The sequence below is a fragment of the Callorhinus ursinus genome, unplaced genomic scaffold (assembly GCF_003265705.2).
Source record: "Callorhinus ursinus isolate GAN/ISIS: 27379988/994484 unplaced genomic scaffold, GSC_fseal_2.0 scaffold54, whole genome shotgun sequence".
NCBI classification, from domain to species: domain Eukaryota; kingdom Metazoa; phylum Chordata; class Mammalia; order Carnivora; family Otariidae; genus Callorhinus; species Callorhinus ursinus.
The window spans coordinates 7416245-7560423 of NW_027397116.1; positions in this window are offsets into that span (position 1 = coordinate 7416245).

Consider the following 144179-nt stretch of genomic DNA (forward strand, 5'->3'; position numbering starts at 1 on the left):
TATTTTTTTTCCTAATAATCTGTTGATGCATAAGTAGATAAAATAGATAATAGGGCTTTTGGAAGTGGGAGTGTTCATCTCTTTAGTAGATAATCAGTGACAGCAAGACAGAATGCCCATGGTGTGAGAGCAATGAAGAAACACAGTGAAAGGAAGACACTAAAATGTAAAAAGTGAAAAAAATCTAGGACTATCAGAACATGAGAAATAGTCTGATTTCTGATGACATCATGCTGTTATAATGTCGTTGCAATGGCTCTGAATCAAAAAAGGGTTCATTTATGTTCAAAATACTCTCTTCCTGAAGATGGGGAAATATGTTGTTCACTTAAAAAGGGCTTCCAACCAAATAGTTACTGTTTTTACATTTTGAAGTATGAAATAGATGGCTAATCAGCTGAAACACCTCATTTTCTAAGGTATATTTTGAAGAGCTATAAAACTCTAATCTCATGATCTCCTCTTTTTAAAAATAATGATATAATTCAGAATTTCACAAGCAATATTAAAGAAGGACTCCAGAGTTAAAATGAAGTCATATAGAATAAACAGTAGCTATCAGTTATTCCTGGTTTCCTTCCCAAAAAGATGCAGGGAAAAGGAAAGAGATTTAAATGACAGCAAGAGTGATTTTGATAAGGAACATAAAAATAAAGATTTCTGGATTGGCAATTTCCTAGAACAAGCAATGAAGATGGTAGTCTTTTCTCTTTTTTTCAGGGAAGTAATTATGAAAGAAAATTACTGTATTTGTAGACTATTCATTTAAATGTGTCTCAATTTCTTACTATACTGGTTTCTACTCTTGATAACTCATTTAATGAATGGCAATTTTTTATTTTAAAATGAAAAATAAATCAAGACTATTATGTGTGTCAACTAGGAGTTAAAATACCCACTCCCTCAGTGGCAGCGAGGTAATACAGGGTAGTGATTAAGACTCTGGGCATAAGTAAGCCTTAACAGAGATGTTCAGATCCAAGCTTTGGTGCTTTGAACTTCAGCTGATTACTTAAAACTTCCTCTGGCTCATTTTCTCCTCTCTTCCGTATAAGATTAATGTTGCCTATTTCCTAGAGTTGTTTCAAGGCTTATATTGATTATATGGACGTATGCACTTTGACAAAGTGCCTGGCACAATGTGGTAACTCAGTAAATGATTGTTATATAAATTATAAATTGTTATGTGCATACACACATGCACACACATATATTTGTATATGTATATTAAACCTCATACTCTTTATGAGAAGCTAACAATGTATGAATCTATTATGTTTTACTTCTTCTCCTCCTCCTCCTCCTTCTTCCTCTTCTTCTTCTATTATATAATTACATAAAATCTCTAAGGATAAATGAACACAGGAATAACTAATACATAGTCCCAGGGTAGAGTATAATTTGCATATGAGCACTAATAATGATGAATTACACTGTGTGTATTTCAATATTACAATACTTTAACATAGGCAATTATGTATCATGAAAAAATACTTTTGAGATTTATATCATCATTTTGATGTGAAAGTAAATTGAATCTCAAGTCATAGAAGATTGTGAATGAAAACACTTTCTAAGTTTTATGTTTTAAGAAGCTATATTCTGATTCATATTTCTAATTTTCTGCAATATTTTAAGTATCATATTTGGTTATATATGCTTTAGAGTAGAAAGTTTGCTTCATGCTACATGCATGAGACTTATTTAGTATATTTTGATCTATGTTTGACACTTCAACTGGCCTACCCATTGTAAAGGTCTAAAATATGAAACAAGTAGTCAGCTTTCCTTTTGGATTTCTTATTTCATTACAGATTACTAGATTATTTCTGGGACATTGTCATACCTTCAAACTCTAACTGTGGCTTTACTTAATTCCCAAGGATAACTTGGCCTAATTTTTTATTTCTTGAAGCATAATACCTTTGTAATGCTTATCTTAGTATTTACAAATAGAGAAAAAAATGCATTTGGCTCTTTCAAATTTCTAGTACTCTTGGTAAAAGACTGTCATGAACTAAACTCTTGCTATCTCTTGAAGCACAATTTTAAAGTTTTCCTAAATAACAAATCTAGTGCATCTTATCTGGAATTATGATTATGTAACTTGCACTGCCATCACTGCAATAGAATACCTTTTATAATTAACAGGCATGTAGTCATGCTGGGCAAAATGGAATAAGAAATTAAATTGTCCCCTAGTCGAGGTATAGTAGGCCTTGCTTGGTTGCTCTGGGGGAGGGAAAAATGTTTTCACTGTGTGCATGGGGAAAGAGGAAAGACTCAGTAAATAATTTGTTTTTCATCACTCATCTTAATGCCAGCTCTGAATCTCAAATAGTAAGTCAAGTGCAATTTCATGAAGGTACATCAAATGACATTTTATCTTTTTTAGATCTAGAGAAATGAATTTAAGGATGAGGAATGGCTGACTTTAGCAAACAGATTAAAAATAGCACATTACCTAAACGTTGAGTAACTCAAATTTAAAAAGCACACAGGCCTTCACATGTAAAACCAAAGTGTTTTTGGCATTGAGAAGACAGGTTGTGACCTGGCTTCTAGCCTGTCTCCATTCTTAACCTCCTTTCTTTTAGTTCAAAGAGATTAAATCCATTTTCCTGGGCCAGCCATGGATGAGAACACCATGGACACTTTGGCTTTGAGATAGAAAAGGAAGAAATGGAGAAAAGGGACGATGAGCTCATAGGTCTTTTCCATCCCTGTAGTCTGGGCTTCTGCCATTCCATCCCACACAACCCAGACTCCAGTCACCCGGCTCTCTTGCTGTTCCCCAAACAGACCAAACATTTAGCTAGGTGCACCTTTGCATACACTGTTCTCTCTAATACTACCACCCTCATTTCTGTTTTGCAAACTCCTACTCATCTGTCAGGAAGTTTCACCCATTCCATGAAACTTTCCCCAGTTCAAAAGCAGAGACAAACAGTCTTTCCTATCAGGCTCCACACCACTTTGTTTATTCCCATTCTTACTTCATTTAATTGAAACGTGTCTTAACATCTCTGCCTCTTACACTCAGTTTCTTCTGAAGGAAAGGAACTGAGCCCTGCTCATCCTTTCGTCCCAGTCCCTTACAGAGAGCTAGTAAACCATAGAGACTTCTACATCCATACTGCGGTTGATGTACATATAGACACAGATGGAAACAGAGAACGGGACAAAGACAGAGCTAGTGATAGGGATAAAGATGTAGATATGGTGGCTTAAGTACCTAAGGGAAGAAGCTCAGATGGCCCTGGATCTTATATTTTCTCTGAGATCCGAAATTGGAATAAGTAGGAAAAAAAACATGATAACTGTACTTGGAGTTAGGCTGCATGAACACTGTGTACATTGTAAGGGTTGGGGGTAGGAAGCAGCAATATTCCCATGGACTTATGGTGGATTTATTTGATTAAACTTGTCTTTAACTAAGTTCTGAGTCCTGAGTAAAGAGTATAGAGTGTATTTGAACAAGTGTAAATAAAAGTGAATTGTCTTCAACTCTCCTGGTTCGTCTCCCCTCTGAAAAACAAACTGAGGGTTCTAGAGGGGAGGAGGGTAGGGTGATGGGTTAGCCTGGTGATGGGTGTTAAAGAGGGCACATTCTGCATGGAGCACTGGGTGTTATGAACAAACAATGAATCATGGAACACTACACCAAAACAAATTATGTAATATATGGTGATTAACATAACAATAAAAAATTAAAAAAAAGTGAATTGTCTTAAACAGAGGAAAAGCCGTTTGTTTTCAAATGAAGTAGCAGATGCTTTTGTTACATTAAACTGGATGAAAATAGATCCTGAATTACAATAATGTCAAATATACATTCCGGGAAGAGGATGGGCTTCAGAAATAATTGAGAAATAAAGGAAAGTAATCTAAAACCCCCTCTCCCTTTCCACATAAATCCACCTGCTATAGATACCAACAAATGAATAAATAAAAAATCTGGGAGCTCTTTCTGCCAAGAAAGTCAAACACATGATGTAAAAGAAGATCAAACTCATTAAGTACCTGTTATGGTTGAGAATGCCTTTAAGAATGAAAATTAAGATGTATTCAACACTCAACACCAACACACCAAAGAACATAACCCAGATGAGCTAATCTGCAAAACTGGAATAAAAATGAGCTAATGCTGTTAGGGGATTGTATGCAAACTATGGCAAGAGATCAATAACAATTGAAAAGAGGAGGAGGAGAAAAGCTGCTCAGCTGCTAACAATAAGGAAGCAGCAAAAATGCATTAACTGTTTCAGTTAACTGTTAAGATAACGTAGGACTACTGACTAGATTGACCATATAGCTATATTTATGGGGGTTTTTCCCCCTCCTTCCCTCCCTCCCTTCCTTCCTTCCTTCCTTCCTTCCTTCCTTCCTTCCTTCCTTCCCTTGGAGTAGGGGGGTCAGTGGGTGCGGAACAGGAAGTGGAGGATGGAGGATTTGTTCATCTTTTTCTCATTCTCCCCGCAGCTGACCTATAAAAGCTATCTTCATCATGATAAAGAGGCATGCGTAACATTATTCAGGCTGGCAGTTGAACTGACAACACATTTTATATATTACCCAAAATGTTGAAGAAGAAAATTTGCAATAACCTAATATTCATTTGTAAAAGCATGAAGTTGGCTTCATCAGCTACAAAATTGAATTTGCGAGCTGTTAAATGTCAGAGCTGACCCCTGGGAGTTTTTGAGGTGGGATGATGTGGTGAAGGGCAGGCTTCAGGTCATGTTTTATACAAGAAGTTTAATTGTTCTGGCTAGGAAGTAGAAGTGACTCATTGAGTTGAAGTGGTCTCTATCTCCCAACACAGATTTCAAATGAGGGAGGATAGTGCAGCAATAATATCTTAAAAAGAATTGGACTAGTTCACTTCAGTCTTTTAACTACTTCCATCCAGATTCATTTGTTTTGGACACAAAAGTTGATCACAGGCCAATGATAGCAAAAAATAGTGTCTTTGTCACCCCTTTTGAACCCATACAAACCTTTTCACTGTGTTTAAACCAGGCTTTTTTTGCCAAAGAAAATTGCATGCTATTCGGCCTTTTCTGAGCTTTTATTGAAGAACGTTAAATGGTTTATAGCTATAAAGAATTGTAAAGTCATCATGACACCAAGTTCGTGGTATGGTATTTTCCAGTCGTGTTTTGATTATTCTCTCAGAAACTTCTATCCCATTCAGGTATGAGTGTTTTTGATTTGATGTCAGAAGACCATTCATGGTAATTTCTTGGCCATAAGGTTTAGATGCTGAGTTCTTACATCACTTTAAAGCAGCAATGACCAGCTGAGGATTTCTAATCACAGCATTTGCTAGTTACCTGCCATTCTCTTTAACCACTCTTCTTTTGCCACTGATTCTGCTAAATCTGAAGCTTAAATTTAAGATATCTCTTTCTTGTTCAATGAACCTTCGTTCTCTGAAGCAATATTTATTGCCAGAAGAATGTTGCCATTAGCTTACAGTAACCACTGTCTCTTCAGTCCTCACCCCCCAGCAGACAAACTAAAGTATTCAAAAAAGCAAACTGAAACAAATACTCTCAAGGAAGGGAAATACTCGTCTCTAGGAAAGCCTATATCAAGAAATAAAAACAAAAACTGACCTAGACAATTGAGGTACACTCTGAAGAAAACAAACAAAACAAGGGTTGATTAGGGAAATAGGTAAGTGTTGCACCCAGGACAGTTGATACAGAGGTTCTGTGGTGGGAAGTAGCTTGTTAGTTAAGAGAGATATTATAGGGCGCCTGGGTGGCTCAGTTGGTTAAGCGACTGCCTTCGGCTCAGGTCATGATCCTGGAGTCCCGGGATCGAGTCCCACATCGGGCTCCCTGCTGAGCAGAGAGTCTGCTTCTCCCCCTGACCCTCTTCCCTCTCGTGCTCTCTATCTCTCATTCTCTCTCTCTCTCTCAAATAAATAAATAAAATCTTAAAAAAAAAAAAAAACTCTTTGGTAAGTTTAAAAAAAAAAAGAGAGAGATATTATAAAATATAAGATCAGAAAAGTATACTAGAGTGAAGTCATAAAGGATCTCAAATTGCCAGGCTGAGAAATTTGGATTTGATTCCACTCGTGATGGTAAAGTCAAAGTAGTCAAAACATGGTGGATGTTTTCAGAATAGTCTGGAAGACTAGGAGGCCATTTTGATTTCCCAGATCTAAGGCACAGCAATAGGAATGGAAAAAAAGAAGTCAGATTTGCCAGAAGTCACAAAGGCAGAAACCACAGGATTTGGTAATGGATTAAAATGGGGGAGTAATGAGGAAACTGAGAGGGTGAAAGGTATTTCTCAGTGGGAAAGTAAGGTATGTCCTCTTTTGGTGAAGATGAACTTGAGGCATCTGTGGTTCATTCAGCATGGAACCTTGATGAAGGAAGCTGAAGCATCAACTCAGAAACTCTGGAAAGATCAAGGCTGTGGGACTAGAATCAGGGGTCATCATGAATGTAGTCAGAGAAGTTTGGGAAAAGTGTGAGCTCAAAAGGAGAAAGGGTGGAATGAGATAAGGAATTGCTTCCAGTCAAGCAGAGCAAATTGAAAAGATGCAATGTTATTTCTGATCTCTCCTGAAACACCACCAGAGTAACAATAAAAGGATAAAAAAGAAACCTCAACCCCCCCCAAAGCAAAGAGTTACAGTTAAAAAGAGAAGCACAAAGGAGATGTATTGACATTTTGTGAAAGCTGGAAAGCAGAGAAACAAGTTGTACCTGATTTAACATTGTGAAAAAAGCTAAGTACATGGTTGGCAAGGTCAAAAAATAGAGCCAGATTTCACGACACTACTTTAAAAAGGCTCAAGAATTAGAGGTGGCTGGTATCTTTGATGGTAAAGATGCCAGTGGGTCTGAATGCAGGAGGACTGGTTTTAATTCTGAAAAAAAAAAAAAAAATATCTAAAACAATCGTATCCCTTTCTCAGTTCTATGCAGCTAAGAGGCTTGTGGTTGTCCAGAGTGGTGGAACAAATGAGAGAAACTCTGAACTCAGGGTATCCAGGAAGTGCTCACACCGGGGAGCCACTCCAAAAACAAGAGGTTATGTAAAAATCTACTAATAAATGACAAAAGTCCAGCTTGTCTCCCCACTCAGCTTCCAGAGTATCGCTGGTAATTCTGCCAGAAATCCCTAGATCCCCACGTAGAAAATTAGACAATTTCTCTGGGGTCAAGTGCTACCTGAGAGATTAGACCAACACTAGTGATACTTGGAATTCCCTCAATTAATAATAACACCTTGCTGTTTAGTTATCATATAGTTAGGTCCATCCCTTGACAAAAACCTTTGATTTTACACATGAATTATCTAAAAGGCTCTTTTTTTTTGAAGTATTGAAATATAATACAGAATGTCTGGAAATGAAGACTCAGGTACATAAATAATTATTATTAATTTTTATAAGAAAGGTAGGGGCTTGAGCAGAGACATGTGACAGAATATCTAAGTGGCAGAATATAAGATGAAAAAAGGATTTTTTAAAATGATATGGAAGATTACAATGAATTGTGCAGGGGAAAAAACAGAAAGGTTAAAAATCCACAAAAGGGGAATTATTTATCTGTCACGGTAACAAACTATTGATTTTACAGCATTAGGATAAAACCTATCATTCAGAAATATAGTACCATTGCTGTGTCCAAAGCTGGATGCTTGTGTGACCATGAAAAACAGATAAGAATGAAATGGCATCTTAAGTTGCTCACATATTGAATAAATACTTATAGCCTGATTGGGGGAGAAAGGAGAGTCTGATGCTCTGTTTTGCATTTAGGAGGCAGCTAATGATTTTTGTCTTTGATAAAAGGGGCCATAGGGTCATGGAGGATTGGGAATGCTCCATTGGATCAGGCCATGCCTGCCTATTTAATGCTGGAAGTGAATTATTGGGGAATGCAAAAGTTGTCTCTATGCAGTCATCATCTGAAGTTAAAAATGTGCATAGAACAGCCTAAGCCTCGCTTCCTATGCCTCACGGTGCTACATCTTAAGTAACACCAATGACAAGTAAGTTAGGTAGACATAATGCAATGAAACGTCATTGTGCTATGAAAGAAAACCTTTACAAGAGCAGAAAAATAATGAATTCTTTCAACAGTGTTCCAGACCTGTCATAGTTACAACCAAATGAGAGTTACGTTTTAAGAAAACAGTTGCCAACAGGGCAAAGGTCAGAGGCATCAGAAGAGGATGTAGGGTTAGGATTTGCTAAGGTAGCAATGAGCATAATGAGACTAAGAACTGGAATAAGCAAAGGTGAGATGGCAAGGAAACCCAAGGCAAGGCCGAGGGAAAAAGAATGAGTAAGAAAACCTGTTTGTAAGGTCCATACCAGGCTAGGGGAAAGTGAGGGATACAGTGGGAAAGGTTGGTTGAGCACTGGAGTTGGAATTGTGTCTTTTAAGTGTTGACAATTTTAATCTTGAGAAAGAAATGGAAAAAAAAAAGGAAGGAATATAAATTTTTCTGTTACATATGAGTGAACTGGAGGAAAATGCAGCCAGGCAGATTAATGGGAAATCTTCTTCATTATTATACATGAGAAGAGAACAATCAAAATTCCATAATAGCAATAGACATGGAAAGGAAGGAAGGGAAAAACAATCTTGGTAATAAATTACTATTTTCCTGCCTCTAAGATAAATTTTAAGAATCTAGTTAAAGGATTTTATAGAGATATATATTTGTATTTTTGAAAGAGTTTTCAAACTTTTTTCGCTTGCATGGCTCACTTTATTTCACATTCTTCAAATGGATCCTCCATTTGATATTTCTCTGATAAAAATATAATAAAAATCACATACTAATCTTCTGTAAATAAGAATGAGTTTACTGTTAAAGGAGAGGGATCAGTTGCATTTATTGTCTTCATTATACTTTTCTCAAAGGTACAGCATGTTCCCTTGCCTTTTTGTTTCCAAAAATGTGTGTGTGCAAGTGTGTTTGTGTGTGTGTGTGTGAGAGAGAGAGAGGGAGAGAGAGAGAGAGGCAGAAAAACAGAGAGAGAGAGAGAAACAAAGACATACAGATAATGGAGATGGTGAGACAGTGACAGAATGGGAGAAGGGAGGGAGAGACTGAGCATAAATATTATGTGTATTGTAGGGGAAAAGGGAAGGCAAGATAATATATCATAAAGGGAGAATTACATTTCAAATCTCGCTGTTGAAATCATATATAGTAATTTAAATAAATATATATGGTATTATATAATATTTAAATCAATAATTAACTTAAGAGGCAGATTCTTTAAAGATCTGCGTTATAAAATTTTCAGATTTTCCTCAGCCACATGTCCCCTGGTCCCTTGTTCCTCTTTCATCACATTCTGGAAACATTCCCCCAGAATTTCACTAACTGCTGTGTGCTCTATTCAAGTGAGATCTGCAAGGAATCCCTCACTCCTTCTCCTGAGCTTCTCTTTTACTCTCACACTACGGTCACACTCATACTTCTGACACCAGATGTGGAGTTTTCTCCCTACACTGAGCAATTCTGTGACACCAGTTGGTTGTCCTACAGTTTAACTCAATTCTGACACTATCTACCTGGGTTAAAGCCTCAGTCCCATAAGACCATCCCCCCTCATATGCCAAGCTCAGTTTCAGGTTGCCACTTAGAGCCCATGGGCTATAAATCAGAGGTTCGTACTCCTTTGATATGATTAATTTGCAAGAGCAACTCACAGAACTGAGGAAAACCATTGGCTTACTGTTTATATTATATATAATAGATGAAATATACATAAATAGATGGAAGAGATGAGTAGAGCAGGTATGTAGCAAGGGGGTCAGAGCTTCCATGCTGTCTCTGAGGGCACCACTCTCCCAGCACCTCCACATATTTGCCAACCTGGAAGCTGTCTGAACCCCATATTTCTGATATTTTTATGGAGGAGTCATCATGGAGGCATGATGGATCATTAACTTCTTTTCCATCCCCTCTCCCCTCTCTGAAGAATGGAGTGCACGGCTGAATATTCCAATTTTTTAACTGTTGCTTGGTCTTTCTGGTGACCAACCCCATCCAGGAGCCCACCAATGATCACCTCATTAGAACAGAAGACACTATTAACAGCTAGAAAATTCCAAGGGATTTGGGAGTTCTGTGTCAGGAACAAAAGATGCTCCTAGTGTTCTTATCACTTAAGAGATTACAATGGACATAATAAAAATATATATATACTACCACAAGAAATTAGAAAATGTAATTCAAAAAAATGTAATTTGTAATAGCAACAAATAATATAAAATAAGAATAAGTCTAATAAAATATATGTAAAGACTTAAAAAAAATGGCGTTAGGAGCTCTGTGCTAGGAATCAAGGGCAAAGACCAACATATATCCTCTCTATTATTTCACAGGACCCTTTATACTTTAGTTACTGTGTATTTTTCCCTAATCATCATCTGCATATTTTTTAAATAAACTTTTAATTTTATTTTTTATTTTTTTAAAGATTTTATTTATTTATTTGACAGAGTGAGAGACAGTGAGAGAGGAAACACAAGCAAGGGGAGTGTGAGAGGGAGAAGCAAGCTTCCTGGTGAGCAGGGAGCCCAATGCGGGGCTCGATCCCAGGTCATGACCTGAGCCAAAGGCAGACGCTTAACGACTGAGCCACCCAGGCGCCCCTAAACTTTTTATTTTAAAACAGTTTTAGACCTACAGAAAAAATATGAAACTACCAAGAGAGTTTTTATAGAACACCCACACCCAGTTCCACCTATTATTATCATCTAACATTAATATGGCCCATTTGCCACAACAAATGAATCAATAATGATACATTATTGTTAACTAAAGTCTATGCCTGATTCTGATTTTTTTTTTTTTTTTTTTTTTTAGTATTTTCCTCATGTCCTATTTCTGTTTGAGGACTCCATCCAGGATGCAACATTGCTTTGTCTCCGTAGGTTCCTCCTGGCTGTGATAGTTTCTCAAACTTTCCTTGTTTTTGATGACCCTGACAGTTTTGAGAAGTACTGGTCAGGTATTTTGTAGAATGTCCTCAATTGGGATTTCTCTGTGGTTTTTCTCATGATGAGACTGGGGTTAAAATCACAGAGGAACAGTTTCATTTTCACCAAGGGCACATACTATCTACAAGAGTCATCAGTGTTGATATCACCTTGACCCCTTGGCTGAAGTGGTATTTGCCAGATTTCTCCAAATAAAGCTACTCTTGCTCCTCTTGTGTTACTGTCATCTTCGGATGGAAGTCACTAGTACAGCCCACACTTAAGGGGTAAGGAGTTAAGCTCCCCCTCCTTGAGGGCAGAGTATCTACATAAAATTATTTGGAATCCTTTTGTATGGGAGATTTGTCCATTCTCCCTATTTATTTACTTATTTATTTATTTAATCATTTATTTGAATCAGTATAGATTCATGCACATTTATACTTTAGGTTATTACTGTGCATTTTAGATTAAGCTAGCTGCTCTGCTTTTAAGTCCTACATCATTCAGGTTGAAAACACCTTTTCCTTTCTAGAAAGTAATAGCTTACATATGACTCAAGGAGAAAAACTTGAGCAACCCAGAAAGCAGCATTTTTTCCTAAGAGAAAACCCATTTGGGGAAGGCTGATGAAGTTGAAGGACTTGATATCTATGTGGATACCTTGCAACAAATTATTATTTGTCTCCTTGGACTTTATTGCTTCAAATATGAAAACAAACCTAATTACTTTGTATTCTGATTTTACTATTTCTTATGAGTGATTCATTTTTTTAAATTTGGCTATGCTTTTTAATGATTTCATGTTCCCCATTTGCACCCACTATTCTGGCTTTTTATATAGGTACAAGAAATATGCTATGTAGGGACATCTTTAGGTTTCTAATGGCATATGATTAGAGTTCTATTACCCTTGAAGTAAAGGATACTCTTGGTATTGGTCTTAAGTGTATCATATTGTGTTGATGTGTATGGTTATCTGCCAGGCTACTAGAAAAAAAAAAAAACTGCCAAGAGTTAAATTAATCCCGTTACTGTCAAATTTATAACTGAATTTATTTGCTTAATACTTGTAGAATATCTGAGCTAGTTAGAGCATATTACCTTAATTCTAACAGAAGAGGAACCTGGGGCTATACCAGGGATGTGGACATATTATTGGAAGGCAGTAGAGTGCCTGAGGCAGCCATGCCTCCTGTTCCGGGTGGCCTTCCTGGATGGCCACATATAACATCATCCCTTTGCTCTCCACTCAGTATATGTCCTCATCTCTATAATTAAGCTTCTGGCTAATATTTTGGCAACTACTCTACTCCTCCACTATGGTAGCATCTTTAGGGACTACTGTAAGGATAAGGTTTCCAGATTGGCCTGGCCATCAAAATTGGCCAGGGAGCATCTCCCTTCATTCCCCCCATATCCCATCCCGTCCAAGCCTTGTGGGCATAATCAACTCTCAAGTTCCCTCTTCATTTAATCTAATTATCACTCTTCATACTAATGAGCCAGACTTTGCCCCATCATATCTTTTCTTCATCACATGGTACCTGCATAAAAAAGATTTCCAGGAACAACCCTTGTAATGAAATGGTCTTCGGAACTGATTGCATTTCTTTTTTAGCTGATACAACTCCAGATTTTTCTCCCTCTTCCTTTTTGTTTATTCTGTGGATTTGCCTCTGGCCACTCACCTATACACACCACTCCCGTCCTCGATTCACTAAGATGTGATCTGTAATAACAGTACAGGTAGAAGTGAAGAAAAACAAATGGGAAGAAAGAGAATGAACTGGCACATATGGTCATTCTTCATCTCATTCCCCAGCCTGGGAACTAACTGGTCTCTCAAGTAATGTCTCTGGTCTTAGGCTCCTTTCTCCCAACCCAAGTGCTTTGGAACTTAAAGTCAATCTGCCTTTATTCTTCTTGCACTAAAGTCTCACTGTAAAACAAATGTAGACCTTTATCTTTCCCTATCAGATTTCAGAAAGTGAGGGGAGAAGAACAGAAGAGAAAGTCTCCCAACACACTCTCTCAAAGACCTACCAAGAAAACAACAAAACCCTTCTGACAGGGAAATATAAGAAACCTTTATAAAACACCTATATGTGACTGGCAATATTTGCCATGGAGTTTACGAAGGTGAATAAGACATAGAACCCACTTTCAAGACACTCATGGTCTACTGGGAGAGATGGACCCATAATGCCAGAACACGATGAATCCTAATAAGTGCTGTCACTTGAATATATGTGATCCTATAGAAATGCAAGGATCCGAAGCAAAAAAAAAAAAAAAGAGTTCTTTGTCCAGGTCTTAGGGCTCTGTATGTGTATGTTTTCAGAAAGAGACCACAAAGTAAAATGGGAAAAAAAATGGGGCTTAGGGTTGAATCATAGCTCAGCCATAATCTGAATAACTATGGAAAAGTTATTTAAACTCTCCAACCTTCCATTTTTTATATGTGAAATAAGGATAATTATCCCCCACTTACATCTTATATGGTTATTATAAAGATTAAATTAGAGAATGTAAACAAATCATCTAAAACCATTTCTGAGACTAAGTTGGAACTTCATAAATACTTGTTGAATTTAAAGGGATCATTTAATTTGGTGATTAAAATGAATTTTCTCATAAAAATATGATATAGTTTGTGGTTGTTTAAAAAGGACAATTACTACAACAAATTTATTCCCATTAACTATACCTTAAATAAACTTGCTGAGTGGATTATGTACACATTACAGCTATTTTTAACATTTTGTATGGTTACTGTGTGTCCAGTTTCTAAGCAAACCACTTAGGAACAAGTTTTTGAAAAATTAGATGTCTCAGACTTGTAGTTATTTGAAAGGCTGCCCTCATGTGTGATATTATCTGATTTTACCACAGACTGCCTTCAGACTGGAACTGCAACATGGGCTCTTTCTGGATCTTCAGTCTGCCAGCCCACTCTGCAAATTTGATTTGCCAGTTTTCATACTCAGGTAAGCCAATTCCTTATAATAAATCTCTTTACATATAAACATTTTACTGGTTCTGTTTCTCTGAGAGACTCATTTTGGTTATAGGTCAGAAGACTTAAGTTAAGATGTCAGCTGTCCCCAAGGTGATCTGTAGATTTAATGAAATCCCAATCAAAATGCCAACAGGGATTTTTGGGGGTTAGAAATTAATCAGCTCATTATACAATTCCGATAAAAACACAAAAACCTAGGGGCACCTAGGGGCTTGATTTTGGCTCAGGGTCATGATCTCAGGGTTGTGAGATCAAACCCCCCGTAAGGCTCAGCGCTGGGCATGGACCCTGCCTAAGATTCTCGATCTCCCTCTGCCCCTCCCCCTCTGGTGTGTGGGCACATACCTTCTCTAAAAAAAAAAAAAAAAAAAAAAGGCACAAAAGCCTAGAATAGCCAAAACAGGGTTAAAAAGATCAGTTAGAGGACTAACACTACCAGATCACAAGACTTATTATAAGGCTACAATAATTAAGATAGTGTGGCATAGGTGTAAAGATAGAGAGATGGGGAATTAAATCAATGACATGGAATATAATTTAGAAATAGACCCAAACACATATAGAAAAGAGATTTTTTACAAAGGTGCAAAAGCAATTCAGTGAAGAACACATGATCTTTTCAAAAAGTGAGGCTAGAACAATTGGATTTACATAAGCAAAAAATTAGCTCCGATCTACACCACATACTATACACAAAAATTTACTCAAAATGGATAATAGATGTAAATGTGAAGTTTAAATCTATACAATTTCTTGATGAAAACAGAAAAAAAACCTCTTTGTGACCCTGGGTTAGGCATATTTCTTAGATATGACAGCTAAAGTAAAATCCACAAAATTTTTAAAAAATGATAAATTTCAGTTGATCAAAGTTTAAAACTTCTGCTCTTTGAAAGATACTACTAAGAGAATGAAGAAACAAGCCACAGATAGAGAAAATATTTGCAGAGCATACATCTGTTGAAGGACTTGTATCTAGAATATGTAAAGAACTTTCAAAACTCAATAACAAGAAAATTAAAAACTCAATTTAAAAAAAAGGGGGCAATTTGAATAGACACTTCCTCAAAGAGGATATACAGATGGCAAATAAGCACATGAAAATGCTCAGCATCATTGATGGGTAGGGAAATGCACACTGAAACCATAATGAATAATCATTACTCTTCTATCTAGAAAGATTAAAAAGACTGCCCACACCACACGTTGGTGAGAATGTAAAGAAACTGAATCTCTCACACTTTCCTGGTGGGGATACAACAGTACAACCACTTTGGAAAACAGTAATTTTTTTTTTTTTTTAAACTTGAAGCATACACTTACACTGTGCTCCTATCATTCCACTCCTAGGATTTACTCAAGAGAAATGGAAGCATATATCTATACAAACACTTACCCAGAAATGTTTATTCGTGATAGTTAAAAACTGAAAGCAACCCAGTCATCCATGAAAAGGTGGATTTATAGGGCGCCTGGGTGGCTCAGTTGGTTAAGCGACTGCCTTCGGCTCAGGTCATGATCCTGGAGTCCCTGGATCGAGTCCCGCATCGGGCTCCCTGCTCGGCAGGGAGTCTGCTTCTCCCTCTGACCCCCCCCCATGTGCTCTCTCTCATTCTCTCTCTCTCTCTCAAAATAAATAAATAAAATCTTAAAAAAAAAGAAAAGATGGATTTATAAATGAATTGCAGTGTATCCATATAGTGGAATACTACCCAACAAAAAATTGAGCTAACTACTGATGAACACAGCTACACAATGACTCTCAAAATAGTTATTCTGAATGAGAGAGTCAAGAGGGAAAAGTACACAATATACATTTCTATGTATATACATTTGTGGAATATGAATGCTTTAAATATCTGTGGTTTACCATGTCTATAATACATCACTAAGCTGTTTTGTTTTGTTTTGTTTTAATTGCTAAAGGTATGAAGGGTATCTCTTTATGCTATTATAGAGTGATTTCCGGGGAATATTGTTAAGTTAAAAAAAAATCAAGTTTGGAGCACATATATATAATATACATAAAGATCATAGGGGATATATATATATATATATATATATGCAAATATATCCATACATAAAGTATATATGTATAAAGTGTGTGTGTGGGTATTTATGCACATACACTTTAGGAAAAATAAATGGAAAGATAACCTATTAAAAAATGTGATGTTACCTATAGGAGGAGTGTGAGCTAGGAAAAATGAGTTTTACTCAACCCTGATATATAGCTGGTGTAGTTACCAAGTTTTAAGAGTAAACAGAAGTGTGTAGGTAACAAGTTAGAGAAAACTGTTTACATAAAAGTGAGAAAAAAGTCTTCACCAGACTTTAAAATGCCAAAAGATACTTGAACAATATTTACAAATTTATAAAGAAACGACAGTGTGACCCAGAAAGTTTACATCAAGTCAAATTTTCTTCAAAAGACATAGATCCTCAGACATGCAGGAACTCAGTGAATGCTGAGCATGTCTTGATAAACATACTTGAAGATAAATCCCTGTTCTCAAAGATTAATCAAAATAATTCAGGATTGGAGAAGCCCTAACAAAAATATTATTAGTGAGCAGTGAATGAATTTTTTTTATATTGAACCTAAATGAATATGGGAAATACAGTTTCAGAATTGGATGTAAATTTTATAAATTTTGACAATGGAAGAATAGTGATATAACCAAATGAACACACGGAGCATTGGATGTCTAAGAGCACAGAACTTTCTCCTTTTCATTCATAAGAGATTGATAAATATTACATACAGTTACAATATGTAATTAAACAATGATCATAGCTCTAATGTTTTTCAAACTTTTTAAAAAATCTGAGTGATCTTTTAGAAACTTTTAACTCATGCTATGGAGAAACAACATTCAAAAGTTCAGCAGTTCCTTTATTTTCATGTTTCTTTTTTAAGTAAGTTTAGTAATGATAGCTTTAGAATTTTCAATAAAATTAGTATCTATGTACTTTTTTTATAGAATTGCCTATCTATCATATCTACCTATCTATCTATCATCTATCTATCCACCTATCCATCCAACCATCCATCGAACTAATTATCTACCTACCTACCTGTCCTCTCTATTTGCACATATACATCTACGATGATGTGTACCAGATGTTGACTGATTATTTTGTCATGGAGAAATTAGGGTAATTTTATTTCCCCTCTATCCTTTGCATTTTTTGAAAGATTTATTTATTTGAGAGAGAGAGAGAGAAAGAACGTGCTGCAAGTTGTGGCGGAGGGGCAGAGGAAGAAGGAGAGAGAGAATCTCAAGCAGACTCCCCCCTGAGCACGGAGCCTGAGGCAGAGCTCAATCTCAGGATCCTGAGATCATGACCTGAGCTGAAATCAAGAGTTGACCTCGCAACCAACTGAGCCACCCAGGCACCCCTATCCTTTGCATTTTTTAATGTTGTATATTTGTATGAGGAATGTAAACCATTTTTTAATTAAGATTATTTTATAAGGTACAGCTAAATTGATCAATAAACAAACCAGGTATGTCAACCAGTAGAGGAATTGGTGAGTATTATGGGCTGAAAAGTGTCCCCCAGAATTCGTAGGTTGAAGCCCTAACTCCCAATGTGACTATAGTTGGAGATAGGGACTTTAAGGAGGTAATTAAGATTAAGTGAGGTCAGGGACGCCTGGGTGGCTCAGTCGGTTAAGCGGCTGCCTTTAGCACCGGTCATGATCCCGGGGTCCTGGGATCAAGTCCCACATAAGCAAGAGCCTGCTTCTCCCTCTCTCTCCCTCTGCTTGTGCTGTCAAATAAATAAAATCTTTAAAAAAAAAAAGATTAAATGAGGTCATAAGGGTGGCACCTTAATCCACTAGGATTACCACCCTTTTAAAGAGGAAAAGGCACTAATAATGTGAATGTACAGAGGAAAAGCCATGTGAGGACACTGATGAAAGACCCCCCTGGAAAACAATCCTGCTAGTACCCTGATCCAGACTCCATGATTGTGAGAAAATAATGTTCTACTGTTTAAGCCACCCAGTTTGTGGTACTTTGTTACGGCAGTCTTAACAGGCTAATACAGTGAGTAAATTCATCTTTATGCTGCCATTACACAAAGAGTAATTCTAGAGAATTACTAGAGAAAAACCTAGAGAATATCTTTGATACATCAATAAATGACAAAAGCACATTTTAGGATAATACACATGTAGTATGACTCAATTTCTGTTTCAAAGAAAAAGACAGCAAAACATGATAAATTCTGTGTGCATATCTTTTTGTGTTTTGTAAAAAGAGATACATACCAGACTTGTTTCCTCTCTGATGGGACTATTAGGGAAAAGAGTCACAATTTTTTTAGACATTTCTGTATTGCATAAAATGTTACAATAAACATGCATACTTTTGCAATTAAGAAAAAAATAAGGGACGCCTGGGTGGCTCAGTTGGGTAAGCGTCTGCCTTCGGCTCAGTCAGGTCATGATCCTGGAGTCCCAGGATCGAGCCCCGCATCGGGCTCCCTGCTCAGCAGGAAGTCTGCTTCTCCCTCTGCCCCTCCCCCTGCTCATCCTCTCTTTCTTGCTCTCAGACAAAATATGTTTAATTAGTGTTTGTGTGGTATATGCATATTGATTTCCATCTATATGCCGTGTGTCCAGCAACACTTCGTCAGGGATCCTAAAATCTCTCTAGTGGAACTTTTCTCATTAGTGCAAATAACATAACAATTTCTCTTCTTGTGTTGCTGGCAATAATTCTCAATGTATATAATTACCTCTTTGTTTTCAAACATGATCTTTCTCCCAGGATGTGTGTATTGCAGACACATGCGTGTATACACACACACACGGTTAAGTGGGCAAATAGGTGGTCTACAAGACTTATTTTTTGTTGTATTTTAATTCAGAGTTGGCTATGAAACAAGAACAACAAAAAAATCAAAACAATCCCTTTTTTTAGAGAATTGCCAGGGCCTCAGTTAACGTGTTATAGTTTACGTACTGTCTAATTGTGGGTAGTAATTAACATTAGACAGCTATAAAAATAATTGAAACTCAGAAATCCAAGTGATCACGTATTACTGGCAAAACTTTTCTTCTTCTCAATCCAACAATTACCAGTCTGGAGAACTGGTTACTTACCTAAAACCATTTTGATGAAACGGGTAGGAGAAGCTCAGGATTGAGTGGTTGCCTGTAGAAGATGAGATGGAATTTTTCAAGTAAAACAGGGGCAGGGGTCACAGGGTCAAGAAGGAAAAACAAATGCAAGTCTATGAGCTGTTATTTTAAAACCGAAGAAAAGTAGGTTACACAAGCCACTTCCATGTTTAAATGCTACCTCTCTGGTGGTGTGGGGGAAACCTTTGCTCACTTGTCCTTTTTTGCTAAAGATGCTGTTTTTCCACGGAGGCAAAGAGTAATATTTGAGCAAGAGGTTTTACAGATGCAATTATAGCAAGACACGAAAGCTCAGGTTTGCACGTGGGTAAACACGTGCTTTCTCACCCAGAGAAAAGTTTAGCTTGGCAACCTTTGCTGCAAAGCATGACTCCGATCCTAGAGAAAGCCAAAACTACAGAAAACCAAGTCATCTCCAAAAATAACACCAAAATTAGGGCCTAGAAACTCCTCATGCTGGTCATGCTGTGAATGATGATACTCTGATGCTCAGGACCCATAAAGCTACTGAACCCTCAACATTCTCTTTGTGCATTAAGGCTTCACTTGGCATCTCAGTCTTTAGAAGAGGCTGTATTCTGGAGACTTGCATTTTGGAGGTGAGTTGTTCAGTTTAATTACTTCTGGAAGATTCTAGGAAAACAAACAAACAAAAAATAGAGTATCATTGAAACCTTAACTAGGCAAAGATTTCTATAGGACAAATAATAAATTGAACTCCATCAAAATCTATGAAATTATCTGCTTATCAAAAAAAAGTATTTAAAATAAATGCAAGGGACACCTGGGTGGCTCAGTCGGTTGAGCGTCTGCCTTCAGCTCAGGTCATGACCCCAGGATCCTGGGATTGAGTCCCGCATTTGCTCCTTGCTCAGCAGGGAGCCTGCTTCTCGCTCTGCCTCTCCCCCTGCTAGTACTCTCTCTCTCTTTCTCTCTCTCTGACAAATAAATAAAATCTTTAAAAAAATTTAAAAAAAAAGAAATGCAAGTCCCACAATGAGAGAAAATGTTTACAATACATATATCTGAACTATTAACTTATATGCACAGTATGTATAGAGCTCCTACACTTTCAGTTATTAAAAAGACAACCCAATTTTTCAAATATCAAAGGAAAGATTGAGCAGAGTCGTCGTAAAGGAAGATATACAAATGCTCAATAAGCACATGAAAAAATAGTATCATTTATCATCAAGGAGATGCAAATTAAAATGATAATGAGATAACACTTACCCCCACTAAGATGGCAGATAAGCCTGAAAACACCAAATATTGTAGAGCATGTGAAGCAATAAGAACTCTAGTAATTGCTGGTAAGATTATAAAAATGGTATAGTGACTCTGGGGAATTTTTTGGCATTTTCATATAAAGTTGAATAATATGCTTATTTCTATTCCATAAATTTTACTCATGGGAAAATTAAAATATATGTCTACATGAAGACTTGTTTAGCAACTATTCGTAACAGCTTTGTTCGTAATAGCACAAATCTGAAAACAACATAAACATTGACCAAAAGGAAAAGGGGCAAACAAATCATGGTATATTCATTCATACGATGGAGTACTACTTAACAATAAACTGATATGCACATGAAAGATTCTCAAAAAATTTTGCTGAGTGAAAGTAACAGACACAAAAGATCCCATAATAGACGAGTCCATTTATTGAAGCTTAAGAACAGACAAAATTGTGCTGATTGATAGCAGAGCAGTGATTATCTATGAGATTGGAATTGGCAGGCAGAGACATGAGGATCTTCCTGAAATGATGAAAATGTTCTGTATCTTGACTAGGGTATTGGTTATATATTGATATATGTGTGTCATAATCCTCAAATTTTGTATTTACAATCTATGCCTTTCTATTTAAATTTTATCTCAACTTTAAAAACTAGATGCATTGCTCTATTATCCATTTAACCACTTAGAATGAAATGTGGGAGGAGGAAGGGTAAAAGCTATCATGGGTACGATTTTGCTTGTAGTACATGATTCTATTTTTCATGGAATTTGGAGTTTTTCTAATATTTTTTCCATTATATTTTTTCTATAATATTTTTCAAAATGGAGGCAAAAACATTCTACTTACCAGTGAGAACAAGTTTTTTTGGTTATATATATATATATGAGAGTGGCACAGGGACTCAGTGGGCCCCGGCTAATTGTTAGTCCTTGCTTAGTCCAACAAGAGGGGGCATTTAATATTAAAGAGTTTATAACAGGCTACATTAAGGGCCTAGTAATGTGCTGAGACTGCACAAGGCCCTAGGGACACAGGCAGCCCTCTTGGACAAGTTTTCTTAGGATCTTGTTCTGCAGTGAGCATTGGAGTGACAGAGTCAGAGAAAGGTACTAGGCTCCAAAGACCCTGGGCAGCCACTGAGGGGCTCCTGCTACCCACTCACCCAGGCAATGCAAGGGCCAAGAAAGCCTCTTCTTAGGTGCCGTGTGAGCCAGCTTGGCTGTTATTGCCTTATAAGTACTCAGGGGTTGGCATGACAATGCCACCCTCAGGGTGAATCTCCTTCTTTTTCCCGTGATGCATTTTATTGCAAGTTACATGAACCGCTCATTAAAAGTTGACAAGGAATTTACTTCATTATGGCTGGAATAATTCTTTACTCCAACAAGCAATGCATTGGACTCCACAGGAGGTGCTTCCTTCTGTCTGTAAATGAGCTCTAAGGCCTAGTAGCAAGCAGGAGGGCAGGTGAGCTGTTTTAACGGGTGTGTTCCATGGCTGGTGCTTGCTCAGGTCTGTGGTGGGGTAGGACCTGGGGTGGAGTGGCACCATGTTCCACCCAGAGCCACCACTGGTATTTGGCCCTGGGTATTTGAACCTGGGTGAAATGCTGTACCCCTAGCCCACCCCCACCCCCCACCAATCATGCTATCGATTTCTACAAATCAAACACTGTTCACTTAAAGAGAATTTGTAGCATGGGCATCAGTGGACTTCTGGAGAAAAGTTTACAACGAACCCTTCAGTTTTCAGAAGCCTCTTTGCTTCCCTGAATAGAAATCCCTGGCAGGCTCTAGGGAGCTAGTATTCAGATCTGCAAACACATTTATGTTGGAATTGAAAACAAAATTGGGAATGATGTGGCTTGTGTGCAGCAAGCAGACTTCTGACACCACCGCAGTTTTTGGTAGTTTGGACAGTGTTGCCTGGGGAACCTTCAGCAGTATGCCCCAAATGACCTGGAGAGAACAGCGGCAGCAGATCAGACTGACACGTTCAGGGAAGCTCCGAATTTATGTCCTGTGATAAGTGAGGTGCTCTTTATTCTGGTCAGATAGAAAGCTTCCCTGCAAAACCAGACCTCAGAAACATCTATTCCACATGTGATTTCGCTGGTGCAATCTTTTTTATATGGGAATCGGCCTGTGCAGTCTCTTCCGGAGCGAGGGTTCCATTTCCACCGTAAATGACCATAGCTTCGGCACCCTGTTTCCACCTTTGTGAATACTTGAGGCCCTAGGACACAAGGGTGAAAATCACTGGTTTACCCACAAAATGGTCAGCCCTATCGTGAAGGGCAGGACAGGCAGCTCACGGACTCCCTGGGGATGTGAGCTGCTTTGCGGGTCAGAGGAGTCTGCGCACCGCGCGCAGTTCCTGTTGTGAAGCGGACCTTAATCCGCTTGTGTTGAACTTGCCTGAGCTGAGCCAGAGCGGGAGCAAAGGTCTTTCAACTAGAAATTCTTCCCTCTTTGCATTAAACCACGCAAGTTTATTATAAAGATTTCATAGGAAAGCACTTTGTAAACTAGGGAGCGCTTCTATATAAATGTCAGGGAGGATGACGATGATGAAGGGGCTGGTGATGAGTGAGATGACAAGGAGCACAACATTGGTGGTAGTGTTTTAAAGATTGTCACGACTGGCTGTGAGTCCCGGATATGGTAGCTACTCACCGGTATGAGTAAGGGAAAGGATAGGGGCATGTGGGTGTGGGGGTCAAGCGGAAGGAGGGAGTTGGGTCTACCTAGACCTGCACTGACATTACCATCACTTCCACAACTGGGTCTCTGCGAGAGTAATCATGAGCAAGATGCTATCGCAGGATACCAGGCCTGGAATGGACACCAGTGGAAGGTACTTGCCTGCGGATACTGGTTTTCCTTTGTGAATGAGGAGAAAACTATAGTTTCCGAGATTGCCAATCAAGACATTTGGATTTATCTCCCAATTTGTTTTTCCTCCTGAATTTGAAACTTTCCATATTTGCATATTATATTTGGAAGAGACAGTTGCCACCCCTGGGGAAAAAATATCTACTGTTGGATGAGTTGCTTAATCCGGTTGGTGCCAATGGGAAATGTCAAATAATTATATTTATTGTCTTGGCACCAATTTGGCATGAGTAGGGTTACATGCTAAGCTCTGAGCTCCAGCAATTCACTAAACTAGGGAAAATTAGGTGTTTTTTTCTCTTTTTCCTTTTATGCAAATGCCTCTACTTCCCAATTCATAGGAATTACATAAACAACTATAAGAGAGAGAGTGGAGAAGGAGATGGAAAGGGAGAGAGAGAATCTCAAGTAGGCCCCACACCCGGCACAGAGCCGGATGTGGGGCTCGGTCTCATGACCCTGAGATCATGACCTGAGCCAAAATTAAGAGTAGGACACTTACTGACTAAGCTACCCAGGTGCCCCTAAAATATAACCTCTTATATTAAATCATCATTTACAAATTTTCAAATCACAACAACTCTGAGTAGATAAGACATACATATTATTTGCATTTTTCAGGGAGAAAAATTGAGGTCTTAGTATTTAAGTCGCAACTTAAAATCAAAATGGTGTTAATTGGAAAAACCAAGACTAAAGCCCATTCTGGCTAAAAGCACCATCCGCTTTTTTCTGAACCATGTGGCTCCTTGCACAACAGGAATCAAAATTAAGTAAAGACTCTGCAGGAAGGGATACGTTAATACTTATTATGGGGTATCAATAAAAAACAGTGTTACTTTAGAGGAACTGTAATTTAAAAAAAAATAAACCTTCAGGTTAGAATATATAGCCCTTTCTGCTGAATGCAAAATAAAGGACCAACGAGGGCTAGATGCTTCTACAGATACCCCGTGAAATCAATGTCAGGGTCGTTGCTTTATGCCCAGAGTGTAGATCTCAACTGTGGGCAGCGTATCATCAGAAGCAGGAGAGTCTCCGGTAGTAAGTTCTCAGGCCCTCGGGTCACACAGCGGGGTCTGAATCCCCGCTCTTCCACTCAGGTTCTGAGCAACCTTAGGCAAGTCATGTATCTTTCTATGTCTCGGATTCCTTTTCTGTCAAATGAGAGTGGCTGCCTTTTGGGATGGCTGAGGAGGGAATAGGGAATAATGTGTCCAAGAGTGCAGCCCATAGAAAGCACACAACAAATGTCAATTCTCATTGTTAATGAGAAAAGAACATTTGACGAGAAGTCTGGGACACCTGTTCCCACTTCACAAATTAGCTGTGTCATTTAAAGCAAGTAAATTCAACTGTGGGCCTCAGTTTCCTTAGTTGCACGTCGAAAGGCTTGGGTGAGTGGTTTCTGTGTCATTCAGGACTTTTTCAGTTGCAAGTGACAGAAAATTCAACCAAACCCTGCCTAAAAGGTTGAGTGTTTTATTGCCTCATGTAACGGAAATTCCTAAGTGCTGGCTCAAAGCACGACAAATGTCAGGGCTCAAACGATAGCATTAGGACTGGGTTTCTATTTCTCGGTTCTTCCTTTCATTGCATAGGTTCAGAAAGCCAATAGAGACAAGAGTCACAGGCCAGGTAGTATAGCAGCAACATGAACATACTTGATAGGTTATCATGAAGATTAAATAAGTTAAGGCCCAGAAAACCTTAGGATTTTGTGCTCCGTACAGAATAGCTAGTGGGATTATTTCCACCTGAGGCAAGTTGATGGCAGTAGCTCTAGAATTTAGACGCTTTCAGAGTCATGCTTAAAGAGAAAGAATGGCCACATGAGTTCCAGAAGTCTCAGCAACATCGCATGGCCTTCTCTGGTGCTAAGAGACCTGATACACATCCCTGAATATTAGATTTTGATTGGCCGGACCCGAGTCATATGCAAACTGTAGCAGACACTGTTGGTCACTCACACAACACACATCTGTCACCTTCCTCCTTGTTAAAAGAGAGCTGAGTCTGATGACTATCCACCCCACCTGTGATTGTGCCTGATGGTAATGTCATTTTCCTTGCCAGGTATTGGTTAAGATATGAGCATATGGTAGAAGTTGGGCCAATGATATATGAAGTTAAGTCTGCTGAAGGAGTTCTAAAAAGCTTTCAGAATAATATAATTCCACATTGCTGTGTCATCTCAGATTTGCTGTGTTGAGTGATAGGAAAAGGACTAGAAAATGTGAACTGACTTGAACTCAGAGAAAAAGGAACTGAGTGAAATATAATCTTCCTCCTGGGCTCTTTATGTTGTTCTAGGCTTAGAGATACAAAGGTAAGCCATAGGCTTTAAGATAAGAGAACTAATTTACAGAAAATGAGGGCTGACCAGGAATATCATAAAACATCAGCCAAAAGATTTATCAGAGTGTTTCATATAATGTTGCAATGAAAATAATTTTAGTTTAGTATTAAGAATCAGACTTTATGGGAAACACATTTTACCATCTACTTAAGATGGATATGCAGCATTATAAATGGTAGAAGTCTATAAATTAAAAGAAATGAATGTGTTAACTAAAATATCGCCAAGTTATATTTTGAAAGCAACATGACTAAGATCATTATAAGTTCCTGGTCACATAGAGCTGATGTTTTATTCTTAGGCTGTTTATGAAATATCTGTGAAGAAGACCTAGCAGTGTGCCTACCTTTGTGGGGAATATTTAAAAGGCACTTAGTAAATAATTTACTCATTCTAGACTTTTCTTTTCTCCTCAAAGCGAATGGCATCTTTTCAAGGGCATTTGTAATCGCTCCTGCTAAACAAGCTTTGCCTATGAGGAATCTCTAAAACTGTAGAATACAGAGGGACACATGGTCCAAGGGCTTGGTCCGTGAGAACACTACAGGTGGGCATCAGATCCTCAAAGACAAAAATAATCAGCATTGTGGATTGAAACCTCAGCTCAACCACCGGTTCCCTGGCAACAAAGGTATTAGTCATCTGGTGCTCGTGAAAAGGGGATGCAGCTAGCAAGAAATGGCACAAGGTATAGGAAGCTAAATTTTCACATCACACACACACACATACAGACACACACTCACACTCAAATATCGATATAAAGGACTTCATTAAAAAAATAAAAGTCCCGCATAAGATTGAAGTATTATTCATAGAAACATCTCTGCTGGGATAGAATTTCTCTGATCCTCTACAGTCAGGCATGAATTTGGTTGTTTTTATTCCTTAATTTTCAGATTTCAGCTTCAAATCACTACCCACGCCGCCATTCTCTGCATAAAAAAACTCTGATAAATAAAGCCAGGGTTGTTTGGAAAATGCCTACCATAAAACGTGTCAAGCCACTGTCTTTTATGCATTTAGCTTTTTAATTGACTTTGCATGCATCAACTCTGCCTTCCAGTAAGTAGTCAAAAGTTCCCAGGGATTGTCAAAAGACGCCTGGCTCGAGAGCAAATCTAATCCAGTTGGTGCCATTGAAAAAACCTTAAATGGCAGCTTTCATCTTATTTGCAAAAACTCCCTTGGTTCAGGTTACATGTTAATCCCAGTTGCTATATCAGTTTTATGGCAGCAGGGGTGGGGGTGGACTTGGGGCTGTTTTTGGCTAAGCTTTAGTTTTCCTTTTCTTTTATGTAAATGATTAGCTCCAGCAGAATCCTATAATGGGAGTGGTATCTAAGTCTGGAGGGCAGGCCAGCTCTGGGCCCAAACTCCCCACCAGTTGTTCCTGAGAAATAGCTGTCAAACACATATATATTTAACACTTACCATTCTTGCTTTGGGGAATACGGAAGGCTGCAGCCTGTGATAGAGAGACAAGTTTGCTTGTGTGTCTTTTTTCAACATTGCTAGGGAAAACTCGATCCCTCGGACACATGTACAGATCTCCATGACCCAAAGCAAAATTATGACCATAGTGGTGACCCTTTAGCCCTAAGTGACTTTCCAAAATAAACAATGTAGCTTTGTCAGTTGCTTTTTTTTTTTTTTTTTTTGATCCAAACCACCACAGGACTTGTCCTTGGATGCAATCTCAGATTCTCAGCTTCCTATCCTGTCGCACACTCCATATGTGTATTTGTTTGTATGCGTGTGTAAGAAAATGATACCGAGCATCTTAAGTTTGCTTCCCATTCATTTCCCATAGGATTTGGTCAGTCCACCTCTACTTCTGCATGTGAATGGAGGGGTAGGTGAGGGGAACCACCTGCCTCCTATAGAGCGTGGACCATGCTCTATAAATAGTACCTCATTTGATACCCACAGTAGCTCAGGGAGGTGGTGGCTATTATTAGTCTCATTTTACAGATGAGTAAACCTGAGGCCCAGATGGTTTAAGTGATTATGTCAAGGTCAGACATCTAAAGAATGACCTGGCTGGGATTAGGTGCCAGGTTGCCTCCTCCCTCAGACCATGTTTCTTCAGATCCAGGGATTTCATAGAGGCATACAAAGAAAAGAGCATGGCTTTTCCTTGTCTGCTTCCCTCGCTTCTCTGAACCCTGTGTGTCTGTGTTCAGTCTGTGCCTTGTACACACAGGACACTCAGCAGGGAGTTTAAAGATCACTTAACAAAAATCTATTACTCTCATGTCTCAATCAGATTTCATTCTTAAAGTCATCATATGGTAACATATAGTGTGATCTGAAGGTGTCCTGGATGCACCTTTCATTGCCCATCGACACCCACTGGGTGTCATTAGACTTATACTCCTTGTGCATTAATCATTACCCCCTCTCAAACATCTCTTTTGCAATACTCTGGATGACCAGGATCAGACTGTCAGACCATGTGCTGTCCTAACAATTGATACAATTTCATCCATCAAAGCTTCATCCTGGTAACAAGCTGTCAATTGGACAACTTGAGAAGTAGGGCAAGTCAGGAGTCATAGAGATGGCAAGATAAAAAGTTAAATGAGACTGCTGTCTAGAGACAAGAGAAACAACATCCAAGTCTCTACCATGTCCTTGGATGAATGGCATTTCTTCAACAATAAAATGAAGATAATAGCATCTTTCATTTTTGAGTGTGGCATGGGAATAAATGAAGCTGCAAAGATCTAGCTCTGAGAGGGGCTCGTAGTGGCACGTGCTCTGATCAATTTTAGTTCTCCATCCAGTGATCTCTGGGGAGATGATGGTGAGTTGCATCTAGGCTGGACAGAATCTGTGGTGCCTTTAATCCATTTAAGCTGCTATAACAGAAATACCATAGATCGGGTAATTCATAAACAGCAGAAATTTATTTCTCACAGTTCTGGAGATCAGGGTACCAACACAGTTGAGTCTGGTGAAGGCCACCTTCTGGGTTGCAGACTGCTGACTTCTTCCACATGGTGGAAGAGGCAAGGGAGCTCTCTAGAACCCCTTTATAAAGGCAGAGGCCTCAAAGCACCTAAGAATCTCCCAGGTTTTCACCTCTCATACCATCCTGTGGGAGGTTAAGATTTCAAGATATGAATTTGGGCGAGGACACAAATATTCAGACCATAGCACATGGGTCACTCTATCAGTCACCCACACTGATGGCCAAGGGCTCTTGTCCTTCTCTAGAAGCCTCATGCTCCCAGCCTTAAGTAGTTTCCAACATAAAGGGCAAGAAAGCTCAAACACATGAAAGACTGAAGAAGGATTGAAGAGATACGTAATCAAGTAGAGCCACTAGCTCATTGTAAAGCTAAACGCATAAGTGCCAAGAAGAAGGTGGGAGTGAGGGAGTGATATGATCCCAGTAGGACTGGTCTAAGATGGGCAAGAGTTTAAGAGGCAGGAGGGTTAGACAGGCCAGTTACCTTGCCTTTGGGTACTGTCACTTGTCCTGTGCAATGCTGAAGTACCGGAGTGTTGCATGGCCCAATCCTAGGATGATACTTAGATTTTGAACAGAAGGAAAACCGGCATTGTCAGAACAACCCTAATAGTGGTATATTATTCTCATTATCCATATTCTGAGACTGAGACTCAGAGAAATTACATAATTTGATGGAGATCACAGAGCCAGTGATGGAGAGAACCAAAATTTCTCCTGAAGTCTGCCCGATTCCAAAGCATATACTCTTTAGACTCAAGAGAATAACTCTATGCAGTCATTTGGACATTTGAACCAGTCACATGACTTCAGATGCCTATATGTGAATTGTTGGCATAATATTGGGCCACCTCATTGAATTTCATAATGGAATTTTCCTTGAAACCTGCTTTATCCACCTACTAGGCCTTCTCAACTGCTAATAAAATAAAAGGACTCAGAATTCTGCAACCACCTCAGAGTGATGAGAAGTGGCAGAGGTTTAAAGCACTTCATGGATATGCCCTGTTCCCCTTGAATTCTTTCTAACACAGTGAGTACACATTCATGAATTACTATGGGAGTGGCTCACTGGACCATTGGAAAGGCATTCTGTGGTCTTCTGCAGGGCCCAGACCCAGGCTTGTTCCTTTGTTTGAATGAAATAGGTTGAAACTCTTCTTCCCAAATCCCTGCCCACAACCACGGAAAATCTTGAAAGGCTTTCCCCTTCTCCAGTGACAATATTTAAAATAGTTAACACCAGTACTGGCTAATGGCTGCACCATAGAGGATCCAGGGTGCCCAGGGAAGGTACTTGGAAGGCCCATACTAGAAACTACTTACCTGCTGTTACAAGAGCATTTTGGTGTTTTTAACAAGCCTGTGGCTCTCCTAGTATGTAGCAGCTAAATATCATTTCTACCCTCCTCCCTGCTTTACCCATTCTCCTAGAAATGCCTGTACTGATGGGCCCTCTGGAAGTTTGGGAATACCAAGCACTGTTAGGATTGCTTTGACCACAGTCATGCCTGGACTTCCCTGTGTGTGAAGAACGTCATAGTTTTCCTCAAACTGCTAGTAATGGATGGAGCTTGGGTAATGATCCAAAATGGGGGCTTTGGTCTCCCACTATCTTCAAATTCTCATTCACAGATCTTGAGTAGCCTTGTACCTTCAGACATCATTAGCCATAAGTTATTGTAACAAAAGAAATAGCAACAAAAGCCAATAATCTTTTTTTGTAATATACACAATCAGAATAGCTTTCTGAGAAAATTCTTGTCATGAAGGCTTCTAAAACGTGCTCAGCATCCACATCTGCAGAATGAACTGGAGTTTGTCAGCCTCACTTCTTATCATGGCCCCATGTAAACAGAAAGACCGATGTAAGATGGTGTCCTAACAACGTAGCCAAGGATTGTGCAGTAAATCAGGGCAGACTGTACCTACATAGCCTTTCTGTGAGAGGTGGAGTATTTTCTAATAGACGGACAATAATAAGCCAAGTCACGCAGTCACCAAAACAAACAAAAAAAACCCCACCAAGTTTAAGAGTAAAGGCAAGTCTTATGATAGTTTGATATGCCTGGGACCCCTCCCCCCAATTAGTGCAACTCTTTCTAATCTTAGGTGAAGAGGAGTTGCTGGAGTGAAGCTATTTGTATAACCCACAAGAAGACCTCCCACCCCCACATCTTTAACTGCATTAGGTCTGGGAAAGTTAAAATGATTTTTAAGTGTTCCATCAAAACCAGGATGCTTATCACTCTGGTTTGGCTACTTGCCTGCATTTAGCTCCCAGTTAATCTCAATGCTGCTGAGCCTGTCTCCTGTGGGGAGGGGGTATAGGTTCTCTGCTGTGCAGAAAGGTGTATGGGCAAACTGAGGAGTAGATTAACCCCTGGTGTTCCAAAGTTGCCCAGGAAAATAACTTAACTAGAGTAGTGGAGAAACCAGTTATTGCAAATAGCTAGAATCAGTATCTTAAATTCATGAGGAAAAAATAAGTTCAAAATCTTAGAAATGACTCAAAAGCCCGAGTCTAAGGAACCAGTTAAGTAGGAAGAGATCTGCTGTAATCTGCCCATTTGACAAAAATATCAGTTATGCATGAGATGAGGAATGTCTTTAATGGCTTCTTTACCTAAAGCTTATAGTTTATTCTAATATTGATGATGTCAAAGTTGCCAGGCAATCTCTTAACATTTACATTTCTGGGTTCAAATCATACCAATTCTATTTGACATTTCTGTGACCTTGAACAGAATGCCGATCCTCTGAATCTCAATTTCATTGTGAGGAAATTAAAAATACCTTAATCCATAGCCTTGTAAGATGGTTTTAAAGACTAAATGAAATTCTATAATGTATGTTACCAGTGCATGACATCTAGTAGGTTCTACATAATTGCTAGTTCCATTTCCTAACAGTACTTACAGTAAGCCATGCCATGGGAAGCCCAAAATGAACATAAATAGAAAAGTCTTAAGCCCTGCAGATAAAGGGGAGTTACATAAGTATGAACAATACAGATGTCAAGATCAGGAACCTGAACCTGAGTCCTTGCTGTGCGGGCATACTCAATAGGGAGGAGGACGAGGGGAAGCTAAACGCCAGGGAGCTCCTAGTTCCAGACTCCTTCTCTAAACTGGCAAATTCCTGCCCCTCAGAGCTGCTGATCACTCTCTCGACCCTGGGCACATCCACATGAGGGACATGAGGCAGGGGTTTACTCAGTTGCATCTCATAATGTGTTGAGCAGGATAACACCCCCATCCAAAATGTCCCCTTGCTAATCCCTGGAACCTGTGAATATGTTGTTTAATGGCCAAAGGAAATTTGCCAGTGTCATTAGGACGATGGACCTTAAAATAGGGAGATTATCCTGGACTCTCCAGATGGACCTAAGCAATCACATGAGCTCTTCAAAGCAAAGAACTTTCCTCTGCTAGAATCAGAGAGATGCAGGAAAGATGGGGCAGAAGGGAGGTCACAGAGAATCACAGCATGAGGATGTCTTCATCCACTGCTGCTGACAAGAATTGGGCCATAAACCAAGGAGTATGGTTGTTCTCTAGAATGATCACTGCCTGACAGTCAACAAGGAGTTAGGGACCTCAGTCATACAACCATATAGCACTGAAATCTGCCAGTAACCTGAATGATCTTGCAAGTGGATTCTTCCCAGAACTTCCTCATAAGAGTCCACCTAGCTGACATCTTGATTCTGGGCTTCTGAGACCTTGAGCAGAGAACCCAGTCAAGGCCACTCAGACTTCTGACACACAGAACTATGAAACATTAAATTTGTATTGTTTTAAGCTGCTAAATTTGTGATAATTTGTGACAGCAGCAATAGATTAATATTTCCATTAAGCCCTTTCTTCTTTCTGGAAAGTGGTACAAATAAAGTGATCAAACCCCCATGCCTTTGGAAAATTCAGTTCTTTTGGGAACTGAAAGTTGGCAAATCTTCTTTTAGAAGTGAAAAGTAGAGAGGAGACGGAGAAAAGACATGCTACTTGTGCCCACCTCTCACTCAAAGCTCTCTCAAGCAAAGATTACTCATTAAGTAGATCAAGTGTCAATACATAAGAAGAAAAGAGAATTCCTAAAAATCTGCTTTGGGAATTATTACATAATCCTAGGACAGATTAAATAAATAACATTATCCCTTTGGTTCTACATTAGGAAGGATGGTTATTGTTAAAGATTGAAGTAATGACTTGAGACCTAAAGCATGGAAACTGTCTTTCAGTTGACTTGTAAGCCTGAATTTATCTGATGTCAAGGAAGATTCTACTAGAATACATTTCCAATACTTTCTCCGAATATGTCATCCAAGACTTTGGGGAGATAAGAATTTCCTCTGAAAAAATAATAGAGAGAGACTTTAATCATCTAGGGACTGAAAGGGAATATGTTTTCTGGAAAGGTAAAATATAATTGTGGTTAAAGGAAGTTGAATATAGGCATACAGTGTAAAGGAACAGTTAACCCTACATAAGCAAACAGTAGGTGACTTATGTGAGAAGTACATCCAATGGGATGTATAAAGCTGAGAAAGTTAACTAGCCCAAAAAACTCACATTGCAATAACATGGTTTTGATTAAGACTTTTTGATGATGTCGCCAGTGGAGAATATGAGTCATCTCTTATGAGGTGCAGAAATGGGTGAACCAAAAAGTCACTTGTTAGGGAAAAGGAGGTATGAGTTACAGTAAACAAGTTACTATATATTCTCTGCAAAGTAACAAAACAACCACTTGAAACTCAGTGAAACTCTTGGTTGAAGCTGAAGGGAGCCATGTTGGGTAAACAGCCTTGACTGAGTGCAAGCTGTGAGTTCCTCCTTCCTAAGTTTTTTGTAAAAACTAGAGAAGACAATAGAACAGAAATTCAACTGAGTGGAAATGATGACACTATCTGGTGTGAACATAGTCTTTTCCAAACCCTTTACATTCAAACATGTGGGCATAAGCCCTTTGAGGTAGATATGTCTGAGGTTTACCTGAGTTTATTGTGGCCATATTTCTTCATGCAACTTACACACATGCTATGCATTTTTAGACCTTGTATATCCACAAGAAACAGATGCTTCTTGAAATTATGGACATGGAGATTTATTTTGTTCAAGTCAACAAGGTGAAATAAAAGAATAGAGCATTTTGGGTCAAGTCTTAAAAATTTTCCATCACACCATCTGCATTCCCATTCAGTCCCCAGATTACTTGGGAAAGCAGTAAGACTTCACTTTCAGGCCAAAGTTACTCAAAATCAATTACTTAAACACTTCCCCAGTGGGATTATCTGAATTTGCAAGACCATGTGTGTCTTTTATACTTACAGTTCCTTTTCTTCTTTTTATTTAAAAACATCTGAAATAGTTCAAACTTTTAGAAAAGTGCAGAGAATAATTTATTGAACAGCATTGTAATTACTACGCAGCTTTATTAAAAATTACTTTTTTTGGTCAAATTCATAATCAAATCATCTAACATAAGAATTGCTGAAGGTATCTGATTGGTGCCAGACCCTGAAGAGATGCCTGTGTGTGTGTGTGTCTGTGTGTGTGTGTATACACACACACACACACATATATATCAGTAATACCTCTGCCCTCTCTGTGATTCCCTCTTTCCAAAGCAATCACTGTGAGTTCATTCTGTTTTCTAAATAGAAAGGAAGGAAAGTTTTACTGGGGATTTCTGTATTATGGTTTCTTTTAATTAGATACTTAGTATTACATCTTTGTCTCCTTGACCCTCCCTACATCAAACACTATCTTCTTTTACTTAAAATGAGTCACTCATCTTCTCCCACATCCTCCTCCCACCGTAATGAGATAGTCACTGCTAAGACTACTAAGAGCTATAATACATCCCCACCCGCCCCGCCGCCTTCCGAAGTCTGGCCTCTCTAGCTTTCCCTTGCTGTGTCCCTGCCGCAGGCCCTCAGTCATCCTCTCCTCCTTCAGACTGTAACTCACAGGCAGATTCTTGTTGTCAGTGAACCCCCCTATTCCTGAAGAGTGTCTCCCTTCCACTCCCTGCCCCATTTTTCTTCTCATCTCTGATATCTCTGAGCACACTTGAATTCTTTGTTGCCAAAGAACATTCAAGATAGATCTTTAAAAACAACTAAGGGAAGGAAGGCCTTTTAAAATTAAGCTCAAGCATCCTCTTAAAAATTCACACTACTGTTTGGGAATGGTTGCCTGATTCTGTCAACGGTAGAGCTAGCATGCACTGTAAGTGAGTATCTATTATGTGTAGACATTTTACAAAGAGATAAAGGAGATAACATCTTTATGAATAAGAAAAGGGGTGTGTCAAAAATTAAGTAGCTTGTCCAGATTCCCATAAACATAGCCAGGAACTGACTCCCATTTTAGCTGCCTCTGAGTGTGCTTTCTGCTGTGTGACATTCACTCCCAAGAAGCTGGGGGTTCTGTGGTCTTTGTTTCAATGAAAGGGTTGAATGCATAGCTTCTCTCCTAGTAAGAGTCAGTAGCCTTTTCCCTCTTCCACAGCCACAAGATAATACCACAGGCCAGTTGTCTTATATTTCACTGGCCACACTGCACAGATGATAAAAATAATCACTCACTCTTTGAAAAACTTGAGGGACATAATCTATGTAATGTTTAATTTCTTTCTTGTGACAGTGGCACTTCCTATATGATCATACATGATCAATTCTAATTCGTATATGGTCAATTTCAAAGACTTGATGAATTATTTTATTTTTTAAAGATTTTATTTATTTATTTGAGAGAAAGAGAGAGCATGAGTGAGGGGGGGACAGAGGGAGAGAGCGAAGCAGACTCCCTGAGAAGCAGGGAGCCCGACACGGGGCTCGATCCCAGGACCCTGGAGTCATGACCTGAGCCGAAGGCAGACACTCAACAGACTGAGCCACCCAGGTGCCCCTTATTTTACTGATGAAAAGAAATTTTAGGATGAATTGATATTAAGATAGTTTTATTCAGAACCTATCTTGGATCCTTTGAGACGAGGGCTTATAAAAACCTCACTGGAGATTTGTCTTTAACTGCATTAATGCTGATTAAACATTCCAGAGGTCATGGCTTCAGCGATGACATAGAAGGAAAACATCCTCTCTGACTCCTTGCTGGTCTTCAGGGCTGCTGACTGGCCCTGGAAGGGGAAAAGGGATCTGACTGTTCCTTCGACTTCGAGTCAGGCCTCCTACTTCAAGCCACTATTGGAAGAGGATAATACATAAAATAAAATCAGGATTTCCTTTTAAGAAAATTTCTATTACAGAGTATGGTGAACTTCGTGAAAAGTTCAATTTGGAGTCATTTTTGTTTAGGTGAAGGGTTGGGTCATGTCTCATTTCCCCCAAACTAGTTCATCCATCTCAGCTTCTGAAGCTGAAGGAATTGAATCCTGAAACACGTTTTATTGCTGTTTCTTTAGGATAGGGAAGGAGTCTTGGAATTTAACATCTCCCCGAAGCTGAAGAAGTTAAAGGCCCACTGTGTACTCCAAAATCAAAATCATCTGTCCCGGCGGGGGGAGGACTGAGACTTCCTGTGGAAAGTACAAACTTTCAAGGTTTCCACTTTCCCTGTTCATCTGAAATACTGTAGGATTTATGATTTCATACTATATGCAAGTAGGAAAGCCCCCTATTAGATGGGTAGGTTATTCCCATGGTTTGTGTGAGTGTCGCTCTACGGGTGGAAGGGCAGGTAGGCGAGGTCCAGATGTGTGCCGGAACAGATGTGCCTGCCCCTCCCATAGAACCAGAGATTTGCTGCTGTGGGTATAGGATTTGCGTTTGCATAGAAGTCCCCTTGAATTATTTTAAAAGCTATTATTAAAAAAAAAAGCTATTATTAACCGGCTGTTATCCTTTTGAGAGTTTTTGCCCATTCAGTTTCTGGATGTTGCTTTTCTGCTGTTTTGGATTATGCCTCACCATGATACAAATAAGTGGCAACTTTACTTCGGAGATCATGTAACATTGATTTCCATACTATCGTTTGTTGGTATATTTCCATTTAAGCCGTGTGTGTGTGTGTGTGTGTGTGTGTGTGTGTGTGTGTGTGTGTGTGTATGGAGTGGAGTGGGGAACTAAAGCCATAATTATCTTTACCCCAAAGAATGTCAAATATATTACATAGAACTTGCCAATAAGCATACAATGGCACTCTAACAGCTAAGTTGTTTCTCTCTGCTCCTTTACAACCAACAATACATCTGCAGAGCAAAATGAAGAAGCTGATAAAAGCAGTATTTCTGTCCATTTCAGACAAAGACCTATGGGTCATCGACCTCACCCTGGCTTCTTGGGTATTATATCTCAATTTCTTGTATCTTTTAGCCTATGTAAACAAAGCAGTTTTCAGAGACATTAGAAAAATGAAATATAATTTTAGGATCTAACCTTTGCCCTCTCGGTTACTTTTTCTAATTTCCAAGGGAGAATGGGTATCTAGAAGAGTGGATGGTGGACAGATAATGATTAAGAAGAGATAGATCTAGGCTGCTACCATAGGATTCTCAAGAACTCTTACAGAAGCACAAGAACATGTTAACGGCCATTTACATTTATCCTATTTTTATATAATTACTTTTTTAAAAGCACATAAAATTACACAAAAGGTAACCTAGACTAAAAGAACTAAAAACACCAAATCCATTATCCTTATATCAAACACTTTATTTTTTTCTCCTTCCTAGACTAACATCGTTTAGGTCTACAATTTTAAAACATCGCTAATCATTATGTACATAATATCATTGTTGAATTTTTCACTAAACTTCTAAGAATTCTTTAATCTTTCTTTAGTCTTTAAAATGATCTTGAAAATAGTTCCACTGAGTCAATGGAGCAAAATTCACTATTGTTGAACTTTTCCCAGCTGCATGACCTTGAGTATGTGACATTAACTTTACATGCCCAGTTACCTCATCTGTGAAATGGTAGTAATAATACTTACGTCATGGGGTTATTGTGAAGTACTAAATGAGCTAATGTGTATATAGCATTTAAAAAAGTGTCTGGTGCTCAAGAAAAACTCATTATGTATTAATTTTTTAAAAATTGTTTTTATTGGACATTTATAACTTCTTTAGTGAACATCTTCTTTCAGGAAAACTCTCTCTCCCTCTTGCTCTTGCTGTGTGTGTGTGTGTGTGTGTGTGTGTGTGTGTGTGTGTGTGTCCCAGTGTGAGATTCCTAGGTCAAATAAAAAATGTTCCCCATGGAACTGAAAGTTCTTTATGCAGATTGCATCATGCATTATAAAAATTGTCAAAAAGCATCTATGAAGTATCTATGTCTGCACTGTGTTGTATAGAATACCACTCCAGGCAAATTAAATTGACTTGGTCTTTGACTATTACATTCTACAACAACGCAGTAGAAGAGACATGTATACATCCTGCTGGTTCAAGTATGGATAAAATAGGCTAAGTACAATATCAAGCCATATATGACACAACTCTGGAGCACTGCTAGCTTCAGGTTTTTAAAATTGTGAGTAAAAGACCATGTCATAAATAAAAGAAGTTACATGAGCAACCCACTCTGAACACTGAGCATCAGAATAAACTATAATAGCTAATAAGGGATAAGGAGGAGATGAAATCAGCTCTTGTCTGAATAGTCAGGAGAGAAAGATCAGGACTTGCCCTGTATAACTCCAACAGTTTCCTATCAACAGAGCAGTCCCCCTCATATATCCGGGACTTCTTACCCTCTGTACTTTAGTTAATACTGTTCCCCTTATTTGAGATTCCCTTTCCCCTGTATGCATCTTCCCAACTAAAATCCATCCTATCTCTAAAACTCTTGCCTCTTCGATGAAGCCTCCCCTGACTGTCCCAGGACTAAGGACATCAATTTGACAATTACTTGAGCAGTTGTGAAGGTGAAAGAATAGTAAAGAAATAGAGAGGGCTGAGAAGAAAGCCTTGGGAAATGCCACTGGGGATGGGCAAAAGGGAAAGTCAAACAGCAAAGAACGGATGGTCAGGATGGGTACATGTCTGGATCTAATGGGGATGAGCATTTCCAAGGAAGATTTTATAGATGGAACTGGGATTAGAGTCAAACTCGGTCTAGATCCTTTACTCATTGTTCTTCTCTCAGGCGAGGATTTCTTTAGATCCTATGGATGACCACGTTTCCTCATGAAGTCAAAGACCAACCACATCACCACCACAGCCAAACAACCACAACTTTTCATATATGACAAACATGAATGTCTCTTCTCTTCCATGTTTCTTTATTTTTTTTAATTATTGAAGATCTCTTTCATGTTCTTAATTAGGTTTTTTTTCTCTCTTTAAGTATCAAGATAAAAAAGCACTGATTGTATTCTTTTAAGGGAGAAAATTAAAAACTTTTTCCAGAGTATTGTAAAGGGTTAGTGACAAGAATACTTTTTGTGCCCTGAAAAAAATTCCATTGTGGGCATTCTGTAAGAAATGGGCTTTTGTGCCTTTCATAGATTACAGTTCTTTATACAATGGACTTGTCTAAGTTTCTTCCTGTTTTCCAATTGGTTAAATTTAGAACGATTGTTTCCATCTCTTATAAGATATGATGTCTAGGAAAGTGAATGCCTCAATGTGATACCAGGGCCCAACAAGTCTGTGAAACTCAGTTGTAACTAGGGATATCACCCAACTCCAGGGCCTTTCTCTAGGCTTTCCCATGGGCACCCAAAGGGCATTTTTCCTCATGGTTGCTAGTTTGCAATTCTGTAATATGAGTTTTCTGCCACCTGAAGACAAAGAACTCCATTTTTCATATAAAACCACTTCTTTTTAGAGACTCTTTTATTTTTAGCTTATATAACTTTTTGAATTGAACAGTTTGTGATCATTCTAGTAAAAATGGGAAATAACATTTAAACTGAAAGGGGAAAAAAACACCCATTTTCCTGTCATCCACATATCACCACTGTCCTCCTAGATTTTACATAGTATTTATAAATTGGTTCTACCTCCATATTTTCATTTAAATATATGTATTTTACATAATTTTATGTGTCCTTTTTATAAATATTGATGCATATTGCCATATGGCTTTGAAACTTGTTTTTGTCTTTACATATCAAGAACAACCACCCTTCCACCACATTACTTTATGGCTACATGGTTTTTAATTGCATAGGTGATTCATAATTTATGTACACTGTTAGATTAATTAAACAAGGAGGCCATTAGACTGAGGTGGCTCTAATGTCGTGGTGGTACACCTAAGCAAACCAAAATCTAAGCCTCTAAAAGCCTCAAGCTTATAAAATCAAAACACTAAGGCAACCAGTCACAAACAGCCAACTAGATTTTAAGCTAAGGCCAACTGATGATATCCTTTAAAAAATAATATCCTTTCTTTGTTTCCACACCTTGTCTAAATCTTTCCCTTGGCTCCTGTCAAGGAATGTTCCTAATGACTTCTGGTTTGGTGCTGCCTGATCGGGATTGATTTTTACCCAAGTTAACTCATAAAATCTTTAATATGCATTGGTTTATCTTCTTACAACCTCTCCTTTATTGTTGGAGATATGGATTATAATAATCTTATAAATAATGCCACTTTGAGTTATAAGCATATTTATGAGCCCCGGGTCTAGAGCCCATCTCTGATCTCACCTATAGAATGAGGATAATAGGAGTACTTTCCTCACTGGGTTTTTTCTGAGGAGTAAGTGCATGCAAAGTGCTTACAAGTTTGCCTTGCACAGAGCAAAAGCTCATAACTTAAGTGTATCATGCTTCTTCAACATGGTGCTAAACTTTGAGTAAAGAGCCATTATAATATCTTAGAATATCTTTAGTTTAAGTTCTTGTGTGCATTGCCCCCCCAAATTAAAAAAGACTCCTCAAAGAACTTCTAACTTTAGTTCATTAGAAAGGTACAGCAATTTGGTAGAAGTTAAAACAATTTCTTTTGAAGACTACTTGAAAGCCATGGACTGTTTAGTCAATTGTATGCTTGCAGGACTTGCGACAAATGTTGGGGCTTTACCACAGATCCTGGTTTGCTCACGGCATTGGTCTGTACACCTCGGCCTGACAGGAGACATCTTTTCCTCCTCCTGTGCCTAAATCCACATGACACAAGGATGTGAACTCATTCTCCTTTTCTGTGTGTCAGACAAGGCCAGCCTAAGCCCCCTCTGAGCCCAAACATCTCTACCAGTTGTCATCTTTTTATCCAATGACTAGACCACTGACACAGGAATAGGTACAAAGCATGATTTAAGAGGTAGAGAAACAATGTCATCTCTGTAAGCTCAGTGAGCTCCTATAGGGCAGCCTCACAAAGACTTGAGCTTGTTGATTTGAATTTCACTCTTTTAGACATTGGCTGAAAAATTCTAGTGAAAGATCACCAAATTTTGAAGAAGTCCCTGTGTTGAAATCTACCTTTATTTGATTTGGGATCGCCTTGCTCCAGCCTCTACCAAGTTTCCTCAGAGGTACTGAGAGTTCTGGTGAGTGCATAATCCTGTTGATGAAAGAAAAGGTACATGTGTAGGGGTGGATTTTGTGACTTCATCCCCCTTGTAGCTTCTTGGCTATAGGAAAATTTATTTGGCTTTGCCTAGAAAAAAATACAGAAACTTGTTTTGTTATACATTGAATAACTTGTCTTTAAAAAAAATACTCTGGCAGCATTTGATATTCTAATGAAAAGATTTTAATTGTTCTCATGCATGAGGCATTCATCTTAGAAAAGACGTACATTGTGCAGCGCAAGCTTTGATTGACCTGTGCCATAGCCCCATTGATGCCCTTGAATAATACACAAGTAACAGAGACAGAGAGCAGAATGGCCTTACCTTGTAGGGATTCAAGCCCTATATAGCCCACAAGGAATAGATGGGAAAATTCTAGATGCAAGAACTTGTGGTTCAAGGTTAAAGTTCTTGAAATGCCTAAGAGACAGGCTAAATTGCAGCAGAACATACATTTGCCAATGAGGCAAAGGTGACTGCCTCAGGGCCCAAAATTGAACAAGGGAACTAATCTCCTTGAATGTCTACCTTCAGAGCCTACTTTGGTCTCCATGGCTGTGAGAGCTACTAGGGGTAAGACTGTGGGACTACAGCCCTGTTCCCTACAGATCTAGGGTCTGGGCCGACACCCTCAAACTCCATTCCCGTTGAGCACCCACAGTTTAGTGCCGGTGGGCCCAGAGCTCTCTTCAGTTAATTCACTCATTTATAAGCAACTCTCTTAGTAGCATGAAATACATAAAAATGAAATAGATACTCCAGTCTTGTGAGGGAGACAGACACATAGTAGATTAAACTACAATGCCATAAATCAACAAGAGAAATCTGTACAAGGTGGTGTTGAGATTACAAACAAGAAGACTTACTTGGTAGACAAGGTACAGTTTGGCAAGGTTCTACAAGAAAAGAGGAGTTTTCTGAGTGGAAACACTTAGAACGGCAGGCAAAGGGCCTAAAAGACCCTGTTGTATTCTGCCATGCTGAGAATTTTGAGAAGGATGAGGCTGGGAAGGTGTACAGGGCCACATGACGAAGGCATCCTTGAGACCATTCAAAAGAATCAGGCTTATTCTCTAGTGGATGGAATTTTTATACAGAGAAATGCCAAGAAAAGTTTCTGTCATTTGGCAAATAAATGGTAGGTGTTTTGGATTCTTAGACATCAAGTGTACCTGAGGCTGGAAAAATCAAGCCATACCTTCAGCATGAAATGGGGAGAAGTAATTTTGTTTCTTTCCCTCCCTTTCCCACCAGTCTCCTTGGGTCCCTGCATTCCTCACACAATCCCTGGGCCCAGAGTTTTAACCACCTGTGCCTCTGGGGTTGCTGGATATGAACAGAATGTGCTGGCTAATACTTTTTTTCATAGAACTCAGGATTCCCCTAACATCTTATGTTTGAAGAAGATCTAGTATTTTTACTCTCTCAGCTAATGTTATTTGGAATTTCAGTTGAGGCCCTGAGTCACAGAACTGGACAACTGGATGCAAGCCAGCATTTTAGAACCTACAGGAGGAGGTACTTCTTGGATGGGAGGATGGCAAGACTTCTGAAGTCACAAGAGGTTGGGAGTATCTTATTAAATGGGAATAATCACACAGAAGGGACTCTCCTACTAAATGGTCACATCAAGCAATTCTCTAAGGATTCCGTCCACAAGCTACACTCACTGGTAAGCTGAGGACCTGCCACCAGAAGGCTGATGTCTCACACGCTTCCACTAACCACCAGTTTGGTTGTAAGGGGTCAGTTATATTTGTTCCCAAAGTCATTTGTGCCAGTCATAGAGTTCTTTGGTTTTTGGTTTTAGAGAGAGAAAAGAGAGAGAGCAAGAGAGAAAGTATGAGTGGGGCTGGGGGGAGGAGGAGGGGGGAGGGGCAGAGGGAGAGAAAGAATCTTAAGCAGGTTCCATGCCCAGTGCAGAGCCCAAGGTGGGGCTCAATCCCACAACCCTGAGATCATGACCTGAGCTGAATTCAAGAGTCAGATGCTTAACTGATTGAGCCACCCAGGTGCCCCTATGCCAGTTGTGTTTTTAAGGTATTTATGTACTTTAATTAAATATTACATAAACCAATAAACTGTAAGTACAAGTTAGGATTGTACATTTTTTAAATTTAAATCAAATACTTTGGAATGACTCCATTAAGGTGAGTCAGTAAGAGAAATAAAGTGAAAAAAAAAAAAAGAAGAAAAGGCTGTCAAATTAGATGTGGGCATAGTAATTATAAAGATTGGGACATCAATTATAGAACTCTCACACAACAGACATAGTTTGGAGACAACTCTGCATTTATACAAATACCTATGATACCATCTCTTATTAGTATTATTCTTAACTTTTATTATTGAACTAGAGTTGACATAAAATGTTATATTACTTTCAAGTGCACAATGTAGTGATTCAACAATTCTATACATTATGCAAGGCTCATTATCATATGCCACCAAATGATGTTATTACAATATCATTGACTATATTCCCTATGCTGTGCTTTTCCTCCTTGTGATTTATTTATTTTATAACTGGAAGTTTGTACCGCTTATTTCCCTTCACCTATTTGGCCCATCCCTCTGGCTACCATCACTCTGTTCTCTGTGTTTGAGTCTGTTTCTGTTTTGTTTTGTTTGTTTGTTGTTGTTTATTTGTTTGCTTTGTTTATTAGCTTTCACATGTAAGTGAAATCATATGGTATTTGTCATTCTCTGCCTGACTTTTTTCACTTAGCATAATGCCTCTAGGTTCATCCATGATGTTGCAAATGGCAAGAAGTCGTTCTTTTATATGGCTGATAATATTTCATTATATATATAAATACTTCATCTTCTGTATCCATTTATCTGTGGATGAGCAGAGGACCTGAACAGACGTTTTTCCAAGGAAGACATTGAAACCAACAGATAAATGAAAAGCTACTTAACATCACTAATTATCAGAAAAATGCACATTAAAACCATAATGAGATAACACCTCACGCCAGTCAGAATGGCTAGTTTAAAAAAAACAAGAAATAACTATTGTTGGTGAAGATGTGAAGAAAAGGAACCCTCGTGCACTGTTGGTGGGAATGCAAATTGGGTGCAACCACTGTGGAAAACAGTATGGCGGTTCCTCAAAAAATTAAAAATAGAAATACCATTTGATCCAGCAATTCCACTCCTGGGTATTTATCCGAAGAAAACAAAAACACTAATTTGAAAAGATATATGCACCCCTATATTCATTCCAGTATTATTTACAATAGCCATAATAAATAAGCAACCCAGTATTTTTAAGGTGATTTGAAACATTAAGCACTAAATTTTATCACCTGCATGTTTCATTTAAAATGTGATCTGAAACTGATTAAAATTTTTCCAACCTGATTTTTATTAGACATTTCATTCATAAATTTAGTATATGAAAACCCATCTGGCAGTCTGGTTAAAATGCAGATGATGGAGCCTTGAGCCTTCTAGAGATTTCTGATCGAAGGTCTATATTGATGCCCAGGAATCTAAATTTTTAAAAAACTTTTCAGATAATTCTGATACAGAAGTTAGAAATACCAAGATTTGACATTTGTGTCTGATGATAAATTCCAGCCACTTTGAGCCTCCTCATTTTTAGCAATATGTCTGCAGAAACAAACAAAAAAGCAAAGAAAATGTTTGTTGGACAAGCATTTCACTCTCTCAGGGCGGCTTGCTTTTAAAATTTTTACTCTATCATATTTTTCTACAATCAAAGAATAAGGAAGAGTTAGAATTCAGATTCAAAGGGGTTTAATGATGATAGTGAGTAAAAACATGAACTCAATTATTATAAACTTATTTGATATTTGTTTAGTGAAAAGATTGACAGTAAGTTTCACTGATGGAAAAATAGCCAAATATTGCAAACATTTTGAGAATATTGGCATTGTTTTATAAATCACAGATGTTGAAGACAGGAAAGATTTTGCAGGTTCAGCCGGTCATTGGCTTCTATCCACTGAGGCTGGTCTAGCACATCAGAGACTAGATCTTAGTTCTGGGAAATTCCAAAGTCTTTGAGCCTCGAGGTATTATTTGTTCAATTCTCTTATTCCAGGAATAATGACTTTCCAATCACCCCAAAGGGTTGTATATCTAAACATTTTCTCAGTATTGTTTAAATTTTAGTATTTGCATTACCACCTCAAAGATTTACCTTCTTGATAATTCCCATGACCTTGTTTGAAAATGCCTTCCAGGGTCTTACAAATTGTCCTAGAGTTTATCCTAAAACCATCCTGCTATAATCTAATCTCGTTCCCATATTCCTGGTTCACAGCGCATATTGGAAAAATAACATTTTGTCACTCACGTTATATCACCCTGTACACTCAGGGTTGAAGTAATATAAACATTATTATAAGTTGACATCCTGTTCTCTATACTATTAAAATGAAGTGGTCATCTAGATTAATTTTATACAGGGGATGATTTTAAAAAACAAAAAACTCTCTACTTTTTCTTGGAGTGCTTTGAATGTTTCCCCCCTCCTTTGGTGGTGGGTTTACATTCCAAATTACACATTTATCAGGTTAACATGAAACAAGTTTTCCCGTGTGTTCACCAACTAACAGTGGAGAAATCCAGCTCCAAATTTTACGGATTGACAGTGGAAGGTAATCTGATTTAATGTTCTATTAAATAAATGATAGATGATAGGTAGATAGATGATAGATTGATAGATAGATACCTTGTTCAATTTTGAATGAAAATGCAGCATGAAAATTGCTGCCCAGATGCCTTCACTAGAAGGTTGACTAAGTCTTCTCCCAAACTGTCCTCCCGCACAGTCTTCTTCTTCCAGGAGAAATGTTCTCATTGCTCTCTTGTTGTCCTGCCTCTGTTAAGCCCAGACATGAGTCTTTCTTTGTTTCTTCATTTAGAAGCAGTGAAGTCTACTTTGAAAAAAGTACTGAACTGGGTACTCCAAGTACATGTAAATATCAGCTGTGTAATTGCTTGTCACAAAAGTCACTTGTCTTAAAAATGAAAACAGGGTAGATAAAAGGCTGGATGAAAATTTCCAATCATGTTTACCTTTTTATTAGCTTTTATCCCAATCTGTGCAAGTCTGTGTGCATGCGTGTGTGTGTGTGTGTGTGTGTGTGTGTTTAAACAAATATATCATTTTTAGAGCTTTTGAAATTTTAGAGTGTTTTAGGCTTTTTTCTTTGTTATCCAATTGATTTTTAAATATCACAGATGGAATTCTTATCAAGATACATAACATTTCTACATATCAGTCTTCATAGTTTGCTCATATAATCAGGCTTTGTCTACCTCCAGTCATGGGTCTACAGAGTTCACTGCTGTGTTCTTGACCTTAACTGTCTTAAGCTGATTGTATGCTCATGTGAGCATGTAGAAAACATTTGTCTCTAGGCCACACTCTTTTGAAAAGACTAATGTTGTCTGAGTTGTCTCTGGCTAGACCTACTACATATGTTCTAAACCACTGTGTGCAAGGAGAATTCTAGAGTCTGCATGTATCTCCACCTAAAGGTGGGTCAAGGCCACACCTCTATTCTCATTTCTCTCAAACTGGAAACTGCTGGAGAAGAGGGAAAAGCAGGACACAAGCTACTTCTCAGGAACTCATTTCAACTTCCAACTTTATGACAGACCCTCTGATTTCTTCTTTTCTCTTCATAGTACATGGAATCTTTATATATGTCAAGAGGCAGAAAAGAATGGCTGAGTTTTTATATCTGATCATTCTACATCCTGATTCCCTTCGGGCAAATGCTTGAGATATCCCCCTCCCAAACACAAACTTTTAGAGCTTTCAAACTATATATTTTGCCATGAATTTGAAATTTTTATTTTGAAACTCAAAAGTCATGTGACTTTCTTTCTGCATTTGTTTTATGTCATGTCTTTCCTGAGAAAATAAAAGCAGAATGATTATTTGCCTGACTTGGGATGGAGTTGAGAGTGGGGTGGGGTTCAGCCAGTAAATGGGGGGAGGGGGGTTACCAGTGTCAGAAAATCCTGGAGAAAAACCACATTCTTTAGGAAAAAGACAAAAAATTAAAATTATAAGACAAAGTATTATCTCACTACTATGAAATGAAAAGAACTTACGATGTCCTCCTAAGCCTTCTGGCAAGAAACTTTTATTTAATTCTTAAAACAATAGCAAATAAAAGTTATGACATCACATAAATGCCACAAATTCAATACATTGCTCTTGATCATAAACTGTGCAAGTTCACGACCAAGAGGCTCTAAAAACTTGTCACCAGAACTTCGCTTATGGATCTAACCACTGCAGACTGAGACTCACTAATTTCTAACTGACCAAAAAAAAAAAAAAAAAAAAAAAAGTTTTTAGTAGGCAAACCATGAAGTACCAACAGAAGTCAACATGAGTACAGCAAGATGGCAAGTCTCTTTACATATAGCTTTGAAGCCTCTTGCAATAATATTAGAGGAACTAATGAAAACGGAACTGGGAAAGCTTGCAAAATGCACCTGGTGAGCAAGCACACAATCTCCCTCTCACACTCTCTTATATTATAAAAATGAACAGGCTCAGTTCTCTTGCCAAGGGCAGCTTCCCCGCACTTATCCTGTTACATTAACATTTGTGCTGGCATTCATTTTCTCCTTGTTCTCCAGAGTGGGGTTGCCACAGTGAGACTTGGAGGTGGTCTCCTCGGTCAGACTGCCCCCCTTCAGCTTTGCCTGGACTTCCCCTTCATTGCCTCATTCCCCCCATACATGGAACTTACGTTTGGTCAGACCCTTTGGCCCAACATAGTGTGATATTATCAACTGACTGTTTCTTGGGGAGAAAAAGTAAAATAAATGAGACAGGGAGAAAGAGACTGTTATGGCACTCTCTCTACAGTATGCTTTAAAAAAAAAAAAAAAAAACGTAAATTTGAAAACCACAGTTCTGGCTGCCTTTTTTGTAATGGAGCAGACGAGATTCTAGTCAAAGAACCAGCTCCCACCTCCTCCGTGCCTCTCTTCTTCCCTCCCTCCACTGTAGTCTCCGGGGTTCTCCACTTCTCACCCTATTTTCCATTTTAATGACTGGAAAAGAGCTTGGAACGAGTAGCCACCACCTATGGTGTTTTGAACAAAATCAGTGCCTGACACTTCACAAAGGAAAACAGAATGTTCAATAGGTTTTATGAGTTCTCAATGCTTTCAGTACACTTCTTCAGGGGGAGGAGGCAACAGAGAGTGGGACAGCCAGAGAAGGACAAGGAAAGCCCTGATTATCTTCTATGGCATCTCAGAACTCTCAGTGACTTTGTCTTGGCATGGGAATCGCTGGGTTATGGTCTGCATTGAAAGTAAACGCCTTTTATGTTCTATGGCAAAAGAAATAAATAAAAAGGAGGGAGAATAAATCTGTAGTTATTTCATTCTTCTGGAACTTGAATGGAACTTCTGGAACTTTTGTTTTCATGAGTCCAAATGACTTAAATAGTACAAAGGAGATGGTGAGGACCGAGTCCAGTGGAAAAAGTCAAAAGGTTCTCAAGTCACTTCCTTTCTTCTCCCATCACAGTACTATTTCTCCAGTCCCTTCCCCAATACCCAGCTGCTTAGTAAGCTTCCTTGCCACCTGATACGGTTAAACTCCTGTCAATGACTTTTGGCCAAACTTCCCTATAATGTCTAAACAGTCTTATCCTCAGCATTCTCAACCATAATCTTAGACCTCCCCTCATCTTCATATCTTCCTGAATAGATCCAAACAGACTCTAGAGCAAGTAGATTGTAGACAGTGGGCATCCTCTACCTGGCTCTTATAAATCTGCAACAGAGCAGATTATGCCCCTAGTGATACTGCTGGTTTGACCTAATTGCAGATTATTAAAAAACTCAGGATTTCTGAACATTTTAAAGGGGTGTTTTTTAACTTTTAACGTTTTGTTATTATGCTGTATACTACTTCCTGAAAATCAACAATTAAAGGAAAGAATTAAGCATTTGCTCTGTTCTGTTTTTATAACATGAAGCTTATTTACAGTAGCTGGAAGGAAGTGTTTCTTTATAAAGAATAATGTGAAAAAAAGAAGAATGTGAGCTTATAAATGTAAGTGGAATGATAGAATTAGAAAATCACCATTGTGCAAGGATCAAGAAGGGCTACTAAAACTATTTGACTGAATACTCTTGGGGAACAAAACATCCTCATGATGCCCAATGTCATTCCATACATGACTTGCCAGTCGAAAAGGAAAAATATGCCTTTATTATAGGAATATCTCATGGTCCTATTAGATCATGTGATCAACTTTAGTATCATTAATAGCAGGACCCCTTGACATTGTACAATATAGAATACACAGCATCATATGTGGAATATTTTTGCCAAAAACCTCAACAAGTCCTTGTATCTACCATTCAATTAGTGGAACTGCAGGGGATAGTCACAAGTTAAACCTCACCACAAGGAACAAGGAGACAAATCTAGAATGTGGGACAGTCTACAAGAACATTGACCTCGTCTTTTCAAAAAGTCAAAGTTAAGGGGAAGAAAAGGTAGGGGGACTGTTCTAATATAAAAGAGCTAAGAAGGGCACCTGGGTGGCTCAGTTGGTTTAGTGTCGACTCCTGATTTTGGCTCCGGTTGTGATCTCAGGGTCATGAGACTGAGCTTGGCATTGGGCTCCACGCCCAGCAGGGAGTGTGCTTGAGATTCTCTCTCTCCCTCTGCTCCTCCCCCCACTTGTGCATGCATGTGCACTCTTTCTCTTTCTCTCTCTCTCTCTCAATAAATAAATAAAATCTTTAAGAAAAGAAGAGCTAAAGAAACATAATACCCAAATCCAGTGTGTGAGGTTTGACTGGATTGTGTTTCAGAAAAGGAAAAAGAAAAGAAAACTACAAACAATATTGTGTTGACAATTTGAAAATTTTGAATATGGAGTAAACATTGGATGATATCAAGGAAATATGGTTAGTTTTCTTAGAGATGTGAAAAGGGTTTGGCAGTTAGATAGGAAAGTGTCTTCTCTTTTGGAGAGACAAGGTGACATGTTTAAAAGGAAAACCTTATAGGAGCGCCTGGGTGGCTCAGTCATTAAGCGTCTGCCTTTGGCTCAGGTCATGATCCCAGGGTCCTGGGATTGAGCCCCACATTGGGCTCCCTGCTCAGCAGGAAGCCTGCTTTCCCCTCTCCCACTCCCCCTGCTTGTGTTCCCTCTCTCAGTGTCTCTTTGTGTCTGTCAAATAAATAAATAAAATCTTTTAAAAAAAAGTAAAACCATAAAATTATCTGTGCAAACAAATAGTTCAACAAATGAGTAGTGGCTATCATGATACTTTTCTTTCTACATCTCTATACATTGGAAAATTATTTTAAAGTAAAATATTGGGGTTGGGAGACTAAGGCCAAGGAAATATAATGCCTTCAATGGAAAGATGTTTCACCTTAGCTTCCTGTGAGCCACAGGTTCATTTTCACCTAATCTTAACTCTCCTAGAGGAAACACATAGCATCTTGATGATTTACATAAAACATTAGCATTAGCTTTGTAATTTATGTTGCTGCGGTTCTTTTTCAGTAAATGCCTGTATATAGTCCATGTTTGCAGACATGTACAATCTAATAAGCATTGCAAGAAACAATGAGCAATTCTAAAGTAAGCCTTCTTGCTCTGTCTCACTTTCAGTGAGTGAAATGCCAGGTAGATTCTTCAAGAATATTCCTCAGGATAAAAATCTATTCTTGACATAGATTTCCCAGTAACACCTTTAATACTTTTAATTCTAAGCCTGGTATTACTGTGCTGTGCCACATCACCAAGACCCTCTGCACCTCAGTATTTTCATTTACAAGGTGGTGACTGCATCAGCTTCCCTGCTCACCTCACATAGCTGCTGTTGGTCAAATGAGAGATGCATGAGACTGTGATCTGAAATTTGCCAAAACACACACATACACACATTGGATGCTTATTTAATTAGTTGCCACAAGAATAGTACAGAATTTTTCATTTTACCTTGTCCCATTTCTGGTACCACATTCATCCTATTAAACTTTACTTATAAAGTTTCCTGGTATTTTAAATCTATATGAGATATTCATCATTTTTAATTTTTCTCATTTTTCTTTCACCATAATATTCAGCGTTTTCTTACCACCTTCATATTCCTGGAGTGTTCTCATAATAGTCTCTAGAAATGAGAGTAATTATTTTGTGTCCACTTTTGAGGGACGAAAGAATGGAAGGGGTTTCACACCTTGCCCGGGATCATGGAACACAGGAAGAGTGAAGTTGGTCCTAAGAGCTCCTGGTTCCCTCCTTTTGCTGCAGGCTGGGCTGCTTGCATTCGATATGTCTGTACAAATCAGCAAGTGGTCTTGTAAATTTTCCAAGATCACTTGTGATTTCGTCAGGGACAGGGTGGGGACATACCATGAGATTCCTTTTACAGCAGCTGGATTGGATCTCTGGGGGCCCTGTTGCCGGAGCCTGGCCCTTTCTTGCTGTGCAGCATTGTGCAATAGCCTCTTCTCAGCCCCACACCCAGACACCAGCTGGGCAGGGGGAAGAGGAGGAAGAGGGTGGGGGGCATGGAATCCTGGCTGTGTTCCAGTAACAAAACCAAGTGGACCAACCACTGTACCATAGAAAAGAAATATTCTGACTGCCCTTAACATGACTGAAGAGTATACATCATTTTAAAAGAAGCATTTCATTTGGGGTGCCTGGGTGGCTCAGTTGGTTAAGCGACTGCCTTCGGCTCAGGTCATGATCCTGGAGTCCCGGGATCAACTCCCACATCCGGCTCTCTGCTCGGCGGGGAGTCTGCTTCTCCCTCTGACCCTCTTCCCTCTCGTGCTCTCTATCTCTCATTCCCTCTCTCTCAAATAAATAAATAAAATCTTAAAAAAAAAAAAGAAGCATTTCTGTGAACCCTCTGTTGGATTAATCTTGGTTTGGATGTTATGGTGTTGCTCCCCTTCTTCCTATATCCAAACATTAAAAACATGTTTGCCCTTATATTAACAAGGCATTATATATATATATATATATATATATATATATATATATGTGTGTGTGTGTGTGTGTGTGTGTGTGTGTAGGCTCTTGTTTATCTGTATTTAAGTGAAGATTTTTTACCCATTATAGGTGTTCAATAAATGTTTCTTGATGCTGATGCTGATAATAATGAAATTTGTGAAATATTTTATTATTTCACATGATTGTGATGAACCTTTCCAAATTCAGTGTTGCTTATGGAGTGGACTGCTAAAAAAAAAAAAAAAAAAAACTGCATTACTACAATGACAATATCTGTGACTCATGGTTGAATTACCTGCTGTGGTTGAACTATTAGGATGTCCATGTGTTCTTTATTAATCAGATATCTGTAACTTGAACCAGAATTTACAAAGGATTATTTTATCTTTGTAAAGGTCATTTTTTCCCTTATTTCTGATTGATTCCAATGTGCACCATGTTCTTCTTATGTCTCTCCCTCCTTCCAAAGCCTGTAACAAACAAATAATCATTTGACTGTAACTTAATCTTCAAAGATGAAAATGTTCTCTTTGTAACAATTTGTACTTTTCATAATATGAATCTCCAATTCCAATCAGCCTTTTTTACAAAGGTTTACAATATTGCATTTGATGAAGTTAAAGACATTTGTATTGTTGAATACTTCCATCTGGCCACATGCAATTTTGTTTAGGCTTTACTTGCTAGTCTCAGAATTCTAAAGTAGGAACAAGATTATCCATGAAAATAACAAATAATGGGCTGGAAAATCATTATATGCCTTAGAAATCCAAGTCAGATAATAATATGATCTCTTATATTTGTCAAATAAATCTTGTTTGTCTTTGTCATTTGTTTAACAGATGTTTTGATTTCCATGGACAGTCTCAATTGCCTATCATTTAATTATTTTAATAACTAAATGAAACTTAATTGTTATAATTCTGTAAAATGTTAACATAAATTAATTTTTAAGTTAAAAAATTGCCTGCAAAATAGTGCCTATTTTTTGGTCTATTTTTCATACTAAAAATTGGTTTACAAAGTAATTCAAACTCCATTTTAGTCTCTAGGATAAATATTCTGTCTTCCTCCTCAGACCCAAGGATGTTTTCTCCCACCCTATGCACATAGCAGAGAAGAATACAAGTTTTGTGTGCTTTAGATAAATTAGTTCAACTGTAAGTTTTCCCAGGAATACTTGAGTGGGTACTCAGGAACACTAGGGCCCCTAGTATTTCCTAGGACCTACTATCCACATTGTGAAGAAAGTCGTGTTTTACTTAGTGTAAGTGCAATTCTGTTAAACTAACAAGAGTCTTCAAGTCAGAGTGACTCCATCTTTTATTTATGGTGGACATTGCTCCTAATCAGATGTGGCTCTTTCCCACTGAGCCCAGACACACCATTAGTATTCTTCTCAGCTTAGTGCTCTCGTTAGTATGATGGATTGAGGGTCACGTACAAGACAAAACTTATTTTACTATTCACTGGGAGAGTAACGGCTAGTAAGAATGGTTGGCCTGAGTTTCTGTTACCTGACTAAGAAAACTAAGTGGCTGAAGAGATTTAGTAATTTTACTGAATATCCTTCTGGGTTTTGGAAGAAAAGATTAATGAAGAATAGCAAAAGGTGAATCCCCAATCCTCAGTGTAAATGGCAGGAATTTCTCCATGGGGCTAGCTTGGCATTTACTATAGCACCTGGGGTCTATCTATGCCTCAAAAGAGGCCAAACAATTAAGGTAAAGTGAAATTTTGATTATTTGGATCCTAACGCACTAGAATCCTCAATTAACTGTAATTTCCCAGTTTTTGTTTCAAGAAGAAATGGGAGAGTCATTAGAAAAACAATTGACGTCAGGAATTTGGTAACAAAACAAATGCCAATCAAAAGTTTTATTTTGGGGTCATATTTTTTCCTCCAAACCTTTACCTTCTATCTGCAATTCTCAACTGCCTCTACCTTTAGTTTCTCCAAGCTTTTCTTTCCTATATGTCACACCTGATAGACCTTTCTAAGCATCATTCCATCCCCTTCCTCTGTACTCCAAGAACTTTCAAGAGCCTTGTTGATGAAACCCAGCCCCCTTAGCCTGACCTTCCTGGTCCTCCGCAGTCCAATCTGGGCATACTTTTGTGCCTTTCCTTTTATAATTCCTCTACCTGCCCCCTTCTGTCTCACTGACCTATCCACCGTCCTCCAGGTGAGACTTGTATTTTTCTACCTAAATGCTTTCCCTCACCCCATCAAAACCTGGAAGGCTTTCCTACTTCTTTCTTTCCAAATGCTATTTATCATTCAAGTGCAAATCAAGTCCCACCTTGACTGCAAAGTCCTTCTAGGACATCATAGTCCCCAAAGATCCCTCGCACAGTATCCAATATCCTTATTTTTCACCCCCAGTTTTCTTATGGGAGATGACAAGATTGAGTAGTTGGAGACCTAGGCATAAAATCAATGTGCATTGCAACTAGAACTTGTATCTCAATGAAAAATTTTGAACTCCTTATCCTTTCAGAAGTAAGCTTCTAGAAAGAGGCTTGGTACTAGAATTATATTTAATACTGATCTATAGAGAACCCAACTTACTGACTAGAACCACAAGTAATACACATGTAGGACAGAAGTGTTTTCGCTGCTGTAATCGTGCCATCTTGAACATTTCGTAATGGTACAGGACTGTGTCAGTAAATAGAGTTTGAGCCACCATGATATTCCTTAGTTTAGTACTCTTCTATCTGCTCCACCCTGTTGTCTGACACCTTATCTTACACCTGTGTTATCAGTCACCACATATTTCTTTGCAAGATTATCAAATAACAAGAATAAGATGGATACATGTTTATCTGATAGGGATTTTTGGTGGCAAGGAACAGGGTCTAATTCTGTCTAACTCAAGCAAAAGGGAATTTGTTGGAAGGATAGGAAGTAGGGCACATACCTGGAGAGAAAACCATAAAAACAAAATCAATAAGGCCAAAAATCAGGGCAACACTGAGAATCTTTCTACATGGCAAAATTTACTGCTAATCTTTGCTGGGTACAACCAGAGGTTGAGAAAGCTCTAATCATTTTTTTTTTTTTTTGATATTTGTTTTCCTTCTTCCTCCAAGCCCCCAAACAGTCTAATCCGATCAACATAGGTCACGTGCTTGTCCCTAAATATTCTGATTGACACTCTTACTAAAACAGCATGCAATGGCAGAGAAATCATTCTCCGAAATCAACTATGGGTACTCTTATCAGAATAAGAGAGATTGGATGCTGGGCAGGAAACTAACAAATGATCATCACAACTTGGAAAATTTTTCTAACTGAAGGAGCTGACAAACTACTGGAAACATCGGCCAAAAGAAAGACCCAATAGCTCTTTTGGAAATATAAATATATACTTTTTTTTTCACTTGCTGAGATGGTAACATTTCTTTGGGCAGGGAGAATGACCAGCTGACCCGTCAAGTGCCTTTTTCTGACCCTGTTGCTGAGCTCTTTGAAGCCCTTTCTAGCTATCTCTGCTTGCGTGTAACCCAGCTAAACTTCGAGTTGCCTTTTCTTCCTCTGTATCAGGCTGGACTTACCATTCCCCTTCCATTAACCTTTTAGTTCATCTGCTTCTTGTGTCTGTCATCAGCTGCAGGAGATGCTGATTATGTTGGGAGCCTCTGGAAAAGGGGATGAGACAGAGAAGCACCAGAAGATAAGGAGACCAACAAGAAAAAGATTAAAAACCTCTCAGCACTAAGTACAGTTCGGGCAGAGCGCTGCTGCAAACCTTCGCAGTTGTTGGCTTTGGACAGGGGGAGGATGAATCAGTTTAGATAACTCAGGAATGGGCTTGAACCTTTGCCCAGACCTCAGAATGAACCACTGAAAAAACCTCCGAGTTTTCCCAAATTAAGACATTGAGAAAAACATTGAAAGTGAGTTTTCCTTTCTCGCCCATCCCCGAATCCCAGGGGAACAGTTGGGACCACAAGGCAATTTATTAATAATAATGGATTAGATTTTCAGTACAAATTCCCCTCTGACCATTTTGATGTGTCAGAAATGCTTTATAAATGTTAAGTACTATAATTAATCTCCTGAAAAGGGGAGGGAGAAGAGGTTTGCCAGCTGTAGGTTTTAGTAATTTCATTTGGTTAAGAGTTTGCTATTATTTTCTGTTTTAGGATATATTTCCCCAGAAAGTCAGCCAGTCATTAATTTGTTGGGTGCCCATTTTTTGCCAAGCATTAAACCTGGTACTGGGGACTCAGGGCAATGCATATAAACAAGAGTACTGCTCTCCTAGAGCTTCTAGAGAATTTAAACACCAGCCTGACTGGATGTGTAAATGTCCCTAGATCCATTTACTCACACATCTGGCCACTGGGTATAATACAGAAACGTTTTCCCCCTTCGTATTTGTGGTTTCAATAGGCAAGACAGTGCAGTGGGGAGATTATAAAATCTGAATAGTTTTTGTTTGTTTGTTTGTTTGTTTTGCATTTAACTCCTTTATGGGCCAATTCTCCTTTCCCTTCAGTGTCAGGGACATCATTGTTATTCCATTACCACTCTTAGAAGTAGTGTGAGTTGAGAGGATGACCCAATCACCTTTTACCGCCATTTGACTTGAGAACCAGCACACTGCATATATCCATCTTGACCTGCCTTCATAGAGCTAAAATAGTTTTGAATGATATCTGAAGGAGCTTGTAAAAGTTCCAGACCCCAGACGATGGCTTTTGGCAGTCGGTGCTTACACCTCTCATTTCCTAGTCCAAATGTTGAATGCAAACATCTATCTGTTGTTCGGATCAAATCCAACTACTCACATTCTTCCGGACTCTGCTCAGACACCGTCCCTATCACCACCTCTCTCATCTCATTCAAAAGGGGAAATGTCTCTATAAACTGCTACCAAATGTGAGGAAGCTTGCATTCCTAGCTTAAGAAGCTATTTTCTGTTATCTTATTTATATTCTTAGGAAATTGTACCTTGTGGCAATAGAAGGATTTTAAGAAGTGACTGAATCAATCTCTGACTCAGTGAGGGATTACAGGTAGGTCCTTCCAGAAAGTTTTTTGCTGTTGTTGTTTTAAAAAAAAGTCTACAAGTTTCTAAAACTGTCAGAGTTGGTCTTGTGGTGCTCCTCATCCAGCTCTTACCCGTAGAGTTTGAGAGAGCTGCCAAAAATGCCAAAGACAAAACCACCACTTGATTTGATTCCATTGTCTGTTTTATTTAAGGAATATTTATTGAAGTCATTATGAATTTAAGTCCTTAATTTGTTGAGCACCATCTGTGTTTCACTCACTCTGCTGTGGATCCAGATAGACAGAGAAGATCATCTTTGCCCTCTTTGGACTTAGAGTCTGGTGGAAAATATAAAGAAATAGAAACATACATGATAACACAATATAAATGCAGCAATATCAATATGCATAATAGATAGCAGTGGTATAGAAGGATGATTATGCCTTTTAGGGGGAAAAGTAAATTAATGGAAACCTCTCAAGAGAAATGAATTTTATAAGCTGATGATGTATGATTTTTCTCATACTGCATGACAAAGTGCCCCAGACTTAGGGGCTTAGAACAATACACATTTTTTATCTCACAATTCTAGAGGTCAGAAGCAAGTCAAGGGATGGTCCAACTGGGCCCTCTGTTCAGGGTTTCACAAGGCTAAAGTCAAGGCCAGGGCAGAAACTTCATCTGAGACTTTTATCGGCAGAATTGATTAGAAGACTAAGACCCTCAGCTACTAGAGGTGCTTGCTGTTCCTTGCCACATGGCCCTCTTCACAACAGTCTGCTTCTTTAAGGCCAAGTGGAGAACATTTGCTACTCCTTTTTTCATCTCGGACACTTATTAAACTTTTTGTTAAAGGCCTCACCTGATTAGATGAGGCCCACCCAGGAAAATCTCCCCTACCATTAACTTTCCATTAACAGTCAGCTGATTAAGGACTTTGGTTGCATCTATAAAATCCCTTCATCTTAGCCATATAAAATATTCTAATTACAGGAATAATATTCCACTATAATCACAGGTCCTACCACACATAAAGGCAAGGGATTATATAAAGGTGTGATTTCTTGGAATCACCTTGGCATTCTGCTTACCACAAGTAGGTTTCAATAGACAAAGAGGATTTTTTCAGGTTGACAATGGCAAAAACACATTACAGGCTGATACCCAAAGCTATGTGGACATCATGATTCTTTACTTGTATTGCTACAAGAGTTTCCTGCCTTTAATTCACCAGTTCCCAATTTTTTTCTCTCCTTCTCCACAACTTTCTCCATTCCCCCTGGTCATCACTCCATTCTATTGTCTACTCTCCTAGCAGAGCTATTTTGTTAAGCATGGATCTGTTCAAGTGACTGCTTACAACTCTTATTTATTTATTTATTTATTTTGAACTTTTTAAAAGATTTATTTATTTATTTTAGAGAGAGAGAGAGCATGCACATATACAGGGAGGAGAGGCAGAAGGAGAGGGAGAGAGAATACCGAGCAGACTGCCCACAGAGCACAGAGCCTGAGGTGAGGCTGGATCTCACAACCCTGAGATCATGATCTGAACTAAAATCGAGAGTTGGATGCTCAACCAACTGAGCCACCCTGGTGCCCCTGCTTACTGCTCTTTGATGATTCCATCTGATCTCCAGATTCCCGAGCATGGCATTCACGATTGGGCCTTCTAACTTTGAGTCCAGCTTTATTCCTGTGAGGGTTGGTTTTATGTGTCAACTTGGGCGGGTTATAGTGGTCAAATATCATTTGGCCAAATATTATTCTGAATATTTTTATGAGGGATGTTTTTTACTGAGATTTATGGGTTTTGTTTAAACCACTTTATTGAAGTATGATTTACATACAAAAAGCTGTACATGTTTAATGAATAGAACCTAATGAGTTTGGAGATAAGTATACATGTATGAAACCATCACCACAATCTATAAACATATCCATCACCTCCAAAAGTTTCCTCCTACCCTCTTTATCTACTTTATTTTTGTGATAAGAATACTTAACATAAGATACCCTTGGCAAAACTTTAAGTATACAATACAAAATTGTTAATAATAGGCACTGTGCTGTACACATCTTTAGGACTTATTCATCTCATAAAACTGAAATTTAGTAACCTTTGACTAATAACTCACCATTTCCTCCTCTGCTAGCTCCTAGCAACCACCATTCTACTCTTTCCTTCTATGAGTTTCACTACCCATGTAAGTGGTGTTTTTAATTTTTGTCCTTCTGGTTTATTTCACTAAGTAAACTCTACGATCAAGTGTACATTTAAATTGGTGCTCTTTGGGGCACCTGGGTGGCTCACTCAGTTGGGCGTCTGACTCTTGATTTCAGCTTAGGTCATGATCTCAGGGTCCTGATATCAAGCCCCGCGTCAGGCTCTGCACTGGGTGTGGAGCCTGCTTAAGGTTCTCTCTCTCCCTCTCCCTCTGCCCCTCCCCCCTGCCCAGCTCACACACGTACACACTGCCTCTCTCTTAATTCATTAATTAATTAATGGGCTTCAGTTGCCCTCCATAATGTAGATGGGCCTGATCCAATCATTTGAAGGTCTGAATAGAAGGAAAGACTGACCTCCCCCCATTTGCATTCAGAGAGATTCCTTGGCTATTCAGAGAGATTGGATGGCCCATGGAAGGGAAGCACACTAAAGTAAGAAAGATTATTGGAATCGTCAAGGAGAAAAATAATGAGGACATGAAATCTAAGAGTGGCCATGTGAATAAACAGAAGGGGCACATGTGAGAAAGACTTAGGAAGATTTTGTGTCATACTAGATGATATGGAAAGAGAGAGAGGAGAAGTCAAACATAACTTAGTTTTTTGACTTAAAAACTGGATGTAATTAGTGCCACGGAGGGAGATAGAACACAGGAGGAAGACCATATTTGAAAAGAAAGATAATGAGTTTGGATTGATAATGTTGTCTGAGGTAGACATCTAGGTGGCAGTTGAATATTATGGTGGTCATTAGCATCCATTTCTACCCCTTCTAGTTGGTCTTCACGTACTTTAAAAGCTACAATACTAGAAGAAACATGGCCCAGACTCACTTGCACCTAGAAGGCAAGCTGCAGATTTGCTTCCACCAATAGGTTGCATGGACATAAAATCTGGCATGCAGGAGTGAGGCCAATGGCATGTTCTTGCTACCTGCATTGATTTCTGCTAGCAAACACCATCATGGAGATGTGGGTACTTTCTGCAGCAGGGGCCCAGGGTCCAGGCCCTAGCTTCATGTCTTTCAAGAGGCCATTGATGTGGTGATCAATGGTCAGTGTTCCAGTGTCCAGTCACCAGTTTCATGGTTATCAAGAACAAGTTGTGGGAGTGATAGTGGTAACTTCTGACATTCTATGATGCTAAGGAATCTTCCAACTTGATGGTCAGTCTCACTGCTACATGGTTATTGTTTACTAAATCTGTTGTTTTATTTCTTTTAAATAAAGAAGGTAGATTGTTAACTGTTAAGGCAAAACATAAGCATTCTAGAAGTTTTGACTAACCTTTCTTCCATCAGTGTGAGCTTTTACAAAAGATGGGAGGTGCCATTGACTTCATATGGCTCTTGCTTTCTTTTTTTTTTTTTTTTAAGGTTTTATTTATTTGACAGAAAGAGAGAGAGACAGCGAGAGCAGGAACACAAGCAGGGGGAGTGGGAGAGAGAGAGAAGCAGGCTTCCCACCGAGCAGGGAGCCAGGAGCAGGGAGCCCCATGCGGGGCTCCATCCCAGGACCCTGGGATCATGACCTGAGCCTAAGGCAGACGCTTAACAACTGAGCCACCCAGGTGCCCCTGGCTCCTGCTTTCAGTCCTGCAAAAATCCTGGAGGCAAGGAGCTAAAAAAGGTCCAGGGATCAGCTTGGAAAGTGGAGACAAGGAAGACTATGAAGTCAATAAAAATATAATAGCTCATAAAGCTATCCTGTTGCAGAGGCAGGTGGTTGGGAATGTGCACCAGAGCCTCTGTCTTCTGATTTTAAGTCTAATGGTCTTTTTATTTTACTACATGACTCTTTTTAGCAAAGTATTTTTTTTTTTTTTTTTTTTTAGATTCTACAGAAGTAAATCTCTGTTGCTCTCTTTTCTGAATTTCTAATCAATGGAGTGCAAGACAAAGATGTTTTACTCTTTGGGTAAGTCTGTCCTTGAAAGAGCCAGATTCTGTCTAAAGCACCATTAAGAATCAAGTGAAGAATGTCAGAGGTTTTGATGTAGGATTTAGAAAATAGACTTCCCCAAGTTCACCTCACTAAATGTGTTCATGTCAACGCCCTGCTTCTGCTTGTTGACAGCTGGGGTTCCTATTTGCCAAGATCTCTGCAAATGACCTGGATCTTTGGCTCAAGGATCAGTTCAAATTAGAGAGCCCCAGGCTGTTTACAAAGATGAATGCGATTGGCTACCTTGGAGTCATATTGGGCAGTGTGGGTTCAGCCTAAGGGTGAGGAGATTGTTCAGCTCACATGCTGAATGATCAAGTGTCTGCCCCTCAGTTGTCAACGCTTCTTTGTCTGAGTTGCCCAGGTATAATAACCTGCCTTCTGCCCCACTGATGATACACAGAGCCTCTCCTGGAAGAGGGGACCCTGCATGGGAAGGAAGAGTGATAAGCTGCACATAATCCCTTCTAGGAAAGGAAACAGAGCCCCAAGCGCTGGAGAAGTTCTCTACTTCATAGAATCTACTGACACTTTGAATTGGGGCTAAATCAATGCAAATTTTATTTTGCAAAACTAAGCAAAACCATGTTGCCTTTTCTCTGTTACGAACTGAGAAGTGAATACAATTTCAATAAGAAAATAAATAGCCACATGATCAGACTCCTTTCTTTGGTACTGTGCTAAAAATCAGACAAAGGTCTCCAACATAGGTGTTATTGGAAAGTCCTGTGGGCATCGTTGGAACCTACTATCGATATTAACTCTGGTCTACTGTAAAAAGTAAGTCCCCGTTGGTTTCTCTTCCTGTTCTTTGCTCAGTAGTTGGGAGGCATACCAGATATCTACCTTACTTAGGCAATAATTCCTTAATGAACTGGAAAGCATCGAACCTGGTCATGCTTCCATATATGGTTGCTAAAACAATGTTAGCTCTACTCTGATATAAATACCTATCTGCAATATTTTCAACAGACACTTCAAGGTGATGGGAAATTAACTTACTATCTTCCCCCTGCAAACTTGTACTGCCTCCCTCTTAAAAAAAGAAATGTAAAATGACCCTTTTTTGTCATTCATTTACCCACTCTCACCCCCTTCCACTCACTAGCTGCCAAATCAACGCAACCTCCTTAGTCTCTCTAACTGGGCATGTTTTCTTCAATGTCCCCATAAGGTAGTTCATGTGCTCATCATTTCTCACTTTAATTTTACAACCAGCTCCTAACTGGTCTCCTTTTAAGCTTATCCTCTTCTAATCCATTCTTTAATTGCTATCAGAGGAAGGTTTTTACAACAAATCTGTCAGTTCTGTCCTTGAAATTGTTCAATGAATTCTCATTATCGTGTTAATGAAGTCTTAACTTCCCAGCTTGGCACTGGTACTTCCCTGCTTTCCTCTGTAGCTTCATTTATCACGTCCCCTGGCTCATACCCAGTACAATCCTTCTCTCTCTCTCTCTCTCTCTCTCTCTCACATCCCTTTGTTCTTTGAAACATGAGTCAACATATCATCATCATCACTGGGAGAATCTTCCACAATCCACCAAAGCTAAGTTAGTAAACCTGCTTATGTATTTCCAAAACACTGTTTACCTCTATGATAACACTTTTAAAATACTGTTGGCAATCTATACTTTCGCCAACTTATCCCACAATATTGTAAGTTACCTAAAGGCAGAGGAAAGGTCTTCTGTGTATAATAATCTCCAAAACAGAGTAGTGAGCTTGGCACGAAGTATATACTCAATCTCTTATTCTGTTCAATGAACAAATTCACTTAAAGCCAGCAGCTCGTGGCCAGACCCTGGACAAGCAGACAGGCATTCAACAGAATAAGCCATTGATAGAGAGATTGCCCATTTTTTGATGACAGGTAATTCATATAACTTTTAAAAATTTCTTTTGACACTTAAAAAGCAAAGAATTGAGCTAATACATTGTTCTCAAAGTGTAGTCTAAAGATCCCTGAAATTTCCTGAAACTTTTTCAGGGGGACTGAAAGTCCAATTTTTTTTTTCATAGTAATACAGAGACAGAGGTTATCAAAGTTCTCAGTCCAAAGCACCCCTAATGTCTCCATAATTTTCCACGGCATTTCCAGAGCCCCAAAAATACTTAGCAGTCTGTTTATTAAGTAGTTAGGTTGAAAGAACTTAATATTTATGTCCTAAAACCTTAGTAACCCTTTGAAAAAAAATTTTTATTTCATTCCTTTTTTTTTTTAAAGAGGTATTTATTTGAGAGGGGCAGCGGGAGAGAGAGAGAGAATCTCAAGCAGACTCCTTTGCTGAGCACAGAGCCTGACACAGGGCTTGATCCACTGACCACGAGGTTATGACCTGAACCGAAATCAAGAGTCAGACTCTTAACGGACTGAGCCACCCAGGCACCCTTACATTATTCAAATTTTCTATATCTATATTCCTTTACTGATCATTTAAAACTGAAGTGGTTATATTTAAATACCCAACTAAAATTATTTATTTATTTTTTAGTCTTCACTGTAATTCTGCCAGGTGTTGCTTTATATATTTTGAGGCTATATATATGGTCCCTGGTCATTTGAGGTCATTTAGCCTCATTATTTTTAGTTGTGTGTAGTTCCTATTTATCCTTTGTTATTCTTTCACCTTAATTTTTTTTTTCTGATACTAAAATTGTTATCTGGCTTTCTTTTGACTTTTTCCCCTAACTATAGTTTCTCATTTCTTTATTTCCAGTCTTTCTACATTGTTGTGTTATAAGTGTATCATTAGTAGTGAAAATATTATAATCCAGGGCGCCTGGGTGGCTCAGTCAGTTAAGCATCTGCCTTCAGCTCACATCAAGATCCTGGAGTCCCGGGATCAGGATCGAGCCTTGCATCGGGCTCCCTGTTCATCAGGGAGTCTGCTTCTCCCTCTGCCCCTCATCCTGCTCTCATGCTCTCTCACTCTCTCTCTTTCTCAAATAAATAAATAAGATCTTTAAAAAAGAAGAAAAGAAAATATTATAATCCAATACTGTGATAATATAATTTCCAGGTATTGTAATCTCTCTTTTGATTAGTTTAATTTATTTAGATATATTAAAATAAACCTTATATTATTTTTGCTTTCTTATTTAGTATTTTCTATTTATTGCACATTTTATAGTCTATTTTCTTCTTTCTTGCTTTTCATTGAAAATATTTAATTTCTTAATTTTGTCTGAAGATTACATTTCAAATATTTTAATTCTTTTCTTGGTTATTCCAAATATATTAAAACAGTTGTGATTATTTTCTTTTCTAATTTCTTAAAGTTAAATATATTTATATCTTCTCCCTAAAGAAGTACCTTAGCACAATATATCACATCCTTCAATTCTCTTCACCTAGAATTTCAGTTCTGAAATTCTAACTTTACTAATAGTTTTGTGCCTTTTCTTGTGGTATCTCCCTGGACGTTTTTGTTTTTTTCATCATACTACTTTCTCCAAAGTGTTCTCAAAGAGGGTCTTTGCTCGGGAAACATTCCGATTGTATCTATGTTTTAGAAGCTCTTTATTTCAGGTCTGCATTTAAAATAGATTTTTCTGTGTATACAATTATAGTTTCAAATTACTTTTCTTAAACATTTTGAAAGATAATTTATTATCTTTTTACCTCAAATGTTGTAAAGGAAAATCTGTAAATCAGTAAAAGTCTGCTGCTTGATCTGATTCTTGTTCCTATGTGATCTTATTTTGATTCAGTAAGTTTTAATTCTTTTTACTTTGTGTTTTTCCCCCCTCACCATAACCCCTAGCAACCACTGATCTTTTTACTGTCTCCATAGTTTTGCCTTTTCCAGAATGTCAAATAGTTGGAACCATATGGTATGTAGCCTTTTCGAATTGGCTTTTTCACTTAGTAATATGCATTTAAAGTTCCTCCATGTCTTTTTGTGGCTTGATAACTCATTTCTTTTTAGCGCTGAATAATATTCCATTGTCTGGATATACCACATTTATTTATCCATTCACTTACTGAAAAACATCTTGGTTCCTTCCAAGTTCTGGCAATACTCAAATAGCTCTTTTTTAAAACTTGTTGTCCCTATTTCAAATTATTGTATCTTTCCATATCTTTTTGAGCATAGTTATTATGCTTGGTTTAGTTTTCTATCTAATACATTCATTCTGGTCCTCCAGAAGATTTTTCAAACTATTACTTTTTTTTTATAGCAGGTAACTCATAAAAGAGCTCATATTTCTCTGGAAGCATCAACTACCCTGGTTAATCGGGTGCCCAATGAGAGAAACTAAGCCCTAAGCCCTGACTTCTGTCTCTTCTGAAACGTTTAATGGGGGTGGGGAGATTTGCCTTAGAATGGAGAACATTGGTATTTTTTTTAAATGTTATTTACTTCTGAGAGAGAGAGAGAATGACAGAGAGAGAGAATGAGAAGGGGGAGGGCCAGAGGGAGAAGCAGACTCCCCGCTGAGCAGGGAGCCTGATGCGGGACTCGACCCCAGGACTCCAGGATCATGACCTGAGCTGAAGGCAGTCGCTTAACCAACCGAGCATTGGTATTAAATCTAGGCTGGACCATTGCCTGTTGGCCATCTTCCAACCAGTAAATCCTGCCCCTCAATAAAACATCCTGTTCCTTCACCCTTAGTACCATTCTTATGTAAGAGTTCTTTTCCTTGATTGTGATAACTGAGTTCATGAAATAAGGAGGGAGGAGGGAGAAATGTTCTAGCTAATCCTCCTGCAACCATTAGCTTCCCACCTCACGCACCTCTAGATGCACTAGCATGCTACCCTCCAGTCTGGGCAGACCCGGCATAGAACCGCACTTTGTAGTGATGATTGAATGGACAGTGGTCCTGACAGAGCAACGCTGTAGTGAGTACAGAGCATACTCATTCATCTTCTCTGAACCACTGTTCTGTCCTACTTCAAAATCCGTTCATCTTCTCTCTTTCTAGGAGTTTCTCAAAATCATGGTATTATTTTCTCAGACTGATCAACTTCACCTCTTTCTCGCACTTTTGGCATACTCAGGATTGGATTTGAGGGAGTGGAGAAACCTCTTGACAGGAACAGAAAGTCTCCATAACACTTTTAGATGAGCAGTATCTTAGAAATATCAGAAATCGAGTGCCTGGGTGGCTTAGTCAGTTAGTCTTAAGACTAAGTTAAGGCTTAGTCTGCCTTTGGCTCAGGTCATGACCCCAGGGTCCTGGGATCAAGTCCCACATCGGGCTCCCTGCTCAGCGGATAATCTGCTTCTCCCTCTACCCCTTCCCCCTGCTCATGATCTCTTTCTCTCTCATGGATAAATAAATAAAATCTTTAAAAAAAAAAGGAAATATCAGAAATCACTGCTACTAATCATAGTCATGAGAACTGAGAGTACTAAATCTTCACTTAAGGAACACGAATCTTCCAATGTCCCGTGTGACTGAAATGCCTTACAAATTAAATAAGTATTAGTTGAATGAATGAATGAATGAATGAAGTGTGTGTTTGTATTTTTGCATTGGCATGTGCAGGGGTGGTATTGTTGTGTGTGCTCATGGTGTATGCTTAGGGGGTTCCGTGTGTGACTGGCCAGTTCCATGTGTGACCGCAAGAGGTGTTAAGAAAACCCCTCTATCGATGGACATTTTGGCTCTTTCCACAGTTTGGCTATTGTGGACATTGCTGCTATAAACATTGGGGTGCATGTACCCCTTTGGATCCCTACATTTGTATCTTTGGGGTAAATACCCAGTAGTGCAATTGCTGGATCGTATGGTAGCTCTATTTTCAACTGTTTGAGGAACCTCCATACTGTTTTCCAGAGTGGTTGCACCAGTTTACATTCCCACCAACAGTGTAGGAGGGTTCCCCTTTCTCCGCATCCCCACCAACATCTGTCGTTTCCTGACTTGTTAATTTTAGCCATTCTGACTGGTGTGAGGTGGTATCTCCTTGAGGTTTTCATTTGGATTTCCCTGATGCCGAGCGATGTTGAGCACCTTTTCATGTGTCTGTTGGCTATTTGGATGTCTTCTTTGGAAAAATGTCTGTTCATGTCGTCTGCCCATTTCTTGATTGGATTATTTGTTCTTTGGGTGTTAAGTTTGATAAGTTCTTTATAGATTTTGGATACTAGCTATGGTGAGTGCTGTGAATTGTGCAAGACTGTTGAATCACAGATCTGTACTTCTGAAATAAATAATGCAATATATGTTAAGAAAAAAAAAAGAAGAAGATAGCAGGAGGGGAAGAATGAAGGGGAGTAAGTTGGAGGGGGAGACGAACCATGAGAGACAATGGACTCTGAAAAACAAACTGAGGGTTCTAGAGGGGAGGGGGTGGGGGGATGGGTTAGCCTCGTGATGGATATTAAAGAGGGCACATTCTGCATGGAGCACTGGGTGTTATGCACAAACAATGAATCATGGAACACTACATCAAAAACTAATGATGTAATGTATGGTGATTAACATAACAATAAAAAATTTTTAAAAAAAGAAAGAAAACCCCTCTAAGTATTGCCTTGAAAATATCATTCAAACTACAATAAGAAGTCATTTAACTTTCAACGTCATTTTTGTATGAACAAAAAGCAGAGTGATGGGAAACATAAAAACATTACATTCTGTTCATTTAATGAACATGTGTTAAGTCATCTGTTCATACTATAGTAGATCCCCCAATGATAAACATGAGTAAGATACAGTCAATTTGTAGCTGAATATGAATCTATCATTAAAATAAATGTGATCTATACAATAATAAAGAGAGGCACAGAATGCTATGAGAACAAACTTTTTAAAGTTCCCAGTTACTGCTACTGTGGTCGAAAAAACTTCTCTGGAAAGAGAAACATGGAGTCCTATAAAGGCTCAGACTGTGTGGGGAACCATGAGTCACACGAATGTGGCCAGAGCACAGAGTGCAAGGAGGCCAGGAAGGAGGGGACAGTAGCTCCTTGGGAAGCCCGAGACTTAGTCTGGGGTCAGAGGACAAAGATGCCATCATAAGCAATTCATATGGAACTCCTAGCCTAAGTTACAGGAAGCCTTAAAATTGTTATAAGTTTTTTTAGATGACCTAAATACACCAGTTTATTCTAGTGCTTTCCTGAGGTCAATCTTTTGAAAGTCAGGGAGGAACTTAAAGCTGTTAACTCTTTGAAGTAATCAGCATCCTGAAGAGGTCAACACAATGGGGTGCTAAGAACATACCCTGTGCAGTAGGACAGACCTGGGTTTTGAATTCTGGCTGATTCACTTAGACAACAAGCTACGTGACCTTGGACAAATTGTTAAAGACCTCTGTGTTTCATTTACTTACATAGTGATACTTTACCTCATGTGTATATGATATGGTTTCCATGAGATAGTCTAATATATGTTCAATAATTGTAAAAATTTTAAAGAGAGAACCCTTTGGTGTATTACTTGTATTATACAGTGATAGTTTCAAATCAAAAGGCTGATTTCCTAGTCAGCTAAATTATTACTTTATTCTCTTATACGGGTGATTCATATCACATATTTTTAGAAATGAGTTTGATACACTGTAGGCAATCAGTAAACCCTTGTTGAATTAATGAATATATATATTTTATTATAAAATATCAAACTATCCTGGACTAGAGGGCCAGTTTGACATGGATGAGTTAAATAGTGTCACATGTGATAAAATGTTTTCAAGATAGTGGCGCTTTGGGGCACCTGGGTGGCTCAGTCAGTTAAGCATCTGCCTTCGGCTCAGGTCATGATCCCAGGGTCCTGGGATGGAGTCCCGCCTCCCGTTGTCCAACTCTCTCCTCAGCGCAGAGCCAGCTTCTCCCTCTCCCTCTGCCCGTTGCTCCCCCTGCTTGTGCTCTCTCTGTCTGTGTCAAATAAATAAAATAAAATCTTAAAAAAAAAAGATAGTGACACTTTATTTCAATGCCCACAATACTTTCTTTTTCAGAGGACAGAATGTGAATGTCTTACTCCTTTTTGGATAACTGAGGGTCAAAGGTAGAGTTCAAATTTAAATCCAGGTCTTCCCACATTCAAGTGTATGCCCTTGCCAGTATTCTCTTCTGCCTTTTGAATATCTTAGGCCAAAGTGCCTTTTCATGGAAACTTATTAGAATTCTCTTCGTGGTTAGGGGATCTAGCAATGAAAGCTGTTTTCCTGGTTTTCTAAGTCTCTGGGAGAGGATTTACTCTGTGGACAAAATGCATGCAGCTGTCAGAGCAGTATGCTCTAGAAGAGGCCAACAATTTTACAGTTCAAGACCAGATGTGGTTGAATGTGTTGACAAAAAGCAGGGTCACAAGGTCAAGTGCCAATTTTTCAGATCAGTTTTTAAACTGTCTCTGCTGATTAGGGCAATGGAAGTATCCATACATTTCTTGGAGAAGGTATTGATCAGGGAACAGAAGCTAACATAATTCATCCCAGCTTAGAAAAATCGTCCACAAGGTATTCTGCTTGATTCATCTTTTTTTTTTTTTTCCTGCATATTTGAAAACATTTTGGAGGGGAACTGTGGGAATCATCTTCCCCAGAACACTGGCAGATATTTCTTAATTCCATTAATAGAAGCTTGGTGCCAGGTCAAAATGCTTTGTTGAATATTATCCTAGCTGGTGCCTTTATTTCTAGCGGTCCATTGGCACAGTGTTTAGTACCCAGTTTTCTACAGACATGTTTAAAGGTAAGGAATAATTATTTTTTTCTTTACCCCCTGGCTGTTATCTAGGAAGTTCAGAACTCAGAGTAGCTGCCGAGTGGCGCTGTCCCCCATGAAAGAATAGAGGAAGGTAAGTTTTAGCTGCTTTTCTCAGAGTCTTAGCAAAGAGCTGTGGTTCTGGAAGCTTTCCATGTTCATTCTTTTCAGAATGAGGAATCCTGAAATTCAGCCTATAGTATAAAATTACTCAAATTCCAGTTTTCTTTCCAGAAACTTGACAGAGCAGGATATATTTTGCATTGCTTACTAGGCAAAGGCAATTGCTTCTTCCAAATCTTGAATGCACATTGTTGTCTACGTCCAAAAACCTCTTGTGGTTTTCATCTGTACTGCGTACACCCAGAGTGAATGGTACCCAAAAAACGATTCACTAAACCCGGAAACCCTGGATGAGACCTGAACTGGCTCCCAGGTGGAAGAACCAAGCACATTAAATGTGATTTCCTTCTACTTCCTTTGTGGAAGAAAATTTCCCAGGGGAAAATGGAACGTATAACCAATTGCCATTCTGAAGTTCTTGATCTTATATAGATGCAAGTGGTGCTCTTGGTTCATTATTTTATTCCATTTATGACCAACACCAGCCTGTTCATTTGGGCAATAGATGCAAAATAACTGTTAAATTTTAAATTAAAAAAATTGTACCTCTTCTTCAGTATCTTTCCACTCAGTTTATTGAGAATGTTTTCTCCTGTGATCTAGTCCTTTATGAGCAAACGTGAATGTGTAATGAACATGAATAGTAGTTCTACTCTTACGTTTGAAGCCTTATGTTTGTACCACTGGCATGAAGGGCATGAGTTATTGAATGTGCAAGGGTAGTGTGCAAGGTAAAGGGGATTCGTGATTCACTTAGCATTAAGCCTCCATTCTTCCTTGGGAAAATATTTCCTGCTAGATAACCTCACACACTTCCCTTTCAAGTAGTGCAAACAATGTTTAGAAAGGGGTTTTAACTCACAGACAGAACACAGCCCCAACATACATGGGATTTGCAGGTTGTAAAATGAAACAGAATTCCACAATATTCCGATTTCTTACATCTTAACTCAAAGACAAAACTAGACAAATATGATGTGATAAATATAATGGTATTGAGATAAATAAGAAGTCACAGTGAGCACAGGACCAGCACCTCAGCCTGAGGATGTCAGGATTACTTAGCACAGAAGGTGCACTGAAGTAGCTCCTGGGTGATGAATCACTGTTTGCCCAGCAGAGAAGGAAAGGAAGGTATGGCAGAATTTGAAGGACTCCGGTGATCTTTACTCTTGTATAATTCCATCTCAGGAAGTATGGGTAGAACTTGTGAATATAATGAGTTATTTACTCCCATGACTGGATTATATGACAAAAGAGATTTTGTAGATGGAATCAAGGTCCCTACTAGTTGCATTAATCAAAAGGAGATTACCTGAGTGGGCCCGATCTAATCAGATAAGACTTTAAAAGGGACTGGGTCCTTTTTGAAGTCAGAGAGTTTGGAAATGTACAAGGACCTGAGAGTGGCCTCTTGGAGCCACCTGTGGTCCCCAGACAACAACCAGCAAGACCCCAGGGGACTGGGTCCTCCAGCTACAAGGAAGTTCATTCTGCCAACAACCTGAAGAAGCTTAAAAACAGACCTCTCTCTAGTTGAGCCTCCAGCTGAGGATGCCACCTGATTCCAGCCTTGTGAGACACAGAGCAAAGGACCTAGCTCTGCAGGGCCTGGACCTCTGACCTTCACGGAGTAATCCGTGGCTATTGTTTTAGCCTCTAAGCCTCTTACTGTTTTAAGCCTTTACAGCAACAAAAAACGAATACAGAAAGGGCAGTAATAGCACAAGCTTCCTTGTATGAGGGAAGGTACGTGGAATGTGGTGGAATGGCTGGTGTCCCCTGTGGCTGGTCAGACATCTCATGTGGAGGAATGACAGGAAGTGAGATAAGGAAGTCAAGTTGGAGCTACTTTCTGTAGGTTTACACTATGGAGGTGAACTGGGCTTGGGCACAGATGGATAATTAGATCTATGTTGAGAAATATACACAGGGAAAGTACGAAATGGACTACAGGGAGGCTGTCCTACAACCAGGGAGACCGGTAAGGGAGCTATTATGATCATTGAGGCCCGAAGTATTATAAAAACAAAAAAGAAGAGGTGGTTACCGGCCATATTCCAGTGACGAGCCTGACTTTTGGGCCCATTTGATTTCATAAGTTCCTCTCAAAAAACAATAGAATTGTGGACTCTCCAGTTGGATGAAACCTGAAAGAATTATCTGATGATATAAAGGCCTCACCATAAACTGAGAAAATATCAAGTTGCTCAAATGAGAATAAGTGGCTATAAGCAACATCACATGAGTTATAACATTTTTTTTCAAATTCTTTCGGTGTGTGTATGTAAGTTCTGTGTTGACGGCATAACATTTTGGCTGATTCATAGCACTGTTATAAGGTAGAGTAGATAAAGTATATATAAAGTTGAGATACATCATCTTCTCTGGCCTCCTGCCTTTAGACAGGCAAAATATTATTATTCCCATGAAGTCACTGAGGTTGAAGAAGTCAACTAACCTGTCACCAGGTAATCAGCAGAGGGAAGAGGGTGACTGGAGCGCCATTCTTCAGACCCCTGTTTTTCCCATTATTCCACTGATAGCAGGCCAGGCAGATGATAGCCCTGGGGCAGCTGGGACACAGCTTAGCTACAGGAACAAAGTCATGGGAGAAATTATGTGGATGGGAATTTCCCAGTTGAGTCTGGGAATAATGTGGGCCACGACAAGCATTTTTATTCTGAAGGCTTTGTCATATTTAGTTTGACTGTTTTAGAGTCTATTGGATGATTTTATCCAACAGGAAAACATTTCCCCTTTTAACATGGAATAGTGAGCCCACTTTGCTTCAATCCCAGCAGTTTTCTAAAATAGACTCAGATTCCAACCTAAAGAACCTTCAGCTTTTTTCACTAACCCAAAGTTGAGATTTAATTGTGCCTAGGGCCTTAGCATCCTGAGTGTACCTACTGGAATAATCCCTAGAAGCCCAGATGTTGCATATTAGTATCATGATAACCATGACTGTTAGGACTTCATGCAGCATTTTTATTTCTTGTAGCTAATCTTTGAAAAAAAAAAAAAGAAGAGTTTCACTCTTTTAGTTTCATTCATTCTTACCTAGAAGAAACATTTGCTTTTGCACTTAAGTGCTGTTAGAAACACTATGGTTGGAACAGAGCACAGTGGCCCATCTTCAGGGGCTCCTTCCAGGCTCCCTTTGAAGTCACTAGGAACATGGTGCAGAGCATGGACACTGTTCATGTGGAAAGGAGAAGAAAGGATCAAATGGTTAAACTAGGATGGAAACATCTTTGGTTTCCATTTATATTCAAACCCTTGGAAGATCCTGGAGGAATAGCACAGGGGCAGGGTTTCTGGCCCCTAATGAATGGAGCATCCATTGCCCTGGAAAAAGGATCACCCATCCAGTGGGGGTGTCCAAGGTAGCCGAATGAATATCAGAAAGGATGGAGGGTTATCGGTTGGGCCCTGGCCCCAGTTGAATGTGATTTCAACCAAGGGTGGTATTATTTTTCTTTTATGTATAACTACCTGTTGCTTTTCTTCTCTGTGAGGAGGTGAGGTAGAGCGCACTTAACGCAGGCCTGCACTGTGGGTGTGTCTGCGAGAGGCAGCATTGGGTCTCTACTCTAGAGGTGTGCCATTTTCCTGAGGCCCCTAAATCCAGTCAGTGTTGTTTGTGTTCTTCCAGGTGGTGCTAAGAAATGTCTCCTTGACACTCCAGAAAGACTTCTCTTTGGTGGGTCATGCTATTCCTGGGGATGACTCTAGAATTTACAAAAGGAATCAACATGTTGGACCAGATTCCAATATGATATAACACAGTCAGCTATAATCCAGCCTGACCCTAACAGAATGTTACATCATCATTAACTTGGGAATTTGCTGTTTACATGTTTAGGCTTAATCATATTTTAACCCTATCGAATTGGCCACACACAGGAAAAACTCTCCATCACTTCCCTACAAGCACAGTTTGCAAGAGCTCTGCTCAGTGCCAGTTTTGTCTTTCAGCCCTTGTGCCTTTATGGTGATTACTACATCTTTCCCAAGTTCTGACTTTAGCAGTGGGAGAGGTTCTGCCAAGATCCCACAGAGCTGCAGTCCCACAGGCATCTTGCTGAGATCCTGTAAAGTCATACCACTGGCATAGCTAGAGAATGGACCACACCCCGGAAAGAGCAGAGCCAGAGAGCTCCACTATGCCTGTTATCCCTTCCCATCAAAGGAGACATGAAATCAAGAACCCTCAAAGAGGAGAGGAGGAGTGGGGAACAACAGCCCAAAGAGGAAATGCTCTGTTCATCCTTTCATGTCCCGCATTGCATCATCTCTTGGAAGCCTCATCCGCCCCTCCCTCACCCCCACCCTCTGTTTGCTGTTACACAGTTTTATGACTTCCTGTGTCATTGAACTTACTATTCCGTATGATGCTTACATGTTTTTCTCTTCCACTAGACTTTCAACTTCTTGAAAACAGTGACTATGCTGCTTTATCCCATCAAGTAATATTTGTTGAGCTCCTACTATATACCAGGGATTTTTCCAGACACTGAAGGCTTAACAGTGAACAAGGCAGACAAGATCCTGTTCTAGTGGAACTTCTGGCAAGAAGACAAACATATAGACATTTTTCTAAATATTTTTATATTCTCAGATATATATATGTATATATATGTGTGTGTATATATATAAAAATACACATATATGTGTGTGGGTATATATGTATGTATATATATATTTTTAAATAAACAAAAGGATCTGTAACTTCAAGGTGTATGAAGGATGACGTGCCTTTGAAATGTAGATTAAGTGATTCCAGCTTTTCCCGTAATACCCTCTGAAAATATTACGGTCTTCACACCTATCTGCTGACTACTGAAGTTTCCACCAAGGAGTGCCATGGGGTTTAAATCAACCCACAGGGCTGGCTGTGGCTTCAGCCCGTCACCCTGACCAGTAGGCATATCAGGGAGGGCAGTACACCCCCCCACGAGCAGTGGCATGAATGTAGACCCAGGTGGCATGGGAATGACAAAGGTCGCAGTGAGGCCCCCAGAGGGCACTTTTCCATGTTGCTGGGTTCCTAACATTCCAGAAGATTATTCCCAACATGCCATACCCCAGCCCTCCCCATGGAATTTGAGGTTCTGCTTGGAACTTGGGCCTTCCTTTTCGTTAGGAGTGACTCTTCCTACAATCCTACAGAATCCCTATGTCATCGTCTCCTGTTATAGTGAGTATCTATGAGCTGCCAGCCGCCTCCCCTTCTAGAACCCTTGCTTTTTCCGTGACGCAGATGCGGCTGTTAATAACCATATGACTCCCTTGTCACAGATTTGGTGGGGGTAGGGAAGATGCTGACTCAAGAAGGGATAGTAGGAGTCTTTTTCAGGGGATTTTATGCACTCTGGAGGAGTGCGTGTGTTTTTTTCCCTTGGGAGTCATGATTTGTAGGGAGTTGTAAACAGTAAATTGAACTAGAAGATTTTATAATGTAATCAAATGAAATTATCTGTTTTCCATTACCCTTTGAAATTTTGTCTTATCTACATAAAAACTCCTATAGACCAAATTTCTAGTCATGCTTAGATCCTAAAGTCACTTTAAGTCACAAATGCAATTCCACTTTAGAAATTGCAACGTTGAGTCCAAGATGTTAATGAAAACTTTGAACTTGATTTAAAGTAAAACATTCTCCCACTTCTTGACTTAGGCTTGCTTCAAATTGGGAGGCAGTGAGGGAAAGGGGTGGGGAGGAATGGCATGGTTGACATTTTCCTGTATTTCTCTACCTTAAACCTCTAACTGTCCACTTCCCAAGCTTGTTAACTAATTCCTGGTCCTTTTGGGATCCTTTTGGGTGGGGAAAGAGGAACATTAAAGAGTGAAGAAAATTCTTTCTTAAAATGTTCTTTTACTAAGCTGACTTCATACCATCTGTGTGGCAAATGTTTAAAACCATCCCTCCCTCTCGCAGGTACTTTCATGGGTTCTTTACATGTTCCCATTACTGGAGACTTATTTCCTGCAGTTCCCCTGACCCATTTAGAGCGATTTCTTGTGAGTCCTTCTGCAGAGAATACACCATTCACCTCCAGTTTCATGTTATTGAGGTTCCCTCCATCCTTCGCAGTGGCCTTATTGGGTAAGACCCAGGCTGAGCCCACAGTGGCTCTTCTCGCACCTGGCCTATCTCTCGTCTCTCAGAAACCCTCACACATCTGTCTCAGCAAACTCTGGGTGGATCGGCTGTTCCAAAGGCTCTCCCTCTATGTTGCAGTTGTGGCAGCTTTAGCTTGTTCAGCTGTGACTCAGACATCAGCTGTCCCTGTCTTGCAGTTCTGAGTGGTCCCACAGACAAGTCCTCAGTAGGCTTGGAGTGTTAAGAGGTGGCCCACAGGAGGAGCTCCTGGAATGGCTCTCTATCCATTTCTTTGCATATTCTGCATGGGATGACCTGGCTCTGGAATTTCACCTTTATTTTACCTTGGCGACTCACTGGACACATTAACGTAAAACGTTTGCCTGATAATATGGGGCCCAGAGATATCAGGGTCCCTGTGGAGAGAGCTTATCTGGGAAGACAGAGGCCAAACGGCTCAGAGATAGAGGCCAAGACTTTGACACTTTCTGGAGCCCTGGACTTAGACCTTGAAATTTAGAACTTGGAACTAGAACTACCTCTACAACTTCTCCCCTAATTATTCTTTTTAGCTTCTGCTGGTTTGCATTTGGTTTCTGTTACTTGGTGGCAGACAAGAGTCCTTGCTAACGCCCCCAGTCGCTTTTCATGTAGCCTATGAGCCAGGCCAACTAGACCCATCTATTACCCCTGAAGTTATCCCACGCTTTTCTCTTGTCACTACTTTGTTGTGGCCTTTTCTTCTCAGTGAATACTCCCTTCCTTCGCCCACCCTGCCCTTGATCCTGTAGCAGAAAGACAAAATCCGCACGTCCCGGCCTGCACCTCCGTGGGCATGTGCATGCGCACACAGGGTGGTACGCGCATGCGCACAGAGGGTGACCCGACCCCTTGCTGCCTTGTCAGAGGAACAAGGGACCCTCGTGTCAGAAGCCGCCGATCCTGAGGTGTAGAAAGAGAACTTTACCGGGGAGTGTTGGCATGAAAACTTGAGGCCACGGAGTCTTGTTTGGGACGAAGGCATTAAAACATGAGGAACCAAATTGGTTTTTAATAAAAATGTGGCAAGAATCTAAACTTGGCTGCCGAAAAGTAGAGAAAAAAGGCGGGTATAAGGAAAAAGTCTCTGGAAGATAAGGGGAAGGATGCGGCCGGGACTGCTAGTTTTCCGTGGACATGTGTGCTCACCTCCTTTCGTGGTAAAGGAGACGGGGCCTGGCCCATGGCTACCTGGGGAGCAACTACACTTCCCAAACGCCTGCAGCGGGTTTGGTCTCAAGACTGACTTCTCACCCCGCGCACCGAGCGGAAATGGGCCGCACCACTCCTGGCGAGCGCCATAGGTGGTAGGCATTCTCTTCCACTCTGTTCCCCTTTCCTGCGGGCTCTAACCACCGGGAGTGTGGCAGCCTTAGCCCCCGGAGGAACGCAGGGCCTGGGGAGGACAATGGAGCAACAGCGCGTGGACCGCCAGGTCCCTGACCCATCACTTGGAGAAGAGCCAAAGGCTAGCCTGGAAAGCCTACTTCAGACTGCTATGTCAAAAAGAAAGATTTTTAGCTCTTTGAGTCATTCAGGGGATCTCTATACATCCACTTGGCCTTACTCTACTATAATTCCAGATGCATGACACGTGGCAGCCCAGATAGGATGGCTGGCAAGGTATTTCCTATCTCTGAGATGAGCAGGGAAATTGGATGCGGGATAGGTGATACAAACGTTAGGGTGCTGCCAGTTGTCTGCCATGCTGCCGTCGGCTTGGTTATCTGCAAATTCAGACTCTGCGCAGCCTTATGTCAGGAATGTTTTGAGAAACTAAAGATAGGAGTGATGTGGGGCAGAGAGAGATGGAAAAAAATGGCTTGAGAAGATGAGACACAGAGGAGAGATTGAGAAATTGTAGGAAGGTGACCAGAAGAAAGCTAAGCTCCTGGAAAACCTCTGAGGTACACTGAGGAGGGTACCAGGCTCTCCACAGTATGGAGGATGGAGATTCAAGCCAAGTCTCTTCAGGAATTAAAAAATAACCCCAGCCAGTTGGAAGATGCCAGCAGGCACTTAGGTTATGTCCTGCTCTCTTGTTCACCTCCTCTGTCTTTCAGGGTCCAATTCAAATGTCATTTCCTCCACAAACTTGTCTCCACCCTGGGGTCAGCGTGAGAGGGGATGCTTTGGGATTATTCTGCAAAGTTCCATGGACAGGAGCCCTGGTCTCTAGTGGACCTTGTAAGGGGCCCCAAGTAGAAAATATGACATTCAGCTTTGCATCATTATAAATTCAGAATATAATTTTATGAAAAGAGTATTTCACTAAGGACAGGTTGGTTTACAAAGTGCCATCGTGGTCTATCCTCAGAAGGCCGCGAAGCGAGCTCGGATTCTTTTTATTATTTCCTTTAAAGGGAAATTTGAACTGTTCCTGTGCCCAGGGGCACGACAACTGCCTCCTCTCTGAGAAGGGGTCAGGAGCCTCTATGAAAGTCTGAAAGATGACCCTACATTCCGAGATGACATCCCAAAGATGTCAAATTATGAAGTTGCTTTTTTTTTTTTCCTTTCAGGAAAAAACTCCCAATTTCACCTTCCTTAGTAGTGGAATGAGTGGCTGAAAAACAGCAGTTGCTGATGAAATCCCAACTTCCAAATACATTCCACAGCTTATTTGTGGAGGGAAATGTTCTTTACCTTTTGAACTTTCAGATAGCTGGCAAAAGCACACGGGTAAGCTTTTTTCTTTTTTCTTTTTCCTTTTTCTTTTTAATTAAACAGGAAAAAATATCACACCCTGGCTTGGCTGGTTCCCAAAGGCAGGGGTTTCACAGCTATTCCTGAAGGATCACTTTGCAGATGTGGGGCTAGGTGATGGGAACAAGGACCCAGCACAGCGACTGTCAGGGTAACACCATCCGTATCATCCTAGAAGCCAGCCACAGCCAGCGTTTCTGGAAGGGGATGCTGAGGAGAAGCGTAAATGATTCATTTTTCTGTGTGCCGTTAACCTTGCACCTTATTGCCTATAAATCAGAGCCGTTTGAAAATTCACCACATCCTTTTTCTGTCCAGGCCTGTGACACAGCTTCCTTTCATCCAGCAGATAGATGCCTGTGGTTTCAGAGCCCTGGGATGGTCCACTCCATGTGGTTAGTTAATGACCTGGGTGTCTACTGAGGTTTGCGACCACGGATTGTTGCAAAGCTCTACCTGACTCCTTTCTTCTCCTAGAGAAGACGAGAACATTCTGACCAGATTAGTCACACTGGGCCTTTTTCTTCTGCTACTTCTTCTTTTTTTTCTTTTTTAAATACACAGGAAATATTCCTCTCCAAGAGCACATAATTTGGCCAATAACAGCTTCCTAGGCTCAGAGCAACTTCACCATCTATCATGAGTTCTCCAAGATAAAGTTTGTAGTAGCACTTTTAGCAGTAGAAATGTCACCAAATTGCATGGACTCAAGGCGTGCTTTGGCATTCAGTTACACTGCAAATATTGATGGAGCGGAGTTCATTGGGGTCAGTAAGATGAATTGGATGGTTTATCCTTCATCCTCAGAATTTACCATGATTCACACAAAGTCACACAGGCTTTATTTTGTTTGTAGAGAGGCCTTTCAATATTGAATTGTGAACAGCAGAGAAGGCAGTACAGCTCCTTTGACATTAAAGCGTTGGCAATGAGAGCATCAGCAGAGTTGGACGTGAGATCCACGTGGCTCCTGTTTAGGGCTGAAATGTACCCTCTTGTCACTGGAACATCTAGTTGGAGAAGCCAGGCTCCCAGGGCTAGTGAGTTTGTAAACAAGACCAGGTCCAGTCCTCCTAATTAATATTTTGTTGTGTGGAAACTGACTACAGCCTATCAGAAAGGAACTTCAACTCTGAGGCTGTCTGCATAATTTAAAAGAGCCAGTTACAAAACAGAGGGTAGAGGAAAGAGTTGTCATCGTCTACGTAAAGTCAGTCGATGGGTCAGTCATCTGTGATGATCACTCTAATGTGTCAACTTGGCTATGCTTATAGTACTAAGTTATTCGATCAAGTACTCATCAAAGTGTTGCTGTGAAGGTATTCTGTAGATATGATTAACATCTACAAGCAGTTGACTTTATATAAAGGAGATTCCTAGATAATCTGCGTGGATCCGGTCCAATCCTTTGAATGGCCTTGATAACAGAACTGAGATTTCCCTCTGGAAGAAGAAATTCTACCTGTGGACCAGAGCATCAGTTCCTGCCTGAGAGTTTCTACTCTGCCCTTTCTGACAGCCTACCCTGCAGATTTTGGATTTGCCCAGACAGCCTCACAATCACAAAAACACAATTCCTTGCAATCTCTCTCTCTCTCTCTCTCTATGTATCATATACGTGTGTGTGTATATAGATAACACATATAATTAATATATATTCATATATAATTGATATTAATGTATCATAGTACATATCATTAATATTATTAATGCATATAATTAATATTATTTACATGTAGATATGTATTCATATATCTCCTACCAGTTCTGTTACCTTGACTGATACTGGTACATCATTTTATCATTAGCCTAGATGATTTTTTTTTTTGTCCGAATCAAATGCCAGTGCCCAAGGATAGCATGTAAGATTAGCAGTGACCTTCTGAGTATGTCTATACCACAATTACATAAAACTTTCAATCTATTCTCAACACAGAAGCCAAAGCTATCCTATAACAACATGGGTTAGCTCATCTCCCTCCACTGTTTAAAAGCCCCACTGATAGTCAATGTCAGGGTCTTTATGTCAGCCTACAAACCCACAAGATCTGAGCCCTGATTCCTTGAACCATGTCACTTGCCTTCACCCTCTTGCTCCCATGCTTCTGCCACACTGGGTTTTTCTGTCTCTCACAGATGCCAGGCACACTTGTTATTCAGGGCTAAGACATTATTCCCTGGTTTGATTTTCCTTTCTTCATAGCATCTATAGCCACTTAAAATATTCCATATTTATGTACTGCTATGTCCAAAATCTATCTCCTCTAGAATGTAAAACCCCATAAGAGCAGGGAGTGCTTCTGTTTTGTTCACGGCTATATGTATCTCCAGTGCACACGTAAGTTAGACAATCTGTTAATATCTGTTGAATGAATGAATGAATGCACTTAATAGTGATGAAGTCAGACAGATATGTGAGTTGGTGTTAGTTGAATAAAACAATTGATTTACTAAATTTTAATTTTCTGCCAGGCATTTTTTCCCCCACGTAGATACCATTTCAAAGGGAACTGATGTGATCAAACCTTGAACGTCTCCTTTCTTCTGAACATTTCTGCAGTGGTGGCCATATTGGTCACTTCTTCTGTGTTGAGATCCTCTCCTCTCTTAAGTTCACGATTCTGCACTGCTCATCTACCAAGATCCATCTTTAGAGTTACCTTTTCTGTGAGTACTTCCCTAATTGCCTTAACAGAAGTTATCTTCGCATCTCCTGAAATCCTCAAAGCACATGTCATCTCTGCTAGTCATGGGAGATATGGCATTATTGTCTCCTTTTGCAACTACATCTCTATATGCCAAGGAATTCTGGGGGGTCGGAACTGTGTGTTACGCTTCTCTGACTCCCGGCACTCACCAGCATCATGCCCCACAATGACAGATTTCCAGTTCCAATTTGTTGGAGAAATGAATGAGTAGGTATCTGCAGTCATTTGGTCAATGAAATGAAAGAAGAAGAGGAAAAGGAACCAAGATGCTGAGATACAGAGAGGAGAGCAAAGAGAAAGAAGTTCTCCACACTCTGACACACGGCGCCTCATCTTCAGAGCGTACTACCTCATGGCCTCATGCACCAAGGAGGACACAGCAAGGAATGAGATCCAGTGGCTTGTTTGGTAAGTAGGGTTTCTATTTGAAGAAGGTCTCCTCCTTCTATCTCTGCAAAATTATAAGTGAAATTGGAAAAAGGAAACCAAACTTGCTTTTATTGGTCTTATCCATACTTATTTCCACCTTCTATTGAATATTTATCAGTGTATAGACTGTCTCTCCTATTAGAAGAGAAGGCATATGAGAGTGAAGACTTAGTCTTTATTCACCACAAACCCCACACTACCTAGAACAATATCTAGCACAGGTAGATACTTAGTAAGTATTTGTTGAATGAAGGAATGAATGAATGAAATAGTTCAAAGTGGTTAGTAGTATCCATTTCCATTTCTATCATGTCATGTTCATTTGTTTTCCCAAAAAAAGTCAATATTCTCCTTCCATAAGTCTGGTTGGGCATAATGGCTCCTATGTGTGTGAACACAAATGCAGTGTCCTGCATATTTTCAGCTCTTGACTAAAGTGACCAAATGTTCCTAGAAATTTGAAAAGGATTTTATTTTTTTAATTTTTAGAATGCAGTTAACAAAGGAAATTTCAGCCAAGTTCTAGAGATGCCATGGTGGTGATGGTTGTATCTAATGCCACTGAGCTATACACTTAAATAATGGGTAAACTGGCAAACTTCATGTTATGTACATTTTACTCCAATTAAAAAGTAAATGAGGAAAAAATGAATTAAAAGACATTAAGCCTATTCATATTATGGCTAGCTAGAAGGTCAGTCAGTACAATTCTCTCATCAAGGTGAGTGGGAAGCAGAGGATATTTCTCCATCCTGGAGCTCATATGCCTTTCCCCGTTTAGATCCCAATCTGAAATGCTGGAGAATGATTTGAATTTTCAAAAATAGCTTGATAAGTTGACAGTTATAGTTCCCACATTGCAAACATCAATTTTCCAAATACTCCTGAATGGAGAGTCGTGCTTCATATCATGTTCAATAACATGAGTATATCCTAGACTTCAGGACAGCCCATAATTTTATTCTGAATGCTGCCATCTGAGGGAATCTCAGCATTCTTCCACCATTATTTATTAGTTCCTACATTTATTGCTTTTTCAAAGCTTAGAAATACAAGTGAAATTTAAAACATCCCAATTAAACTTCAGATGCACGGTTCTGATAAGCCTGGCACAGAGCCATAACATTCCAAGATTCTCAAATAGCATAATCTAATTAATTTTTTTCTAGAACATAGAGATCATAAACACAGCGATCTGAAACACTTAGTGTCCTGCCAGCTGGCGTCTTCTCGTTTCCAGTTTCCCTGCACTATAATTTTGCTCCCATTTGTGAGAAACTGTGGATTTCTCCACTTTAGTAGATTGTATTAAGTTACACGCTATTCAGTTGAGGTATTTTTTAATGAACTAATTACATGTTAGTTAATAGTAGAACATTGCATCAACAGTCAACTGTCAAATATCACTTTTAAAGAAATTACTTCAATTTTGCCGTAGGAATGTCTGGGAACAAGATTGACCTGTGAAAACAGTATGATTACCCAGCACTGGGTTATTGAATTATAAATGAATGCTTGTGTATTGGATGTCAGTATCATTAGCAATAACAGTTACAACAAGAAATCTATAAAACACAAACTTTGGTGTTTCCAACCAAAATAATGTTTTTCATTAGTCCATGCTTAATTTTATCACTGTGTAATAATTTAAAGATAATGAGGCATATCGGGTAGAGCCCATCACTAAAATCCAGTCTAAAGTCCCAGCTATGAAGGTGGTAGAGGCTTCTATATGAATATAGAACCTTCTATAATGTTCAGCTAAAGTTAGCTCCTAAGTCTCCCACATCTAATTTTGGATCTGATGGATAATCATGGTTTTGTTGACACTGACCACCTTCCCTTTAGGGCAGCAGGATGTGCTAGTTTCTAGCTGTGTTGGTTCTGAACCTCTTCCTCCTTGGATCTATTATTCCTTTCCCTGTGCTCTGCTTTGCTTTGCAGGGGACTGACCCCTCTGTGCAGGGTTTCCCAGGCTCCCGTGTCCATTGACTCCCCCTTGGATTCAGCCCTTGAAAAAGAAACACAGGTAGGAGATAGGAGGGTGCAAGGAAGTAAGGAGAAGGCCAGGACACCCCTCTCTCTGCCCCTGGTAGCATCTCTGGAAGAAGCTGCCTGCCTTCTGCCCAACTACTAGGCTCGCCCTATCCCCGCATGCCCCTCAGAGGTAACAGGTCATCTTGCCTGTCCTCATTTCTGCGTTGCATCACTGTCTCATTAGGCTTCTTAGCTCTTCTATCATCAGTGTAACCAGCTCCCTGTGTTAAAGTCCTACTGTTCTAAACATTCAGTGGTTTTTATTTCCTGGCAGACCATTACTGAGATACCAGACAAAAATTCACAATCTCCTGAGGCTATATCCATTTTTCATTCATTTCAGAGGCTTATTTCTCAACATTTTTATTATATCTCTTTGATGCAGGAGTGCATAAAATATTTTTTTCTTCCTCTTTTAAAGAACATTTTGGATTTGAGAGAAGACTGAGGAAAGGGCAGCTGTTTATAAAGTATTAGAACTCGACCTAACAGTCTGCATCCTGGAGTTCCACTTTGCCTACACAGCAGGGCACACATTTTTGGTGAGGTCACACACACCCAGGGATATGATGTCATCTTGCACATTGTGTTACAAACGGGTTTAATAATGCATTGTTGCATCTTAAACCCTGAGATGGAATGTTCTGCTCAAACAGCCAAACTCAGGATCCATCTGGTAGACATGTTAGTCAACGACCCCAAGAGCTCAGCACACTTCTCCCTGTTGAGATAGAACAGAAATGACTCTTGCAGATTTAAAGCTCAGTTTTATGATACAGCAATGATGTCATCACTATAAGTGTTTTTTTCTTTGTGTCTCTTCTTTCTCTGCCTCTCTATTTCTCCCTCCCCTCTACTCCTACTCCTTTCTGTGCTTCTCAAACCCTACCTGAGACCAAGTAGCTTAAAAGGGGTACATACCATATTGGAAAATGTTGGCATTTCTCAGAGGCAAAGCAGTCTGAAACCTTTCCTACCACTGTCCACCTAGGGGCTTAAGGGCTATATAGGAAGACAATGTATCATATCACAAGGCAACCTTGTCCATTGTGGAATACATGTGACTTATAATGTGACAAAAATACACATCCCAGGGGTTTCACTAATTGTGAGACAATCATTTTTCCAATCTAGAAACTACAGAATCATCTTTGACTCCTCTCCTTCTCTCCCTATCTCTATCCAGTTACAGTGTACTCTTACTCTTTGCTTTCAGTGTTGCTGATTACAGTCTCAGCCTACCCCCAGGCAGTGTCCAGCCACATTCACCATTTCCTGAATTCTTTGCTAAAGTTCGCACATCTCTTTTGTTGTTTGGGTTCTTCCTTGATGCCTCGATTGCTAGAAAAACTCTTATTTATTGTTCAGAGTCCTCCAGAAATGTCCACTTTCCCTGCAAACATCCCAGATCGTGCACAAAAAATTATTCTCAATTATACACACACACACACACACACACACACTTTCAAGGAGAACAAGAGAGAAGAAACAATTTTGGAAGCTAGAAAGCAGATGGATGAATGGTAGACACCCAAGGAAGTGAAGTACTTAGCCTGCAGTAGGGAAAACTTAGCCAACAGTAGGGAAAACCCAGATTCATACTACATAATCCCCAAAGGCTCACAATTTGGCCTCATCAGGTACCTTGAGAAATTGGAGTGAAGGGGAGTGGACAATTTTTTTTTTTAATTAGTTGAAAGTATTTTTAAAGAAATGGGCAGTTCACCAGTTTCCTAACTCACTATGCCAGACTATCCCTCCCCAGTTTATTGTCTAGAAAGCACAAAACACAGGATCTTAAGTAAGAGCAGGCACAGTTGATGGTGCAGATTTCTTACTGAAAGGAGTAATCCTATGCATAGTGAAAGCAAACACCCACCACTCTCTGCATCTACCTGGCTCTCAGAACACTAGCTACTAGGCAGGACATTGAAAAAAAATCTTCCATAGGAAATACCTCCTTGCTGAAAAGAAGGATATAAAGATATTGACAGTGGAGATTTCTCCATTAAAACAGCCCAGCCAAATCACTCTGCAGTGAACCTGACAGCTAACAACCCCTGTTCACGTACTCAGAACAGCAAATCAGCTTAGGAATGCCCTATCCTTAAATATAAAAATTAACAGACCTTGGAGGAAAGAGTCCAATATGAAATATACAAAGCAGTAAAGAACCCCCATGCCTCCCTCCTTATCACACAAAGCAACTTGGCTGAGATGATGATTGGCAGAGAAGAAGAAACTTCAATATCAACAAATTTTTATTAATATTAGCAAGAAGATAAAATAAATGCAGCCATGTAATAAGAATCAGAGATTTTTTTAAAAAAAGGAAGGAAGAAATTGTGAATAGAAGAGAAAAATGTGAATATAGCAAGACCAACATAAGTGGTCCAACATCAAAAGAATAGGGGTTCCAGAAAGAGCAGTGAAATGAAGAGAGGGCAACATCAATAAAATTATTCAAGAAAAGTTCCCAAAATGGAAGGACGAGATTGAAATGGCCTACAAAGTGCCCAATAAACTAAACAGACACAGGCTCCTATGAAGGTAAATCACTCTGAAATTCAACAAAGAGAAGATCCTCAAAGTTTTCAAAGATAAAAATTTGTAAAAAGGTCACACACAAAGGATCAAGAATTAGAAAGACTTTGGACTTCTCAGCATCCCTGAACGGCAATAAAGCAATGCCTTCAAACTTCTATAGGCAATGATTTCCAATCTAGATGTCTAGACCCTGATACACTATCCATCAAATATGAGGGTAAATCTACAATTTCTCAGAAGTTTCTTTCTCAGTTTCTCTCACATGAAAAACTACTAGAGCATGTCCTCATTCAGAAGAGAGATTGTAAACTAAGGGAAGACACAGGATCCGGGCAATAGGAGCAAGGCAAAGACTGTGCAAGGAGATCCCAGGAAGGAATGTACCCCAGGTACAGAGCCATTTCCAGTCCAGTTTGAGCAGCTCAGAAGGCTTTGGGAGAAATTCTGGAAGATAAAACTCAATAACAATAAAAAGGCTTGAATGTCTTAAGGTAAGATTTAGACAAATGCTCTTGTGTTTGAGGTTGAATTAATGATAAGGACATAAGAAATAAATTTAAGAATGAGAAAAATACTAATTCTTGGGAAAATAAAAATTATGCAGGGAAGGAAAAGTTAAGTATATTTTACATGACTCAGCTGTGAATAGTTTTCATAGACATGATAATAGAGTATTTGCCTTAACCAAAAATAAATCATGGAGGATGGAGGATGGGAGGGTACACATGTATGGTGAAAGGACATAGAGCTAACTTCTTATCTTCCATAAGGGAAAACTGATAGCTAAAATTAAAACTGAAAAATCAAGAAGTAGTAATACAACCATGCCATTTAGTGACATGGAGGTAAGTAACACAATAATCAGCTAAAAGAGGTGACGATGATTGCTGCTGGGGAAAGAAAAACTTCAGGGTAAGAGCTACAATGTACTGTTTTTAAAAATTGTAAATCTTGCAAAATTATGTGAATGTTTAAATTATGTGATACATAACATTGGTCAAAACAAATCACTATCAGGCAAAGTTCACTGCTTGTTCCACGTTACCATACGTAGGGCAGTGCTTGACGAGGGTCACGCGTGTTATGCTGGGTTATGCCTGCCCGTGTTTCTATTATCCAATAGATCCTGAGTTCTTTTAGGGCAGGAATTCCTCTCATTCATGTTTGTCTTCTTGTTTAGCATAATGCCTGACAGAGTTGACATTAAACAAATAATTATGAAAAGATCGCTATAGAATTATGAGCCCTAATTCTACCACAGGGTATTACAGAAATCAAATTCAGTCCCCTTTTAAATGAAAAACTACCAAATATTGGAATATACTTGCCATACCCATTCTTGATTCTTCTCTTCACTAGACTAAAAATTCCCAGTGCACCTGTTATTTGTGGGTCATTTTTAGTCTACTCACTGTCTTGATCACAGACCTCCAGTTATACTAGTAAGTCTTCATCTCTCACAAATACTAGACAAAATGTTATACCATGTGATCTGACCTGTGCAGATCAAATAGAGCTTCTACTTCCCTAATCAAGATAACGTATGTCTATTGATCTAACCCAAAATCACATTACATATTCTACAAGTCACCTTTTCCTATAGTCACATATTTAGCTTGTAGTCTTCTATAAATCCTTAATTCTTTTTTTTAAGATTTTATTTGAGAGAGAGAGAGCATGAGCAGGGGGAGGGGCAGAGGGAGAAACAGAATCCCTGCTGAGCAGCGAACCCTACATGGGGCTCTAACTCAGGACTCTGAGATCATGACCTGAGCGGAAGGCAGCCACTTAACCAATTGAGCCACCCAGACACCCCTATAAATCCTTAATTCTTTTTCTAATTTATTCATGCCAAAGCCCCTCTCTGCCATTTTTTTATGTGTATAGTTTATGTTAAGACTGGTTATTTTTCCTTTTTATATATATTTAGACTATCATTCATTTGGTCTGTTGAGACTATTATATTAAGATCCTGTGAATCAACATAACTCTCCTTCCCAGCTACCCATGATGTACAATTTGATTTGCACACTTTTATAAATTAATTCATTAGTTGGTTCATTGACCAGGTTAAAGATTATAACTGAAGTCGTCCACACAACTTTAAAAATTCCCTTTTAGGTTGTCACTTAACTTTTAGTGAGCACACTCCAAGCCAGGCCATCCAGCTAATCACAAAGTCCCTTAACTCTTTATCATTCAGATGATATGTATTCAGTTTCTCTGCAAAGATATCACAAAAATCCTTGTCAAATGCCTGGTCTAAGTAAGGACAACTCTAACAAAAATAAACAGCAGGTATTGTGGGTGCACAATCACATCAATTTGCACATTAAAGCTCGTTAAGTCTTTTCAACAATTCCTACAGCTACAGTATTTTTCTAATCTGTTAATCTAGTAATATTTTTTTGCTACATATTTTTTTGTCAAGTGGATTAAATAAATATTATATTTGTATGCCTTCCCTCTGGAGAAAAGCTGGTTAAACATTCCAGAAAATCCTATAATTTTCAGATTTTAACACTTTTGACACAAAACTTCCCAATAAATTTAATCATATACCTCCTCTTCTCAAGGATCATGCATTATTCTGAGGAATACAGATGGAAAACACTGTGCTGACCCTTTATTACAGTTTTTCCAGACCTTTTCACTGACTACCATGTGCTTCCCTTCTCTAGGACTTTGTAGTGATTCTGTTTCACCTGAATGCCTCCATCATCCTCCCACATCTATGTCTATAAATTCGACCCTTCTTTCCTAATTTAAGTGCCATATATTCCACAAAAATTATAATTATCCTCGAGAGGAATTTCTATCCAAAAAATCTGGATTTCCTCCCTAAGATTCTATCACACACAGCCTCATATTTGTTGTCACAGAATTCTCTCAGCTAGATTCAAAGTTTTTTAAGGTCAAATGAGTATCTCTTATCCACACTTTTATTCAGAATTTTACCTATTATAATAACTTACTCATAGTAGGTACTTAGTCAAATCTGCAGATAAGTCCAGAACCTAGATCTATTGACCTCTCAGTTGTCACTATGGGTGCTCTATATATTATTTGGGGATAATATGGAATTGGTGTACTTCCCAATACATCCGTGGGTCTGTATGCCCAGGTAAGAAGTACCTTCTTACCCTCAGGTAAGAAGTACACTTCTAAGCAGCACTATTATCCTTCTCAGCTTCTGAATCTAGACATAGACTTTGAGATTGGAACATAGGAGTTTGAGAGTTGATAGATACGTTGTTCCCATCTGACAAAACACACACACACACACACACACACACACACACACACACACACACACAAAACCCACCCATCCAATGAACAGTAATGGGAAAAATCACATCTCCTGAGCCAGGCCCTTGACATGAAAATGAGTGGGCCAAGAAGTCGAGGTGCCTGGCATTGGGTCACCACTCCCCTCCATGGATAGACTGAGCACTCTGGTCTAAAAATCACTCATGAGCATTATTACAATCACTCTACAGGGGTTATTTTAGCTACAAGAGTCACAAGCCCAGAGATTGAAGAGTAATCACATCCATGAACTCTTTTAATAATAAATTGCTTGCATTTCAGCTGAGAGTGGTTGGATTGGCCTCATTTGAGATTTAGCAAACATCTCAAACTGGTTTTCAAATGCTTTTGATCTTCTATAACCCAAGTATGTTTAGCTAAGCACTATCCCCTTAATTTTTAAAACCCACATGTACTTTATAGGAAATGTTGCTCACATTGTTTTGATTCATTTACATGTTAAATCATCAAAATATTATTTGGGAAGATTGTTTTGATGTCCAAGAAAACTTTTCAAGCATTTTTATAAGCTGTTTTTCTTAAAAACAGGAAGCTTCATTTTGCCAAGAATAAACAAACTGAAGGCTCCAGAGGCAGGAGGTTGCTTGAAAACTCCAAACCCACAAGGTTGAGTGGGTTCTAAACTTGGCACCACACCTTTTCCCATCCCTTTGTTTAATGTGGTTTCCTGTCTTCCTCCCAAAACCAAACCCCTAAAGCCAGGCTAGGATGCAGGGTAAAACAGCAAACAGGAAGAGAATACAAACAACGAATGGAGGTAACACTTTAAGCCATGCTTTAGTCCCCAGGCTTCTTTCAGAGAAGCCAGGAACATTATGCATTGGGAAACTGAGGCACTGAATGATGAAATGTTCTCAAGGTTTCAGGGCAAGTTTGCATCTAAGCCAAGGAGCCAAGACAGCATGTTTCTTGCCTGCTGTGTGATGCCCTTACCCTTAGCCAGCAGCCCTCCCAGTTACACAGGGCACACACAGTTTATGCCTTCCATTTAAAAGATGAGTGCAGTTCAAATCCTAGATCAGCTGCAAACCCCCAAGCTTTGCAGTTTCCAAAAGCCAGAAAGCACCTCATCTTGTGTTTTCAGCTCTGCCAAAGAAAAGGGACCTTCCCAGTTTTGATTCTGTTCAGGTCCCAGAGAAGTTTGCAATGGTGTTGCGGGTCGGAGGGTGGGGGTAGAAATGTGGGTGGGCAACACTGAGCAACCCTGCACCATCACACAGGAAAAACATTGCTGACTTCACTCATAGTCTTTCTCTAAGTATTGGCAGATTCCTTTGCCTGGTGCTTTGGTTCCCAGAGGTAGACATCTCTGAAATTTAGGTCCACTTCCAAGTATTCTGAACAAAATGCAAAGCACTCCCTGGCTTGCATTTCTGAAGCAGCTGGTGCCAGAAACCTATCTGTATTTTTCCTCTTTTATATCCTAATTCTGAATTTAGTTTTCATTTTACATTTGGCCCTAGAATCCTAGGAAAGGGGGAAGGCAGGAGCCAACAAAAAAGCTATTCAGCCCAAGTTAACCCACACTTAAGAAGTGAAATAATCACTTTGAGAGAGATTTTAGATTCGCATTGCATGGCATTTCTAAGTAATATGACCATGAAGCTGAAAAACACTTAGTATTTTCCTCATCCCATTTCTCACTCTGAATCAAGTCAATACTAAATTCTACCTTTTTAGTATATGTGCTGCTGAAGCGAGCACCTAAATTCTATCTTTTTTAAAAAAATAATCATGACACATAATTTATCTCTTCTCGCAACCTGTCTCTGAGCCTGAGCCAGTCGAAAATTCCACCACATTTACAATGATCAAATATGCATATGGAATTTTCATTAGAAATTTAAGGGGCATGGTTATACCCAGTTCAGTTGCTAGAGCATGCTTTCCACCTGTTGTGACTTATAACAAACTCAGTCCACCCCCAGTACTAAAATTATTGTGTTATTTATACCCCAACCTCTTGGGAGAATCTAGAGGCAAGATAGCAGAACGCAAGTGTATTTTGCTCTTTATAGTTTTTCACAAACAAGAAATGTATTTTCTTTTCTCCAAATGTATGTGAGAACTAAGGGCAAAACTGAATGCTACCCATATGTTAAGAAAAGACTGAAGATTTTTTAAAAGCTATGAAAATGCCTCTGAAAGGGATAAAGGTTTTATTTCCTTTATCTTACTTTTCCTCCCTCCCTTTTAACAGGGCATAATCTTCTAAGTGAAGGCTATTTCTACAGTGGAAAAGTAATAACGGAACAGTTCACCAGGCATGTGTAGAGGGAGAATTGCAATCTGGGGAGACTCGGTTCATAAAAAAACTGCAGAGTAGAAACAGACAGAGGCCACGTATAAGGAGTAGAAAGTCTGAGGAAGGGCAAGCCCTAATCAGTCGAATGGGGGGATCTGCCCAGAAAGGAATTCCATCACCGAAGCCCATCTAGACACAAAACAAACAAATGAGCAAGCAATATAATGTACACAACAAAAAACCCAAAGCTTCTGGTGTGGACCAACACTGGATAATCACGAAGTGTCCCTCCAGCTCACACCTGATCCCCAGATTTCTTTCCCAGTGATTTGCGTTTTTAATTAAATATCTGCATATTTGAAGTGTCTACTGTCTGCACAGATCTGACCTATGGAGGTGAGGGTGGGCAAGGGAGGGTGGGCAAGGGAGTGCTGCAGTGGCATTTTCAAAATTTAGATTAGCTAAATCTGGGGAGGGGAGGGAATATGCTTTGAAAATAAATGTAGTGTTTTGAAGTCACAAATTTAAGTAATAATACAAGTCCTAATTTTAACTTACAAGCAAACCAAGTAACGCATATATTGCTTTTCTTGTTAATTCATAAGCCCATTCTTTCCTCTGTGACCGAAAGCATTCTGTGTAGGGATAGGAAGACAACTCTTTACTCCTCTTCATGATCATCATCTACAGCAGACAGCCATCAGCTCAAAAGTAGTTCATTATCTACCCCTCAGAGCCGGTTTTTCCTCCTAACTTCATCCCTTGCTCTTTATTTCCTCCAACAGCTCTTCTGCTCTTTCGGCCGTGACTGCCGACATCCTAGCTCAGCGCCAGTCAGCTCCAACCTCACCTCTTGTATTTGTTTCCTGACTGGGATCCCTAGTTCCATTCTTCTCTCCAGCCAATCAAACTGAAATATCCAAATTGAATGTTTATGATGCCTCCTTGCATGATTAATACAGAGCTTTGAGTCTGGTCGTTACTTCACAAATACAATACATGTTCTCTAAATGATCATCAATCCTCAATTCAAGAGCCTTTAATGACTACCCTACTGCCATTAAGGAAAGTCCAAAACCTTTCATCTAGGATTATTAGATGCCTTCCATTCTGTGCCCCCTGATTTTTAAACCTCATGTCCCACTATTCTTCTTTGAAAACACCACTCCAGTCAAGTTAGTTATTCATTGTTTACAAACAAATCATCCACAATTTGCTCTCCATGTCTTGGTTCACTCAATGCCCTATGTCTAAAAGTCCTTCCTTTGCCTACCTCAATTTTACCACTCTTGTCTGTTTGAGGCTGACTGACGTCCTCTTTGGACTCTTGCATTAAACTCTCACTTATCACCTGACCTATTGTGATACTGTCTGTTGCTTCTCAAACTATACTGAAATGAGGAGGACATTGAGAATTCATGTTGTATAATTATCTTATTATGAATTAAAAGTGCTATCTACATATATCACTTCATGTAAGAAACAAAACCTTTGCCAGAAAACAAGCTACAGAATTAATATTTCAGGAGGATCTGATAAGTGTCAGGTTCTCAGCTGGGTGCTTTAAACCAGCATCACACATCATTCTCACCAGAACCCTAAGGGAATAAATATTCCATCCATTTAATAATCCAGGCAGCTGAGATTTAATAAACTTGGGGAAATTTCCAAGAATCACAGAGTAGAATATGCAACTACCAGAATTCAATCAAGGAGTTATAGAGATAATTAAATAAAATAATGCACACATCTGGAATGGAGTACACCCTTAATACCTGCTAAGTAAGATTAATGTGCCTGGAAAATATTTTGCATGATACACTTCATTTTCTCCAGAGCAATAAAAGGTGCAGGGTGCTAATCCAAGTACCTGAAAGTCTTTCTGGGTTGTCTCCCCAGAGGTTTAAACTGTTAGGAGATCTTAGATGGTTTGGGGAGATAAATAGGAAATGTGTGAGGAGAGACAATATATAGTGGAGCAAGGGAAATCATAGACCTTCTCGTCCACACCTTCCCCGGTAGGGTGACATACCTGAGCTGAGGGGACATGCATGGGAAGATCTGAAAGAATGATAGGAGACTGGTGAATTGAGGGCCTGGGAAGATAAAGAAGCAGCCTTCTGGGCACTGGAAAAGTCTATTAGACACCTAAAAATGAATAATCCACAAGTTAGCGCCTGATCTTTCCTACCAACTGGTTTTTCTCATGGTTTCTCTTTTGGAAAAACACCTTGGAGTCATTTTGGCCCTTTTCTTTAGCTCCTATCCCACATCCAGTCAATCAGATTATCTTTTCGGCTCTACCTTCAGAATCTCACTAGATTTTTGCGAACTCCAATAGTGGTTGAAGCCTGAATGATTACAACGGTCTCCTCTGTCTCTTCCCTGAATTATTTCAGCAGTGTCCTAAGTGGCTTCCTTGCTTCTGCCCTTTTCTCCCTCTGATGTATTCTCAGCCCAGTAGCCAGAGTAAGTCTCTTAACACATAAATCAAACTGCATCCTCCTCCTCCTCAAAACCCTCCAGTGGCTGCCACGTCACTCTGAGGGAAAGCTTGTATAATGGCCCACAAGGCTTTATGTGATCTGAATCCACATTGCCTCTTCAACTTCATCTTTTAATACCCACCCCCCTCACTGTCCTCCAGCCACTTTGCCCTCCTCACTGTTGCACAAACACACTAGTGTGCCTCTACCTCTGGTCCTTTACCCTTGTTCCCTTTACCTGGAACTTCCTTTCCCCCAGACATACACATAATTGACTCCTTACTTTACCCAGGTGTTGCTTTGTAAAATAATCCTATGTATCCAACTTATTTAAAATACTTACTTCTTCCTGCAACCAATGCTAAGGTAGTCATATAATTTTTTTGTCCAAACTATAATACTTTTAAGAATGAACTATCATTAACTACCCTGCAGTTACCCACTGCTGCTCTCTACTTCCTTGGCCAGTATCACCGGTATATTCGGCATTTATTCTTTGGTTTTCTGGTTCCTACCTTTAGATTACAAGCTCTATGAGGATGAAGTTTCATTTTATTCATTTCTTTATTCCTAGAACCTCTGTAATACCCACTTACTAAATATTTACTGAATGAATGAATAAACAAACTTGAATTAGTACTAAGATTCTAGAGAAGAAAAGGTTGAGTGGACAGTTAGGATAATAGATAAACTGAAAAAGGATTCTCAAAGAATGACATGGAAATAGTGAACAGCTGAGTCTAAAGAGGCCATATAATAAAGGACAATCAATATCTGTGGAAGAGTAAAGACCACAGATTATCTGATGATCCTCCCATGGAAAGTGGGGTTAGTGGGAGTCCAGGGCCCTCCTCTTGAACCTGTGTATGGTGGACATTCTTTGAGATGGCTCCCAATTATCTCCACTTCTTGGCACTCATACCCTGTGTGATCTCTTCCCCTTGGATGTGGGCAGGCCCTGTGACTTGCTTCTAAGCATTAGAATAAAGCAAAAGTGATTATGTTACATAGGATTGTAACATTGGTCTTGCTAGCAGACTCTCTCCCTCACTGACTTTGATGAAGTAAGCAGCCTTTTTGGAGAGGCTCATGTGGCAGGGAATTGAGGATGGCATCCAGCCAACAACCAGCAAGAAACTCAGTCCATCAATCCAAAAGCCCATAAGGACCTGAATTCTGCCAACAACCCCATGAACTTGGAAGCAGCCCCTTCTCTAGTTAGGCCTTCAGATGAGAACTCAGCCTTGGCTGACACCTTGATTGCAGACTTGTGGAGGACTTGGCTAAGCCATGCTTGGACTCTTGACCCACAGAAACTGTGGGATAATAAATATGTGTTGTTTTAAGCCACTAAATTTGTGGTAATATTGCTATGCAGCATTAGAGAACTAATATATTAGGTGAGCTCTGTGACTATTATGATGAATAGAATATGGAAATGATTCTATGCCAGCTTTTCAGCCCAGACCTTAAGAATCTGGTAGATTCTACTTTTTGCCTCTGGGAACACTGTCTCTGTGAACTCTGAGCCACCATGGAGAAGTCTGATCCTACTGAGACTGCTATGCTAAAGAAGCTACATGGTGATATTCTATTTAACAGTTTCTGTTGAACCCAGTCTTTAAGCCATCCTTGACAAAGTGCCAGGCATGTAACTGAAGCCATCTTGTATACCCCTCTGACCAACCCTTATTGCTATCTGAATACCATGAAGTATTCAGAGGGTTAATTTTATATGCCAACTTGACTAGGCCACTGGGTGCCTAGACATTTGATAAAACAAATATACTAGGTGTTTCTGGATAAGATTAACATTTGAATCCATAGACTGAGAAAAGCAGATAGTCCTCCCCAGTGTGGGTGGGCCTCATCCACTGCTGAAGGCCTGAATACAACAAAAAGGCTGAATGAGAGAATTCACTCTCTGCCTGTCTTTGAGCTGGGACAACAATCTTCTGCCTTTGGACATAGACTTTGACTAGAACTTACAACATGGGCTTTTCTGGTTCTCAGGCTTTTGTACTCAGACTAGAACTATAACATTGTCTCTGCCAGATCTTCTTCTTGCCAACTGTAGATGTTGGGACTTCTTAGCCTCCATAATCATGTAAGCCAATTGATAATAAATCTCTTGATAGATAGATAGATAGATAGATAGATAGATAGATAGATAGATAGACAGATCCTATTGTTTCTGTTTCTGGACAACCCAGACTAATACAGTAGACAATCACCCATGAAATAGAAAAATCTCTCAAATAAGACCTTTCCAAATTTTTGACCAACAAAACCATGAGATACAATTAAATGGTGGTCATTTTAAACTGTTAAGTTTGGAAATTTATTATGCAGCAAAAAATATTGAAACAATATTTCAGGGTTAACTCAGGAGACCAGTGAAGGACAATCAGGAGGGCTCCTTGGTTAAGATTTTGGCCACACAGAAGATCCTAGAATGATGGAATAAGTTCTCCATGGGTTGGGTGATGAATAGAGAAATAGAAGGAATGGCTGGGATTAAACTTCACCCTAGAAAAGGCAGGAATCTTAGAATATAATTCAATATTCAATATTTGTTAGATTGAAATTGTGGATTGTGATTTATAAAATCTATAATATTATCATCATTATTTTTACTTTAAGTTCAATACCTACAAGTGGTAACTTGTTCTTTTCCATAAATTAATTTCTAGAACAAGGCACTGAATGCTGCCTGCCCACAAAAATGTTTGCTGCTAATAATGGTAACCTCTGGAGTCTCCCATAGGGCAGAATCACTGCCTTCCCTTTAAAGGGAAGGAAAGAGGGTTTGTTATTTCTATAGCAAGATGTGTATCTCCTGATATTTGTTTTCCCCTTTTTTCACGATGGAAAGAGCCTCAGTCCTTGGGGGTTTAGTCTAACAGAACCAGCATTCTAGCCTTTATTACACATCTGTTTATGTTTTTTTATATTTGACATTTTTTTAATTTTAGGCAGAAAAAAAAACAAAAAAACGAAAACCAAAAACAAAAGCTGAGGGCTCCTGGGTGGCTCAGTCGTGAAGCGTCTGCCTTCAGCTCAGGTCATGATCCCAGGGTCCTGGGATCAAGCTCCACATCAGGCTCCCTGCTCAGCGGGAAACCTGCTTCTCCCTCTCCCACTCCCCCTGCTTGTGTTCCTGCTCTCGCTATCTCTCTCTCTGTCAAATAAATAAATAAAATCTTAAAAACAAAAACAAAAACAAAAACAAAAGCTGAAATAGGTTTGTCAAATGATGTAAATTCATTCTTTCCAGGAAAGTGGGTGGTAGACCATGCAGGTTATGCTCAAGGAGTCCTCATCGGTCATACCAAGAGTTCTGTGCCATGATTTATGCCCATCACCTTCTGATCCTCACTGTAGGACTCTCTGGTGGAAGCCCCAGCTTTTGTCCAAACCCAAGGGAGAAAGTAACAGATCTCTTCTTCAAGACTCCTGTAAGCCTGGCCAACTCAGATGCAATTCTCTCCTGCAAGCTCTGTTGGTCGGTTACATGCAGAAGCTAATTAGGGGCAGACATGTGGGTTTCATGATAAAAGTAAAGAAGAGTGGAGGCCCATTTCAGCCCTGATATTCCCTGAATTCTGACTATGAGTTTAGGTTTAGAAAGTTGAATTCAAAGTGCCTGACAGACATCCTAGTGGAAATTTTGATGAAGCATTGTGATATACAAGGTGCTACGGAATGAATGTTTGTGCCCCCCTCCCCACTTCATGTGTTGAAGCTTAATACCCAGGGTGATATTTGGAGGTGAAGCCTTTGGGAGGTGATTAGGTCATGAGGTTGGTGCCCTCATGATGGGATTTGAAATGTTATAGGGAGACACAAGAGAACTCGCTTCCTCTCTTTCTCTCTCCCCACCAGGTAAAGACATAGCAAAGGTGTCCATCTATAAGCCAGAGGGCAGACCCTTACCAGATATGAGACTTACAGGCATCTTGATCTTGGATTTCCCAGCTTCCAGAACAGTGAGAAATCAATGTCTGTTGGTCAAGCCATGCAGTCTATGGTATTTGTGATAGCAGCCTGAACTGACTGAGATACTAGGGTCCACTTGAGAGATCTCAGGTAAAGCTATGAATTTGAGGGAATTCATGCTCATCAAAAGAAGTACAGTATAAAGAGAAATTTCAACGTTTGAAGATCTGATAGAGGCCACTCAGTTGAAACAGGGTGCCAAGAATGAGCAACCAGGAAAGGAGGGACAATGAAAGAACGGTGAGTCATAGAAAACAGAGAAGGGAAGTGTTTCAAGAAGGAGGGCATGTTCAACCATGTTAACAACAGTGTCAAATGCTATGGAGAGATCAAGTAATGAGACGAATAAAAAATGTGCATCAGATTTAATAACACAATGAAGAGGGGTGATTTTACAAAGAGTTGTTTCAAAGAACCTGAAAAGAGCAAGAAGAGCTGATAAATTTAAACGACTCCAATTATGTCATTGTCCTGAAATTCATGCCTGAGATGGGCTATGATTGGAGCCAGGCTGGGAATCACAGAGAATACAGAAGAGTGTTGTTAAAACTGCATCTGGAAGTTTGGCATCTCATTCATCTTTTTTCCTTTCCAATTACTTGCATATTTAACTACCTCAAACACTATGATGTACATTAATTTTATCGGAAGTTTTCCTAAGTTTGGAACTTTAGACAGAACGACTTGGGTACATTTTCTTTTAAAAAATGTAATTTAATTATTTTTCTATTTCTAGTTGGATAAAGTAAACAATTTTAAGGGGCTTGTTTTTTTTTCTCATTTTTCTCCTTTTAAGCTCTTTTATTTCCTCACCATCTCAATAAACATCCTTGTGTTTATGATTAGGGGGATGATTCACTCTTCCAGTAGAGTAGGTGCAGAAAGATTTTACATTATTTTTCTCTACACAGCACTAAAAAACTAACAAATTTCAGCACAAATGGTCAACACAGAAAGAAAATTCGTCAAATCAGTAGTATTCACAGTCATGCAAGTCATTTGAATAAGAGAATCATCAGTCAGAATAACTCAAGAAGATGAATCTAAATAAGGATAGCACTCTTGTCCCCAAATAAAATCAACAGCCTAAGTTTTCATGATATATGGCTCCAAATATTGAAGTTAATGAGTCTAACAGTTAGATTCTAATGTCTTCTTTTTCCAATGAAATTAACATATGCAAATCTATGTAAGTGTCAAATGTATTTTCACTGAAGTTTTAACAGAGCTATATTTCTTTAAAATGATAATAATAACAGGCCCAAGTCTCTACTTTGAGTTCCTCAATGTAAGCACATTGATAATGTAGGAATATATGAAAGCAAAAAGTAAAGCATATTGTTCATAGGCAGAGAAAACCATGCAATGCTAGTAACAACGTGCTCGTGAATAATGATAGACCAGCGCTATCACTTTTTCAAAGAGGCATCATCATAATGGTACTAACAATGGTAACAGTGAAAGAAGAAAGCAGTTGGCCTGCTGTAGAGGCTTGTCTGGAGATGAGTCCAAGAAGGGCAGAAATCAGCTTTTTACAATGTTGCCTTGATTCAGCACCAATCCATAATGGTAATGGTGCAAATAGTTAAGATCTGAAATCCATGTCAGAAGCACAGGATTCCATCTGGACCACTAAAGGAACTGGTTGATCTTTTTCTGTGTCTATGTGCCATCAAAAAAAAAAAAAAGGAGTTCCAAAAATGCATTCCATGAGGTGAGGCAGAAGTGCATGGAGTCAGAATAGATCAGATGACAGATGTCATTCGGAGTCAGAATAGTCAGAATGAGCCACTGGAGTCAATCTAGTTTTCACTACCCAATAATTCACAGAAGTTATGTTTTAGGGTGACTGCCCAGCTCTCTGCTATTGCTTTCCCTAAGGAAAAAAAAAGTCCTGTAGAAGGAGTGGGTCTTTGTTCATGCTGGAATCTTACGATCCACTCAGCTGTTTCTGATTGGTCTAAGTGGCGAGACTATTACAGGATGAAAACTGATGGGATTCTCACGTTGAAGAATTCAGTCCAAAGACACAGAAATTGTAGGCAGATAAGGTAGATGCTTAGAATGAAGACTATATAGAAGTAAGGCTGAGAGACTGCCACTTTGGCATTTGTTCTGATGAGCATGAAGAGACATACCTTCTGCAGAGAAAGGTAATGGAATAGACATACAGAGAGAAATAAAAACTAGAGAATATGTGGCCACTGAGGGAGCTGCAAAAGACTCCTGATAGCTTTCTTATAGCAGGTCCAATTTCAGTGAAGCTTTCTTTCTGTGAGATAGCATTATAATTTTCATTATATCTGTCTTTATTTAAGCTCTGATTAGAACACTAGTTTGTGACATAATACAAGGTACTCAGCAACAAAAACAATAATAACTAACACTTATTTTATGTTTATTACATCCCTGACACAGTCTTAAACATTTACATGAATTTTTTTTCATTTAACTCTCAAGCAGAATTATGGGATAGATACCACTATTTTTCCTCATTTGTAGGTAAGAGAGCTGTGACACTGGTCACAGGATGGTGGGGGAGCTAGGTTTCAGGGCAAGTAGTCTCACTCCAGCACCCACCCTTGGTCACCAGCTGTGTCCTTGTGTTAATCTAATCAAGCCTCACTTTTATCTATAATATGTGGATAATAATACTGGCTTTGCGATTGTAGATTAAACATGATGATAGATGTAAAGACACTTTGTAAACTTTAGAATTCTATGTGCTAAGATTTGGTTTTGCTTTGGTTTGATCCTGCTTTAATCTTTCATCCATTCTGATCACTCATCCATCAACACATCCATCCAAAATATTGACAAATATTTGTTGAGCACAATATTTATACTATATTGTGATATGATGTATATATGCATGAAGCACTTATCATAGGTACATACAACGGAGAAAAGCAGTTATGTGTTATCTACCACCATCATGACCCCTCTCTCAGCTTGATGATGATGATGATGGTGAAGAATGTACTTATCACAGTTGTTAACAATGTAGGTCCTGTTTATCAAATCACTGCTAAAATTGTTAAAGTTTAAATTTCATAGGGATATGATAAATGTGTGGAATTACTAGCTTCTAAATTGAGGTCAAAATATTATCATTCCTCTAGTACACAGGAATCAATTAGTTTATGTGAAACTACCTAATTGAAAAGATAGTAACTGGCTTAATTTTGATATGCCTAAGTTTTAGCATTCATTTTACAGCTGCTCTTCCAGAAGAAAAAATTATACTGGAAGATATTTCTTATTTTGTGAGTTTATACTTTATCTTTCTAAAAGTTGTTTGGGTGAAAAGCGTATCATCTGATCAGGAGATAGATTGGCTTGCTGACTATTTGGAAATCCTAATATGTCATTCTGGGGATGAAAGTGCTCATGACCCTAAACCCAGTATTTCAGATCCATGGACAATAGTGGATAAGCACTAAAATCCTTTTTCCTTAGGAACCACTCTTTCTATGTCCCATGCTGCTCATATCCCTTCTGATATCACATTCTTTCTTTGTATATTTTCAATTTGGTTGACTCAGTTTTAGCTCAGCCAGTTAAGACCATATTCTGGTCTTGCCTCCTTGCGACTATTATCACCTAGAACCTAGAACTTAGTCTCCCTAATTTGAACTTGGTGGTTTGCAGGTGTCCTCCACCACACATTTACAGTCTCCTGAATTACTACTATCACTCCATCAATGCACCGTTTAGTTGTTTATAACCCAGGCAAAATTATCTTTGTCTTTGACCCACCAATAAGTATATCAATTAGGGTGTTTTCGGGTACAAGGGAAGGAAAACCCAGCTCAAACTATTTTAAACAAAAAAGAAAACTGATCCTTTCACGCAGCCTCTGCTCTAAGTTTTCAAGCAGTTTGTTCAAGGAATTGGCCATTTTTTTCTGTTATAGTCTCACTCTTGTGCTTTTCTATGAGCTGGCTTAACCTTCACACTGTCTTCCTCCAAGGTTAGTAAAATGGCTATAGCAGTTCTGGGCTTCACATCTGCAAAACACACAATTAAGAACAATTCTCCACTAAACAAGAGTCTCCTCGTTTGGTGTTAAATTGGATTGCCTTGAGCTTCGATTACTGAACATTCCTGAGCCAAATATTGATCATCGTGGCCCCAAAGGGTTGAGACAATGTTGGTGAACTTACCCTAACTGAGGCTTACCCCTGGAAGAAGATGAGGTGTCAAGCCTACAGAAATTACACAGGAACTACATGATGGTGGGGGCCAATGTAATGGTTGCTGGGGAGACAACTTCAGTCTTCCCTTTGGGCACATAGCATCCATTCATACCCTGTTTCTGTACCTATGCTTTCAGAAATTCTCAGTTACATAAACTAATTGAAGTCCCTCTATAAAGAGACAAGCAACATTCTCACCTAGTTAGTGAATCCAACTCTGGGTCTAGGATTACTGTATAATAGGTAGCCCTTTTCATCAAATCCAGGTATGTTGCTCACCATCCTGAAACTGTTCCTGAAGTGTTTTAGATCCCTCTTATATAGCACTTCATATGCATTCAGCTTTGCCTGCCTCTTTTTTTTTTTTTTATGGTCCTACTACTGCCACATCATACTAGGATTTCATCAATATCATGCAGGTGCAACCTGGCACTTCCTCCCCTCCTCTCCTGCCCCGTGGCTTTTTCTTGATACTTAGGTGCGGGATACCATGAGTCTTTACTTGGTACCCATGTATGCAAAACTCAGCATCCAAAAATGTTGAACTCCAAAGGGAAAACTTTTGACTGTTGGGAGACAAGAGCTAATGAGAAACTTTCCCTTCTGTCTATTCTACTCCTCCTCCTCACCTATGTATAGTTAGGAGACATACTTTATATGATTCCCCAGGGGATGACCTTGTAAGATAAAATAAACACATGCACTTAGCAGCAACCAGTTCATTTCTATAACCATTTATTGTCTCTCTCTCCTTACCTGATTCACTCCCTTTGCCTCTCAAACTTGTACCCCTGGTTTGCACATCATAGTAAAGTAATACACATATGCCTGTTTCAGGTCCTCTATTCTGGGGAGCACAGATCAAGACAATGTGTAATAGATCTCTGGCATTTCCATTAACAAAAATTAGTAGAGAACTGGATAAATAAAACAAAACTTCCATTTGGAAAAGAGAGCTATGAGAAACATGCAGAAATCACTGGTACATGGCACATATAATCTTCTGGCCATAAATAACAAGGACAGCCTGCCCTGGCAGTGGGAGACATTCCTTGGTCAACTAATCAGAACCCTCCTGGTTCTAACCTATGAATGGATTTTCCTTGTCCATTGCCTTCCATGGAGATAGACTTTGGAAAGAATGCAATTTCTGGGGCCTGACCACTTGAGTAACCCGCTTCCTTTTGATGTGATCCTGGATCCTTGAGATTATCTTAGGGTTTGAGAAATGCAGGCTCTTTTGGCCAATTATTGGGGGGTTTTGGCAGTACAGCTCACTTAAAAATTTAGTAGGCTGCTGGTCTATTTGCTTTGAGTCTGTGTGCTTTGATCAATTCCATGGGCCAGCAGCAAAGCCAACTTCCTTGTCAGTTCATGGCTATATGAACCTGGGAAATTTTGTCTCTTAGAAACATATCTCTGTGGTCTTTTCCTCTCACAGGCCCTTGTCTAATGGCTGCAACCATATTCCTGGCCTATGCCTCAAGGCAATTGAACATTACTTTTATGGATGGACCCCCTAATAATAAACTCCTTATGTTTCGACTACTCCATATCTGTGTCTTCACAGTGTGACTCTTCCCTTTGTCTGGCAAGGAATGCTTAGCAGGATGAGCTTGGAAGAAACCTGGTCTCACTCTTATTTCCTCCTAAATTCCCCTAGCTTTCTGCTTCTCTTGTCACCAACCTTGACTTGAGGTAGAGGCTATGGCATCCTGAAAGATTCCAGATTAGATCAATGGACTCTCTGGCAATATATCTTCTTGGCTCTTCTTTCTCTCTTATACTTCACACCTATTGCATAAGACAAATTGTCAGCTCTACCCTCAGGACATATCTCGAATTGGAAAACTTCTCACCCCATCCACAACCAGCCCCAAGATGGTCCGATCATTCCACCATTATCTTCTCTGTAGATATGGTAATAGTTTCCTGATGTAACTTTGCATACATGTGATCTGGTCCACCTTCTCTGTTCCTACCTGCCCTTGCTCACTGAACACAGAACTCACACTGGCCACCTAGCTTGTTATTCCTTGAAATACCAGGCATAGTTCTGCCTCAAGGAATGTCCATTTGCTGAAATCTCTGCCCAGGAACTTTCCCTCAGATGTCCTGACCATCCTATCTATAAATAACAGCGCAGACCATTTTCTATCCCCTCATTTTGCTTTATTCTTAAAAATAATTTGTCACTACCTAACCTCCCATTTTGCTTTTTTTTTTTCTCCCCAATAGCATATCTCTATGAATTAGAATTTAAGATCCATGAAGGCAAGGGCTTGTCAGCCATGCGGCCCCCAGCCCCTGATGAGCACAGTGCTTGGTAGAGTAGGCATTCAATAAATACTCTTTCAGATGTGCTACCTTCAGCCTGGGCTTGTCTCTTTCATACAAGATCTCTCTGCATGCTGGAAGAAAGAACCTATCAAGTCCCCTTATGCTACAACTTCTTGAGGTCTAAGTAACAACACTTAAAAGCCCCAACCTAAGCCCTTATCTTGCTTGCACATAACAAAGCTTACCAACTTCCTCCTCTGGCATGGGCGGGGAAGGGTGGGGGGGGGGGGGGGGTGGTCCTTGCTGCTCTCTTATTTATTTCCTCCACTCGGCAAACTCCACAATAAAATATGGATGAGTAACCACTTCTGGTACCGAAATACAGATCTGCTAGAATGCTTTGGGAGGCAAGCAATAGGAAGTGCAATTCAACCTGACTTGAACAATGAAGGGAATTCACTTACGGAAATCTTACTAAAACAAAGCAAAACAAAATGTCCAGAGATGTGTAAGCTCTAGGAATGATTTGATCCAAGTTCCTGCTCTATTCCTCTCGTGTTCTTTTTTTTTTTTTAAAGATTTTATTTATTTATTTGACAGAGCGAGCAGTAGAAGGAGAGGGAGAAGGAGGCTTCCCGCTGAGCAAGGAGCCCGATGCAGCGCTCGATCCCAGGACCCTGGGATCATGATCTGAGCCGAAGGCAGACGCTTAACCGTCTGAGCCACCCAGGTGCCCCCCTCTCGTGTTCTGTAGACTCCACATTCCCCTAGGCATGACTTTCACTTCAGGCTGGCTGCCCTCGAATAAACATCCCACCTGTGGCAGTTCCAGGACAGTCTGGTAATTTTAATCCTACCTGAAGGTTTCTTCAAGAAAATGTAATAAACTATTTATTCCACTGCACATGACACTACATGATTTGGCTACCGCTAACGCCTAGTAATAAAGTCCTTTGCTCTCTGCCAAGCTAACGTTCTATTATGTTAAGTGAAATAAGACAGACAGAGAAAGATAAACACCATATGATATCACTTATATGTGGAATCTAAAAAAAAAAAAAAACAAAACAAAAAACAAATGCACAAACAAACAAAGGGAAAGCAGAAACAGATCCATAAGCACAGAGAACAAAGTGGCGATTGCCAGAGGGGAGGAGGGTGGAGGGATGGGCAAAATGGGGGGTAGGAGAGTGGGAGGTACAGGCTTCTAGTTACGGAATGAAGTCACAGGGATAAAAAGAGCGGCACAGGGAAGAACGGTACTGTGACAGCCTTGCACGGTGACCGGTACTAGCCAGACTGGTGGTGCGCACAGCATAACATACACTTCAACTGAAAAATAAATAAAAATAAATACATTTTTAAAAAATCTTGAACCCTTCAAGTTGTTTAAAATCTTTTCTCTCAAGCCTCTTCCACTCTCAGTATTCCTCATCTCACCTAATCTTACTCATTCCTCAAGACAAAACCTTTGGCGTCATACTTCTATTTTCTCTCTCTCATCCCCCATGTGCCCTCCATTACCTGTTCTACCGTCAAAAAATATAAAGGATCGGAGCACCTCCAAATACTTCACTGCTACCGCCTCACTTAAAACACCATTATTTCCCTCACAACACATATCACAATAGCTTCTAATTAACCATCAGCTTCTATTCTGTCCACCTATTATCCACTGTTAGCAAACCAGCTAGAGTGATCCTGTTAAAATAGGAGGCAGGCTAGGCCACTCCTTTCCTTGCTCCTTTTAATATACGGACTTTCCTGAGGATAGTACCATTTAAAAAAGTGAGTCTCTTCACTTCCAGCTTTATTTTTGTCCTTTTATCACCTTCAAATCTACCAAATAATTTCATTACTTTTTTTTTTCATTTTCAATCTTTTACAGAAAGACAATAAGCTTCATGAGGGCAGGATCCATGTGTATTTGTTCACTGCAGTAGCCTTAGCGCTTACACCAGGGTCTGGCACATAAAATGCTTATATAAATAAATATAAATGTTTATATTTATTCATATATATTCATTCATACATACATGGCATGGATTATGGCATCACTAAAATCAAGAGAAGAGGGGATTTCAAGTAGGAGGGATCAACAGCGTCAAAAATTTCAGAGAACTAAGGGGTGCCTGGCTGGCTTTGTCGGAAGAGCACTCAACTCTTGATGTTGGAGTTGTGAGTTCGAACACCATGTTGGGTGTACAGATTACTTAATAATAAAATTTTTTTAAAAATATACCTTAAAAAATTTTCAGAAAACTCAGGTTATGATAGACTGATACATGTTTCAAAGGAAAGTGCAGATGGCCTTATAGGGAGGCCTTATACTTCAGCAAAGTAAATGAGGAAATAAGTGGAGCAAGGTGTCTCTTGGAGGCAAGAGAGAATGAGGTCCATGGTATACAAAAAGATATTCATCTTAGTCAGGAGGAGAGGCATCCTTTCCATTTCAATTAGAGGGAGAGAGAAATGATGGAAATAGGTTTGGTAAGGCCATATGTTGGGGAGCGGAGGTTGATGGAATACCCATCCTAGTACATCTACCTTCTCCATGAGGTAGGAGATTGGGAAGTTAGATTATCCTTTGAAAAGGGGGATGGTGGACTCAGAAATTGGAAGACCATGGAGATTTGAAATGTACAGAATGAGAAAAAAAGCTGAAGGGAAATAGGATGGCTGAATTGTTCTATGTAGCACTTCTTTTGTTGCTTTTTACTTTGTTATATTTTGTTTTCCTTTTGAAGAGAGGTTATCATTTTAGATCAATTCAACTTTAATAATGGATTTTGTGCATAGTAAAAAGCAAGATCTTGAAGATTGAATCAAGAAATCAAGAAATTTCCTGAGCACCCATGGAGCCATGTGCATACGTGTGTCTAGAAGTATAGCTGTGTGTACGTACAGGTGGTCTTTCACACACTTAACATCATACATCCCATACTCTCTTACAGACACCCATAAGTAGACTTTGCTATGCCAAATGTGAACCTTCATTCATCTATCAATCAAATAAACATTTCAAGCTATTACACAGAAGTCTTTATCATCTGCTTTGGAAACCACTCCATTCTGGCTGCCTGTATAGCCGTCTGTGCAATTATTTAATATTCTGCTGAATTTTGGCCTTACTATTACAGTCATGTGAGGGGAAACAGAGAAAGAAGATAATGAAAACTAACACGATCAAGACAAATGAAATCATTAGATTTTTGGAAGCTGCTGGTCTCTAGTCTTTACGCTCATTAACAAGCATGCATGCGTGTTCAAATGTAAATAAGGAAGAAGGAGGAGGAGAAGCAGCTGAATTAAAGGATAGAAGTAAAATTCTGCACATATGTCCCCTAGGAATAAGGAAAGGCTATCAATGCTGATGTAAAGAATTTCAGATTCAGACTTGTAGTCAGAACCAGACAGACAGAAAGAAGCAGCAGCTTGTTCTTTCTTCCACAGAACACTTTGATTTGACTACCTCACATTTCAGATCCTCCAAAACTCATCTGGGCTGCTTCTGCCACTGTCTGTCCTCCCACTTCCCAGACAAACCCTTCCAGCTGCCTGACCAAACCTTTGAATTCCAACTTCAATGACAGACCGTGGCCCTTGAAACGGGAAAACTCTGCAACTGGAACTTTCAAATCTTCCCGGGAGGGTTTGTACATGTGCACGAAACCCACGGGGCTTGATTTAGCTGCTGAGCTCACAGGAACTGTGCTATCCGTTCCCAGTTTCCAGCCCAAACCATGGATGAGGCCAACCATAATTACCTGTTTCTTTCTACCGGGAAGACCCAGCTTCTAATCTGGACAGGAGCAGCCGTCTAAAAGAGTCACGCTAAGCTGCGTTTGTGCCCATCTTGATTCCGCCCCACTTATCCTCCGCATTTGTGGGCACTTATTACTTTGGAAGATCCAGCAAGAAGAACTATCTCTGGAGAAGCCTCTGTGTGTTTCCACTTCAGCTCCAGTTGCTGGAACTGAATGACTAAGTGCACGGACACGCAACTCCCATGGTTATAGTTCAGTCAAATTGCCATTAGTTTTACTTATAAAATTTAATTAATGAAATAATTAACACAGTTTATTCCAAATGTTCTAATAAAAGAAATCACAGAAGTGATGTTTGACTAGTTAAGACCGAAGTGACTACCCCCTGATGCACAATGGTCTAGTGTAGCCACCAGTGGGGAGGCTGTTCTTGGTGGACCGAGGACAGGAAATAAGATGAGAGGAATGCATGAAACACTCATGAGCAGACAGATCCATCCATATGCATGTGAGCTGCCATCTTTTTTTTCTTCTCAATTTAATGATCATTATTTTCCAACCTGGGACACCTTTTTAAGACAGAGACAGGATGCTAAAATAATTATGTGCAATCCATGTAAACTGGGGCTATCCCAGACAAACTTAGAAAATAGTGCATCCTTACCTCCTTGGCTCCAGGCCTACATATCAAGGTGTTGTCTCTGGTGCATATCCCAAACCTAATTGTTAATACAAATATGAAAACTGACAGGTTTGCTAACTCTGTGGAGTATATATTATTATCCTCACTTCACAGATGAGGGGACTGAGAGGCAGAGAAGCTAACTCTACTTTACACAAACAAAAGTATCTCTTTGTTAAGTATTCAGTTAATGAAATAAAAAAATATTTTATTGGGAGAGCATGCCATCTGTCTTGACTTTCACTATCCTAATAAAACCTGAATAACTGAAAAATCTCTACTTCATTGGCAACATGTAGACACAGAATAAATATACATACCACTCAAGTTTAAAATGCTTTACCCCCAAGCTCAAACATTTTCAGCATCTCCTGCAAAACTATGACCCTGAGTTTTTAATTGTTGACTTGAAGACTTGGGCTATTTCATATCTACAGCAATTGAAAGAATGCTATTCATGTTAACCACAAGAGGCTTACGAGAGAGAGCTAACTCCTGCATCCGCATTCTTGGAGAGGTCTGAGAGCAAAAGAGGCTGTTCTGTTGCTTGACAGCAGCAGGGGTCTGAGGGCCCTCTCAGGGAGCCAGGCAGCAGGGAGGTGAGTCATGGAGCAGAGCCAGAGCTTCTGAACTCATCCACTTCAGGAACGAGGAACTCAGCACCCACAAGGAATGAGATCAGCTGCTTTTAAGGACAATCTGGTTGTCAGGCTCCATGAACACACACATCAGACATCACTGGACGTGTAAGAAACAGGACATGTGGTTCCTATGTTGTCTCTGAAATCCTCGCTCCACAGGAACACTTGGAGACATATTTTCCCCAAGGCCTTCCAAGGAAACAAGGAGTGCTTGTTTTCCACAAATTTGGTGAGTTTTAGGACACTGTAATTTCCAAAGAGTATTATCTTCTCTGAATGCGAATTTATTCTAAGGCGCCATGTTTCATGCGTCCCTCAGACATTAAAAATTGTCTGCTTTAAGAGAGACATAGTGTCTTGTTCAGATCTTTAGAGAAAAATACTTTAATGGATTCTCTTACTGTCTTTAAAGACCTCGAGGCTTTCAGAAATTACTTTTTTGGACATAAACCATGTGTCCTAGGTTCTTTGTTTTGCACTATGCATGTCCTAGTGAGTATCAAGTGATTCCTCACATAGCGAGACAAGTCTTCATCAGGTGGCAGAGAGAAACATTGATCCTATCAATTTTTTGATCTATACTACATCAAAAAACTTTGTTTATTCAACCCACCAAATTTTATGGTACATGATTTTAATTACATTTATCAAAGAGATTTGCATTCTATAGACAGACACAGCAAAAATTTAGGGCACCACAAATCTTGTCACTTACCGATGAAGGGACCTTTGACCTGGATTTAGATGTGTCTTTGAAGGTTAATCTTCAAAAACAGTATAGGAAACATATATAACCACAGCCTCAGTGACTGAATATTCTCTAATGTTATAATCAAGTTTAATAATTTTACAAAGTCTATCTTTGTGAAAGTGTCATAAAACCAAACCGTTATTAGCACTGGGCTGCCATTAATGCAAAAGCTTCATTGTATAGCAACTTCACAGAAAAGGAGAGAAATTAAATCCCCCTAAATTCCCTCCTTTGTTCCCAAAAGAAAACTTAATTCGTATATGCGGAATCCCTGCTCTGTTCTCAGCTACCCTAATTTCCTTCACTCTGACCAGCCCCCAGGATGACTCTCACCCCATTTTTTGCCCCAGGAGCATCTTTGCCAACATGTACTGAAGATCAGCCCTTGGAAAGCAGCCTGCCAACCAAATCACTGGTAATCATAGAATCCTGAATTATATTCACCCTTTAGGGCTTACTTGCTCAGTCTCAAATCACTTGAGATACCTGCAGGCCTCAGATTGACAATGGCAGCTGACATATCCCAAATCTAATATTTTAAATATTCAGATACAGTTATTATCCCATCCCTACTACAAATAGCATTTAGTTGATTCATATTCAGAATCTCTAATTATATACAGTAATTATACACCTCCTAGTTAAGGTAAATTTTTTAGCTTACATCTTATCAATAAAATAATATCTCATAATGGTTATTTTGAGGATGAAATTAAATCATATATCTTTACATGTAGGATAAGGGTGAGGGTTTGCAGAACTATTTAATAAAAGGAAATTTTATGGCTTATGCTACCTAAGATGCAGGAGATTGTGAAAGACAGATGTCCTCACCCGAACTCGTATACTTTAATAGCATCTAATGAGTATAACATTTTGTAAGTTAACATGGGTACCCTGTATTTTTAATTCATTACCTTTGATTATTTGTATTTTATCTCCCCAATATCTTGTCAGCTGCTAGAAGACAGAGGCTGTGCTTTATACTCTCATTCTTCCCCATAGCCCTTAACCAAGTGTCTGTTTGGAATGAGCACTCAATCAATATCATGTATCTGCTTTGCATTCACAATATCTGATTACAGCAGTCACCTGGGAAAGCAGGTATTCTGATCCTTTTGGAGACTCGGTGTGAGAGGCTGAGTGATTGCCTAGAGTCACATAACTTCTGTGTGGCGAAACCAAGAATCAAAAGACGGTCTGTGTGTCTCCATGGGCCATACTTCTTAGGGACTGACAGACCTTGTGTGCCCCCCAAGAAGCTCTCACCCCCCAATAACCTGGATTTCCAAAGTGGAATGAGTCTGGGACAACACTAAGAAATGTTTAGGAACTCCCAGTTTCAAATACAGTTTATTCACTATATATTCAATACATGAATTTTCTTTATCAAGACCATGGATGGAGTTTAACCCATCCTCATGCATCTAGCTTATGGATAGAACTAAAATTTCTTAAAAGTTATCAATACCATGTCTACTAATTACTCAGCAGAGCAGTAATGATGGCTACATTAAAACATCTTAAACTGCTCTGTCAAGACGTTTTAAAAATCCAGAAAACATTTGCTGTGCATATTAGCATCCCTAAAAGTGCCATCATTATTATAAATGTGTGAGAGGAGATCAATTTGAAAGCAATTAAATAGATCTTTTATTTATTCATCTTGAGAATCTTGCTGTTCACGCTAATTGAAAGATTGAAAGATCAAATCCATATTCTCAATGTTCTATTTATTGCTAACCACTACCATAGGATATGCCCATTCATGTGTTAGTTTAGGAACTGTATTTGGAGACACTAGTACTTTTATTCTACCCCAAAAAGCAAGCCTCTGATTTCTTCTTTCTATTGGCTTTGACACCCATTCTTTCTTGAATCTCCATGTGCACAAGCAGAATTTTTCAGAGGAAAATGCCATTAGCCATGGTTTGGGATTCCTAGCGCCAAGTCAAAAACTCTGCAACAGTTCTTTCTAAACAACAGATGCGCACGATGCCATCTTTCAGCAATGGTTTGTTCACCACAAACTTACAATTATCCACAGGTTATCAGATGTCCTCTTGGAGCAGGGCTGCCCTGGGAGCGTATGCACCAGCTAATTGCTTCTGAATTCTGTGCTCCCTGTTTCCTTTACCCATCTGGAGCATCTTATGGGAGTACACAAACAAAGCCCCTGGCTTCCCAGCAAGACTGTCAACTCCCCCTCTAGTCGGAGGTCACAAACTAGCCACCTGAGGGTGAATCTGGCTCCCAGATGCCTTTCCTTTAGTGATTGTAGTATTTGAACTCACTCAGCCCTAGCTGCACGTTATTGCTTTGAAATCCGGCCACTCATGAAAATCAGCTGGGAAGCTTTTAATTTTCATGCCTGAGACCTGTACCCAGATATTCTAATTTAATTGGTCTGAAGTCGGACCTGGCCATCTGAATATGTTTCAAGCTCTCCATGTTCGTGTTAACCACAGCTGAGGACCACTGCAGTCTATATTTAGGGCCTGAGAACATCGTCAACAAGGAGCTCTGTAATCAGCAACAGGGTAAAACTGGGAGATCTGGAGATGGAGAAAGGAGCAGAAACCACCCTGGGCCAGACTCATGATGGGTGAATAATCCCACGTGGGTCATATGGAAGAGTCAAAAGGCAGAGCCGGGTTGTTGTCCAGACCAAAGGCTCAGAGGCAACATTTTAAAGGTAAGAACAGTCAACAAATCTAGAATTTCTATGAGTGCAGCTTATAGTGCCAACGTAAATATAGTCAAATCTCTACCATTGGAGGCAGCACCCAGAAAGAAAGATCCCAGGGCCAAGTAAAATAGAGTAAGATGTTAATTGAAGGTGACCAAGAGGACAGAAAACCAGAATTAGGGAGCAGAGACAAGACAAGGACCCAAATGGTAAGAAAAAAAAAGCCCCAAAAGGCAAGGAGTCAGGTTGTTGGGTGAAGTGGTTTAAGACTGAGGCATGAATGATGAGAGTTTTTAGTGCCCTCCACATACCTAGTCCTTGTGTTTATTCTAGGAACTGTTGTTGCAGGTTAAAACAATATAATTCATGGAAACCGCCTTGAATCAGAATCAAGGCAACAAATCGGGTGCAGTGGTTCAGTATCAGCAGAAACAAAGGTGAACAGAACTTCTGTTCCCATCAGGGGCCTTGGTCTTTTGAATGCTGTTAGTGAGACTTGCGTATTGGGTGCTAGGAGTGACAGTTAATCAGGACACCATAGCATAAGAGACAGGTGTGGGCGTTGGTGCGTAATGTAGCCTCAAGTAGCTAAACGGTGAGTCAGAAGGACAATTATTCTATTGGAATCACTGTACCCAAGTAGACTTTAGCAACACCATGAAGTTCTTTCTGTGAAGAATGAATGGAACCTGACTGATTAGTTACTATTGTCATTGTTATATGATTGTATTAGTTATCTTTTGCAGCCTAACAAATTACCCTAAAGCTTTGCAATTTAAAGTAACATTTATTCTATCACAAAGTCTCTGAAGATCAAGGATATGGAAGCAGTGTAGCCAGACAGTTCTTGTTCAAGATATCTTCAGAAGACTGAGCTCATTAAGTGTTGACCTGGGCGACAGTCATCTGAAGGCTTGATAGGGGGAGGGAAGCTGCTTCCAAGCTCACTCCTGTGTCTCACCACATGAGCCTCTCCAAAGGTTGCTCACAACATGGCAGCTGACTTCCCCTAAAGAGAGAGAGAGAGGGACAGACAGATAGGAAGAGACAGACAGACAAGAAGAGAGAGTGAGCATGACAAAGACAGAACTTTTATAACCTAACCTTAGAAATGACAGACCACCACCTCTGTCATTTGTGACAGGTCAAGGCTGATACAAGGTGGGAGGGGTGCACAGGGATATAAATACCAGGAGATAAGGATCATTGAAGCCATCTTGGAGACTGGCAACCAGTGGGTGTTGTTGCCATCTTTATGTATAATTTATTTGGTCTCTCAAAAACATTCCCATTGGATAAATGAAGATGCTGGGATTCTGAGAGATTTGGTGATTTGAACAAGGTCACATTGCTAGTAAATTGTTCTTAGTTGCTGGAGTTTTCCTGGTCATGGTGACTGGGAATTCACTGACCATCCATAAATCTACTATTACTCAGTGGTAGTTCTTCACAAACTGCAATAAAATTAAGACATGGATTGAAAGGTTTTCTCAATCTGCTTGGACCTGGTTAGCATACCTGGCTTAAGCCCAGTCCCTTATAAGGAAATATCCTCAGGCAGTAAGGGATCAGCTTGATTAAATCCTTTGTTCATGTTCAATTCTACTATATAAGTCAAAATCATACTTCTGTCTCCACTGATTCTCAGAATAAGGCCTCCAGGTTTAAAACCTCATTCAGTCTCCTGTCTGTTTAAATGAAGTCTACCAATAGGGTTAATGTCAATTAAGCACTCAGCAAGCTAATGCATGCATGTATAGATCAGTAGAACAGTAAATATATAATTAAATATATATTAAATATATAAAAATACTGTAATTATATATTACAGTAAATATATAATATATAATTATACAGTAAATATATAAATTATAGATTTAGAGCAGAAATGTATTTAGAAAATTGATGAGAATTGGAGACAAGAAAAGGGCAAAGTTTGAAAGTAGAACATCAAAGAAGTTATGTGTAAGGATGCTATGGACTACATGTCTGTGTCCCCCCAAAATTCTTATGTTGAAATCCTAACCCCCAATGTGATGGGAATTAAGTCATGAGGGTGGAGTCCTCATGAATAAGATTAGTGCCCTTATAAGAAGAGACAGGAGAGAGCCTTCTCTCTCTCTCTCTCTCTCTCTCTCTCTCTCTCTCTCTCCCCCCCCCCCCCTCCCTCCCTCCCTCTCCCTCCCTCTCTCCTCTCTCTCTCTTTCTCTTTTTCTCCCTCTGTCTCTCCCCCCTCCCATTTTCTGCCAAGTGAGGATACAATGAAAACTTGGCCATCTGCAAATCAGGAAGCAAGTGATCACCAGACACTGGATCTGCTGGTACCTTGGTTTTGGACTTTCATCTTCAAGAACTGTGACAAATAAATGTTCTTTAAACTACCCAGTCTATGGTATTATATTATCACAGCCCAAACTAGGACAAAAGAGATGAAAAAATTGGCACCAATTGTTTCTAGTGACACAGGCTATAATCTCCTTACTCCTGCCACTCTTTTGTATTTGATCCTTATTTTATGACACATTTTATTCCTAATAATTTTTCATTCAATTTTTTTATTGGGAGAGACATTCACATTGCATAAACATTTTTTAATGCCCTAGCCATTTTATTCCCTTTGTATGGGAATTTTTGTGTTTCCTGCCTTTAGATCTTATGCAAATATAAGCCAATACGTACTCTGTATCAGTCTATAATTTTTCCTGCTTTTTCTACAAATGGAAACGTACCATACATAGTATTATGTACCTCAATTTTTCCAATTAATAGCATCTTTTGCAGAGCTTTCTATGTCAGTACACAAAGAGATTCCTTGCTCATTTTTAATAGCTTAATAGTATTCCACTTGGGTTATCTAAAATCTTTTGCTATAATAAGCCCTGCCTCAAGAAATAGCCATATATGGCTATTTATATATGGCATATAAATATATACAGTGGCATATATATATATATATATATATATATGCCACTTGACACACAGTATGAGTATACATATGGGATAATTTTTTAGAAGTAGAATTGCTGGATCAAAAGATGTGTGCATTTATAGTTTTGATAGGTTTTGCCAAATTGCTTCCTTAGAAGTTGGAACCATTCATATTCTCATCAGCATGGTATGGTGGTCATCCACAATCTTAGCAGCAAGACTCAAACTTGGGTTTTGCCATATATAAGTAAAAAATGGTTCTCATATTTAATTTAGTTTGTATTTCCTATATTATGAATAAGTTTGAATATCTTTTCATATGTTTAAAAGCCATTTTGGGCTCCTGGGTGGCTCAGTTGATTGAGTGACTGCCTTCGGCTCAGGTCATGATCCTGGAGTTCCAGGATAGAGTCCCACATCGGGCTCCCTGCTCAGCGGTGAGTCTGCTTCTTCCTCTGACCCTCCCCTCTCTGATGCTCTCTCTCTTTCTCTCATTCTCTCTCTCTCTTTCTCAAATAAATAAATAAAATCTTTTTTTAAAAAGCCATTTTAATTTCATTTCTTTGTAGCTCCTATTCACACATTTTACAATTCTTTAACTGAATTACTGATCCTTTTTATGATGTTTGCAGGAGATTTTTATATATTAAGAAATTAGCCCTTTGCCTGTGACATGAGTTTCAAGCATTTTTCCCTATTAAGTTTGTCTTCCAACTTCACCTGTGGTGTTTTCTAACTTTTTTTTTCTTTTTTTTTTGTGAAGGGTATGCAAAACATTTTTATTTTTATGTAGTCACATCTACCAATCTTTTCAATGATTTCTGAATTCTGTGTCACACCATTTCTTACCCAATTACCTTTCCTGCATCTACCTAGACTCAGGGAGGACAAATCTTTAAGTCAAACCCACAAAAAGTCAACTTTTGCTCCAAGATGCTCTCAGAAAAAAAAAAAAGAGAGAGAGAGAGAGAGTGAAAGAAATTTTAAAGAATACAAAGATGGTTTTAAATAAGCCACAGTAGTTTTTCTTGTTTTGTCTTTTGGTGATCCATGGGTGCGGGTGCCTTCTCAAATAACATTTTTGGCAGAATCACTTGCCAGGTCAAAAAAGAAAGAAAGAGAGAGAGAGGGAGAGAGAGAAGGAAAGAATAAGCAAGCAAGAAGGCAGGCAATCATACCTTCCACTCTGAAGGTGTGGTATGAACAAATGAATCAGGCAGATTTGGGGAAGGGGAGGGTGCCAGGATTTATGGCCACAGCTCTCCTCACCTAGGCAACAGTTGGTAGGCAGCATTTGTGGTGGTGGCTAAAAGCTATTTCAGGGCTTGGCTGGGACAGTATCTGCTGAATAACTAGGCCAGTCTTAGAGCCAAGATCCACAGCTCAGCTGTTGTTGCTGCTGCTGAAGAAGGCTCAAAACATTTTTGCTGAGTCAAATCTCTCTTTGGGGATTTAGAAAACAAATGAGGCTCTGAGAAGTGGAAATTCTTCTGGACAATTCTTTGGGAAACAATGCAGTGGGTCCTTTTGGGTTTCCGTTCTTATATAATGAATTCAGTCAAAGGTAGAGACCCCATCTTCATGATCCGTTTAAGACTAACTCACCTTGGAAGAGGCTTCTCTAGTTTTAGGCAGAAACCATGGGACTGGAGAAATGAGAAAATGAGAAAAAGAATAGTAAAGGGAGAAAAAAATATATGTAGGTACATATTTCAATATGAAAGACAGATGCACACAATTTTCCATGCCAGCTAGTCTGCTGTGTATAAATAGGAGGAGCTCGAGGTAAACTACCAAGAAAATGACTCATCTGGGCAAGAATAAGGAAAGAGATCAAGTGTTCCTGAGTTATTAGTAACTTGAAATTACACCCTTATGCAGAGAACCTTCAAAGCTGCATTCTCTAAGCTTTGACTTCTGGTAGATGTATGACCCAGCAGTGACTTCAGGTAACCAGAGCCAGGATATTCCAGGGAATGTTTCATATGGTTAGCCCACATACATTTTTTTTCAGTTTTTTCCCAATATGTAGAAAATACCTTAAGAATTTCATAAAGTGCTTTCACTAAGGTGCGGGTGTTTGAAAAACTAATTCTGCTGCTTGTCACCTCATCACTACCTTAGCAAATACTTACTGAGTACCTACTATGTGTGGGGCACCATGCCAGGCTGTTAACCGGAATTCAAAGAGGGATGATCAATTCAAAAAGACATGATCATGATGAAAAAGGAGGAGGATGGGGGGTTGGGAGAAGGAGAAACAATATGGGATATCAAAATTCTAGTTCCTACACCCAGAGATGGTGCGACTACATTTTAACTTCAATCCAAACTTCGCTGAACTCAAGGTCAGAGTGGAAGTCAAGGTAACTATATAGGGACCAACAGAGACACTGGATCAAACTTCCTCATAGACACATAATGAGCATTTGTTTGTCGTGCATCCTACTTAAGAAAAGTCCATTGTTTTCTTCTCCTGGATACCATAAAGACATGATGATTTCACAACTAAAAAGTTGGTTTTTATTTTATGTTTCCGAGGGGGTCTTTTTTCTGAATATGTTACTTATAGCTAGACATTTGGTACTAGGTCCTCAGGGTTTCTTCTTACTTATAGCAAATATTGTCTCAGGCTTTTACTGTCTCATGGATTCTGCTTTCTATGGCTTCTGATGACTCATCTCTTCTATTTATTGCTTTTTTCCTATGGTTCTTCGTTTCCATACCACTCTACTATCTGCTGACTTGCCCTCAAACTGGACTTCTCAAGAAGAATCGGCTCAGCCATTTACTTTACGTTATAGAAGAGATATATTAAGGTAGTTTAAGGGTCATTGGCCAAATGTACATTGCTACCTTTGTATCGGGTGCTTCTCCAGCCCTATCTGATCACCTATGATCAGAGCATGAACTCACATGACAAAAAGACCATCAGTACATACGGAAGGAGCGATCAGGGGTGGCTTTCCAAAATAGAGCTATGATGATGATAGATATTCATGGAGTCCTTCTTCCTAAGAAACAATTTACTATTGAATCAAGTGCTACCAGTACTTTAAATTATAGACTTCTTTCTATGAAATGTCGCTTACTTGGGATGAGGTGTTTATTTTGACAGAATTGTAGTTCACAGCATTAAAAGGGGATGGGGAAGTTCAATCCATCCATTTTTTTGGATGAGTTACTGGACCCTTAGAAGAACTAAGTGAACTTACCTAGTTCATGCCTGGGAGTAAAGCCAGAATCTATATTTTAGTATATGTGCTGCCGAAGCGAGCACAAAGCCAGAATCTATAGATTCCCTTTACAATGTCCTTTCCACTCACAGTCTTTATTGACTGAGCATGGTCTTAAGCTAATTTCCCAATTGAAATAAAGTGCAGTGTATATTTTTACACTAAGATTTCCAAAGTTTTTTCTAGCTTCAATCAATCAGTCGTCAATTACAACATCAACCATTTTAGTACTGATAAAAATTTCATCTGAAAGGAACATGCCAACACAAGCAAAATAATTTCTCAGTGCCAAAAATAGAATAATATGTGGCTGAGAACTTTTCAGTTTGCCATGAACCATAAACATAGACTTCAAGTGATAGGAGCCTGGACTCATTCATTCCTCTGATTATGGAACCACCTTAGTTGGCTGTGGTAAGTCAAATGACCTTTATATCATGGAGACATCAGAAAGAAACCATCACAAGCAAATTATGACAAACACGTAGAGCACAGGAAGTGAGCAAGAAGTGAAATAACCCTGAAGACACTTATTACATACATGTGGAAGGAAATGTACACTATAAATCATCATTGGTTAATGTATGGGATTACCTATAAATTTAGATCTCTAAATTAAAACCAGTCTCTTTGCAGGTTGACAGAGGCAGATAACACTTCCTGAAAAGTAAAGGGAGCTTGAGAGCTTTAAAACATGTGAGGCTAAAACAAAATACTTTTATTGAATTAAAAAGAAACTTTCAACTTTTAATTTTTGAGTTCAATAAAAACAAACTTCTAACTTCTTTTAAATGAATATCATTTTTGTAAGCCTTGAATCTGGCATTCTCAGTACCTGGCATCTGACAACCCCTGGATTGGGGAAAGAAGCAGCAATTCTGTAGACAGGCTGGATTCTACGTATTCCTGCAAGCTAGTAAAATCCTCCTAAATCGGTAAAAATATCAACTTGCTGTGAAGATGAGTTTAGTTTGGAAAATTCTCCTTTAGTGTTAGGAATGATACAAAACCATCTAAAGCTGCTTCTAATTTATATTTAATCTTCAGTATTAAATGCATGCACTTACCATCATGAGGATTTAGCTAATTCCTCAATCTGTCCCTTACCCCAGTATCCAGCATCATGGCCTTTCTAGAAGCACATTGGCTTCTGGCTTCAGAAACTGAGATTCTATCTCAGCCACCAGTAATGCAGCTCTGAACATACTAGGCACTCAAAACCGTTCCTGGAATAAATGGGGCATGGAGAGAAATTTAATAGGTTTGTTTCTTTGAATGCTTCCTATGGTAGTACTACAGACCAGACAAAAGACCCTAAAGTTTTTACTCTAAACTAGGTTTTATCAATATCTCTCCACTATTGACAGTTCGATCCAGATAATTCTTTGTTGTTGGGGGTTGTCCTGTGTCTAATAGAATGTTTAGCAAGATCCATGGCTTCTACTCACTGAATGCCGGTAGTACCACTGCACCGAAGGTATGACAGCCAAAAACAAATGTCTACTGGGGCAGCAAATTTGCCTCCATCTGACAAGAACCACTGGTTTAAATAGCTTGAATGAGAGTAGTGGCTAGGGCTCAGGAGAAGGCTGGGACAATATTCCTAATCACGGGAAGAGTATTTTTACCCACGGAATTATGGAATCTATCTAATCTAATCCAATCTAATCTAATTTATGGTTAGTTGATTTAATTGATTAGAAATAAGATCAAGGTCCCAGCTTTTCTCCTTAAAATAACCTCAGCACTATGCTAAAGACATCAGATACATTATTACATTCAATCCTTGCAATAACTTTATATACCCAATTTACAGACAAAGAAATAAAGGTTTGGAAATAAAGTGTACCAAAGGTGATATGAGTGTTACTTGGTTCAACCTGATTCTTCTCACCAAAGTACATGTTCTTGTTCACTGTATCATTCCTTTATAATCCATTACAGTCATGGACTACCCCTAATTCTAAATGCAATTCTAGATGCATTTCATAACAGACCTTGGTGAAGAGTATAAATGACTCAGTGACAGTGCATTCCTTTTACAGGAAAAACATTTCAAGGGCTATGATGTACTGAAGGTGAGTCATTAGAAACATAACTATAAAGAGAGAACAAAATCTGGGATTTACAGGGACATGGAATAAATTTCTACAATTATTCCATTTTGGATTACACTCCAGTTAATGGAGCCTATCAGAAAAACAACATTGGGAGAGAATGGTGGTATCTCAGTGGAACTTTCTCCAGGAAAAGGTGAAATAGAATCAGCAGGAAAGAGAGTTCTGTCACTTTCATGTTTGACACTCATAGACCGTGCTAAAGGAAACATTTCTGGCATATTTTTAGCCTTATTATGGAAAAATGGACCCTGCTGGGTCACATGGACAAGCTTCCAACCCAATAAGAGTCAGAAATGCAAAGGAAAAATACCCTGGGAAAGTTTTCTTCCTGCTCATACATAGCAGAACATACAGTGCATTCCCTTGTCCAGCCTATAATTAAGACGAAAGGCATGTTCCCCTCCAGTGTGCTGTCCGGTGGCATGGTTCACATTCCATCCTGGCTGCAGCGGCCTGATTTGTCCTAATGCAACACATTTTTAAGGCAAGGAAAAAAAAAAGTAAAACACACATTTTACTCTTAAGTGTTTCATAGGATGAGCTATTTCAGTTTATGCTATTTTTAACTCAGTTAAAAGAAAACATTTTTGAATTGACCATTTCTTACAGGAACTCAAGTATAAGTCTGCCTGTCTTTAGAGTAGCTGTCTTGTTTGCTCAAGGTGCCATCCGTTTTGAGACCCTTAGCTTTGATGGGTCAGCCCAAAAAGGTTCGGACGGTGTGGTATGTGCCCAGAAGGTCAGATGCTTTCCCCAGACTCTTGGGGTATCAAAACTTGGCCAACGAACCTTTGAGAAGAAGGCTGTTTGTGAAAACTCTGATACTGTTGAATTCCACCCAGACTGAAACAACATGAGAACTGTCTTTTTTCATAGAAATACCCCCCTTCCTAACCTCTCCTTAAACACTTAAAGCCCAGGCAGTCAACTATTAATAAAGTGTATCTAGAATGAGATCTCAAGGTTGACCTATATAAACATACATGTATGTTTTTCTGAAGTTCATATAAATGTATGTAATTATATATATATATATATATACACAGTTATATAAATTTCTACATATATTAATTTCCGGAATTTATACATATACATATATACATATATAACTTCTGAGTTCCATTTTCTTTCCATCTTCTAGAAAAATTGTCAGTGGATTGCCACTCATTGGGTAACATTTTTGAACAGAAATTAGTTCACTCACAGGCTAACATTATTTGAAATACAGTTACAATTATTCACATTATAGTGATATGGAGTCAAAGCACACACTCATAGACCAAAGAAATCACGTTTTGGAGGGCTTAGAAACTTATGGGTCTGACCGAATCAAATCATTTCCACACTAGCCACGTTCCACCACCCCAGTGTGAATTTATCTCCAACAAATAATTGAATCATTACAAATTTTCCCAACTGAAAAATTAAAACATGAGTTTCAAAATCTGAACTCTCACAAAAGGTAGGGGATAAATAGATGAATCTGCTCCATCTGTTTTAATACTGTACTTACTAATTGCAAGCTCAGTAATTATATCTTCCAGATGTGTCCAATCCTGTACCTAAACTCCATGCCTGGGGCCTTTTTAACAAACAAGCCTTTTTTTTTTTTTTAGGAGGGGGTGCAACAGACAACTGAATTTCCTAGCAGCACTACAGAGCCCTGGTAGTCATTTGGCTACAGTCTAGCTTCTCTTTTAAAAGTTCTCTCCTGCCTACTGGATCACCCCATTCCAGCTCAGCTGGAATGAGTCATGAGGCTGCAGTTCACACCCATTGCCTAATGTTCTGTGAAGCCTGTGGTTCTGTGGTCCTGCTCAGGGACCACCGCAGTTACGTTGCCACGAGTGGCTAAGAGTTCCCAGACTCAGTCCTCCCAAAGATGAATTCAGTGCCTGTTCATTAATCAGCGTTCCTACTTCTGAATGGTACCCCTTTATAATTCTGACCAGTGAGCTATAAAATAACAAGAGAGGAAAAAGGATTTGTTCCATATCAAGCTATGTTTTGTAAATGCAAGATATTATTCCTAAAATGGCTACATCCTGTTACAGGTAAGGTTAGTTTTTAACAAGTTAATTAGATGAGGAACAAGAAAATATGAGAAAGCAATCTATTCCTTTTAGTCATTAGTACAATAAAGCAAAGTTATTTGTAATGGCATGTATTAAGTCTGTGCTGTTGCTTAAGGAAAGAAAGAAATTATAAGTTACCTAATGGTTAACATTAGTTAAGGGTTAGTCCTGGGACAAGAGAGGCTCAGGCTAACCCAATAGGCAGTAAGCAACAGGGAGACTTGCTCTGAAATCCAGTAAATCCTCTCTGCACATGGTGTGCACTGTAGCTCCTATTGGCTCTAACACAAATCACTGGAAGAAAATTCCTTTTTGTTTAGGCTCATTGCTTCTCAAGTGTGCAAAACTGTTAACTTACAATAGGAGAACAATTGATGTTCTCACTGGCTCATGTAAATAAGATTCAAATTCAAAAAGTTCCCTATTAACATGAATGGTATCTGTGTTGAACGAATTCCCCCCAATAGCAGATTGATTTTATGCAACCGGACCTGGCTGGCCTGTCTCACAAGCCTTACCTTCAACCCCCTTGGAGTGTGTGGCTACTCCACCACAATTAACGAACAATTGCTCCAGGAATGAGGTAAAAGATGATCAAAGATGGGTCGTCCTGATATTTCAGAGAACAGACCATCCCCAGAGTGTGCCTCAGAGGCCAGGCCACCCTCTTGGCAGGAATGATAGAGAAGAGACCAGAACAAAGGATGGTGGTTGTATGAGGTAAACTTTTCAGATCTCTTTCAACCCTGCAATGCTAATGAAATGGCCCTCTTCCAAATGAATTTTCAACCTTAGGAGAAAATGATGGCTTCTGAATTAACTCAAAAGAGGTTTCAAAACAGTGCCTGGCTCAGCTGGATATTGCAGAAAAATAAAGGGTGGAATGTGCCTTAAAGTGTGATGTGGCCAAATAATAGCAGTCATGGTGGTAGTAGTAATAATAGTTGTAATAGTGGTGGCAGTAGTAGTAATCGTAGTAAGAGTAGTAGTAATGGAGGATCCAAAATTATTCCTCTCTTTTCATGTCCCTCCATGGAATTCTTTTTTTTCTATAGAGAACCTACATAATTATATTTCACTTAAGTTAATATCAGAGTTAATTTTCATTATCTTTGAGAAAAACAGTTCACTAAAGGAGTTGATGGCACTTGGAGATGTCCTAGGGTATGCTGAGTTTTGGGAGGGGAAATCTTGAACAAAGAGTAGATAATCCAGAGACAATGAAGAGCTGACTTTCTTCAGTAGAAAATGCCATTGACTTTGATTCGGATGCCAAATGCGCTCCAAGTGAACTTTTCCAAACTGTATACCACTGTACCACTGTACTGGGAATATTCTCTTTTTGAAGGAAAAAAAAAAAGGCTTTGAAGAGTTGGCAGAACTAAGAATGGAAATACAAACAGGAACAATCTCATAGTCCAGAATGTGACTGCTGGCAAAATTAAAGGACTTTCTTGATGTATAGAAAGTTTATGCTTGCTGCCCTTTTCTTGCCACGCAGGAACACAAGGTTGGCAACCCAGAAGAATTAGCAGACGCTGCCTTGATTATCATAGTTTTGTGCCCAACTGTATGTACAACTCATAACCCAGACAAAGTGTGTTACAGTTGAGGTTTCAAGGAGCAGGGAGGCATTGGTGTCTGTCCACAGACTGGCTGAATATATATTTGAAACAAACAAGATTTTCGAGGAAACTGGAGGTAAGAAAAGAGAGACTCGACGTCATCAAAAGAGATATTAGAAAAAAAGTAGTTCATACATCCGAAGACGTTCTAAGAACAAAAGATGAATTTGACAGTTGAAGAAAATAGATCTAATTTTACCCCAAGACAAGACCTATCAGGGCTGGCAGTGTATATTTCAGGGTGGGGGACAAGCGGCTGGGGTTGGAGATGGGGTAGAGGGTAGGATCCCCCAAGCCATGCCAAGATGAAGTTGTTCTCGGATATCTGTCCACAGCAACTCAGTGCCAGGAAGGAGAATGGCCGTCAGAGTACGGGAACCAGAAGGAAGTTGCAGAGCCTGGAAAGTAGGTCACACCATGAGTCAGGCTGGAGGAGCTGAGCAGGAAATCAGCCACGGAACGAGCAAAGGTGGGTGACCAAGGAGTCAGGGAGGAAACATGGTGTTGATAGACTGGCAGGAAGACAACACAGGAACTCATGCCAGGATCCCCAACTGCCATTAAGTCCTCAGTATTGTTGTTTCTCTACCAGCCATTGCCTAAGCGGGTAGCAGATGCTCAGTTGGATGCATTTTATATGGTTTCACCCAATGAGCCACATGGCCAAAATTATCTAATAGGTCTCATATGTTGTGTTCATTATTCGCTAAACAAATAGGTATCGAGTTCCCACTGTGTGCCAAGCACTGTGCTGGATGCAGGGGCCACAAACATGGGGGAAACCTGGCTTAGATTCACCAGGTCATGGCTATGCATGTAAATCAGTCTGTAACCAACAGGCTGTGGGGAACACTGTGTTATAAATATTTTTAAACGTTGCTTTTTTTAATTGTTTAAAAATATAGTCAAAGAATTTAAGAGACGTGTTTGACAGTGAAGCTGGCAGCTTCCAAGTAGCAGAACTCATAGAAATGTGAAACATCAAGTGGTCTATAGAAACCAGGGGGGTGAGAAGCCGAGGGAGTAATATCATTCCTGCGCCTCCTCCAATTATTTGAGGAGTGAGAAAAGAAACAATCTCAGGCAGCAGAAGCTGAAAATGGCATTTTCTCCACTGAGTCATTTAAATAAAGGCTGTTTAGGTTTTGTTATCATTTGTCCATAATGACATTCCTTTATTTATTCAAATGGAAAAAAAAATGAAAGCATCATTTAGAGCTAAAGGGAGGACCAAGTGTCATTGTTATTGGTTTATCCATTATCTTAAAGGCAGAATAATGTAACAGTCAAGGACACAGACTCAGGAGAGAGGCTGCCTGGATCCACAGCCCAGATTCACATCTTCACTAGCTTGAGGAACTTGGGCAACTTCCTTCAACTCTTTGTAATTCCCTCAGCTACAATAGATGAATTATAATAGATTCAACCTCTTATCATTGTTGGGAGGATTGAATGAGTTAATATATGTAAAGCGCTTAGGATATTCTTTGTCATGTATTCAGTGCCCCAAAGTGCTACCTACTCCTTTTTACTGAGCACCTTGGGTGCTGAGAACATTACTTTGAACTAGGAAGACATAGTCTCTGTTAAGAAGCTTATATCCTAGTGACAGAGACAAAGAAATAAATGGGTAAATCCAATTATGGTGATTAGCAGGAAGGATAGGAAGGAACAGACAAGAGCGGGAGAGGACTATGTCATTATCTAGGGTAGTTAAGGAAGATATCAGAGGTGATATTTATGTTAAGACCTGGATGAAAAGGCAATGGTGAGAATAAAAGGAGAGTAGTATATGGTCCAAAGGAACAAGTTTGGTGGGTTGTAGGAAATGATGAAGGTCAAAGTAACCGGACCACAGGAGTGAGGGGAAGAGGGCTGTGCTGCCGTTGTTCTACCAGATCCCAGTGACAAGTCTGGAAACTTCAAAGTCATGTGTGTCCTAAGGAGAGTCGCATTGGAGTTCTAATCTAACAGCTGGGTTTTTTTTTTGTTTATTTTTAAGGAGTTTATTTATTTATTTGAGAGAGAGAGAGAGAGAATGAGAGACAGAGAGCACGAGAGGGAAGAGGGTCAGAGGGAGGAGCAAACGCCCCACCGAGCGGGGAGCCCGATGCGGGACTCGATCCTGGGACTCCAGGATCACGACCCGAGCCGAAGGCAATCGCCCAACCAACTGAGCCACCCAGGCGCCCCAACAGCTGGTTTTTAAAACCCTGCATTCAGCCAGTCTGGCTGGCCACCACCTGTACCCAAGGTCATCAAAATGTGGCCCTTTCTTATGCTCTTGTTTCACTACAAGGCGATAAGTCTCCATGCAACAAGGAGAAAGACTTCTTAAAACGTGAACAACCCCAATTTAAAGCCCTCCAGTGGTTTCCCATTGCATTTAAAATGAAATGCCAACTCTTTTCCAAGGTCTCTGTGGACCTACAGGATCTGGCCCTGCTTTTCTCACCTACATCTTCCCTCACACTCTTCCGTTTCTTTACTAAAGTTCAGTCACATTCTGTTACTTGAAAAGTGTAAATTTACTCTAACCTCAAGTCTATTGTACTTGCTGGACACACGGCCTAGACTATGCTTTCCCCAAATACTTTGCACGGTGTGCTCTTTCTCTTTCACGTAGATGCTCAAGTGGAATTACCTGACCACTGAGCCCAAAGTGGCTTCTCACCCCTACCTCCAATCACTCTATACTGTACTCTGATTTTTTTCCTTCACTGAATTTATAACCAGCTGAGATAACCTTGTTTATTTATTTTTTTATCTGTCTACCCCACTAGAATGTAAGTTCCAAGAGAAACAGTATTTTATATGTCATGTTGACATACAGACTGTATTATCACATTGAAGATCCCTAATGCAAATACTTCTAGGTATCCTCAAACTACACATTTAAGTCTAGTGCTACCAAAACCTAAACATAAACATCTAATGGTGGTTTACCCAAGATAAAGACTCACAGTCCCTGGTATCTGGAGATAATCACAGTAGCTATACCAATTAGTCCATCAATGATTCATGAAGACTTCCATTGACCTCCTCCAATGAGAAATATGCTAATTATTGATATAAAAATATACAATACTTCCCTGTCTTAGAACTCATAGTCTTACTGAAGACATAAAACATTAGCTTATGAATGTGATGTATTCACAGCATAAATCAAGAGGTGCATCTGATAATAGCAAACTGACAGTTTAGACCGACTCGTATCATTCAAAGAGTTTTTCTGGGCACAGAATTCTAGGTGGAAGATAATTTTGTGTCAGCACTTTTAAAGATATTATTTCACAATATTCTCATAAATCTGTTGTCCTGTTGTACAGGAATAACTGACATTTCTCTCTTGCTGCTTTAATATCTTTTCATCTTTGGTATTCTGCATTTTACCTCAATGTACGTTTTATGAGTATCTTTTTTATTTATCATTTGCTATAAATAATGATTATTTTATATGTAAATAATGCTTTTATCAGGGCAGAAAAGAATTATATCATTGTCTCTTTAAAATCATCTCTCTTTTTTTACCTCCTTCTGGGACGCTGATTAGATTTATGTTCAGTCTTCTCCTTCATTTGTCATATCTCTTAATTTTTCTTGTGCTTCCATCTCTACATCTCCCTGAGTTTAATTCTATAAAATTCTTTTTATATCTCTTCTCTAATTTACTCACTTTTCTCTTACTCTGACCTAATCTGCCATGTAACCCATCCGTGAAGTCTCCTGTGCCAATACTTTTCATTTCTAAAAGTCACATTTGGTTCTTATTTGGATTTTTCTGATAATTTTATTATAATCTTTTATTTCATGCTAATTTTTGTGAGTCCAAATTTTATTTCCTTAAGCAATCTATACAAAATTATTTTATATTCTGCATCTGAAATCTTCAATATCTGAATTGCTTTAGGTCTAAATATATTGTTGTTCTTTGGGTCTAAATATATTGTTGTTTCTAGTCATTCTCACTCATGGTGGCTTATTTCCTCATGTGTTTCGTGATTCTGAACCGTGTGCTATTTATTTGGTCTTATATGGTAATCAAGAGCACTTACTCAGAGAATGATTTTGTTTTCAGAGCACTTTGTTGTTCTTGTTCAGAACCCTTTGCTTATGCTGGAAATCAGTGGATGTTTTTGACCTGGGACCATGTCACTTCTTTTGGAGTCCAAAATATTCTTTGTTTCAACACTCCTACCATTCTGCTGGCCCCAAGCTTAGTATTCCTATATTGGCATTTGCCCTCAGAGTAAGCCCACTTGACATTTGCTTACTACTCATTATTCACCTTTAACTGTCTTTTGTTGGTTTGTTTATTTATTATGTTATTTTTGGAGGGTGTTGGGAGAAGTTTATCCATGAGTCTGTCTCATTTCTTCATGTTCCCTGAGTAGAGGCATTGCCAGGTTTGTTCTAAACCATCTTTTCAAGGATTTTTGTAGAGCAAACAGCCTTGGAAGATATAGATGCCATCTTCATCTAGGGCAGAGAGCAGATTTATCCAGAATAATAAACATAATTTCTCCCTCCAGGGCAAAAGTTGAGCAAGTTTGCTAATAGCCTTTTTAAAAGATTGGGTTTTCCTAATCCGAGCATTCCTCAGCTATGATATAAACCTACTACATATACTGAGCATCTGCCTGGGCTTCTCCACCATGCTGTGAGGTTTGCAGGACAAGGGAACTTAGGAGAACACGAAACTCATACTGCCTGTTGTGTTGTAAGTAGTAATGCCCATTATCTCTGATCCAGGCATCTCAGGTCCTCTATCAGCATCCGTGAAACTGTGGCAGGCAACTTGTTAGCTTGAAAGAGGGTAAACTCTCAGATTCTTAACAGTTCTTGACAGTGGGAAAGACATGGTGAAGTTTCCTCTTATTTTCTGTAAAGCTAGCAATTTATTACAAGGTATGAGTGGTTATTTTGTAGCAAAGGCCCCTTTAGTATCTATATCAGCATCTTGCCAGAAGTAAAAATGAAATATCTTATTTGTATTCATGAGTTCCATGCCCAACAACCAAGTTGTGTTGAATGAATGACTACATGAATGAAGGCAAACCCTAAAATCATAAAATGATAACAAAACCATAACATGTTGGGTTTAATTAAACAACTTATTAATCAATTATGAACCACTTACTCATGTCAGCATTTGCATTACAATGAAGTAGCATTATGCTTACATTTAATTTATGATATTCAACTATATGTGTTCGGCCAAAGAGAAAAGTCAGCCTAGGCCATGCAAGTGATTTTACTAACTGCTCAAGCTCAGAGTCCATTATCCAGAGAGAGCCTGAGAAGGGAGACATTTGAATCTTTAGTTCCTCACTTGGTCCCATTCACAAGGGCCAACTCTCTACTATGAGTGGGATAGTTATAGATCAAGAGACAAATTTTCATAAAACAACAGGCCTTCACCTAACATTTGAGGCCCAGGGTAAGACTACAGATGGAGGCCTGTAAACCATATGTCTAATACTTAAAAAGTTACAAATCAAGTTAAGAAAGACTTAAGTAAAAAAATTCTATCCCCTGAACCTTGCAAATTATACCTTCATATTGACAAAAGCTAAAAAATAAATGTGAATAAAGCTATGGCTTTTATGACTGAAAGTTGGCAAAACATCAAAGACAACAGAACTTAATTATTATTATGCACCTAGGGGTATCCTGTTTATGGGCTGGTGATGTCTGGATGAGTAATAAAGCAAAGACATACACAATACATAAAGTATTATGTATTTATCCTATAAAAATGTATTATTCTTTCCTTTGTTTCAGTGAAATCACTAATTATATTGTTACGAACAAGATTTTCAAAAAATGTTTATTTTCATATGTATTGTTCTAGCACAAAGTAAAATATAAACATACACCAAGTATCTACAAATATAAACTAAATGTAAGAAAAGTTAAAGTTATTGGTGTATACATGTTTTAAAAGTTATCCTATTATATTAAAAGTCATCCATGACAATTAAGAGGCAAAATATAAATTATAATTATGTTTATCTAAAATCTGAACCAAAATATTTAAGTAAAGCTGAGAAGGTTTGAACAATTAACTAAATCATTAATTTCTTAAATAAAAAGTCTACTCACATTTCTAGCATTCAGTGTTATCTGGCTGCCTGTGTAGTAATAATAATAGAATGGGAATGTCATTTGATGCACATTTTATCTAGGCCCATGGCTTACAAATTTAAGATCAAAGGGAATGCTTTAAAATGTGAACATGTTTCTCAGCTACAGTGCCCAACGGTTGCAAATACCACGCTAATTCTGAAAAATCTCCAGAACCATCACTTGGGGGCAGGAAGGGAAGAAATCCTGTGGATTCTGTGGACACTCAGCACCGCTGGGAAACAAGACTTCTTTGTGCAAGATTCCCTCGCATCCCAGCACAACCCCAACCAGTATCTCCATACCAACCCTCCCTCAGCTGGCTCCAAGCCTGGGGCACGACATATGGTGGGTGGAATCTTCTCTTCCGTCTTCTGACCCCTCTGAGTCTGGCTTGTGTTTGGGCTTTCCTGGCCAGCTCCAGGGGTTGAGCCACGAAACGCAGATTGTGTAATTGCAGTAATTCTGCGTACAAGCTCAGTGCTCCGATGTTTACATTTCCACCCGACCTTGCACAATATAAAGATGAACTGTGAGATGCATGCTAATAATTTAAAATTTTAAATTTCCTTGCTTGGGACAATGTTAAGGAGCAAATTGAAAACACCATTGCAAGTGAAGAGAGAGGGAGACTGGTGGAAGAAGGAAAGAATATCTTCATACATATCTTTCACAGCCCTTCTTCCTGCTTTTTGAAATAGGAACATTTTTACACTACTCTTGGCCCCACAAATAATGAAGCCAGCCCTGGTTATGGATCATACTGGACCAGCACTGAGCTTTGGATCCCAAGGGACAGAAGCAGTTATGTATTTTTAATATCTTTATTTACCTTTTTTTTTTTTTTTTTTTTTTTTACTCTGTGATTTTTAGGGAGGTGGTCTAAAATACATGCTTCAGGACAAGTCCTTCCTCATGCCCAGGTTCAAGGGCAGAGCTGAGTAAGGCCCCAGAACACAAACCGACTTCTACTACTGGACACAGCAAAGCAGCAACAACTTTTTCCAATGCTGGAGGAAAACCTGCCTGTGTTGATGATATTATGAGAAAGGAACAGGATGCACAACTAGAGACAAAATGAGATTTTACCATTTTCATTTTTTCTCTGACTTAGAATCTAGTCTCTCACAAAATGAGCTCCTCCTATAGAAAATCTGATTTGACAACATTGAACATCAGTAGAATTTTTGAAACCAGTATGTATGTATAATTACAACCACTAAGGCTTTATATTAAAAAAAACTTTTTCCTTCTTTTCTTAGACTCTGTTTTGGACATTAGTAAGATTGGCTCTTCTCAAAGGAGGTATATAATGTCTTTACTCATATCCCCCGTGACACACAGCACAGTGACTTATATTAAACACAGCATTTAACATAAACTGATTGAATTAATTTTAAGTTTATTTGGTGATTGGAATATTTAATTATGAGAAGTTTTAAATTTTAGAATACATTACCTTTAATGAGATCAGCCCAAATATTTCTAAATAATTGAAATGCACATCTCACAAACATTTGTGAATTTTATCTTTACCTCAACCCCATGCCACCACTCCCAGCCCCCAAAAAGTCCCTAAAAAAAAGTACAAGTGGAAAAACAGCCTACTCAGAAGGCAATTGAGTCTTCGGGTTACAAGGCTCCATGGGCAATTATTGAGCCCTGGAAATTAAATTTGACACCCCTTGCTCTAAATGTGTCCCTGACACCTAAGGCATTGCTGAAGTTAAATAACAGTTAAATAAGGATATATTATTGGTTGCATTTTTAAAAATATGCCATTGTTCTTTAATCAACTTTTCTGTCGATATTAAAAAAAAAAAGTCATCTACCATTTCCTTTTCAAATTACTTGAAAACATACTTTCTCGCTTCCCCTACATATGTCTCAGCCATGCTGGCCTACAGGATTAATTTCGAGTTTACCTTTTTAGGATTCCAAGGGAATGTGTGAAAGGCTCTGGCCCCGTTTTTTCTGGACATCAGCTCAAATTCCAGGCAGTGTGGACAAAGAGGCTCCTTTTTTGAATGGTTGCTTGGCAACACCTTATTTCCAAACACACCAATCCCTGGACAGATGCAGAGCTGTGTCCTGCTTCCAACCATCCTTCCACTGCCCTACCCAACAGAGGAGTGCTCCACTAGGGCAAGTTCCTAATTCAGCCTGCCTCAAGACTCTGTCATGCATCAGCCATTGTTGTCAAGAGAATCTGACTCCCCTCCACCCCCCAACCCTCCCCACCCCCGAATTCCCATCAGAGAAATAATGGCAGGCGTTTGACTGCTCGGCCATTTGCACTCCAACTTTTCACAAGCTCTTAAGGGAAATGGAAGCAAATGATGGATGACATATTAAAGGAGACGGATGATGAGTAAATGAGAATGTCAGCTAGGTTTTCATACTCTATAGGGCATGGTAAATGCAGTGTTTTGTTTGCGTTTTTTTTTTTTTTTTTTAAAGCACATCCATCTGTTGAGGTTCAGAAATTGATGCATGAACCTCTAGGCACTATGTTCATGTTTTTGAGGTCAGATTGATGAAATTGAATGGGGCTTCAGATTTAGTGTTAAAAGCCATGAGGGCCAAACTTACACTCTTTAAATCTGTCACATTCAGCAGCTATCAGCAGAAAAATGAACTTTCAGTTGTCTCATTGAGACAATTAACTTGTTTTCACTGCCCTGCCTCCGACCAGCCAAATCCTATCTACTCTTCAGTCTTCTCCCCAAACTCTTCCCAAAACACTGCAGTCCAGAGCAAACTTCCCCCTTCTACACTTCCATCATTTGTTTTCTACAATACTTAATAGAAATTAATCTTTGATGCCTTGCCTCAACTCTTATTTTATTTAGGTTGCTTGACACTTTTAACCATTTAACTGTTTATGTATTCATGCCTTGTTTCTTCCAACAAATTCTTAGTTCTTCAAGTTCTACCACGATACTTCAATAACTTACCATTATCTGACATTAGCCTATTTTATATTTATTTGTTCATAACCTTTATCATTAGAATGCAGGTTTTAAATGGGTATTGATTTTGTTTCTATCTCTGTATCTTTGGAATCAACAAGAACAGTGCCTAGCAAATAATGGGGGCCCAGCAGATGTGTTAAATGGGTGAATGAATAAATGAATGAGTAATTTGTTTTAAGCCTTCACTTTAAATTTTAACATTTTGGACATATGCTTTAACAAAACTGGCAGCAATCAGAACCTTCTTGTAGGCTAAAAGTCTGGGCTTTGTAATCACACAGGTATGGATTCAAATCCACTTTGTTGCTTACTATCATCTTGTGGCTATCCAATATTGAGCAAACCACTATACTCTGTGCCTCAGACCTTTCTCCTTTAAAACAGAATAATAATACCAACTTCTTTTTTAAAGATTTTATTTATTTATTTGTGTGAGACAGAGAGCATGAGAGAGGGGAGGGTCAGAGGGAGAAGCAGACTCCCCGCTGAGCAGGGAGCCCGATGCGGGACTCTATCCTGGGACTCCAGGATCATGACCTGAGCCGAAAGAAGTCGCTTAACCAACTGAGCCACCCAGGTGCCCCATCTTCATAAAGCTGATGCATTAAATAGGACATAGTCAATAAGATTCCTGACATGATGCATTAAATAGGACATAGTCAATAAGATTCCTGACATGATGCATTAAATAGGACATAGTCAATAAGATTCCTGACATGCAGGAACTGCTCAACAGTTCATTATACAAACCTATATCAATCACTTATAATGTTGAGAGCAGTTGGCAGGGAGGAACAGTAGTGCTCTATTAATGCTGCTATTATAATTATAATTAGATATTGTCTGGCAACAAGTTTCTTCCTGAACTTCTCATTGTGATTTTTCAGGTGGATCATTCAAACATGGGTCTAAAACTCCATGGCAGAGTCAGCAGAAAGACCAGGACTAGCAGAGATGCGTTTCATGACATTGATTAGATGAACTGGAATATCAGTGGTGGTAAACAGAGGTTACAATGGTGAGGCAAAAATCTGGATCAGATGGCATATTGGAAGGGCAGGATTGGTAGACAGAACAGCAGTGATATGTCCAGTTCAGAATAGCAGAATGCCTGGGTATTTGAGCAGATCTAGTATTAGAACTAAGTAAGAAATATAGGTGATGAATATGTTAAGGGGAAGTGTCCAGAAAAGCAGAGGACCAAAACAAGAAAAAAAATAAAGATTATGAGACAGAAGAATTTAAATACTTGTGACTGGGGTGCCTGGGTGGCTCAGTTGGTTAAGCATCTGACTTTGGCTCAAGTCATGATCTTAGGGTCCTGGGATAGAGCCCTGCGTCAGGCTCCATGCTTAGCGGGGAGTCTGGTTCACCCTCTCCCTCTGCCCCTCCCCCTTGTTCTCGCTCAAATAAATAAATGAAATCTTCTGTAAATAAATAAATGAATAAATCACTTATGGCCTCAGAATACAGTTATGATCCCCTTGATGGATGACTCCTACACAGATAGGAACCTTCTCATCTGATGCAATTGGTATTTCTCAATCAAAAAAAAAAAAAGGCAATTGAAGTAAAAAAAGTTGTTTTAATTTTATTTTAGAATTTTATTCTAACTAAAAAATATAAATGCACCAGTCTTTGAACTAAGACTAAGAGCTTTTATAGAGTATGGATCTATTGTCTATTGCCCTGCTCCTTCTTTCTTGTATAACCACATACCACATTCATAATGTATGGGTTATAATTTTAAGTTTGGCTTTCTTCAAAGTGGGACAAGAATTTAAGACAATTGCAAAGCAACGTGAGTATGAATTTTTTAAAAGATTTTTTAAAAATTCTTTCCCAAACTTTGTTTCACATACATCAACTGGTCAGAAATATTTTAGCCCCCAGTTTTTATCAAGTCTTTTTAAAATATTCAATTTGAATTTCATAGAAATAATAATCTCAATCTTTTGCACTGAATTTCATCAGCTTGCATTAAAGTTCACTAAATTGCATAATCACCATAACAAGTGTAAGTCATATAGCATCATGTTTGGAAACAAACAAAATTAACCTTGGTAACTATTGGGTTGGGAGTGGTGGGAACTCCTGGGTTGGTTGTATACTAGAGAGCAGCCTACCAGCTGTGAGTTTTGGCCTACTGTTGGCATTAGTCATCATGCTTAGCAGAAGGAGGAAGAGTGTCAGTTTATCAAACAAGTTAGTTAAAGGGAGGCTTGTTATCAAGCCCTTCATTCCACCTGGTGACATGTAAATTGGTCCAACTCCTACTCTAGTTGAATAAAAAGAAATAACATACAAGAAAGGATATCCATTTTAAGAGCTACCAACTATCAGCTTGCCCCAGAGGGTGCCCAAATGTCTTGGCTCAACCCTATCTGAGGTTGAAGCCCCAGGATGAAGACTGACGTCTAATGGACCATAGAAGGCCATTGATAACTAAGGTAACATCTTTATTCCAGGCTTAGGGTTTAACATACTTATTCTGAAGAAAGAACTAGTTTCAGGAAGGCTGTGTTAAGCAGATAATAATACTCCACCAAGAGGAGGATATGTAGACAGGGGTAAGAAATTATGACTAGAGTCACTAGCTGACCTGTGGCTTTTATTGAGTTTTGTGGGTTTGTGTGGCATATTCTCCCTGTGAGTCTCATTGCTTCTTACTGGCTTGGAAATAACACAATGGACAAGTCATTAGGCAAAACAAACACAATTGTAATGGATTGTGTGTGAATTGTAATGAATTGTGAATTCAGTGAATAATTAGTAAAAAATGTTTTGGCTATCTCCATACCTGAAAAACAAATTACAGTTGGGAGAAAATGAGTCTTTTTATAGATAACTCTCTCAATATGCTTGGAAATAGTTGAACTGGTGACGACACCACTTCCCTCCTTAGGACTATCAATTTCTCACACCAGAGTAATTATAGTAAGTTAGCCAAGCACTTGCATTGTTATACTCACCAACAAATTCCAATTCTCTAACCAATCAGGTGATGAGCGTGGATGAAACAAAATGAGAGGAATTTACAAAATGGAAAATCAATTCTTCAAATCTTCCTCCTTAAGTTGAAACATCTTGGTCCATGCTAAAAACATTAGTAGGGGATTGTTTTTTGTTTGTTTGTTTGTTTGTTTGTTTGTTTTTACTTCCCTTCTCTTTGGAACTGTAGCTTGGTATTCAGCATCAGGGGATATAAGATTTATTTCTTTGGGATGAGATAGCTTCTTAGTAAATTAGTAGATACGTTGAAAACAAGAGTTGAGAATCTAAAAGTTGCCACAAATTTCAGGAAAGGTTCATCCTTCTTAGCTTTGGTAACAAAAAATCATCAGAACCTGGTTTTCACATGTTCCATCCATCAAGAACTTACCTCAGTGAGCACTTTTTTCAAGTGTCAGCAATTCCCTTCTGAAAGTCAGACAAAATCAAGGGTAGACCCACTCTGAAAAACACACTCTGAGTGCCAACAAGTCCGCAACAGTCTCACCCAGGTAAGCATGCTTCTGTAGGTAATGTCAACCTACTTAGGTCTCTAGAAGTCCATCAAATTCTGAACCCCATGCTTCTCAGAAATCTGATATGAGATAAGCAGTCTACTGAGTGGTAGTCTCATCACCCTGTGACCTAGTGGTAACATGGACCTAATAATAACTAATAACCACTTTTACATACATTATTATTTCACTTGAAGCTGATAACAACCATATGCAGTGGTTATTATTCCTTTGGAAAAGGAAAAACAAAGCATATATTATATTTAACATTTATTGAGCATTTACAATTTCCAGCCTCCATCTTTAGCACTTAAGTATTTTTTTCTTTCATTTAAGCCTTACAAATGCATTGTGAAATAGGTATAGTCTCTCATTTTACAGTTAAATATATAAAGGTCAGGAAAATTAGAGCCAGCACTGAAACCCAGGCCTTCTAATGGCCAAGTCATGATTCTTTCTCTCACACATAAAGCTTGCTAAGGAGCCAAGTTTCCATCCATGCCCAAGAAAATAAATAACTTGCTTTTCTTAAATTTATACACTTGAAGATGATTTTCAAAAAGCTTATACTAGACTTCTGTACCCTTAGAGTCTGAAATAAAGTAAAATAATGAACCCTGATGGAGAGTATTAGAGAAAAGCCCTTGCTTTTGCAATTTTTGGAACTTATGCTGGGCTTACCAACAATGAATTTCTATGGAGACCATCTTCTGTAGCAGTGAAGGAAGCAATATATCTTCTTTTGTTTACAATTTTTCAACTCTGATTTGATTGATAGTTTTAAACTTTTAATTTGAAAATTTTCAACTTTATGCAAAAGTAGAAGGGATAAAACGATGAATCTCATAGAGTCATCAGCCAGCTTCAGGAATTACCAAGTCATGGCCACCTTCCCGCTACATTTCACCCACTTCCCTACCCTTGGATGATTCTGAAACAAATAAACATCATGTTATTTCTAAATATCTTACCAAGTCTCTCCAGAAAATAATGACTCTTTTCCAACATACTCATGATCACATCTTAAAAAACTAATAATTCTTTAATATCAAATAGCTAATCATTGCTCATAATAATGCTAATACTAAGATCAAAAATATCATGGTTCAGAAATATGAAAAATGTTTAAATTTTTTGCAGCTCTACTTGTCTTCAAACTATATCCTACTTGGAATGTACAGTAAACCGACTTTGCTTTAAAGTCATTTAGAGAGCTCTTCTCTGTTGGTTATGTCACCAGTTCGTGCATACTTAGGTTCATAGGTTTCCTTCTCCTTTCCATTTTTAGGGGTTGCTTTTTTTTTAATTTTATTTTAAAATTATGTGAAATATGTATATGGTTTCAGTGTCAGATCTACAAAGTAAGCTAGACTGAAAGGTGAGTTTCTGTCCCTAGGACTATACCTTATTCTCCACCTTCCCTCAGTAATCCTTTTGAAAATGTGTGTGTTTTCCTTTGCTTTTTTAAATGTAAGAAAATATATACACATATTTTTGCTTGCCTCCATTTTTACTAAATGGTGTGTACTTTACATACTTTTCTCTATTCTGCATATTTTACTCAACAATATTTCTTAAGAGACCCCCCATAGTAATATATTGAAGTATGACATATCCAGCTCATAGTACAATACTCTTTGTGTGGATGATCCATAAGTTTTAAAGAAGTCCCCTATTGCTATAATGCATAGGGTTTTATTTTTTAATTAAAATCACTTTGATTTCCAAAAAATAAATTATACAACTTCAGCACATTTTATGAAGGTTCTTGATAAGGCATGTTATTTTCTTTGGAACCATCCAAAATTTATATATATAAAATAAAATCTAAATAAATAAATAAATAAAGGTAAGTTTATATATAAAATATAAATTAAATATATATATACAAAGATCTGTATTATCTTTGCTGAAAAGACATAGAAAGACTTCAAAATTTGCTATTTATATTGAAGAGTAGGAGAATATAGCATTTGAAACATGTTCTGCCCAAGCTACTTTCCTTTCTCCAAAAAAACATCTGATTTGAGGTCTAAGTGAATTCCAACATGAATAATACAAAATGGAAACCTTTTTAAATGTGATTAAAACTGGGGAAACAGATTTATTGTTGTTTGCATACTTGCAGTTGTTCTTATTGTCGTCTGTGGGCTCAGGTCTAGAAGAAATTGCTACTCAGTAACTACTGAGCCAGTAGGACTTTGAGCCCAGGTTGTCTGGCTTTGCCATGTGTTTTGGTAACATTTACCTCTGCTCTCCCTCTCACTCTCATATAATTGTATTCATAAAAGATAAATAAGCAAACGTAATACTTAGCAAACGTGTATTGTCCATGAATTTCTAAATGAATATCCAATACATTTCAACAGTAGTTCATTCCATATTCTTAGGTTCTTATATATATTGTTTTGGTGCTGATTGCTTCTATTCCTTGCTCTTAACAGAAATAAATATATCCTTATTAGCAATACAGGGTTAGAACTTAAATTGAGTCCAACAGAGGACTACTTTTTTTTAACTTCTCATTTTTAAGTAATTATATATTCACAGAGAATTGCAGGAACATTACAGGGAGTTCTCATGTACCTTTCACCTAGTTTCCCTCAATGGTGACTGCTAACAAAATTAGTACAATATCACAACCACAACCAAAATGACAAGGACAAAATCTAAAGAGCTTCCTCAAGTTTCGCAAGTTTTATATTCCCTCAAGCACTCATTTGTGGGTGTGTGTGCACAATAGCTGTGTATCTATTTATTCTGAGCAATTTTGTCCCATGTATAGATTCATGTAACCATCACCACAAATCAAGATACAGTACTGTTCTATCTGTCTATAATTTTCATTATTTCAGGAATGCTGTGTAAATGGGGCCATACAATGTAACATTTTGAGCTTGGCTTTTCAAACTCAGCCTAGTTCCCTTAGGATGGATCCCAGTTTCTGCCTGTATTAATAATTTTATTGCTACCTAGCATTCCTGATATGAATGTATCATAACTTAACTATTTACCTGTGAAGGAGTTTGGGTTGTTTCCAGTTTGGGGCTATTACCGATAGAGCTTCTATGAACGTTCATGTACAGCTTTTTGTGTTAACATTAGTGTTCCTTTCTCTGGGATAAATGCCCAAGGCTGTAATGGCTGAACCATATGGTAAGTGCATGCCGAGTTTCTAAAGAAATTGCCAAACTATTTTCCAGAGCTGCGCCATTTTCATTCCCATCAGCAATGTGTAAGCAATCCACTCGTACATTCGCACCAGCATTTGGTGTGGTCACTACTTTTATTTTAACCATTGCAGGTAGTGATATCTCGTGGTTTTAATCTTCATTTCCCTAATAGCTAATGATGCTGAATATCTTTTCATGTGTTTATTTTCCACCTGTGTCCTTTTTTGTGAAATGTCTATTCATGTCTTTTGCTCACTCTCCAATTGAATGTTCATGTTATTACTGAGTTTTGAGCATTCTTTATGTATTCCAGATATAGGCCTTTGTTGGATATGTGGTTTGCAAAGGTTTTCCCCCAAATGTGTAGTTTGCTTTTTACATCCTCCTCACAGGGTCTTCTGCAGAGCTAAAGTTCTTAATTTTTAATTTTGATGAGGTCAAATTTATCAATTTTTTGGGATCATGCTTTTGGTCAAGTCTAAAAACTCTTCACCTAACACTAGACCCCAAAGATTTTCTTCTATGTTTTTTTTCTACAAGTTGCATAATTTTAAATTTTACATTGAAGTCTCCATCACATTTTATTTAATCCTTATTGAGGATATCAATTTATGTCTGGAGCTGGAAAGTAGAAACTGAAGTGAATTCTCAAGAGCTCTGGTGCTTTTTTTAATATCCAGAAATGAAGGTGTCATATCATTAACTTTTTATGAACTAAACAAAACTTCTCCTTGCTTACTCTTTGCTTGTCATAACCCTAATAGCAACTAGACATAAGGAGAAACACTTAAAGGGATTACTAGTTGAATAGTAAGCTTGTCACAATCTTGTCTAACCTGATGATTCGAAATGCTGACTGTTTTAAAAAAAAAAAAAAAGTACTTCTTAGAAAATTGTGTGTTCTAGTTCTTTATTCTTGATGTCAAATCAAGCAGCTCTCATTCCAAATCCTAACTTTAGGGATGGCATCTAGATTTTGGATATTCACCTCAAGGACTTAATTATAATCTTGTTATACACAGGGGATATTCGTAACAGGCAAACACTGTGCCATGGACCTTCTATAAAGTCTCTTTGATTTGTCTTGTTTAAACAATAGTTCATATTATATGGACTGCCCCCTTGTTAAAACACTAATGATCCCACATGAAGCAGGACCTGGGGGGGGGGCGGAGGGCACTAAGGGAAAGTGCACAAACCCAAGTTTTACCTTTATGATAATTTTAGACAGTTGGGAAGCGTGGGGAGGAGTAATCTGAGTCAGTCCTAAGTGAAAAACTGGTTAAACATGGTTAACCACATGCATTTGTAGCTGATGTTTCTCTGGTATTTCATCCTGAAAGAATGGAAAACAAGGCAAAGAAGCCCAAAGCAGAGACAAGATAATGTTTCTCCCGAAAACCAAAGAGCACCAGCAAATGAAGAGAAACCCTATTCCCCATTTAGGTGAAAGGATGGTGTTCAGTAATGTCTTTTCTGGCTCATGTTTGAGAATGTCAAGGAGGAGTGTGCTTTCTTATGAAAGGACATAAATATTTTTAGAACTGAAGCTTTATGTTTAAAATAATAACAATAACAACAATAATAACAAAAAGACTATTTCATTTCAGAAGTCTATTTAACTCTTGGCTATGTTTTAAAATGCATGAGGCCAAGTGTCAGGAATGCAGGTTACGGTTTTGATTGCTCAGTCTCATTAGCAACAAACATCAATCCAGCCTAAAGGAAATTGCTGTGAAACAACTACCAGGTTGGGCTTTGATTCAAATGAAGGATAAATAAGAAAACAAAATGCTAAAATCCTGTGAGGTGTTTTAAAAGACGACTTTTCATTTCTATTATCAATAGGGCCAATCTCCAAAGGTTTTATTATTTTTATGGACAAGTAGCCATGAATTAGGGATGGGAAATGGGTTATTTGGGTCACTAGTACATATATATATGTGTGTGTGTATATATATATATACACACACATATATATATGATTAGATCAGCATCTAAATGAGCGCTATCTACTCTTGAATGCATATTATCTATACATTTCAGCCAATTAACACAAGTATCACACGTTTGAGGTTTTTCTACTAATTTCTTACTCCTCGAGGACAGTGCTGAATCAAACAAAATGCCTCAAATGGTCTATCATCGTAGATTATAGTTTCTAAAATGGGCAAAACAGTATCTTCTATTCCATAACCATTTCTCGCAACCAAACTTTGATCTGAAGAGATGGAGTTTATGCTCCCTCCTCTTGAAGCTGGATGCAGTGTGATTATATGGTGGCAGTGATGCTGTGTGACCTGGACTGTAGAGGATGGGCAATGATGCTTTTGATTTGTTAGAATTCTCCTCTTCCAGCAGCCATGTTTAGAGTCTGGCTGTCCTGGGGCTACCATGTTGTGAGGCAGCCCAAACTCACCTGTGTGGGCAGACCACATGGAGCAGCTCTGAGAATCCAGAAGAGGAGCCTGGCCACCCTCCAGCTTCTGTAGCCTCCCTCTGTCCCACTTTTCCAGCCCTAGCTAACATTTGCCTGCAATCACATAAGAGACCCAGAGCCAGAACCACCCAATCAAGCCCTTCCCAAATTCCTGGCCCACAGAAACCATCAGAGATTATAAATATATATTCCGTTTTACACTACTAAGTTTTGGGGTGATTTATTATAT